This window comes from Scardinius erythrophthalmus, assembly GCF_964197995.2.
Source record: "Scardinius erythrophthalmus genome assembly, chromosome: 12".
Classification (NCBI taxonomy): domain Eukaryota; kingdom Metazoa; phylum Chordata; class Actinopteri; order Cypriniformes; family Leuciscidae; genus Scardinius; species Scardinius erythrophthalmus.
The window spans coordinates 11,811,366-11,954,561 of NC_138232.1; the positions used below are offsets into that span (position 1 = coordinate 11,811,366).

The following is a 143,196-nucleotide window of genomic DNA, read 5'->3' on the forward strand; positions in this document are numbered from 1 at the left end:
CTTATGTAATTCTTGTGCCAGCACTCTAATAGCATCAAACTGTTTTCCCTCAGGAATGAGAAATGTAATGCAAACTACACTACAGATTTTATCTTCAACTTGTACTCCGAAGAGGGCAAAGGAGTTTTTGACTGCCGTAAGAATGTGCTTGGGCACATGCAGCAGGTCTGTGTGTACAATATTGATAGTATTCTAGGGTTTTGGCCTGTGTTTTTGAACACTATTGCTGAGCTTCCTTGTCATCATCTCTGGGCTCAATTGCTAACTTTTCTCATGGTATTTTCAGGGTGGAACGCCCACACCGTTTGACAGGAACTTTGGCACAAAGATGGGTGCTAAAGCGGTGTTGTGGTTGACTGATAAACTGAAGGAGTGTTACAGACATGGTGAGTGAACAATAATTTGAATGAGTGGATGATAGGAGACTAAATGGGAGACTTAATGGGTTTGAATTGTGTTTAAATTTACAGCACTTTCCATGAATGGGTTATAATATAGTGACTGAAGTTTTAACACGCACATACACACACAAACATGCGCACACACACACACAAACACAAGGTTACATACTACTACTAATAATTACAATTTCATAATAATAAAACAATAAACATTTAAATGAATAAATAATAAGAATAATTACATATAACATGTTTTACTGCAATAAATTTATATCAGTAGCTATGTTTCCATCGACCTATTTTTATGCGAATTTTGGGAATTTTGAATTGAGGTCGATCATTTTTTATCAGATAGGAAGACATGGACATAAACTAAGATGGAAACACATTTACCAAATAAATCCCTCGATGCTCAACAAAAAAAGTCATACGAGTTCCGTCCAGAAATCCATATACTTGTGGTACATGAGGTGTAGCCTCAGAATGCAAGATGCATAATGCATGACAATTTTGCACTTGTTAAATTCACAGCTTTGCATGGAAATATAGCTAGTGTCAATATAGCACAGCTCAAACATGCATTTTAGTCTGGGACTATAGGCTTAAGCCTCGTCTTACCAGGGGGTTAATGTTTTTAAATGAGATACTTTTAATGCTAGGTTAATTGTATCTTATATAATATTGTATGTAACATATGCAATAATTCTCACAATCTTTAATGCATAAAAAGCAATTGAACACCAAAATGTACTGTATTCATTGAAAGCGCCTTACATAAATCCTTATGAACCTGACTGTATCTTTCTGTCTTTCCATAAACATCTTTCACTCTTGTATGAGCAGGCCGTATCTTTGCTAACACACCGGACTCTGCCTGTGTTCTGGGAATGAGGAAGAGAGCCATGATCTTCCAGCCTCTCTCTGATCTCAAAGAGGACACTGACTTTGTGTGAGTGATCCCCGATTCATTTCACTGTTGTTTCATTGCATTGCACACATTGTCATTCACTGAGTGAATCCCACCCGTTTCTGTTCCAGACATCGTATACCGAAGACTCAGTGGTGGCTGAAGCTCAGGCCCATTCTCAAGATTCTGGCCAAATACAAGATCACTTTGGACACCTCAGAGACCGCTACGATGGAGCATGTTATTAAGAAGAGAGGAGCAGTCTAGACACACACTGAATTACAGTGGGATAAAAAAAGATCTTAGTATAAAAGAATAATCAGCTGATCACCCTAATGTTCTTAGAAACCATGTAAACACAAAAACAAATATGGGTTAAATGAGTGACTAAATAATGACAGAATTTACAGTTTTGGTTGAACTATCCCTTTAAGTAAAAAAAAAACAAAACACAAATTTGAACTCTCAGCTGTATTTTTAAAATTTCACCACTAGGCCTATCTGGCCTAAATGTACTATTGTTAAAAAAAAAAAAACTATTGTACTGTTGTTTCTAAATAAATAAAACTGCCAGACTACATTAAACCTGAAGATTTAATTTTCGATGCTTTCACTGAACACAGAAAAGTAATATTTGTACAGTCACATTAATATCAACATGGCAACATTGCTAGAGAAATACAATTTATGACATTGCATATTTTCAGTTCTTTTTTTTGCTTGTTTATTTTTTTCTAAAAGACCAACAGGATTTAACTGGATTTATATATGTGATAAATTTAGTTTCCAAAGTGCACATTTTTTCTTATGTATATGGTAACATATATGGTATTTAGCGGTATATGTATATAACTGTTTTCTAAAGCAGAATTTTCAGATTATGAACAAATGTGAGATCAAAATAGAAGTTAATCAACATATCCAATAGCTGAAAACTTGGTGCTGAAGAGAGAACAAAGAGCACCGCCATGTGGTGACACTGCCCTTGTTACAGTAATAAGCTAGTAAAACTAAACAGGTGTCTTTCTTGATTCAGTGTTAATTAAAATGTTTCTTATAACGTTATTAACATTTGCTTTGCAAATATCAATACTCATTTCTTATCAAATTGTATAGAGCGAATACTATTCTCATCTTATTTGAATATTTTGAAGCGTGCTGCATTTGGCTTGTGGGTTGGAAGTTACAAAAGTAAGACACGCAGTGACAACTAAAATATAAGACAGGAAGAGGAAGAGGTGAACTAAAGTGACCGCATTATTCCAGTAGCTCTAGCAGGGTAGCCTATCTCTGTGATGTGATCGATAAGCTGTGTCTCAAATCCTAGTGAACTTCCTATTTAGACATCATGTCTAAACATCATAGGCGCATGTGACATTTTTGGGAACCACATACACAGTGTATTTTTTTTTTTTTTTTTAGCTTCATAGCCGTGTACCCTGCTTAAACATGCTGCAAGTGTCTGTAGCGACCAAATATGCTGTCTAGGTAGGAAGCTCACTAGATTTTGAGACACAATAGACATTTTGGCGAGAATCATGATGACGTCTCCAGTGACGCTTTGAATTCGCATTCACACATTCTGCACGACATCTCACATTTACGGTAAGAGACGATTAAAATGATTTCAAATTTTAATAGATTTAGTTGTGTTGGATTCTATCTAATTGACTTGGGTTTGTTAAGGATTGACAAGTTTAGTTTATAACAGTTTGAAAAGTACCATTTGAATTTGGAGAAAAGCAAGTTAGTTGAATTGAATTAGGAAATTGTTGCTGTAGGGCTGAAACTGGTAGACTGACCAACATACAGGATGGGTGTCCCACTTTGTTTGAAATTAATTAAATAAATAAATTAAGAAAAAATAACTAAATACACTTTTGCCTAGATAGTTAATATGAAATTGGGTTAAAAAAAATGTAAAAGATTTTTCAAAGGGTTAAAAATAGTTTCTGTTTACATGACAAGTAATGACATATTAACTCTACAATGTAATTTATGAACCCAATATTTACATAATGAACTAAAAGTGCCATTACTTGGGTGTTTTGTAACTACAAATGTACATCGTTTTAGCTTAATTAATTAGAGTACCATTCATTTTTTCCCCTCACTTCCACTCCAAACATTTTCAAGGTTTTCTAATTAGAAAATCAACAACAACAAAATACATACAAACTACCATGTTGTTAAAAAGGTGCTACATATTTTGTAGCTCTTTATATGCTTTGTCTCATATTGCTCCTATTGCAAAACCATTGTTTCTGTATTTAATTATGGATTATTAATTGTTTCAGACTTTATTTTATTCTGGCATATTTGCTTTCTTAATTATTTAAGCTACACAATTTGGAATTTATATGAAATTTTTTTTTTTTTTTTTTTAGCCGAGTTGTCTATTAGAATGCTTGCTTTACTAATGTATACTTTACTAATATACAGTATATATATATATATCAACATAATAATCAGGTGCAGTAATACATTTTTTTGTTTAAAAGAGTTTTGTTCTCTCGGTTTCTCTGAATGTTTCCGTTACCAAAACAGGGCTAACCCAAAAATCTGAATTTTTCCACACGCTACTTAAAAAAACTACTTAAAAAAACAGCTGACAGTTGCACCTAGATTAAGGTCAGATTGTTACTACTGAGAAAGTATGCTAGAATGTGTGTTTTCACTTTTGGATAAGTTGTCTCTATGTCCATTTGCTATAGTTAATGCTGAGCGATAAAGAGGAAGAGTGACATGCTGTGGTTTTGTATGTCTGTCTGTCGCCTTGGTTTACAGATGCTTGCACACATCCATCGCCTGACTCATAGTCACATGTCTGGTGTTAAGTATGTTCACATGAATGAGAAGTAGGCTATACAGCGTAGTGGAAGTGCAGTTGTGTTTTTTAAAACGTTTAGCATTTAGTTCTGTTTTTCTTGATTCGTGTGCCTGTCATATGGTATAGTATGTCACGCACATGTAGAAATCCTTTTTTTTTTTTATCAGATGTGATTTGTCATTCTGGTCCCAAAAACACAGATATTTCAATATTTATTTATATATTTATTTGTGTAAAAAGGAATTATTCCAATTTTACTTCATGGACAGTATCTTGGAAATACAGTATTAGTAAGGTATATTTCATATTAGAATTCTAATATATTCGATGAGCTTGAAATGAACTTTTTGTCATTATAACCTAAAACACTCTTTTTCTGCAGATGAAGGCTTTTGTGATAGCTGTGACAGTTCTCTTTCACTGTATACAAGGTAATGCACATAGACATCCATGCCTTTTAAGAAAAGTAAAACGTCTTTGATGCTTTTGATATTTGATTTTACTAAAGTGTGCATTTTATTATGTGCATTTTAGGGCAAGAACCATTTTGTCAATCTCACCCTTCATGTTCTGAATGTATAAGGAGTCCTGGATGTGCGTGGTGCACACAGATGGTAGGTTATCATGTGAATGGATCAATAAGTAGTTTAATTGAACCTTCCCCAAGAGTCAGTTTCCCATGATCAGGATGGAGAAGATGTCATACTTTGTCAGAGCTGATGAGAACTGAGAGAAGAGATTACTGAGAAACAAAGCGTTCACATTTAACTTTGTGCTCCCTTTTGGAGGCTCTTTCCTGCTGTGGTACCTGTGGTTTAGCATGTTTTTCTGTGCAAACTTAACAGCTGCTTCATTGTAAAACCCTGAGAGTTCAGATCAGAATACTCAAAACATTTGTTGAAACTGATTACCTCAAAAAAATTTAAGTAAACTAACTCAATTTTTTAAAGTTAACTAACTCAAAGATTCAGTTAGATCTTAAAAATGTTGTACTACACAAACGTGTTAATTACAATTCGGATGAAAAATTAAAAATGCTAACTCATACAGTTTATTTGCATGAACATCCTATTAATTCAGACCTTTATGATTAAGTGCTAGTTAGCAATAGCTAGCTTATGCTAATTTAACCATCAAAGGGTCTATCTACTCTAGCCAACATTCAGTAAAGCATTGAACATTTGCAGCCCATCCTCGACCTAACCACAGACTCTATTCTTCAACACAATGGTAACAGCTCCAACCTAACAGAAAAGTCTGTGTACCTTCGGATAATTTGTTTTCTTGTTTTTGTCTTCTAAACGGAAAAAACGAAGAAACCGTTCATTTCACATATTCGACCCTTCTCATGAACATAAATAAACAAATCTCGCATCGTTTTTTTTCTCCAATTTTTTTTTTGTTTTCATCACACTTTGTTCTACTCCGCCAAATGGAAATACAATAAAACCAAATTGGATAAACAGCTTGAATATTCGGTCTCTACATGGGTGGGAATAAAACGCCCCTTTCCGCTGATTGGTCAACCAAGATCAAGCCGTGCTGTCATCAGTTCTTGTTATTATTCTTTGTTATTATTCTTATTTTTATAGAGTTTATTGCAACAACGTTTAATCTGCTGAGGTAAACCAATAAATGGCCCAAGACAAATCGGGGCAGAGCCTAGACAGAGCTTTCTTATGTGTAGCCTACACATAAATTTGTGTGCCGTGAAATACTAATTTATCGCATTAGCCTAAATAATAATTTACGTGGCATCTGCTCTCACAACTACCCCTAGCCTACATATTTGGCACACCGCCTGTTTTATTTAGCTGACCAACTCTCAAAATATGTGTGCCGAAGCTGTCCCTTTAACAATTGTAAGGCCTACCCAATCGTTTCAACGACAGTTTCCGATGAGCGGGTGAAGGTTTACTGCGTGTTACTGTATTTTCAGCGTGGCAAAGTAGTTTAATTCCAATTAAACTTTTATCTGACTCCATTTTATCACGACCTACAATTTAGGTTAGAATGCCAATTGGTTATTGGTCATTTATATAATAGTGTAGCGACACATTTGATTATTCTATTCAACTCTTTACTTTATATTTTACCCGTTCATTAGGAATCTATGTCGCTTTGAGGTCCTCACGCCGGCTGTTTAACAAGAGTCTCACGATCACAAACTTGCCAGTTTTGGTCACTAAACAAAGGTAATTGGCTAATATCTTAGATGGTCACATTGATGCTTACTCAATCAAAGATATTTTTGTATAGCCCCCCGTTGTCAGTATACACTTGAATTAAAGTAACGTTTTCTTCAGACAGAGGTCATGGCCACTACTACAGATATAAGCCGACCAACATTACTTTCTCTGGTCTCTAGTCCATCACTAATCTGATGCAGATTTGCGGTAACATACAAATCTGTTTAATCTACTTGGAATAATAATTTCAGAGTAAGTCAGAATAAATCCAAATGTAACAATTTATTATGTCAGGTAAATGTATCATGCCAATTACATAATCAGTTCAAAGATAATAAATACAAAACATCAAATGCTCTGGAAAAAAGAGAAAAGATGTGAACCTGACATTAGAAAATACATGATGCTGAGTGTCTTGAGCACATTCAGCATCACTGGCTGATTTGAACTACAAATCGCCCCTAGCCTCTTGTGACATTTCTTTAGGTACTCAGACCAAGACAGAAACTTTCACATGGAAACATTTGTTAACAGTGGGAATTTACATTCAAGTTTACACATTTGTACCAGTCGCATTGAAACATTTCAAATGATACCAAACATGTATAGCGTTGTGTGATAATTGTTCACAATAAACCATATAGATTTTTGGGTGAATTTCAGGTGATCTCAGCATGAGAGATAAACGGAATGGGGGAACAGGAGTGAAGGAAGAGAAATGTAAATTAATATAATACTGAGGTGACTGACTCAGTGTGGTTCCGTCTTGGAATGGGCTGCTACTTTCTCGTGAGAGAGTTCAATTAATTTCCTTTTTTTTCTCAGAGAGTTGTCCTCTCTTCCAGTTTTTCCAGTCTTACACTCTTAACTATCACTACACTATCAAACATGTACTAACATGTAGTTAAGGCTGCTGTTATTCATGCATTAATCCTTATGACCCATGTTGGAGATTAATATTTTTTTCGTAAATTAATTGGTAAATTCGTGCAAACAAAGCACTCGCTTCGCTTCATAAAACTGAGGTTAAACCATTGGAGTCACATGGATTACTTTTATAATGTTTTTACGACCTTTCTGGGTCTTGAAATTAGACTGTCAATGGAGGGACAGAAAGCTCTCAGATTTCATTAAAAAGATCTTCATTTGTGTTCCGAAGATGAACAAATGTCTAACAAAAGTTTGGAATGACATGAGAGGGAGTAATTAATGACAGAATTTTACTTTTTTGGGTGAACTAACCATTTAATGTTATAATTCCTGGAATTTTATTTAAAGTAGAGAATGCTCAACGTTCATTCAGTTCATTTCTGAAGCCTTCAGAAGATTCTAGTTTATATTGCATATATTTACCAGAGTCATTTGTGCAATTTTAAAACCAATAAATCATTAAATCAATTAAATAAAGTCAAGTATATTTGTATAGCGCTTTTCACAATACAGATTGTATCAAAGCAGCTTCACAGTATTAAATTAAAATAATACAACAAGGTTTGTTTCTAGTGGAATTTATTGATTGATAAAATAAAATTAAATATCCCCAAAATATCCCCAACTGAGCAAGCCAAAGGCAACAGCGGCAAGGAACCGAAAAACTCCATCAAGTTTATAAATAAACATTTATACAATTTATAAATGTGTATAATGGGATAACGAACCATTTTAAAAATGATTCAAATTTAACAAAACCGCCCCTATATCTCCTATATTGTAAATGTGAAATAAATTGGTATCAAAATCGTTATTTCTACCCTGATTTGACCCGTATCATGATTTGGTGTTGGTCACTTATAATAAATATGTTTAGATGTTACCATATGAAGCACATTTTAAGGACATGTGTATATTATTATTATTATTATTATTATGTTTTATAATTGCTTATAATAACTGATTGTACTTGAATTGCTTATTTCCTTGTGATGCAGGACTTTTTAAAATCAGGCGAGTCTAATGAACGGCGCTGTGATTCTCCCGAGTCTCTGAAGGCCAGGAGTTGTAGAGAGGATAATGTGATCAATCCTGGAGAACATCCCTTGGTCCATATAAAGAACAGTGACCTCAGCAACAGTCCTGAAAATGTGGTCCAACTCAAACCTCAGAATGTCAACATTACACTCAGAGTTGGTGAGCTTACTCAGACATACAGCAGCATGCTGCAACTTAATGGAACATAAGCTTGAGAGTATTTACACTTTAGTGTAATTGTTCACTTTAATATGTACAGTAGATGTAATATTATACAGCAAAGATATACAGGCTTATGTATCTTACACATACAATACACCATATATAGCAATTGGCACAAAAACAACCATATTTTTGACTCTCCTTAACATTGTTAGTCAATAGTGTGAATGCAGTCCCTAATTATTTTTTTATTTCACGTGTGCAGGAGTTCCATATGAATTCACAATTGAGTTTAAGAGGGCTCAGGGTTACCCTATAGATATGTACTACCTGATGGACCTGAGCTATTCCATGAAAGATGATCTGGAGCAAATTAAAACTCTGGGGCAGAAAATCCTCAAGAAGCTGAAGGACATCACAGAGACCGTCCGGATCGGTGAGAATCGCTAACTGAAATACTAGCAGCAATGTGGCTAACCAATGATGATTTTTTAACAAATTAGGGACAATTATTTCTAAATAGAACATAATTAGTATTTCCAGGTCTGGAAAATACATTTAAATATTAAATGTATTTATTATACTCTGCTCATATTTCATAACTTATAAAACTTTAAAAAATAAATATTTTGTGTTATCATTTTATTTTAAAGTACACCACCATTCAAAGTTTGGGGTCAGTAAGATTTTCTTTTACAAAAAGAAAATTGTTCTTTTGAACTTTCTAAAATATTAAGCAGCGCAGTTTTTAACATTGATAATAAGCAATTTTTATTGAGAATCAAATCATAATTTTAGAATGATTTCGAAGGATCATGTGACATTGAAGACTGGAGTAATGATGCTGAAAATATATCTTTGCCATTACAGGAATAAATTATATCTTAAAATATATGAATACATTTATTTTAAATTGTAATAATATTTCACAATATTACTGTTTTTACTGCATTTGTATTAAATAAATACATAAATACAGCCTTGGTAAGTATAAAAGAAAACATTTAAAAAGTCCTACTGACAAGTTATCTTATTGCTTAGTTAAAAAAAGTGAAAAACGTAACTGTCAATTAAAATAGACCTATTTGAACTGTAATTTTAAAGAATAGGCAGTGGTTGAACTAGAGCTATGTTTCTGTCATTTATCCTAAGCCCTTTCTCCATATTTCAGGTTTCGGATCTTTTGTTGATAAGGAGATGTTGCCGTATGTCAGTCAGGTGAAGGCAAGACGTCTGAACCCCTGCCCCAATCGTATAGATACCTGCCAACCAGCTTTCAGTTTTCAGAATGTCCTGCCATTGACTGACGATGCCAAGGAGTTTGAACGAGAAGTTAGCAAACAGAAAATCTCTGGCAACCTGGACTCTCCTGAGGCTGGTCTGGATGCAATAATGCAGGCTGCAGTCTGTAAGGTGAGAGCTGATTTGCCATGAATGAATGGAATTACATGTAAAGATTTCATCCACAAGTTGCCATTTTTGTGTGCAGTATATCAGAGTCTGTGAAAAGCTACTGTACATGAAAAAGTATTTATTTTTTGTTTTCTCACCACAGGAGAAGATTGGATGGAAGGATGTGACACGGATTCTGGTTTACACATCTGATGATACTTTCCACATGGCAGGAGATGGACGACTAGGTGGTGTCTTTCAGCCACATAATGGACAGTGTCATCTTAATGAGAAAGGTTCCTATAATGGAAAAGCCTATGTGAGTGTTGCTCATTTAATGATGAACATTCTTTATGCGTTTTCTGTTGTAGATAAAATAACAAAAGAATAAAAATTCAACTTTAAGAGGAATATAAGTGGGATAGTTTGCATATGGAGACAAAATAAAAATCATATTCAATTCTCCTACAGGATTACCCATCAGTGGGCCATGTATCTAGAGTTCTGCAGGAAAACAATATTCAGCTCATATTTGCTGTGACTGAGGGCATTTATCCAGCATATAAGGTTTGAGGGAAATATATATACTGTACAATACTGTTCAAAAGTTTGGTGTGAGTAAGTTTTTTAAAATTTATTTTAAGAAATTACTACTTTTATTCAGGAAGGATGCATTACATTGATGCAGTTAAGAATACTGAAAAAAATATTTATTATGTTTTCCACAAAAATCTTAAGCAGCACAACATATTTATTGAGCACCAAATCAGCATGTTAGAATAATTTGATAAAAGGATCATGTAACACTGAAGACTGAAGTAATGTCTGCTGAAAATTCAGCTTCACCATTACAGAAATAAATCTACAAAATATTAATTTTATATGTAACACTGTTTCACAGTATTACTGTCTCCTGTATTTTTGGTCAAACTCAATGGTCATAAGAGAAACTTATGGAAACTTAACTAGACCTCTTTCAAAAACATAAAAAATCTTACCGACCCATAACTTTTGAACAGCATTGTGTATACATTTAAATATTTAAATATATCTATTATAATAATAATTTATATGTATTATTAAAATATAATCCTCTCTTTTTCCATCTTTCGCACACACACAAATATATTCACAGGCACTGAGTGCATTGATTCCTCAGTCTGTGGTTGGTGTATTAAAGAATGACTCTAGTAATGTTGTTGATCTCATCTCTGAAGCCTATGGGGTGAGTTTTTTCATCTTTGCTATCCTATGTTTTGACCCTATTTAGTGGCTTGTGCACTCGCCCTACTTCCCACTTGAACTAATTACAATTGGCTGTAGGAGCAAAATAGTCATCGTTTCCCTGCTGTTTTTCACTTCTGCTTGATGGTTAAATAATTTACTAAATTAACTGAAACTGTGTGTGGGTGTGTTTGTGCCTATTACATGGATGGCCTACTTTCTAAATCAATAAATAAATGGTCATAAATGGAATTATTTAAGTTTAAATTATCTTATTATGTGATCATTATTATGATCATGTGACTGCGGAGTCATATTAGAGACTTTAAACTAGCACAGCGTAAGAAACTGCAGTCAAACGGTCAATTATACAGTTTACTGGTCATTACTTGAAACTATTTTACCATAGCATGAAACAATTGACCATTCAGCATAAAGTATTGCAGACAGCCACATTTATTTTTGCTTTGACACTTTAAACTCTTTAACTAATAATTAAACAACTTATTGAAAAAACATAACTACAAATAATCAGTATGTCTACATATAACTGGCAAATTTGCCATAGATATATATGTTTTTGCTTTTATTATTTCATATGACTGTATATTTTTATATACATACTGAATATATATATTTTTTGTGGGCCAGAATTTGTCGTCCACACTGGTGTTGGAGCAGGAGGGAGCTCCAAAAGAAGTGGATGTGTCCTATAGGTCTTCATGTAAAGGGAATCAGGCAGATACTGAATGGAAGGAGAGAGGAGAGTGTCAAGGCATCAAGCATGAGAAGGTGAGCGCCACCATCAGTGGTTTCCTCATAATTATCATAAACCAGAAAAAATTTGTTTTTGTGTCTGATAAGTTTTGTTTTTTCTTGTGATTTATTATATGTATAGATTAAGTTCCAAGTACGTTTGAACGCATCTGCGTGTCTGAAGGAGCCTCAGACATTTCGGATTAGAATGCAAGGTATCAGTGAGGAAGTGAAGATCACAGTGCGTACAGAGTGTGACTGTAAATGTGGTGCAGAGAAGGCTTCTAAACACTGCAACAGTATAGGAACGCTCTCATGCGGCGTGTGCAGGTGAGCCCTCTAGCATCTCAGCAGAGAACTACACATCAGCTGACAGAATCTGTGAAAGATGTCATGATTAAAGGCACAGTATGTAAGTTTCATTGCTAGAGGTAGTTTATTCAAAACAATAACAAAGGAGTAGTTTGGAATCATGGGAGTTGTCGTCTTCACCTCCACAGCCGATGGAAATAAATCAGACGGGACTCGTGCAGAAATCATGAGCTTATCGCAGTGTTTCCGAACCCTGTTCCTGGAGGCACACCAACAAACTATTCCTAATCAAACACACCTGATTCAACATCAGCGCATTAGAGACTCAAAGACAGGGGTGTCCAATCCTGCTCCTTGAGGGCCATTGTCCAGCATATTTAGGGGCGTGTCCAGGAGCACAGGGGCTCCAGTGCGTCATCAAGTAGGGGCGTGTCCAGGAGCTCAGGGGCTCCAGTGCGTCATCGAGCCCCCGTTTTAGCCCCGCCCAAAAAATCCGGAACACAGCAACGGTGAAAAACTGTTTAACGGTCTAACTCCACAATTCAGTACTTCACAATGCACAGTCTTTGTAATATGATTTAGCAATACATTTCTAACATTTATAATGTGTTTAGAATTTTTTTTTAGAATTGCCTTTACAGGGACTTTAACGTCCACCTCCTTCTTCCCTGAACCTGAACTTTGTTACAGTTCCATTTGATCATTTAAATTAACATTAATTTATTTCATTCTAATGAAATAGCCCCAAGTGCCGAATTACTTCTCATACAGGTCACTTTATTTGACGAATTAAAGTTGTAGGGTAACGCAGCTCTATTTTAATAGGTCAAGCCATCATGCTAAAATACAATCGTACTCTGTGCGTTAGCTCGGTGGCTGGTGTGAGGTACTTGTTGCACATTGAGGTAGGCCTAAGTCAGATCAATATTAGAATATCATATTAATAAAAGCTGGATGACTTGTGTTGCTAAATGGCTCTTTCTGATTTTGCTATGTTAGCCACTTGACAAAATAGTGTTGTCTCTGAGGCATGGTACAAAAATGTTACTTGAGGTAAATCAAGAAAACAATAGATTCAAATAATAAGACTAACTGTGTTGAGCTATATAACAATGGTTAGTTTGGGATAATGTAAGTCAACATAATATATAACACTGATATTTTATCCAAAAATCTTACATATTGTGCCTTTAAAGACTATATTAAGGAATAAAGGAATGAGTAATTCAACTAAAAATTCACCCAACCCTGTATTATTTTCTTCTTCCATGAAACTGAGATTGTCCAAGGTGTTTTCCATGGTGATTTATTCTACCAAGCGCCAAAACTGTCAGCTCACAAATTTTATTTGTTAGTCTCGAATTGTAAACAGTCAGTAAAATTGTCACACATTGTGTTGTGATTGGTCAGGTGACAGTAAACAATGGGGTTTGGCCTAAAAAAATTAAATTAAATTAAATAAATATATTTTTAACTTGGCCGTATAAATCACCATCTCCTTCTGTGTTTCACATAAGAAAGAAAATAAAACAGCACCAGAATGATATGTGATGTCATGCCAACATATTGATATATTTAAATAATCTTTTAAGTGAATATGTGGTTTTGTTTGTACAAGTGTACATTTTTGTATGTCTCACTCTCATTTTTTACTTAAATTGTGTGTGTAATGTGTGTATTAGCTGTGATGAAGGGTATTTGGGTCAGCACTGCGAGTGTGTGCAACAAAGCGATGCGGACTCTACCGCCAACATGCTGGCATCCTGTCGGCCTGACAACAGCTCTCTGGTGTGCAGTGGACATGGCACCTGTCAGTGTGGCAAGTGTGTGTGTCAAGGCCACTACAGTGGGAAGTACTGCGAGTGTGATGACAATAGTTGTGAAAACCATAATGGCAAGTCCTGTAATGGTAAGCAAAATATTTGGCCTTAATATGTTTGTTTCTTTAAGTTTCGCCTTCAAGACTCACTATCTACTCCTATGCGTGGTTGTCATAGGACAGGGAACATGCAAGTGTGGAATATGTGAATGTAAAGAAAACTACTCGGGGTCTGCGTGCGAGTGCTCGCCTAGCCAAGACAAGTGTATTAATGACAAGGGGCTTTGCAGCGGTAAAGGCAAATGCACTTGCAACCGCTGTCAGTGTAACACAGGCTTCATGGGAGATTACTGCTCTACATTCATCGACGCTTGCATGCTGTTTAAGTGAGTATCTCTTCCTGTGATCTGATATCTGTTTCAAGATTATCTTTAGTGAGTTGTGCAGTTGTGTGTGGGGTTTGTTACGTCTTTAAACCACTATTTCAGTTTCCTCTGTCTGTTTGTTCAATAAGTCATACATTTAATAATGATTATAATGTTGCATAGCAAGACATTTGAAATGTGACATAAGTTGCATCCCAAATGACGCATTATACACTGTGCACTTATACACTATGCACTGATACACTATGTACTCATCCGTGTAGTGTAGGAAGTTTATAAGGTTATTTTGTCATTCAACAAAAGAGTCAGATGCTCCTCCCCCTGTAATTAAAGTCATAGATATTTATACGTAGATGCCTCATTCGATCGCTCCAGACACGAAGGCGCGCCTGCCATCTTGCAACGGTCAGCGTGCCATCACTCACAGTAAGAATCAATGATGGCACATCATTGCGCAGCTTCTGGCTGTGAAACTGCCATGATTTAAATTTCCAAAGAAATGGGATAGCCTTTTATTGGTGAAAATGTGTTGGGCATCAAGCCCTCAATATTAACTCAATATTGCAGGTTTTTACTAAGGTAATTGTAATCTTTTTACTATGGGAACTATGATTAAAGTTGCAACAGTTGAGTGCACATTCCACACTGCGTTTTTTCAGTTAATTTAGTGCATCATCCGGGTATTTAAAGTGCACTTTTTTTTTGTGTGTGTGAACACACTACTCACACTATTTATACTTAAAGGGATACTCCACTTTAAAATGAAAATTCTGTCATCATATACTCACCCTCATGTTGTTTCAAACCTGTATGAATTTCTTTCTTCTGCTGAACAGAAAGGAAGATATTTAGAAGATTATCAGTAACCAGACAGTTTTTGGGTCCCATTGACTTCCATAGTAGGAAAAAAAATATACTATGGAAGTCAATGGTACCATAAACTGTCTGGTTACTGACATTCTTCTAAATATCTTCCTTTCTGTTCAGCAGAAGAAAGAAATTCATACAGGTTTGAAACAACATGAGGGTGAGTATATGATGACAGAATTTTCATTTTAAAGTGGAGTATCCCTTTAAAAACGTCACAGAATAGTGCATAAGTATGCGAATTGGGATGCACCTATAATGTCTGGTCCTCATTAAAGCTTATTCTGGCCACCCACTTTGAATGGAAGAGACTATCTGATGGACATGTAACAAGCAACCACAGTTTGTGCTTTCTAGGCCACATTGATCTGAGATATATTATACCACATCAATAGACCAGTGTGGGAAAAAATTTATTGGTACGACAGTCTCTGTGAAATACTGTATATATATATATATATATATATATATATATACGTATTATATCACTCATAAAACAACAAAAAAGTAAAATTCACTGCGTGTGAATTTGTACTTGCTACTAAGTGCCTCAAACAAAACGTGTGATAATCTTTGGCATCCAGTCATTAGTTCTTTCTCAAGTGCTCATTGGATAAAACTGATAACATGATAAAAGTATTTCCAGGTGGAATGAAAAAAAAACCCTATTTGCTTTATGCTCTGATGCTGCATGCATAACACCAGCCAAGAGCATACTGTATAGTGTTAGCAAATCCAAGGTCATGGGTTCGATTAAAGCATGAACTGATACCTTAAATCCTATGTCCTACAAATGAAAAGTCACTTTGGATAAAAGTGTCTGACTGATGCCTTTCTCTGTTTTAATGTGTCTGTAGGGAATGTGTGGCATGTCATGTGGAAGCTGGTACTTCTGATGCCAGTGTCTGCGCTGAGAAATGTTTGAATTCTGAAATCTCTCGTCTTGAAGGCACTCATGAGCTGCATTGCACATATCAAGATGCCATTTCCTACGAAGTAGAACTTGGTGCTAAAGGCAAAATTATTCTTCGATATGCAGACCTGCCCCGTATGTATTAAAAATCATTCATTTGATTAGACCACACGTATATCTGTATGACACAGAATTGGTGTAACGAATGTTAAAAGTTAAAATGTTTTTTATTTCCTTCTGTAGGTTCCATTGATAAGACTACAGTTATAATTGGCAGCTCTGTGTCAGGCATAATTGTTATTGGCATTATAATAATCATTATATACCGTGCCTTGCTGGAACTGTATGACTATAGAGAATATCAGAACTTCGTCAAAGCACAGAACCAGACCGAATGGAATGAGGTGATGTGCACTCAGAGACACAAACACATTTAGCAGTTTAGGCTATAAATGTGGAGCAAACTATAACCTGTGTATACAAAATTATGTTTAAGTGCTTCAGTGTGAAATGAAAGAATTTACAGATTGAATATTTAACAATCTAATGTTTCTCTGTTCAATGCAGGTCCAGAATCCTCTTTTCAAAGGTGCCACAACAACGGTGATTAACCCTTTGCATATGCAAAATGAAGAGAACGCAAAGCAACATTCTGCAATTATTTAACATTCTGAAAGAGGATTCATCTGAAACGTTAATCTTTCAAAGTTTGTTATTGTAATATCTTTTTTTTTTTGTTTTTTTATGTTTTTCTATTGTACATCTTACACTGTGCAAATTTAACTTCTTTAAAATGTACATTCTAAGCTAGCAATAAAAGTATTGCAGTACAGGAGAACAGGACTGTTATAAATATGGTGATGTATTTTATGCATATTAATATGTATGCTGAACAGAAAGCCTTGAGTTTCTCTTATGATTAAATAGAGCTGTCCAGATTATTGTAAAACTAAACAACTCTATCTAAGAGAACTTGCATTTTTAAGCCATGGGTCCCTCAAGAATCTCCTCTGGGAAATCCTTATAGTCCTTATAATGTCAGCAACTTTATAGTTTACTTTGTAGTTTAATTTATTTTTTTAAATGACGGCTTCAACATTTATGTTTGAGGTATGACTTTGTGTTATTTATGTTGTTGAAAATAAAACATGAAAGTTAACCTCAGTTTATTTTTCTCATTGATCCAAAATAACTTTTCTGTATATAGAATATTTTCTTGATAAAATTCCCATAGGAAATTCCAGAGGGGACCTACAATGAATCACGTTGGCCTACCATTGATGTCTGATTAGCTTTACTGCTACGTTTAATAGGGTTATTTTTGTATTTTACTTGACCTGGGTAAGAAAAATAATAAAGGTGCCATTAAAACCAAATTGTATGTTTTCTTTCATGTTTTAATTTCAGTGTATTTAAATCAATTTAATTAATAGATCACCTTCTATTGTACGTTTCCGAAAGATTAATACTTACATTTATTGTTACTACTAAGGAAATCAGTAGAGACTTTGTTACGTAAGAATTCTAAAAACTACAGTACCCATAGTTCCTTAGCTCCACTTCCTGCCCGCAGTTTCCCGATAAGCTTTGCGGTATTTTAAACAAGTGCGCGAGTAGCGCTACATTCTGTTTTCCGCAATCCGCTGCTGTCATCCTGATAACGGCGACGCGCGACTGGAAATACAAAACATTGTACATTTATATTTATTGAAGATACATATGAACGCCACATTTCCTAACACTCAAAAAGAGTCGATATTCCTCCACATTTGACCGTTTATTCGAACATGGTAAGTGACAGGCTAACAGGTTTATTTGATTTGTTTACACGGGTTAGGGATTAACACTGGGCTGAGTTAGCTAGCTAACATGCTAGTTTGCAGATGTATGGTAAAGTGTGAAAGAAAGCATAGCAGATGATCAAACCATATTGTTATGTAATAACATTAGCTTGTTGTACATCCATGTCCTTGTCATTCAGCCCAAATCACTCTGCAATAGAAATACATATAATATATATATTATATATATATATATATATATATATATATATAAGTATTAAAGTGTGTATATATACACGTATACAACAAATATTAGTTCACCATGCCAGTTAATCATCTTAGTATCTGAAATAGTTGTCCTTATTAAGCAGTTTGTTTCGCATTGCAGACACAACAGTGATGACAATGAAGTGTCTGAGAACAGAGGAGTATGTCCAACAGTTATCTTGTGTAAAGGACACTGTAGTTCTTCATGACAAGCTTAAGGTAAAAAAAACCACAACTGTTTGTTTTGTGTATACATGTGTGAGTAAAAACAGCTTTCCAGTGAGTTAGATCCTGAGTTTATTTCATATATGATGCACACTGCTGGAGTTGTTCTTTTTTTTTTTTTTTCATCTGCTGCAGAAACATGTTGATGATGGGCTTGGTCCTTATGGTCGCACAATGTGCGATCGTATCATCCGGGCGTGCAACCAGCGCCTGGGCAGTGGGAATCTGGACCCTGTCCATCAGGAGCAAATAGTGGAGTTGGTGGAACTGGCCATCCGAGGGTTTGAATTGCTCGAAAAGTCCGGAATGCAGAACAATCCATTTTATCTCGAGAAAATAGTCTTCCACATCCTACAGAAAGTCTGTAGCCTTGGAGCTCATGGCCCTGCTTGTCGATTGGGCCAACTTATGTATAGAAGACTGAAGCGTTTGTCTGCAGAGGTACGGTATGCTTGAGTCTTAAAAAAAAATCATAAAAATAGCAAGCTCAGTAAAATGAGTATCCTTTCATTTTTTTAATATTTTATTATACATTAATCTGGAAAAATCGTGGGCATTCATTGGTCAAAAAGTGTGGAAACCCTGGAAACCGTTACATTTCTTTCGATTGTAATAAAGTATTCATATCTCAAGGTGCTCTCTGTAGACCTCATATTTAGTTTTTTTTTGTCAACAGACGGATGACTTCCATGTTCTGGTGCGGAATTGCTTTGCAGTGCTGTGGAACAGTCTCCTGTCTAACAGAACGAGTGGTTCCACCCTCTCTCCGCGGGACAGACTTCACTGTCAGCTACAAGCTTTATCCTTCAAGCTCCTAGAACAGGGGTCCAGCTCGGCCTGTTTCCCATCCAAAGTTCCTCTGTTTGTAGAGGAAGCGGTGGTGGAGCATGAACGGTCGTGTGGGTGTTTTACTCTCGATGATGTGAGTTTTCTGACCTCTGAATTACGAGAACTGTTCTTCGGCCCACAAGACTCTGCGCTGACCTGTCCCTCGCTGGCTGTGCGGTGTGAGGTGGTGTTTAAAGTGTGTAAACTGCTATGTAAGAGCCGGTTTTCAGCTGAGGCTGTTGGACTGTTGCATGGCGCACTGGAGGGGGTTGATGGTCATGTGGGTTTGCGTTCGGCTCTGAGCCTTGCAGATTGCGCTGTGCAGCTTCAGTGTGCGTTAAGCTCGGGAGGTAAATGTAGTAAGGCTTTCACCGAATGTGCACGTGCACTCAGGGTGCTGCCCCGTGCCATGTCGGGCCCAGAGTCTCATGCCTTATTAGAGGCTTGTCAGCTAGTGGTTTGGGCGTTAGAAGCTGGTCAGTGTAAAGGGATGGATATAACCACATTGCTGGCTTGCTTTTCCTTTTTAGAAGAATATCAGGAACTTCTGCTTGCACAGCAAAAGGTAAGATTGTATAATTCACTGGTACTCAATTCACATTCCAAATATGTATCAATTTTAAAAGCTTCTGTTCGTTCCAGGACTCGTTTTCGCAGCAGGTGCAGTACTCCCTTTGCTTCAGCTTTTACCAGGGCTATATTAGCACATACGATAGTCTTCACGCATCTCAGGTAATATACTAAACCTACTTTAGACCATGATAAAGTGTTTGGCTAGATGTATCACAATAATATCCTTCATTTAACATTTATGTCCAAAGGTGTCAGCGGGCGATTCTCTGGACAGGGTGCTGTTGTACTGCCAGGCGACTGCAGGACGCATGCTTGGTGAACTGCGGACACTCAACAACGACAACTTCCTACTTAAAGCAGGTACATCTTCCTGAAGTCTGCATGCTGAAATCTGATTGGATGTTTGAATACCTGAATTCAAGCACTTCAGCAGCCATACAGTGTCACATGATCTTGGAAATCATTCTTTATGCTGATTTAGCTCTCAAGAAACTTTTTTTTTTTATGTTGAAAATTGCTGTTAAAAAAATGCTGCTTAACTTTGATTTTCAGGGTTATTTGATGAATAAACAGTTCAAGAGAACAGCATTTATTTGAAATAGAAACTTATAACAACAATGTAAAAGTCTTTACTCAATAAAATAATTTTCTTGAACAGAAAAAATCTTACTGACCCCAAACTTTTGACCTGTAGTGTAAGTGTGCACATAAATTGAATTCTATATTCATTTGTTTTTGTTTTTCTTTCTAGTGTGCGCGGTGAATAATGTGGTGTATGAGCTGTTTAACAGGAAGCTGTATGAGGGAGCCTTTGGTTTGGCTGTGATTGTGTGTCAGGAGCTGTGCAAGGACTGCCCACCCTCTCTTCCTCTGGATAGGGTAAGAACAGCAGCTTCCTCTGGTCATTTTTTAGCTTTTGTTGAGATTAAAAGAGAATAAAAAGGAGCAACATATACAACTTTTGTCTTTTTATTGTGGCCCTTGAAGTACCTTGTATTTGTGTTGTCTGATCTATATGTTATAACTCTTTCAAGCTGTACAATCAGTTTAAAGCATGCAAATGTATAAATGACAATGTTAGATCTTGGATGTGGATTTATTGTGTGGATGTTTCAGGTAAATCGCTGTTTCATGCTGACGGTGCAGTGTAGCCGGCGTGGAGGTCAGCTTGAGCAAGCTCTAGACTGGATAGTGCGCTGGATTCGGGTTTTGGGCATGCAGATCTTTGATCATCTGGCAGAACCTGTGTCACTGTGGGTCAAAACCAAGTGTGATGCTGCCCGAGCAGGAGAGGACGACACACGCCTGAGGTAACCTGCACTTAGCCAATCGAAAAAGGTTCCGGTGTACTGTTGTTTGACACTAAAGAGTGAATGTGCTGAAAATCTTTCTCATTTCTTTTTTTTTTTTTGTCAGGACTCTGAGGGATGGGTTAGGAGAAACAGTAATGGATGAGGAAATTCTGATGTGTTTGTTAGAGGAGGAGTTGCGTGTGTATAAAGAGCAGACTGGAGACACAGCGCAGGAGCGCTACAACACACTCTGTGACCTCTTAGATATCTGCCATGAAGAAACACCACACACACTGAGACGGGCTACTTATCTGTGTGAGATGGCACAGGTTGTGTGCTACCAGGACTTCAGCCAACAGACTGACTGGTGGGTGACCATGATTACAGGACAATATTCATTTTATATATATATAATTTTGCTTTTGCCTCATTTGAATCAGAGATAGAAGATTGAAAATATGGAGGACTTAAACCATTTTTTTCCTCTTGGTAATCAGCTCAGCAGTTGACTTTACCCATGAGGCTTTGCGGTTGCTGGAGGCAGAGCCAGAAACCGCAGAGAATGCTGATAGGCTGAAGGATGAGAAGGCACATGCCTCCCTGTGGCTCTACATCTGCACTCTTGAGTCCAACCTGCAGGAGGTCAGTGCCTTATACACTACCAGACAAAGGTTGACATTTGACTGATCTGTTTTTTCATGATCTTAACATTCTGATCTGCCTGAAATCTGTTTATTTAGCTAGTTTGTAAGTCACTTCATATAGTGAAGGAAAAGTAACCTACTGGTGCACAACATACTTTACTTTTGTTCTACAATTTGAAAATGATGTTAATATAAAGAGTGACTAAATATGGTCAAACTTTTGGTTGTTAGTGTACACTGCTGTTCAAAAGTTAGGGGTCGGTAATATTTTTTTTTTTGTTTGAAAGTAATGTATATTTTTGTTTAGCAATGATGCATCAGGGCTCCAGACTAACTTTTTTTATTAGGAGCGCTGTAGCCCCTGACTTAAAATTTTAGGAGCGCAAGCAGAAAATTTAGGGGCACACCTTCACATTTTCCCCCTAAATAACTATTACAGACAAATGCTTTGATAATAAATAGATTAAGCGTACAGAAATTATGGTGCAGTTTTATTTTAAGATCACAGGGCTCCAGACTAACATCTGAGGGCCGCGGCTCTTAAGTTCTACAGAAAGTATTTGGTAGCACTGTGGGATGACAAAGCACTGAGCTAAATTTGAGGTGTATAGATAAAGTTAAATTTAATTATTATCCTTCATAATGTCTTAATATTATTTCAAAAGCAAAATGAGTGACAAAATAGATATTAGGGAGTGAAAATAGCCAATAAGCACCCTCAGCAGCTGTTTACAATGGTAATTTAGTCTTCTTTAAAAAAAAAAATAAGTGTGAGTTTTCCTACTTCTTGAAACTTTCAGTTTTATAAATAGAGACAATCTTTAAAGGATGAACAAAAATGTTTTGGTCGACACATAAAAAAAAAAAAAATATTTTAATAGGATATAGTTTTGAAGTGCTGTAAAAAGATGTGTAGGCTACTTTCATAACCACAGTATACCATAGTTATAGTTATGTCTGGTTCAGAATACGCAATTTTTTTGTCTGTTACTACAGTCAATGTATCAGATTACACGATTTCGAGTCTCGACTCCTAAAAATCTTGTCATGTCCTGGACAAGAAACATTGTCAGACTACACATTGCTTTACGACCAGTCATCTCGAGCCGTCTCACACACATATTCACTCGCACATGTACGCACGCACACACTCTCTCACTCTCTCTCGCTCGCTCGCTCGCTCGCTCACTCACTCACTCGCGCGCGGGCGCACACACACACACACACACACTCATTCACTCGGAACCCTTCATGGAGGACCGTTAAAAAATTAATTGTCGTGATGTCGTAAACAAAGCATCGCAGACGCGACGTCGGTTGTCGCCCACTATGAACGAGATGAAATTTACTGGTCGCACATGTGCGACTGGATGTAAAATTTAGTCGCACACTCTCAAATTTTGGTCGCAAAATGCGACCATTTGGTCGCAGTCTGGAGCCCTGTGCATGAAATTGAACAGAAAGGACAGTTCATTGGATAATGTTACAAAATATTACTATTTCAAATAAATGCTGTACTTTTAAACTTTATATTCATCAAATAATTTTTGAAAAAATGTATTACACATCAGCGCAACGGTTTTCAGCGTTTCTAATACTATAAAATTATAGTTGTTGCTGAAAATTCAGATTTACATCACACAGGAATTCATTTCATTTTCTTTAAGTTTTCAAAATCATACAAACTATTGAACGGCATTGTACGTTCCTAAAATATTATACACCTGTGCTTCATTTTCTTTTCTTTTATGTGTATAACAGGCTGTGGACACAGAGAAGCGATTGCGTGCAGTGCAGGAGGAGAATAAAACAGAACTGAATATGGATCCTGTTCCCACTAATGATCTAGAGTATGAGGATAAACAGAAATCACAAGAGAGCCAGTTAGTCTATGATGGACTACGCTTCAATCTACTGGCTCAAAGCAGTAAGCCACACACTCAATCACAGCAAATACGTACTTGCATATTGCATTATAAATTTCCAGAACATGTTTGAGAAGCACTTGTTTTTAGGATAATCTACTAATACTGTTGATTCATGTGTTTCAGAGTTAAGTGAGCCTTTGGATAGATGTTTGTCTCTATGGCGGAGTCTACTCAAGGGGTCTGTGCCTGCAGTTAGAGACCCTAAACTGACTGCTTATTCCATGACACTGATGGCTGCCCTCTACACGCTTATTGGCAAAGTAAGACTACACACCCACATCACTCACTGTGTTCTGTGCAACATAAGTCTCCTCAAACTCATTACCAAGAGAGGAGAAGTATTTGATATTTGTATTTATGTTGAATAATAAATATGTCTCTGTTAGCACCTGCAAGCTCTGGAGGCATATCAGCTCGCTGCGGCCCTTTTCCATAGCCTTGGCGATGCCCAGAATAGTGCGAATGCCTTTTGCCACTCTACCAGGGTCCTGCTGTATCTGGGCTCCCCTCAGCTTGCACAGGTGAATTAATTTTAACCAGGACAAACTTTTCAGATGACAATTAATAGCCTTATATTATTTTGTTTACACCAGAACATTGTCTGCATGTTTCAGGTGGATTTACAAAAAGCAGAACAGAGTTTGACTTCTGTCCTGAGCTCCGAAGGCACATCTGTTATATCCATGCTGGCTATGCTGCAAAAAGCACAGATACACTATGCTTTAGGACAGGTAATACTCGTTCATATAATTTTTTGTGGACCAGTGAGTCAATTTTATCCAGTACTAGACTCCTGGGAACAGTCCATTAAATTGTAATTATATACATACTGAAAAACCACTGATTTGTCCCTGCTCTCTTTTTCAGGTGGAGCATGGTGTGTGCTGCCTGATGGAGGTGATAAAGGAGTCCGCTCAGCATCATTCTAAGAGCTGGTACCTGCTCAGGGCACGAGCGCTGCAGACAGCCAGTGAATACTTGAGTCTGGACACACAGGCTTTGGACTCACAGCTACGTCAGAGCATCATACAGCATGGTCAGCTCTCATCCAATAAACACATTACACATTTTGGTACCACAAACGGAAAAGTTATATCCCATGTATAAGCTCACATAAATGTACAGTTGTAGACATTCGTCTTGTGTGAACTTTCATTAGAGCTAGAAGAAAAATATTTGCTCAGATAATATAGAATTCATGATGTAGAGCATTACAAATCGGAAGTTCAAAATATGGTGGACTGTTTATTTGGGGTCAATATTTTTTGGCTCATTTATTTGTTAAAAAAATACAGTAAAAACAGTAATATTACAAAGTACTATAACAATTTCAAATAAACGTTTTCTATTTTCATATGTTTTAAAATGTAATTTATTGCTGTGATGGCAAAGCGGAATTTTCAGCAGCCGTTACTCCAGTCTTTAGAGTCACACGATCCTTCAAAAAACATTATAATATGCTGATTTACATTGTTTTCAGGATTCTTTGATGAATAAAAATTCATCATTTATTTTAAATGGTGATATTGTTTTTATAATGTTGAATAAAAGTATTAAGTGAAAAAAAATCTTAGTGACCCCAAACTTTTGAATGGTAGTTAATTTATTTTTTAATAACTTTATAGTTCTGGACAGAAAATTAGTGACATCACTTACCTGTATACTGATTAATGTTGTGAATTGTGTTGTAGGTCTGAAGACTCCAGACACGGCTCAGTATGAAGGGTTGAAGCTATTGTGCAGCCTGGTGATGATGTTGCTGGGCAATGGATTTTATGGAGCCCCTGGACCAAACACAGACTCTCGCTTTGTAGACCAAGGTACAACAAGCGGTAGCAGGTTTGGCTACTTAAAGGAATTTTCTTTATTTGTCATTTTCAACTTGGTGTGTTTTCTCACTGTAGGAGACAGTGTTGTTTTTAAATGGCTGTTGCTGAGTGAGGTGCTGGTGTGCTCTGAGAGAATGGTGATTGTGAGGAGCAGCAGTGGAGCCATTCATGAAGCTAAAGCTCAATGTCTAGAGGCTCTCAAACTGGCCACCAAACTGCAGACACTCAGCCAGTGAGTGGATGCTCCATTTCTTTGAGTGTGAGAGTTCAGAATGTGTGAGACATTTCAGGTCCAAACATGTATTTCTGACATTAAGGGGTGACATGACAAACCAATGCCTTTTCTCTGAAGCTTGAAGTAGGCTTGAATATGCTCCTGGGATGCCAGACAAATTTCTTGTGGATTTGTAATTTCATATTTTGTTTTGTAGCTGTGCTGAGCTGTTGGTGTTGAAAGCAGAACTGGAGTTGATGAAGGGCGCAACTGAAGCTAGTAGTTTGGACCTGGAGCAAGTTAGAAACTTACTTGATCTCTGTACAGGTAAATATGTAATATTGATTACCAAATCAAGACCTTGATCCCTCTTTAGTCATTATTTGTGAGAAAAAGGTATTTAGGAGAAAAGGTTTTGTTTTATTTATTTTAGTTTTTTAAAATGTATTTATTTCACTGCTGCTAAACACAAACTATATTTACAGAAATTAAGTATTTATTTTTAAAAACATATATTGTCTCATCTCGCTTGCATGTAGATTTTGGCCACGGGCGACAGCAGAAGTCTGAGGTGAAAATAAAACCTCGCAAAGGTCGGCCAGCTGCCCCTTCTTCCTCTGGTCACACCCTTGAGGAAGATGATGATCTGAGTGGAATCCTTAGCTCTCGTGCCCTTCTCAAGGAGCCTTTGGAAGCCATGTCTAGATTAGGAAGCCAAGGAGCATCTCCCCCACTGAAGCCCAAACGTCAGCATGGGCTTTCCTGCCTGACCCACGCAGTGACCTGCTCCTGTCCCTGCTGCAGTGAGCTTAGTTTGGCTCGGGTCAGTGTCCACTGGGCACTATTACAGGCAGAGCTCCAGACAGACCCCGAAAACTCGAGCCGACTACGCCAATCTGCCAGTAAACGCTGCTGTAGTGTCAAAGCTAAGCTCCAAAGCAGTTTGGCAGCTCTTGTGTGCTCTAAAAAGTCTGGACTGTGTCTTCTCCAGGTGGAACAGGGCAAAGTGCATTTGGGTGCTGTGCTTCAGCTTCTCCGAACAGGAGACAAAGGGAAAGCTACAGTCCTGTGGGAGGAAATAGAGGCAGGATTGAAGGCAGTGACACACAAAGGGGCACTGAAACCAGAGCTTGGGCCCATCAGAGCTGCTCTGCTGGGGGCTAAAGCTGTGGCCTGTTGCTTGGCATTGGCCATGAAGAAAGGGTGTACACCTGAAGAACTCTTTTCATCTGCATGGGGCTGGAATCCCCCTAAAAGTAAACCACAATTAAAACTTAAAACTGAATCAAAGCATCGATCCAAGAGCCCTGTTTCTGAAATAACTCCTCCAGAAGGTGTTAAACGCAACCCTGACATTAAGAGTGGATCTGCAGACCATGAAAGCAGGAAAACCAAAGAGACCTCTGTAGTTTCAAAGAAAGCTAAAGACTTGGTGCCAAAAATTACCATCACAAAATCCTCCATGATTTTTAAAACGCCCAAAGCAACAAGGACATCCCGGTCAAAATCTGTCTCCACAAGCACTGGTGTTGGTGACTTAAGAGCATTTGACTTCACTAATGAGGTGCCTGACATTTCTGTCAACTTCACCCCCTCACTACACGCATCTGCCAGCCATTGTGGGATTACGAAGTCAAAAGTTGCTCCAAAGGGATGTTTCGAGGTTTACAAAGATTCTTCTCCTGCAGAAGAGAAACCTGTGGTCGTGCCAGCTGCGCCTAAACGATCCAAGCGTTCTCGCTTTAAGGTTTGGCCCATTGATTGGTTTCAGGCTTCTTAAGATGATGGTAAGACATTTTCGAATAAATCGTCAGTTAATTAAATACATCTGTTCTGTTTTAGGTCGAGTTCAGTGATGAAAGTGACGCTGAAGCCGCACCTCCTGTTGTAGTGGAAAAGTCGAAAAAGCGAAACGCCTGCAACTCCAAAACATCTCGCACCCTGAAACCAGCACTGAACACCATCCCTAGTGACGCCAAAGTTGTGAACCCCACTGTAGAACCAGAACCTCCCAGACGGTCACGGACCACTAAGAAAAGCACAGCTCTCGCCTCTACCAGCTGCCTCTCTTCTGAGGAAGAAATTGGCTTATCTTCCCAGACACGCACGCGCAGAGGACGATCAAAAAAGAGTCAAAGTTCAGAGGTCACAGAAGAGCCAGAGAGGATGAGGATGATTAAAGAGAATGAAGATGAGGTTCTTTTGGATGTCAGCCTGGAGGAGCTCAGAGGGTCTGACACAGAGATAAATGACACAGGTGTGTGTGTGTGTGTGTGTGTGTGTGTGTATTCAGTACAAAACTGATGTAATTTTATTGCTTATCTGACTGATTCTTGTTGGACTAAATTCATGTTGTGTGTGGTTCCAGGCAGCCCAGATGCTGATTGTGAGGTCTTGAGGAGAGATCTGGCTGCAGATGTTGGACGAGAGTGTTTCAGTGAGCTCAGAAGAACTGGACAAAATGGCTCTGGATCTCACACAACCCTACCACATGGATCTACACCGCTAGGTAATACCGTGTGGCATGTGCTCTACCATTCAAAAGTTTTGTCAGTCATGTTGTTTTGTTTTAAAGAAATATTTAATGTGACAGTGAAGAAATATTTTAAAAGATATGAAAATAGAAATGCAATTTTAAATAATAATAAATACATTTAATATAAATATTAATATTTAAATTCAATGTTACTGATTTTTTTTTTTGATAATGCAGCCTTGGTGAGTATGATACTTCTTAAAAAATAAAATAAAAAATCTTACAGGATCCTAGTTATGTTTGTTTTTATATTGTATTTTGACTTTGCCGTCATTGATAAAATTGTTGAATGTCTTATAACCATCAGTGTATTTATTTCATATTTAGCTGACCTGTCCATAGAGGCGGTCCAGACGTACCTGCGTTCCTCTTGGCTTCTTCTCCACCACTTCCCGCCTCCCTCTCTTTATCCCCACGTCTGCTCACTTCTCGCTCAGTCACTCGGCCAGACCGATCCCATCACCACAGCAATGCTGCATGCACAGTCGCTGGGTGTTTCCACTCGCCACCATATGACCCGTCATGTGGTTAGTCAGTTCAGGTATGTCAGTTAGTATGAAATGCATACATTTCGGCAGAAAAAAAGTGATAGCCTGTATTCTAAACTATTTGGACGAGGAACAGAACCTCTTCTTCCTGTCTCTGTAGGAAGCTGAAGAAATCTTGTAATGATGTAACAGATGGTCTTGGCGCTCTGAGTCTGGAGGAAACGTCTGGGGTGACACAGTCTCAGAAACTCTCTGCGCTTGAGCAGATCTTTTCCTTCGCCTCATCACACCCAACACAATTCCCACAGACACACTGTCATCAGTTCACACAGCAGATGAAAGATCTGCCAGCAGGTAATAACTTCATCTGAAAATGAAAGTGATAGTCCTCCCAAAAGAACACAAAGGAAGATATTTGGAAGAATAGTGATAACCAAAAACCATTCCATTGACTCCCATTATAGTCTTTTATCAATAGAATGCAAATCAATGGGAACCGAAACTGTTTGGTTATCAACATTCTTCAAAATATCATCCTTTGTGTTCTGCAAAAGAAAAAAAGCCATGCAGGTTTGGAATGACATGAGGAGGAGTAAATAATGACAGTTTTCATTTTTGGGTGGGCTATCCCTTTAAGCAAGATGGCCACAAAGCTCTCTGTAATACCCTAACCCGAATTATTAGAATTGGGAATTGTCTATGTTTCTGAAAGTGACCTAATGAGTCACTGTTTGCTGCAAGTATGCAAGGGTAATGGCTTTGTCATAGGGACAACAAAACATTTTAATGAAATATGCTAAATAGTTTCATGGTGGTAAGAAAACGTTATGTAATTTTGAGCCCTGTTGGTATGTATTATGAGAATCATACAGAATTATATAAATTTGATGCATATTTGCTTTAGGAATAACAGTGTGCATGCTGTCTCTCACGGGGGTGTATCCTGATGAAATTGGCAGCACTATTCTTCTGACTCGACTGGAGCGTGGCTCTACCCCAATCACTGTTCGAATCCCTACTGCAAACAGAGAGGTACAGATTGTGTGCTGATGTTCTTAGTACTTCTGTATATTACCTAATGCAGTACAGCTAAGAGTTTTAAAACTTTAAAATCATCTTTTCACAATGAGAAGGAAATGGGGAGATGCTTGCACTAATCTGGTTCATATTTGACCTTTATTTAGCGCTCCGTTGCCATGCTTCTGCAAGAAATGGATGGAGTCTTGAAGGGGCAAAAAGAAGTGAGCATGGTGGCTGAGAAATCACAGTGGTGGGAAGGAAGGAAGTCATTGGATGTCCGTGTGGAGGTGAGACACAAAGATCTTTGACAGTTAGTAAATGATTAATATGAAAGGGAGGATGTTGGATATACGGAATGCAAGTTCTTTCTCTGTCCTTCAGAAAATGCTTGAGGAGATGGAAGAGGCTTTAGGGGTGTGGCGAACTCTACTCCTGCCTTTAACCTCTGACCCTGAGCTTGAAGTTCAGGTGAAGTGCTTCCAAAAGGCACTGAAAGGAACAAAGATCACACCGGACATTCTCAGGGTATGTGGCCTCTATTTGCACACTGCATTAGTTTGATCATCACATGTTCCCACCTGTAGTACTTTCTCATTTCTTCTTTCTCCCTGAAGGTGGTTCTCTCAGCATCTCCACTCCTGTCCTTGCCAGACCTGCAGTGTCTTGTAGAAGGAATGGGTCAGCAGGACAAAGAATTCCTGAGGCTTCTGCAGTGCGGTGTGACTAAACTGAAAGGAAGGGAGGAACCACAGGGACATACAGTTCTGATCTTAGACAAGGTACACTAATAATATCCACTCGTGTGAAATAATACAGACAACTTGAAATTGTTTTGAGCTGATTGCATATGCATGTTTTGATCTTATAAGAAGATTTGTGTTTCTACAGTACTTGCAAAGGTTACCATGGGAGAACATTGCTTGTCTGAAGTCTTGCTCCGTCACTCGTATGCCCTCATTACATGCAGTACTCGGACACAGTCATCTGAAAGAGGTATATGCTACTTATTGCAAGCAAACATGCACTGTATTTAATACACATAGTAAAGCTTTATCTTAAAATTAGTTCACCCATCATCCATTTTTTAATCTATATTACTTCCATGGAACACCAAGGAGTTTTTTGGCAGAATATCTTGGCTGTTCTTTTCTATTGATAAGAACCAATGATTTTTGATGTCGAAACTCAAATTAAAATTTGTGAGCTATGGCAGAAGTCAATATTTATATCAAGTAACAATTTTGGTCTATTTATAAACAATGCTAAGGAATGAGTGCTAAAACCCGAAAACGAGTTAGCATTTTTGAACTTCATGTTCCATTATCCTAAAAAAGCTCAACAGCCTGTCTCTTTAGTTCCATTGAAAGGAAAATGAATTGTATTTTGTCATAATTTATTCACTTGGGACATTCTGAACCTTTATGGTTGACTGTTTCTCTGATAAGAATTCTGCTTGTCTTTTCTCAGATGGATTCAAGTTGTGTTCTGTCCTGTGGTGTGAACCCTAAGAAAGTTTACTATGTGCTAAACCCAGATGGAAACCTACCTGACACTGAGAATCGCTTTAAAGAATGGTTTACTGGGTAAGTTCACAAAATATGCATAAACACCCTGACAGCCACAGTTGTGTAACTGGTCCCATTTCCAATCTGGCATCTCTGTCTGTGATTGGCCAGTGAGCGGGTGTGGCAGGGGGTTTGTGGAACTGCTCCTGATCCAGATAAACTACATGAGGCTGTGACCACCAAAGACCTCTACATGTAAGTGAAACTGAAAAGAGTTACTGTTATTTATTAAAGAATGGATGATGAAATATAAATATGAGATGACATACTTGACAGTATGTATGTGTACCTCTCTATAGTTATATAGGACATGGAGCAGGTGCCCGTTTTCTGGATGCTCAGAGGGTTTTGAAAGGGCCTGTGCGGACAGTAGCTCTTCTGTTTGGCTGCAGTAGTGCTGCTCTCAGTGTCCTTGGCCATCAGGAGGGAACAGGGATCATCCTCAGCTACCTGACCGCAGGATGGTAATGTACACATCCATGTATACAAATATTTGTGTAGTTCTTTATGATTTGCTTTATTATTAAATGTTGCTTTTGTCTCTTCACCAGCCCGTTAGTGCTCGGTAACCTGTGGGATGTGACAGATCGGGATTTAGATCGTTTCACGTCGGCTCTGCTCCAGTCCTGGCTCTCTTCTGGGTCTGGCTCCTCCCTTCTTCAGCATTTAGCCCAATCACGTAATGCCACACATTTAAAACATATAATTGGTGCTGCGCCCATTGCATATGGTTTGCCTGTGCATATTCAATAGCCCAGAATTAAAATTTTAACTTTTATTATTCACAGCTAATATAGTGATTTTTAAAAAATGTATATAAATGCAACCATCTGTTATTTAAGGTCAAATATAATCTCAGGGCTAGTTAACAATGCAAAGAATGAGATCTGCCTTAATGAGAATGAATGAGGACTAAATCTAACCTATGCTTGAAGTGTTTTGCCATTTTAAAGTCCTCCCATATGTTTTCTTCCATGTTATTTTGTTGTTGCAATTGCTGGTTTAGTTTTCTCATACCTCAAGATGTTTTACTACTCTTTTACGAAGTCTTTTAAGTCAGAAGTTTTTCTGATGTACAAGTTTTTTCTTTTACATTTTTGTACAACATTTTTATTTTAAGTTATATCAAATGACAAGCTTCTTTAAAATAAAATGATTTTAAAATGTATTCTTTGACAATGGTGGTTTTTTCAGCTTCATACTGTGTAGTGGGAATGAGGCAATTGCATGTAAGAATTAAAGAGTACAAATGGCTGAAAAACAACATGGATAGGACCAGTGTCAAACTGGATGCTGACTGGCTGTTCCAGTGGCAAGGACCATAAACACTGAAATTCGTGTCCCCATTACTCTTCAGAATGTCAAGGGCAGCGGCGGAGGACATGGGGGATCTCATCTCTATGTTCCTCAGATATGTATCTGATATGTGTGCAGGGGTAGGCTCAATGATCGACCTGACAAAAGTGAAATGATTCATTAAAGCCAACAATAAGAATTTTTAAACTGGTTTTATCTTTATTCATGATAGATTTAGGCGTCTTTGATTTATCACTCATTCCATTTTGGGCTTCCTATAATCAAATGTTCAAGACCCACCTTGAATTTTGGCAAAATACCATACGCATAAAAGTAAAATACTTGTTGCATTGTATGGTGTTACAGAGTGAGACAAAAAAAAACATTAAGGAATATTTGTAAGCCTTACAAAATATTTAAATTATGTACTATTTGTATTATGCTTGTCTATTGATTTTTATTTTAAAAAAAAAATATCGAAATGCAAAATCATTGTTAAAAGTCCTAGTTGTGTCCGGTTGACCCGGAAGCTTTCCTCCCCTATTCAATTGTCAACATGGCGGTGAATCTGACTGAATTGTCTCTTCCACAATTAGAAGGCTTGAAAACTCAGCTTGATCAGGTAATTTGTGCTATAAATATAACAATTCTTTGATTTCAGATCCCTAAATTGCAGTTTACGATGGTATTTTTCTGTCAGTGGTTTAACTTGCTGACATGCACGCAGCGGTTGTCATGCTGTCTGTGCGCGTGCTGCCTTTAATTCGCCATTAAACGGATACTTATGCCGAAATTGAGTATTCTGTAATTATTTACCAACCTTCTTATTCTTTAAAGTAATTTTAGAACATAAAAGGAGATGCTGAATGACAGCCTCGCTCACCATTCATTTGATACAATGAAAGTGAAGGGTGTCAAAACATAGATCAAGATTTTTTTTATTTTTGTCTATTCCTTTTTAGAATTATTTTAACGAGTATATAATGAGTAAAATGACTTTTTAACCTCAATTTTTAGGATGTAGAGAAAGTGAGATAATATTACTTTTTGTTTTGCTTGAACAGGACAGATCTGCACACATTAGTTTAGTATAAATTACCTTTCCCCCCTATTTTTTATTATTATTTTTTTTAAAGCAGCCAGTTTATCAGAGCCATGTTAACAAATGAAATGACAAACATTTGTTTTCTAGGAAACAGAGTTCCTGTCATCATCCATAGGCCAGTTAAAAGTCGTCCAAACTAAATATGTGGAAGCCAAAGACAGTTTGAATGTCCTTAACAAAAGCAATGAAGGTGAGTATTACTGCTAAACTTTATATGATGCTTCTTCAATATAAATAGTTCATATGTTCACTGGCTTCTTTTTGCTATTACTTTTTTTCTTTCAGGAAAAGAACTACTTGTCCCTCTCACCAGTTCTGTATCCTCCCAACAGCTGAGTGATAAATTACTGCTGATTGATTTCTTTGACCCTCAACAAAGTCACATGGGCAGTTTGGTGTTTATTAATTAATTTGCATCCATCCCAGATAAGTTGTTTCCCTTAACTACTGCATTGCAGATGTACGTGCCTGGAAAGCTTCATGATGTGAATCATGTGTTAGTGGATGTCGGAACAGGATATTTCGTGGAGAAGGTGAGCCAGGATTTTGCCGATCTGTTTAATAATTTGTACTTTTAAAGGGATATTTCACCGCTGGAAAGATGAATGTGTTTTTAAATTTGGTCATTTATGTAGTAGAAATGTGAAATTATTTTAGAAGTTGGTGCCTTCTAGACTGAGGAAAGCCAGAAAATGTATTTTTGGCTCGTGGATGAAAGACAACAACTCCCAGAATGCACTTGCTTCGCTGCCCTATGAGGTCACTCCCAAGCCACGCCTACCGGTTACAGAGGGCAGTATCGGAAGAAATGATACAGCTAGGCTACTAGTTGACTCGAAACTGAAAAGACGGCGTTTTATCGTGAGATCCCGCCCCCTATGGGTTGAAAACATGTGGAACTAGCTCCTCCTACTGGCTGTAGTCTCTCGCCTCTGGCCAAAAAAGCCTCATATGATGCAAAATGACGATTTTTCCGTCATCTGAGGTTTTTTTCCAGACACACAATACAGAAATCTCTCGTCTCTGGGGGACATAAGTGAGGGAAGCACGGTCATTTGAAAATACTACGGGGTTTCTACTGATACAAAGCTTAATGCTAAAGCTTAAAGGCCCTTTCACACTGGACGCGATTTTTACGCACGAATAATTCGCGCGATGGTTTTATTTTTTGATCAGCTGTTGGTGTAATGAGTGCTTTCACACCGAACGCGAATGTGCTGCGGCGAAAAAACGACATTTTTTTTTTTTCGTTTCGATGTCGATTTTTTTTTTCCTTTTGCGGCGACAGAAAAGGCTTCAGCCAAACGCATACTACAAGGACAATGATTGTGTGGCGTAGCATTGCCAACCAACTCGGTTATCACGACTGTGAGTATGTTGTGTGATAGTTTTAGTTGTTGTATAGTCCTGTGCTGTGTAGGCTAGCAGGCTAAACTACATTTGGGATAGAAAGCTAATCGTCAAAGATAGAGATAGAGACCGTATTTACGCGGCTCATGTGATGGGTTTTGACGCGAACTATTCGCACATGAACTATTCGCTTTTTCGTTACGCATCCAGTGTGAAAGGGCCTTTAGTCTAAGTAAATCTCACTGCTTTTTTATCTTTTCAGAATGTAGAAGATGGCAAAGAGTTCTTTAAACGCAAAATTGACTTCCTCACAAAACAAATTGAGAAAATTCAGCCTGCCCTTCAAGAAAAACATGCTATGAAACAAGGTGATTTTTTTTTTACACACACACACACACACACACACACACACACACACACACACACACACACACACACACACACACACACACACACACACACACACACACACACACACACAACATTTGAAGTGGATGAAAACCTTTCATCAAAGTTTTACATGAATTTTGAACAATACCCGTTCTGTCTTAGGACAACTTTGATGAACTTTTTTGATCCACTTCAAATGTTGACTACTGTATATATATTTATATATATATATAATATATTTACTATTTCCAAGTCAGGTTACTGCAAATCACATAGTTATCTACAGGGTGGGCCATTTATATGGATACACCGTAATAACATGGGAATGGTTGGTGATATTAAAGTCCTGTTTGTGGCACATTAGTATATGTCATGGTCACCACCCATCTTGAGGAGTTTGCCCCCTCACATATACTAATGTGCCACAAACAGGACTTTAATATCACCAACCATTCCCATGTTATTACGGTGTATCCATATAAATGGCCCACCCTGTAGAATACTGGTAACTGGTATTCTGTAATTATTAGTTTATTTCAGCTCATATCAGTATTTCATGTCTATTTATTTGGTAAGCAGTCATGTAATAAGTAGGATAATGTACAGTCTTTACCACTATCACAAAAGAAACCCCTTCAGAATCATACAAGACCCCTGATCAACCTGTTGCATACTGTCACGTTCTCTGATAATGATAGGAAAACCTGCACAAAATCGTAAATGGATTAAATATGTTTTATCTGCCTCCTAATAGCTGTGGTGGAAGTCATGAATATGAAGCTTCAGCAACTGCACAGCCAACAGGCATCACAGTCTGGCACCACCAAAGCCTAAAAACGGTTACAAGAAGCATGGCAGAAAATCCAGAGGAGATCCTGAGCATTGACCTTTCAGACGGATCCATTCTGAACCCTTGAAACGGAGAACCACTGCTCTGATGTCAACATGTTGTTCACATCTCCTTGGGGGAGAATGAAGTCCAGCACTTTGCCTACATTAAACAACTACTCTGTTCTGTACTCTTTTTCTGTTCTGTTTTCATTCTCATGTTTAGTGAACAAATGAAGCCTGTGGCTGTATCCACGAAGCCTTCCAAGACTGGGATTAATGTCTTTGGAGGAGATTTACTTTGTGGCAAACACTTTGCATGGATTTTTTTTAATACAGCAAATATTTACTTATGAAATCGGCTAAAGAAAATGTTCTTGCTTGGCTAAAAGTGAATTTACGGAAATTTACAAGCAAAACAATGTCAAAAACAATGGCTTGATTTGTTGTCCCATGCAGGCAGATGATTTACTGGGCCATGTTACAGAGAGCAGCAACTTTATGACTACTGTAAAATGTTATGTACTATTTTCCACCCATGCTGAAACAAATAATAAAAATTGACACTTAAAACCTGACACTACATCTATCTATCTATCTACACGAAGGATTGACTTTAATTGTCATTAGTTTGAGTGCGAAGGCTGCGGTAATTATATGTGTATTATTCGCTGTGTCATGGTTCAGTTGCCCGGCTGCAGAGTTTCGCTGCGCGTCTGTCTCTGTCGTTATGCGGCGCGGCGCGTGTTGCGCTCTGTTGCCAGGGAAGAGCGAGCGCGATGGAGGGGGTGGTCGCATTGTCTGTCGGGACGGTGGCGGTGTGTGAATTTCTGCCGTCTGCCAGGAACGCTCGCTGGCTCAATATTAGGATATGAAGTACACTCCTACTGGAGATAGATTCGCACGCGTTAGTGTAAGCGCAGCTCCCTTTTCCCATCTTTGTTTAGTTTCTGAAACGGTAAGACAAACCGACCCTAACTAACGTTAGCTAGAGCAAGTGCTTGTTGCATTCAGCCGGTGAGAGGAGGTGAGGAGTGGCGGATCGGGCGAGGAGGAGCTTGATCGCGGATCGGGGTCGAGAGTGGCCGGCCGGTGCAGAGCCGAAGGCGGCCGATGACTTCGGAGAGTAGCAGCCAAGCGCAACAGAAGGAGGAGGTCGAGCCGGGATCAGTCGCCCGAGATCAAGAGGAGAAAACCGGCGAGGACCACGGCAGCATGGTGAGCTCAGGCCTGTGGGGCAGAACCTGCACAACCCACTTAATCTCCCGCGAAACACGACGTTACTGTGTGTTAACTTTTCGTTTAGAGTGTAGCGCCTCCATATTTAGAACATTAGACGTGCATCAGTATCTACTTGCAATATGCTGACAAACTACCTGTGCTTTGGCGCGCTACCCGGATTGTCAGTTCGTTACGTTTTATCGATCCACTGAAATTGAGCTTAACAACTGCTTAGTTGAGTATTAGCTACGGCTGGCTAGCCCGGCTTTAAGTCGGACACCGGTAAGACGACATTACTAGGCAACATAAACTAAATATATTGACACCGAGGCTTCGTCTGCGCATAAATGACCCAGCACGTGTTCGTATCCTGGTCAGCGGAGCGCTCTCCTGTAAATGAGCAATGTTTGCATGACTCGAGGACGCGTGACTCAAGCTAAGGTTCATACGTTTTCTATTACAAGCGTGTTAACTCGTTTGGAAATTAAAATACCCCACGACCACCTGACAGCTTGCTTTAAGTTACAATTAAGTACTTTTCGAGATTGTTTTTCTAGTTTGAGAATAATTCAAATCTAGTGTAATAATGTTGGGTGCATTTGTCAAAAACAATTCATTTTAATAATTTATATGTTTTACAATTATTTAAATAATTGAAACTTTATTATAATTAAATGGTTCTCATTTAACCAAGGTTGATGATATTCTAGTCTAACAAATCAAGATGCATGACTGTTTTTCCACTTAGTAAAAAATCAAACAAATGCTACTAATGTAGGCTACTTTAAGCAGGGTTTAATTTCTAACTGTGATTACAGGTACATTATACATTTACCAGGCACATATTTCTGTTAGTGATTTGCCCAGATTCTTGTATCATGCCTGTGTGTGTGTGTGTTTTGTTGTTGAACAGAGACTTGAGGTGCTTAGTCACTGCAATGAATGTTTTAACATGGTGAGGAAGGTCAACTTTAAAGGGGTCAATGTCATATGATCCTTTTTAATGTTTTCCTTTTCCTTAGGTGTGTAATGTATCTGTTTGTACATGCATACGATCTGCAAAGTTACTAAGCTCATAGTCTCCCACAAAGAGATTAATTCTATCTAACAATCCAGACCTGCCTAAAACACATTGACCAAAGTCCAGACTTATTACTTCCTCAAACGTCTACGTCACATTGTGAAAGATTAGCATAATTCCCTCCAAAGGCATACGCAAAGGGAGAAGACGGGGCTTCGGTGAATTGTAGTGTTGTCGTCATGTCGCTGAGACTGTTTGTTTGGAGGCGAAAGCAAAACAAAAACAATTTGTTTGGCCTTCCGAAAACAGATGAAATTAGGAATCAGGGATTAAGATGTATACAGATGTTCTTAAACAGTACTACCCAAAAGTTTGCTTGTGCATAGCACAATTTAACAGAGGTCAGGACAGCTTCCTAGCCTGGGTTTCTTCATGCTGCCTTGAGCGCAGCGCGATTTTATTCACGCTGCTAGGCAGCCTGGATTCCATGGACCAGATTTTCCCCTCAAAAAGGGAACCAATCACAGAACGGGGAGGGAGCAGCAAGACGATGACGACGTCTATGCGACACACCGAAGCAGTTTGTTTATATCTATGGATCCAACATGGCAGCAGACGCGAAGTTACCTTTCGATGCAGCCTTAGATAGTGTTCTAAGTAGTTTAGAACGCAAGTTTATTTCGTCTTCTTCCTTGTCGAATTTCTGCCGCTCTACATACGTCATCTTGTATAATTGAAACGACTGGCTATGAGCTACGTGCAGGCGCATTTGATAGACATTCGTAGCGCCCAATAAACGGCTCTGGGCATTCGTAAACCACGCCTCAAATATGAGAAAATTAACATATGGTTCCCAGACCATGTCTCAATGGGAAAGAGGTCTGACGTTAGCCAGGCTAACAGCTTCCTTTACAATTAGCGCTGTGAAACGTTCTGCTCAAGTGGTGCTTGCAAAGTTGGTTCAGATCGATAGGCTTAAGGTGTTTGGCTAATCACAATCACGCACTGGCCAATCAGAGAACTCTTAGCTTTTCGGAAGGAGGGGCTTTGTAGAAATTACTGCGTTTCAGACAGACTAAGAATAGAGGAGCTGCAATAATGTACATTATGAGAAAAAATTGTTTTTTGAACATTAAAGCATGTTAACCTCATCTTTTAACCCAAATTGAACAAAATAATGAACGCCAGGAATGGCGTTCAATTTTAATACTGTGGTACATCCGTAAACGATGGTGCTCAATGATTACCATATTCATGTACCATGGTATTAACATAGTATCTTAAAGAATATCATTGTACTACCATGTTTTTAATGACAGATGCTTATTTGCACCAAAATGACGCTTTCTCTCTCTCTTTAAAATTATGCAGACATCAGTCTAACCTTCAATATTTGAAGGCCCCATGACATTTCCAGTTATTTATGAGTTAATGAAGGATAAACAAATATTTTGTACTCAACATTTCTACCTCATAAAATATATAACAAGAAAAATGTATATTCATAATAAGAATGGCCATGGAGATTTATTAATTTAAACTTATTTATTAATTTATGAATGTAGTAATTTACATAACTTATTATGTTGAGGTTTTTAAAGGCAGTTATTGTGGGGGTGAATTAAGTAAGGATTAATTGGCAACAGGGCGTTGAGAGATTCAGCATGTGTGAACTACCAGAGTCTGTGCGTCTCTCAAAAGTGTTTGGCAGCAAAGCTCTACTAAAAAGCGAAACTGTAAGTTTATCTGCTTCAAGAACAGCGCCGTTACCTTGCTAGTGAGAAATGTCATGTAGCTTTTAAGTTGTCAAACTATTTTACTGATAAAATCATCAGAGCAGCGCTGACGACATGTTTCTGTGGGAGTGTGTGTCCGTACTGTGTGTATGTGTTTGAGTGGGAGAGAGAGCGGGAGAAAAAGAGTATGTGCTTTCCGTACATAATAAAACTTAATTTTGTGGGGGAAAAAACATGGAAATAATTTGTCGTTTTATCCTATTGTTTACTATATTTATTTGTTTGGTCAGTGTCGTTGTGGGTTTTGGTTATTTTGCTGTTGTAGGCTGTAAGGACCTTTGAAATAACTGAAATCATTTGGCGAAGTGATAATGTGGTCAAGACCTGGAACTACTTTAGCTGGGCGTTTCCCTGAAAATACACCACATATTGCACTGCACACATTAGAACGTTCGTCAGCCACCTTATTTTAATGCTAGTTTTGTCTTATTTTAAATAACTTTAATAATTGTGAGCCCCCTTGGAAGTCTGCTGAGGCACCTTGTTGGGTACCAGCCCACTGGTTAAGAACCACTTTTTTTCCTGTATGGATACATGATAACATTCAATTTACTTTGGCTTCTGACAAGCTAGTATAGATAAAGATGTCCGGAATTAGAGTTTCAGCAGTAGAAATATAATTTTAGGGAAACTATGGACTTTTGTATGTTTAATATTGTTTTTGAACATTTTTTATTAGACAGTTCTGGAAGACTTTTTATTGCGCTCTCACGTATTTTTTTCCAAGTCTCGGTTTTCGGCAGTTTCTTTTAACAGTGGGTAAATGCAGTGAGATCCACCCACCAGATTGTCCATTGTCTAAATTAGGCGTTCCTAGTACTATTCGATGCCTCGTGACATTACGATATTAGACACAGTTTTACACGTAATACACAAATTGTATCATTAAAAGCCATTTTATTGCTTCCAAATGTTGTGTTATTTGTAAATTGCTCATATTTGACTTCATTCATTCATTTTTTGTCAAGCCTGTACTGCATTTGTCTCAGCTGTCGCCACGTGCTCAGCAGTGATCTTGATGGCAGAGGTTACAGTTCCGGTAACTTGAACATACATTTGACAGACGAAAGCCCACTCCAATCACAGGGAGATTCCATATGACGTATTTCAGCATGCACCAATCCCGTAATGGTGGGCGGGAGATTTTCAAAATGTGCTTCTGCATGTGATCACAAAGGCGAAGGAAAGACGAGCGAACGGCCAATCAGACTCGTCAAGCGCCGTGCCAATGCTTACGCAGAGCTAAGGGGATTGATGCAGATAGTGGCCGCGAAACTCTTTGGCAGTGAACTTGCGCTTTTGCTTTAAACGGAAATAAGTGGAATACGTTGCTGCGTTATTGTAAGCTAGATTAATTCGCCTACAAGGTATCTAGCGAGGGGTAACGTTGTCGGGGGAGAAGACCATGCTGTTGTTTGTGGAGGTGAGTTAAAGAGGTCATTTTGGCGACCGCGAAGGTTCTTCACAGCTGCGGCATGCAATCGATGGCGCCTGCCATGAGTTCAACAAGAAGACATTTTTTTTGTGGTTTTGTAGTGCTGCTACAGTTATTATTATTTGTTTCTGATTTTAAATCGATTAGTTAGCGATAAGCAAGGTTAGTTAAGCTACTATGTAATACCTTGTTTATGTGGATGCGAACTGACCGTCGGTTGCGAAAGATCCACGTGCGTGCAACAAATGCTAGCTATTTAGCCAGCCACTTTTATTAGCGTACGGTGCGTAACTTTTATTGGTGAATTTCACAACTAGTAATGACCACATCATCAAAAACTGAAGGAATCCACGAATCGCATCGGCTTTTTATTTATCCTCTCGTTCAAAAATAACTTTAGCCCGTTCAAATCCAATAAAGCACTAGTCAGGTTAACCAGGCTGCGTTACAGACGCAGGTTTGTAGCTCTTTGCCCTGAACTCTCGCTCTGTTTTATCAGAGTGGCTAATCAGATTAAACGGGTGAAAGGCCAACTATTTAAAACCTATCTGTGTGTGTGTGTGTGTATGGAGTGTCGCGTCGGGTAAGTAATATATCTTGTGGAGGATGTTCAACCCTGATCGGGCGCAGTAGTGTAAAGTATAGAGAAGTTGGAGGGGGAAGTTGTGCACAGTTGTGGTTTTCAGACTCATGGAGTGTGTTAATAGTTGGAGCCCTTGCCTGTTCTGTGGTGTTTGTTTTCCTTCACCTCTGCTCTTCGGACGTCCTTCATCAAATAACACACAATTCCATTTTCCAGTTATATTCGATATAGTTCAAAATTGAGACTTTACAGCAAAGTTTGAAGCAGTGTTGTAATTTGTTCCTCGGCGTGTCATGTGAAACTTTGATAGCGTCGTATCCCTTAAAAGACCCAAGCAAGCACTGACATTGCATTTTCTTTTTACCCTATTGAAAGTGATATTAAAATTCTTTATTTTAATCATATTTTGGATGAATGTTTGGGGGAACTTTTCAAAATTGCAATTGATTTCAGGGCTGCAAAAGTTCACCCTTATAATGAAGTATGCAATTACTTTCTTGAAGCCTTCAAAGGGTTTGTGTCAGATCAAACCGCTTGCACTGTTTATAGTTTCAAGATATGGGATATGGGTTCTTAATCTCACTGACCACCTGTAAAGTACAATTGTAGTCTAACTACATTGAACAGTTACTCCACATTAACTTTGAGGTTGTGCCATGATAGATGGCTGTCAGTTTTAGACTATGATAATGGATGGGTAAACGACTAGTAATGTTGTAGTTGAGTCTCAATTCTGTTTACTGAGTCTACAGTTGTAAAGCGTTGACAGATTTCTTCTGGTTTTATTTTACTGTGATCTGAAAATTGGATTATTATTTTTTTAACCTTGTCTTCAAGGTGACCACCAAGGGGGCCGGTCTGAATCCCAATGCTAAAGTGTGGCAGGAAGTGTCTGCACCAACCGTCCAGGCTCCGGAGGCGGCCACAGAGACGTGCCATTGGCCACAAGGAGAAACTGTCTCTACTGAGGAGTCAGAGGGTACGTATATTGATTGGCAGTTGTTTAATGCTAGAAGTAATGTGTAAAAATGGACTTAACGCTATCTTCTCAAATTGTTCACCTGGAAATGAAAATTGTCAACCCCTATTCTTTTGCGTAGGAAACAAAATGATTTTGATTTCTACACATCTCATTAAGTTAATATAATTATAACATGTTTACTTGGTTTCTTTGCTTAATAACATGCAGGTAAATAAAATATTGTATCTTTTGTAAGTTTTATTTTGATTTGAGTTTATTAGAAAATTATTTATTTTACATTTTTATGATTTAATTGACTTTTCATAAACTCATGAACACCCTGAAGTCCCCTCTCAAACCTCCAGGGGTTTGGGAAGCCCTGCTGTTGTGGTTTTTCTGGTTAGACGTGGCTAGATTCTTGGCAGGTGTTGTTTTAAAATGAATGAAATTACTCTGCGGGGGATTCATATGCAATAGCAACTAAGATTATTTCAGACATGATGTTAAAGTATCCTAAAACCCAGTGATGATCAGTATCGCGCTTGGAAGGACCCAGAACTATTCTCACTGTAGAGATCTTTCAACCTAATTTCTCCTCTTACTCCCTCCATTCTGTTCTTTCTCATTTCTTTCTCTAATTCTCAAACTAAATTTCTTGCTCTTTCTCGCAGTGGATTGGGTCTGCCCTGATGACTGTGAGATTATGAGATCTGAGGGTTGCATGACCTTTTGCTGTTCTTGCATGGTAACTGAATGGAAAGGTTTCAAGTTAATTTACTACTACTGTCATTCCTCTTCTGAAGGTTTCAAGGAGTATGTTGTTGGCTATGGTGACTCTGAGTCAGCCCCTCCTATGGAGAGCAGCCTGTTGAATGGCATTGAGTCAGCAGAACTGGCTTACCCACTTTACGAACCAGGTCTGCCACAAACACCCACTGTCCCACTCTAATTCCATCCGTGATGCTTAATGGCTGATTGTCATTGTTGACTGTATGTTTTGTTGCTCAGTGGAGGGCGAGACCGTCGAGGAGCAGCCTCCACTGTCCGAAGAGAGTCTGAAGGAGTCGTTGAAGAAGCAGCTAGAATTTTGCTTCTCAAGGTAACACCCACTCTACGCCCAGACATGCTTACACCTGCTCTCCCATATTACATAATTATTTTATTTTTTCATACAAAAGACCTTCAGGGATGAATGGAAATTCATAATCACCTGAACAATAAAGCAATGCTTATTCTACTCTTGCTTGAAAAAAATTCTCATTCAGTAATTAAATGCGATGTCGTAATGGACCTATGACATTGGAAGTGATTTCATGGACAATCTGATTTGAAGTGCATTCATTCAGCAGTATTGTAATTGTTGGTTGTCAAGCATGTACAGTTGTAATCTCTTTATAATTTAATTCGATATGAAAAGAGTAGATCACCCAAATATTAAAATGATCATCTTTTATCTTTTAGTATGCTTATTGGATACCAGAAGTCATTTAGTTTTTGCGTGTCAAAAACTAACTTTGTGTGACTGATTGAGAAGTGCATAAGTGTTTATTGGATGGGTCAATGTTTCCAACAGCAGATTAATGAGTTTGTCTAGTGTATCTAGATTTTCTTTTTTTGTTTTGGTTAGTAGACCACCATATGGTTTTTTATTTTTTTAATGGCTGATTTATAAACCGATATTTAAAGACTTCTGTCAGTCAGTCTTAGGTGCTGTCGACACGCATTGGCTATTTACATATTAGGCATGTAACTATATCAAATTTGTGTTGCGATAATTGCTTTTATCACGGTGTACAGTATTTTGTCATAAAGTGTTCACTTTTTTCTTATAACAAAAAGAACTATACACTAAACTATACAAAGCTATACACAAAAATGTATAAAGTAAATGTTTCAAACAGATTAAAGTGCAAAAGAATAAATAACAATTTACAAAAGGTCCTTTAGTTATTAATGTTGCATTAACAAATGTTAACAATGAGAAATAGCTACATTTGTTACAGAAGTTGTTATTCTTTGTTAATGTTAGTTAAAAAACAACAACTGATCATTGTTAGTTTGTTTGCTCAGGTCCATTAAATACAGTTAGAACTTTTGATTGTAATAATGTGTTATTAATGTTGAAATGAACATTAAGATTAATAAATGCTTTAGAAGTGTTTTTTTTTTTTTCATATCACTCTATTAACTAATGAATTAACTAGCTTCTTTAGGATCAATTAGTTGACTAGTTGTTCTGGAAACCTACTGACTAGTCTTATTTTAAAAATACAACCAGTTAAAAGAAACACCGTTTGTAGAAATACTTCTACACTTCTGTGGAAAAAACATCTGGTCTTTTTTCATTTGCACATGTGAACGCAAACATGCCCAGTGGTGTGATAACACAGTAATATTTGGAGTAATGGGTTTTTATCAATGTAATATGCAAATCATGCAATGGAAGCTTGTAGTTAGCAAAGCAGACATTAAAATTCTGCTTAATCTGTATTGAAAGGCTTTAACAAGTGAAACTTGAATATCATTGCAAGTGTTTAACATTTGTTCATTAAATGTTTTATTTTATTTTTTCTACAGGGAGAATCTCTCCAAAGACCTTTACCTGATATCTCAAATGGACAGTGATCAGTTTGTCCCTATTTGGACCATTGCGAGCATGGAGGGGGTCAAACTGCTGACTACTGATATGGACCTGATACTTGAGGTGCTACGAGGTAAAAAAAAAAAGACACTGGCCAAAGTTACAGAGTTTGTTGTTCATTCCTTGCATTTAACTGTTGTCCTTCTCAGCCTCTCCCATGGTGCAGGTGGATGAGAAGGGCGAGAAGGTACGGCCAAACCACAAGAGATGCATCATCATCCTCAGAGAAGTCCCTGAGGCCACACCTGTCGAGGTGAGACCACTCTGTATGTTCATCTTTTGTAGCTGTATATGGTAGAGATTGGTTGTTATTACTGTGGTTACCCCGATGATGATCAGTATCGCGCTTGGAAGGATCCAGAACCATTGCTGCTGAGATTTCATTGTCCTCTTGTTTAAATCCTCCTTTATCTGTACTTTATTCTTATTTCTCTCTCTCTCTCTCTCTCTCTCTCTCTCTCTCTCTCTCTCTCTCTCTCTCTCTCTCTCTCTCTCTCTCTCTCTCTCTCTCTCTCTCTCTCTCTCTCTCTCTCTCTCTCTCTCTCTCTCTCTCTCTCTCTCTCTCTCTCTCTCTCTCTCTCTCTCTCTCTCTCTCTCTCTCTCTCTCTCTCTCTCTCTCTCTCTCTCTCTCTCTCTCTCTCTCTCTCTCTCTCTCTCTCTCTCTCTCTCTCTCTCTGTACAGTGGATTTTGCCCTAATGACCGTGAGATTATGAGATCTGAGGGATATCTGACCTTCTGTTTTTCAGTAGTTTCCACTTATTTTGATTTGCTGACTAATGCTTTTGTCTCTCTGTCAGGAGGTGGAGGCACTTTTTAAAAGTGAGAAGTGTCCGCAGGTCATCAGCGTGGAGTTTGCGCACAATAACAACTGGTACATCACATTCCAGTCTGACACTGATGCTCAACAGGTATTATTGACAAACACATTCACAAATGGCTGTCTGGCTGTCTCAAATCTTTCTTACCGGTACATGTTTTTTTTTTGTTTGTTTTTTTTTCTCAAGATCTCTGCTACCATATTGAGTTAACTCATTTTTAATTCAGATCATTTCATTCAGATGTTGCAAGTAAAAGTTTTTTTTTTTTCATGAATGGTTGTGATGCCCTTTTCCTGTGATATGGTTCATGACCATTTAATCTGTGTAATTTTCTGTTCACCATTATAATTCATGAAATATGGCCATAATGAAATCTAAAAAGCAGTGAAGACTTGGTTTATATAAAATTATGATATACATATAATATTAGCTAGCTGCTGATTAACTAGCTGCTCTGCTTAAAACTGAAAAGTTATTTTAACAGCCATAATTTGCTGATATGAAAACCAATATGCACTTTTGCTCTGCTGTTGCATGGATGAGGCCTAACGTGTTTTTGCATTTTGTCTGCTGATTTAATTAATGCAAATGGTCTTTATCTGGCCACGTTGTTTCACAGGCTTACAGATACTTGCGTGAGGAAGTCAAAACCTTTCAGGGCAAACCAATTATGGTGAGTGCACATTGTGTTGCTCTGTCTTATGCTTGTGTCTTAGTGAATGGATGTGTGAATGTGCACTTGTCATTTAAGGCCTCCATTTAGTTTAAAAATGTATGTGCATCACACATAATGGATGTTGATCTTGGATGTTCTGGGCCCAGTTGTTCAAAGTTGAATCTTGATCAGAATTATGTAGATTTGGAAGTCCCATGATTCGGTGCTTCAAATTGGGTTGCACAGTGGCTACTAGCGATGTAAAGAACAGGTATAATAGTCAATGTGGGGTCACTTCAAGGGCTTTTATTTGAAGAGAAAAAAATACAACATAATCAAACATCCCTTCCATTTTCAATTTCCTCATTTTCAATCAGGCCCCTATGGAGGCACTAATGGTGATGGGGGAAAAATATGAAATGGGTGAAATTGTGTTTTAATTAGAGATGCATTATGTCTCTGCAGATTAAAGCAATTATTTTCACTATCACCCATTGGTCGATTGTTTAAAAACAGCCAGTAATCAGGGATGAGTATAACCTGTCAATCATAAGGGGGTGGAAAAACGTGTTCAGACTGCAACTCATACTGTGTGAAAATCTTTTGTTGGATTTAGACTATAACAATATCGCATTAACAGAAAAATAGTGATAAAGCAGTCTCTATTTGACCCTATGGATCACCTGTAGTTCAAGCAGTGTCCATTTTATCATGAAATTCTAAACAATAAATGCTCTTTTGATGCTCTTAAACGTGACATGACAGATTGCTGTAATGCTTCAGATCAAGCGGCAGCGTTTATCTTTTGAACAACCCATTTTCAAGATTTCCGATCAGATTATTTTTGAACAACGATCCCTGGTTTTAATGCTGGTCTGTCTTTGTATGTTTTTGTCATGGTAGGCTCGCATCAAGGCCATTAACACGTTCTTTGCTAAGAACGGTTATGGGGCCGTTGACTCTGGAGTGTACTCCACTCCATCACAGTACTCGTCTCCAGTTTACCTGCAGCAGGTGTACCAGCCTCCGCAGCAGTACCCTCTCTACAGCCTTCTGCCACAGACGTGGACCCCTTCACCCACCCCTTATTTTGAAACGCCACTGGTGAGAACTTGAAATATATTTTATTAAAAATATAATATATAAGTGTTTTACTGCTGAATTTCGAGATTCAAGTGACAATTTCCACATATAAGTGAAATTGTGAACGGTGAGTAATAAAACTAAGAATAAATACACAAATTACAAGCAGACATGGATACTAAATAACAAAGTAGTATTTAGGTACAGAAATTAATAATTAAGCCTAAATGTAAAATAACACTTTGTTCACCTTAGAAATTAAATATAGTTCTATCTTTGTTAAAGCTGTATTTTGTTGTTTTATTAACATTAATGACACAGACAACAGTATGAATATTAGGCGTCTGCTGTCACTTTAGTACCGAATGCACGGACCACAAAAACTGGCAAACATCCGGTTTCTTTCTCAACTGTTCACTTATGACAAGCGAGAGAATACTTGCTGAGATGGGTATTTTGACATTTTGTGTTTGTGTCCTGTTCATTCAAGGGCAACAAAACGCAAAAGAGGAATCAATTCGGTGTTCAAGCGCTGTCTGAAACGCCCCTCTCTCACTCTCTCTTTCTGATTTTCGCCTCTTCCGTGTTTAACATTTTTTGAATGTGTAAATTGGCAAGAAAAAACGCGTCCAAATTATAAACTTTCACTCTATGATGGTTCAATTTAGCAGTTAATCCGCGAATCACATGCGTGCCGTGGGGCCTGATCCGTACGGATCAACTGCGATCCCTTCCACCCCTAAAGACGACTGAACTACTCTAATATGCTGCTCAATAAACAGTTCATATCAGTTCAAAATGGTTGTGCTGCATTATTATATGGTAAAAACATGATACTTTTTTTTTATTAGAATAATTCAAAAGAAAATAATTTCTAAATAAAGTCTTTATTGTTCCTTCAATTGAATGTATCCTTGCTAAATAAAAAAATATTTATTTTTCTTTTAATAAACCCAAACATTTGTATGGTGGTGTAAATACTAACTAAAAATATTTAAGAATAATTAGTTTATTTTATTAAAATATTTTAGATGGTTTAAAAAAAGTCATTAAAGACTGCAGTTTCAAAAATAATTGTTGCCATGCTGCTATAAGTTCAGAAACACAATTGTAGCTGTATATGAAAGATGATCAGAGCAGATTTGGTTTTGACCCAGTGATGATGAACTCAGCGCATAGAGGGAAGCAGGGAGTGATCAGAATCTGTGGGGAGTTTTTTTTCTTCTCCTTTTTTCTCTCTCTCTCTCTCTCTCTCTCTCTATCTCTATCTCTATCTCTATCTCTATCTCTCTCTCTCTCCCCCTTAAAGTTCACTCCTGTCCCAGTGAGCGTAAAGATTATGAGATCTGAGGGTCACTTGTGGAATGACGACTAAATGACTTTTCAATGTCAAAGCTTTGTCATTTTTCAACAGATTTGAATGTGACTCATCCAATGAGTTACTCTTTTTGATAGCCTTTTTAGTTAAATTTGTATTGCAGTCATGGAGGCTGAATGTATGAGCTGATGGAGTCTCAGTAGGTCTCTGGGTTTGTAATCAGGTTTGTGATTGCAGGCCGAGCTGCAGGGGAGTTACTGGAGTGAAGCGCAGTATGAAGTCAGTCAGGGCAGTTGACTGCTTTCTAAATGGTTACCATGCCAACAGTTGTTTGGTTCATTTAGCGTTTTTACATTAATGTTAAGAGGTGTTTTGGGCATGCGTCACAAAAATGTGAATTGAAGATAATTTGTAGGAGTTTGAGGATGTGTGGGTTAATCTCAGCTGTTGTTTCATCTTGCAGGCTCCATTTCCAAACAGCACATTTGTTAATGGCTTTGGCACAGCAGGAAACTACAAAACTGGCTCATCTCCAATCAGCCTTACGCGCAACTACTCCCGCAACCGGTAAGATCCTGAAATGTTGTTTTAAAAATCGCTTTCTTAGCCTGTCCCTATCCCTTTCCCTATCCCTTTCCCTCTCTGCCAAAAACATAATCGGTTGTTTCTTCTACCATGGGAAATTTATATCCTAGGGGTTGGTTTTTAATAAAAACTGGCTTGTTCATGGTTTCTGCTGGTCTTAATTCACCCTTCCACAAATTAAGGCTTTGAAAATGCTTTAAATCAAAGCAGAAAGTCTTAAATTCATGAAGTCATGGCATTAAATGTTGTATGCAGTGCAAAAATTCAACTTCTGAAGTTGGTTATTCAATCAATACATTGTATTAGAAATAATAGTTTGAAAAATGGAAAGCAGTTTTTATGTTTTAGCTTTTCTGTTTGTAATCTAATCATTTAAAGCCTCTAAATCACAGTGCTGAAGTACAAATGAATTAATCGGTGAAATACAGACTGAAAGGCAGGTCAAAACATCCAACTGATGCCTGAGCATTATGATAGCAAACTGAAACTCTCAGCTGGATAAACAAGACTTCATATTTTGTATATCCAATAAATGGATCTTGTTTTAAGAATCTTTAGACATTTGCTCTGAGGAAGAATATCCTTTTTTGCAGTGTAATCCAAAGGTACAGTAAAAGTTTTTTCCATATTCTAGTGGTTGGGAGCAGAGGTATTCAAGCTATTTTTTATAAAATGAATTAAAAAGTAACTGATATCAGTTGGAACTAGAGGGGTGCAATTTAAGCAGACATTTAGAAAACATAATGATGTATTGAGTTCCCTTTAATTTATTGCTTAGGTTTTCTTTTTCTTGGTCTTAAAAAGATCTTGCAGTCTTAAATGTAAAACCATCACATTAAAACCATCACATTAAAACCATATTGTAGACTTTACCTTGCCACTCAGAAATTTGATATTTGTGGGAATTATTTATACTAAACTATACTAAATTATCCTTCAGTTGGCATGTGACTTCGATAAAAGCTTCAGCAATTAACACAACATGAACATTTTATACAGTAAACTGTATGATAGTGATATTGAAAGTTGCAAAACCTGGTGCCAAGGGACTGTCTTTGAGTGAGTCATTAAATCATTCATTCAGCTAACACGTTCAAAAAAGCAGATTCATTCAAAGATAGATTTAATGAGAACTTTACAATAGGGCTGTCACGATAACTGTACGGTGACCGGGAGGGGACATGTTCGGTTCACTTATTTTTGTCGTGGCCACAACATATAAACTCGTGGGAACGTGATATTAAGTCGTGGGAACGTCATAATATCTCGTGGGAACGTCATATGAAGTCGTGGCCACAAGATCATTTTGTTGAGGTAACGACATCATTATGTCGTGGCCACGCGATGCAAAGTCGTGGCCTCAAGATCATATGTTGAGGGAACGATATATTTTTCTCGTGGCCACGAGATCATTTTGTTGAGGTAACGACATCATTATGTCGTGGCCACGCGTTGAGGGAGCCACAGCGGCCAATACTGTAACCGTACCATAGACTGGGCTACAGCAGAGATGGAGATGACAGAAGAAATAACATTTTACTTTAAATTAGGAATGTCATATAAAGATATAGTGCGGTCTTTGGCATTAAGACATGGGTACGTTATAAAGATAAGCGCATTCTTAGACTTTTTTTGTCGCACGCATATTTAGGGACCGTCTCAAAATTACATGCGACATTGGCATAAACGTTTCTAACTTCAATAGCATTTGAAGACAATGACTTACAGTCATAAAACCAATTGTACATTGTTCACCCAGGTCTCATGTATGATGCACACCTTTTAGATTTTTGATATTTATGACAATAAACTGCTGAATCATATGCAAATATTGTAGGCCTATTTCACATCTCTACTGTATGGGATCATACACAAAATATGACAATATTTAAAGCTCAATATCATTTGAAGACAATGACTCATAAAACCAACTGTATATTGTTCATATAGGTCTCATGTATGATGCACACCTTTAATATTTTTGATATTTATGACATAAACTGCTAAATCATATGCAAATATTGCTATGTATTTCACTACTGTATGGGATCATATACAGAATATGACAATATTTAAAGCTCAATAGCATTTGAAGACAGTGACTTACAGTCATAAAACCAACTGTACATTGTTCATATAGGTCTCATGTATGATGCACACCTTTAATATTTTTGATATGTATGACAGTAAACTGCTAAATCATATGCAAATAATGCTATGTATTTCACTACTGTGTGGGATCATATACAGAATATGACCACATTTAAAGCTCAATAGCATTTGAAGACAATGACTTACAGTCATAAAACCAACTGTAGCCTACATTGTTCATCTAGGTGTCAGGTATGTGGCAGTAGTGAAATAGGCCTACAATATTTGCATATGATTTAGCAGTTTATTGTCATAAATATCAAAAATCTAAAAGGTGTGCATCATACATGAGACCTGGGTGAACAGTGTACAGTTGGTTTTATGACTGTAAGTCATTGTCTTCAAATGCTATTGAAGTTAGAAATGTTTATGCCAATGTCGCATGTAATTTTGAGACGGTCCCTAAATATGCGTGCGACAAAGTCTAAGAATGCGCTTCATGTGTCTTTCACTTATAACGTACGCATGTCTTAATGCCAAAGACCGCACTATATCTTTATGACATTCCTAATTTAAAGTAAAATGTTATTTCTTCTGTCATCTCCATCTCTGCTGTAGCCCAGTCTATGGTACGGTTACAGTATTGGCCGCTGTGGCTCCCTCAACGCGTGGCCACGACATAATGATGTCGTTACCTCAACAAAATGATCTCGTGGCCACGAGAAAAATATATCGTTCCCTCAACATATGATCTCGAGGCCACGACTTTGCATCGCGTGGCCACGACATAATGATGTCGTTACCTCAACAAAATGATCTCGTGGCCACGACTTAATATGACGTTCCCACGAGATATTATGACGTTCCCACGAGATATTATGACGTTCCCACGACTTAATATCACGTTCCCACGAGTTTATATGTTGTGGCCACAACAAAAATAAGTGAACCGAACATGTCCCCTCCCGGTCACCGTATAACTGCAATATTGTAATACCTGATCCTTAAAAAGTGGAGCTCAAAGTCTAAAATAATTAACACAGTTTCATTACTTCTATCTTTTAATGACGTGTTTGAATGAACGGTTTAATGACTCACTCAAAGAACACACTCATTGCTGAAACAATGTAAGTGCACGCTGAGTGACAGCCTTTCAATTCACTAGAGACGCTGTTTAGTTTCGGTTAATGAAAATGTCCTTGTTTTTGTCCAGTTGTTATTCTTTAATAACGTTAGTATAAAAAAAAATAAAAAAATACTGATCATTGTTAGTTCGTGTTAGCTCAGGTTTTATTTTAATAATGTATTATTATATGTTGAATCAAACCTTAAAGGGTTAGTTCACCCAAAAATGAAAATTCTGTCAGTAATTACTCACCCTCATGTTGTTCCAACCCCGTAAGACTTTGTTCATCTTGGGAACACAAATTAAGATACTTTTGATGAAATCTGAGAGCTGGATCACTCCTCCTGCAGGCTTATGGACACTATAACTTGCTGGCCCAGAAAATGTATTAAAGACATTGTTAATATAGTCCAAGTGACTCCAGTGGCTCAATCTTAAGTTTATAAAGCGACGAGAATACTTTTTGTGCGCAAAAACAAACAAAAATAATGACTTTATTCCACTTTTCATTTCCTTCTCTCTGGACCTCGAGTTTTTTTACGTAGTGTAATAGCGTAGCGCGTCTGTGTTGCACGTCACCACGTATCACACATGACCAGAGTCGCCCAATAGTGAGCCTACGTGGTGACGTGCAACACAGACGCGCTACGCTTAAACACTACGTAAAAAAACGAGGTCCAGAGAGAAGGAAATTAAAAGTGGAATAAAGTCGTTATTTTTATTTGTTTTTGCGCACAAAAAGTATTCTCGTCGCTTTATAAACTTAAGATTGAGCCACTGGAGTCACTTGGACTGTATTAACAATGTCTTTTATACATTTTCTGGGCCAGCAAGTTAAGGTGTCCATAAGCCTGCAGGAGGAGTGATCCAGCTCTCAGATTTCATCAAAAGTATCTTAATTTGTGTTCCGAAGATGAACAAAAGTCTTACGGGGTTGGAACAACATGAGGGTGGGTAATTACTGACAGAATTTTCATTTTTGGGTGAACTAATCCTTTAAGATTAATAAATGCTTTATAAGTATTTTTCATCAGTGAGTTTAACTATTGAATTTACTAATGAAGCCTTATTGTGAAGTGTTACCGAACAATAATAAAGAATCAGAACATTTTCAGTCAATTTCTAGGGCATGTTGTAGTCCAGATTAAAATGTAAAAGTTTGAAATAAATAGCCTACAAAGAATTTGGCGGTGTGATAAACACCATTGCAAATGCAAAAATCTGAATGGTTGTTTTAAACAATTAAATACTTTGTTTACTAGGGTTTCCAATGTAATGGTTGCATTTCTGCTCTTCCATAAGCACCATTTGCTGTCAGAGAGTGAATGCGCATTGTCATTCAGCGCGTCCCCTTCACTCGTTCCGCCTTGCTGCTCATGCGTGTTGGACTTGTTTACATCAGAGTGCACATGCCTCTTTGACGCAGCACACACACAGTTGTACATTTTAACCAGTTGATGGAAAAATATTCTTAATTCATTCTACAAATCTGAATATTTCCTAAATAATTATTCATGGTATTTTAAAATACCCACAATAATACCGTGCATGTTCATTATTGTGATGTGTCATATTATCGTATATCAGCACGTCTGTCCCTCCATTTACAATTAAATTGGCTGAAGTTTTTGTTCAAGTGTGAAATATTGTTGAAGTTTAACTACATTGATTTCCTTGTCATGTGCAGAAAGTGAGGTGGAGCTCTGTGTTTGAGACACTGGAGTCAGACTGTCTTTGTTACTTTTACTTTCTAGACTTCCACTTTATTCCAGAAAGAATGTAATCAATGCCTTCAGGTAAATTCATCTTAAATCATAATCTTATGCACGTTCATCTTAGTGCTATTTAACCATGAGTAAGAGCTCCATAGTGAAAGACCATCATGACTCGGCTAAAAGCTGTATGTTGCATGTTGGCTTTCACAGTGAATGACAGTGAATTGTCATCAGATCCGTCATGTAACCCTGTCCTTGCATGTATCATCTGTTGCTCTGCAGGTATGAGAATTTCCTGATTGTGTCTTGAAGTACATGCATTATAAATAAAATCTGCATAGGTGTTGAATGATGAGGACTGGTGAGCCAGTGGCCTATAGTGCCAATATATGCTTAATCCAATTTAATGGCAAATGAGATAGCCTAAATTTAATTTTGGCTAAAAGGAAGTAGCAACAATATTTGTTCACTTTATATTCTTTTATGTACTTGCGTCGAAAAAGTCATTGTTGGGTGCTATGCACTTGTTGTGTTCATGTTGTATTGCAAAACACTTTTGCTGCTATTGAGATGCGTGTAAGGTTAGGGACAGGTTTAGTGGTATAGTTAGGTTTAAGGGTGGGTTACGGTGTAGGGATTAAATGGATCATAGTTTATCCGTGGTTCGTACGGACCAGGCCCAATGTGATTTGTGGATTAATTGCAAAGTTTAACCATCATAGAGCTAATGTTTATAATTTGCCATGTTTTGTCTTGCAAATTTACACATTCAAGCGATTTTAATCTATTCCAATGCAAGAAGATGCGATAGATAACTCAATTCGGTACGCGCTCGCTGTTATCTGTAAGCACAGCCGTGCACACACAGAGTGTCGTGTTTAAGACGCGTGAACACTCAATTGATTCTTCTTTCGCATCTCCTTGCACTTGAAAGGACACACACACAAAATTGTCAAAATGCGCATCTCAACAAGCAAATCCTCTGCCATCGTCTTGCTGGTCATCTCTTCTTACTCTCTGCTAGTACTGTATGGAGTAGTGTTCGTTGTCCAACTGAACAAAATGGTTTTTATTTAAAAAAAAAAAAAATAAGCGAAATGACATTGGCGATGGTGCTGTGTCGGCCCTGTAATGTAATCAGTTACGTCCGAACACTGTGTAGCACCGGTAAACCCTGACTACCGCAGCAAGCCTGCTACAAAAGAAATGAAAATGGTGTCACTTCAGGAATTTCTCTGCAAAACATTTTTCTTTTTGTCACTACATCTCTCATGCATAACATCTCCATTTGTGATGCTTGTTCTACACAGTGAGAGAGACCACCCTTAAAGCCCAGCTGAATAAACCATCTGTTCTACAGATGTTTATTCAGCTTTGCTCTGGCTTTTGAGCCATGGTTATAGTTAAATGCTATCACTTCTGAGAAACGGCTGATTTTTCTGTGCAGGAATCATGTAAAGCCACAGCCTCGTGCTGATGCGAGTCAGCTGACGGAGACTTCGTCCGGTGCCGGTAGTCCTCAGCCCCCATGCACCCCCACTTCAGACACCACTGCCTCCACCCTCACCCCGCTCTCTGAACCGCCAGTTTCCCCCAGAGAGAACCACCTCTCCGAACTCTGCATCAGCAGCCGGGCCAGGTCAGTACACACAGATAAGACATGTAGCAGCATTTTTCTTTTACCTGTATAATTTAAGTTAACTGTGTAAGAATCAGATTTGGTTGTTTTGACCCAGTGATGATCAACTAAGCGCATAGAGGGAAGCAGGGAGTGATGGGAAGACTTTAGGAGTTCTTTATTTTCTCTCTCATCACTTCTTCTCTTGTCCTTTAATTTCTTCCTTTATCTCTCTCAGTCTCTCTCCTTAAAGTCTCTGTCACTCCTGTCCCAGTGAGCGTTAAGATTATGAGATCTGAGGGTCATCTGTTAAGTGCGTTCTCTGAATGCTGACAGGTTTGATGATACGAGTGTATTTAACGACTTAAGTGATGTGTCCAGGAGAGGAAGCTATCGTGGCATGAGGAGGAGAAGAGAAGATGAAAGGATGGTAAGTCCCAAGTTTATTGCATGGTTCTCCAAAATTTTACAATTTTTGTTGTCTCTCGTTTCATTAAATTTCATTTTACACAGAGGCAGAATCCTGAATCAGAGGTGAAAACTCCGCCTCCAAAGTTTGACCTCGCAACCACTAACTTCCCGCCTTTACCAGGAGGTGTGCCGAGTTGTCTGCCAGGTGTGACCATGCAAACGGAGTCTGTGTTGGAGAATCGCATGGCAGATGTAGTTAAGGGCATCAGCAGGGACAAGGTAGTAAGAACTCCTTCCTGTAATTGTGTATTCTCAATTACAATTGTTTCGCTTGTTCACAGAAAATCTTTGATATCTCAAGTAAAGTTGCAATTTTTCCTTGTGCTTTAGCCTGAAACAAATAAGCAAGATGTCAGTCTAGATCCCAGAACATGTCAAGTGGAAGCCCAGTCGACCGGACTCTCCCCTCCAGCGCCAAAGCTTCCCGCCACAAAACAGGACACACCTACCACTAGGTACACAAATGCATGCACACGCATTAGGCATCATAAACTATTAGTAAACATTACTTTCACAGCATTTTATTAATCAAGGTTTTAAATTATAAATATACAAATTATTTGTAAATAAATGACTATTGTTAAGGTGGTTCAAATAGAAGCAGGTTGAAAATCTTGGAACTCCACATTTCTCTGTACAGTGCGTCACATCAAGTGAAGAAACCAGAGAAAGAGGTTCAGACCTCTGACACGCCTCCAGAGCCTGCATCAGTGACCGCATCAGTGACCACACACCACCACGTCCAGCCCATTTCCGCCCCAAAACCTTTGCGCAGCCAATCAACTTCAAGCACTGAAACATCTACTCCACCTCTGCCATCAATCACATCTTTTCAGGTAAACACCTTAATTTGCTAAATTATAAATGTTCCTGGAGCTTATTCACACATGAAAGTAAAAGAAATTAGATTTCTGTTAACCTTTAAGGCTTTATTGACTCTCCTCAGGAGCCTCGGAAGCTGAGCTATGCGGAGGTGTGTCAGAGGCCACCCAAAGACCCTCCCCCTGCACCAGTAGCCCCGCCCAGCCCCAGTCCCACCCCTTCTCCCACCACAAACCAACCACTACGTGAACTTCGAGTCAACAAAGCGGAAGGCCCAGCTTCATCCCGCTGCAGCCCCGGTGAGAAAATGGAGAAAGGAAGCGAGAGTCGGACGTCCAGAGAGCAGCCTGGCTACCAACGTGGTAACGGTCCCAGAGGGTCAGGCTTTAAGCTCAGAGAGCAACAGAGACGACCCCCACAGGGTCGGCGCTCCTCGCCACAGTCGGGGTACAACAGACGCAGTGGAAAAGAACAAAACATCCCACCCAGATCGCCAAAGTAATGCCTCTTATGCCCACGACACATGCACACTCGCGTGGATACTTGGATACACATCTTATACATAAAGCAAGAGTATATAAATCTATATATATATATATATATATCTATATAAAATCTACATATGAAAACTGGACTGTCGCACTGTGGTGTCGAAGAATCCTCTGCCTCCCGAATGACTTGAAATCTGGGAAGTTGATTCTTAAAAATACAGAAGAAAACTAGGAATTTAAGGAAGATGAAAAAACCTCTTATACTTGAACTGAGAAATGGAGGCCATGCTTCCTGTGTTGTCTGATTTACAGCGATTAATTAGCTTGTGAATGAGTTTTGATTTTACTTTGAGTGTTTAAGGTCCTGGCACTAGTGTACAATGTACTTTTTTATTTTATCATTATCTATAAATGATAGTACTGTTGGTGAGAAATCAAGCACATGTTGTTTGTATGCAACAGATCACACAAAGACGGCATAATACCGCCCCCACCGGTCCATATTTCACCTTTGTGTGTGTGTTTGTGCACCTACTTCCTGTGTTTGCATCAGTCCTGAAAGGGGCTGGGGGGAAAATTTGATTCAGATGTGATGCTCTCCCAAATAATTCTGTGATCGACACAGAATTATTTGCGATTCATAGTGGTTTGTTCTTTAATTTATTGGAAACATGCGCAAGATTAAAAATTACAGATATCGATAAAAGGTTCCCGCTGCTCACCGTCCTTGAAAAATGGGGAATTTCAAAAGCGGGATTTCCAGGCTTAAAAAAAACTACAAAAAATCATAGAAATGAATGAAAAACAACTAATGTAATAAATATCAGTTATTTATACAGCTAGAAATTACTCCAATATGAGGAGTCAATTTCTTTTTTAAGATCATTTCTAAAAAATCCTTATGTAGTGATTAATAACGTCTGGAAAAGTCAAGGGAATGTGTGGGAGCCCTGTCGCTATGTGGCATGCAAGGTCCGCCATGCAGTTTCGAACGTAACTCTCAAGCAGGTATTAAGGGTTTGGCCTGATTCAGAAAGCTCAAAGCACTTTGTGAATTAATTAAAATTTAATCATGAGGTGCTTATTGATTCCCACCCCGGTCTAAAACTGGAAGACAAGTGTATCCTGTTCAGACAAAGAAAGAGGGAAATATGTAGGTTTGAAGGACACGACTTATCAAGACTGACGAATGGATGAAATAGTACTAGACATCCATAGAAAAAAAGATCCAGACAAATATAATACAATTTAAGGTGATTTCGAGTTGGTGTCGTGCTGTATAATGTCGTACGGTGTCATCTGTGATGTATGGTGTGTTTGAATGCTGGGTCTGTCAGTAACGGGAAGATCAAGCTACTTTTATGCTGAAAGAATGAATAGATATCATTGTGTAAATGAGCAAAGCCACTGTTTGTCTTCCTCTTCCTTTGGAGTGAAAGTCTTGCTGGTGTTTCTATACTGTCAGCCTTTGTTTTTTCCGTCTGCTGTAGATGCTGGTGACAATAATCAGGTTGGGTTTTATATGCTCTGAGTTAGTGTGCTGCTTCATGTCCTAGTCTGTGATATAGTGTCAGTCTATGTTGTGTGTTTTCCTTCTATTTGTTTGTTTAATAATAATAATCTGCATTTGACGCTTGCGTTTATGCCTGTACATTTCAGGTGTGATTACATAAAATATACCTGCTACAGAGCTCATTTACCCGTGTTATCCAGTCTCATGTCAAGCCTTGGTAAAAGAGAGGGAACTCAGGACCTCAGAGGAAATTGGTGATGTGTATGACTGCACATTTTTGTCCAATACTTATTGCAGGATTTTCTGGTAGCCTTTTTTGAATTCAGTAATCACATTAAACTGTTTAGGGGACTTAAGTTTCAGTTAATAATGTGTATTTGAACTTTTAAAAAATGTTTAATCAATCTCACTGTTATGCATGATTCTCTCCTCAATTTGATTTCCTCCCCTCTTTATCTCATTCTCATGTATGGATGGGTTGTGCACAGATCCAGACCAAAGTCAAATCAGCCGAGAGACAATCTCAGGAAGTGCTGTTTAAATGCAGTAGCTCCTCCCTCACTCCTCTCTTATTCTGCCACTGTTTGAGTGCTTATAATCATGATTGTTGATTAGTGAGCTGAACTATGTATGTTTTAGTTTTTTGAAAAATCTGTGCGCGTGTGGAACGTTATAAATGTGTCCTAATGAATAATTTCTCAATCCCCTTTACTTTTAATTTGACAGTTTTTAGAAGAAACATCGGAGGGAAATTATGCATCAGTTTTGTTTTAATTTATTTTCTTTTAAATTCTGTTTCTCTGTTCAACTTTCATTGTGGCTTTCTTGCCCAAACATATGCCTGTTGTTAGTTTGAGATGTTTTCAGATTTTTATTTTGTTTGGCGATTATTATCCTTGGGCGCAAATTACGTAGAGACTGTGCCACTAAAATTAGAAAAATCAGTGGAACTGGTTTTATTTTTTTATTATTTTAACTGAATTAATGGATTTGATTCATAACTGGTTGGTGAAATGAAATGATTACGTTTTGTTCCTAATCTTATATCCTGTGTAGGCTGTAAGCTTTTTAGACACCATGAAATGGCACGGTTACAAGTAGCAAGTCTTTAGCCAAAAAAAAAAAAGGCAAAAAAGTATTCATCCTTTCTTTTTAATTTTATAGGGGGATAGGCATAGCAACTGCTGAGTGAAGTGTTTTGGATGATATCGTAGATGTTAAATGAAAATGCTTAAGGAAATGGAAGAAAAAAAAATAAACGATAAAATGATTTTAATCTGTGTTTGACTTTTTTTGAGAATCCCACTTAAAGGGATTTATTTTAATATATAATTTAACTTCTTCAATTTAATAAAGTATTACCACCACATAACATAAAGTAGACCACCTAGAACAAGTATTTTTAGAGTATTTGTATTGTAAAACCCTGTGATTTTCTGTATCTGTCCTGCTGCATTGTTTTAAATTTTAATTAAATGCAAGTATTGTTCTGATAAAGATAAAGTAGCTAATATCCAACATAACTAAAGGGGAAAAAACTCTTGTTGCATCTCCAGTATGAATTTATATAATTTGTTCCAAATTGTGGTAACTGAATGGAATTGGAAATCATGTACAGTACACGTGACCTTTGTTGTTTTTCCACTGGGCCATTTTGTAGTAATAAATCACAGTGCTTAAATTGACGGTATTGTATTGGATTCCATTTAGAATATGTGAGCGAACGTTTGATTGCGATTTTGGGGGATTTTTAATTATTTAAAGATACATCGAGTAATGGTTAGAGCTTTATTCTATCTGTAATGTCTGCCTTTTATTGCGTCATTCGACGTGTACGGTGTGCAGCACAGACATGCGTAAACTAGAGCAATGGATTTTTCATCACTGCTTCAAATCTGTTACGTAACGACTTTAATCTGGTTTCAGTATTACCTCAACATATCGCGAGATTTACATATTGTGAGCAAGCTGGATGAAGGAGTTCCAAAGGTGGGAACGCGGAGAGAGAGGGAACGAGCGAGAGAGGGAGGAGCAGGGTAAGTTTGTAAACACTGAAATCCTTGGCTGAGGAACAGGTGACACGCAACACATTCGGATTACCTGATGCATTAAAATTAGTGATTTCAAGTGTAGCGGCGCTGGTCTCGCTAATGGTGGAGGTGTCATGAGCACCGTGTGTACACACTGCACGAGACGCGACACAATTAGAACACTCCCATTAGAATCAACGAAATCCGATCGCGCTCGCATTGTAGATTCGTTTAATATAATGGGAGTGTTCTTGTTTTGTCCCTTCGCGTCGATCGCTTGCAGTGTAAATAGGGTGTTACAGCCTGTTGGCTCATGTGTGGTTAGCATTAGCCAGTTAGCTTTAGTGATGGGAAGTCCGACTCGTTTTCGAGAATCGGTTCTTTTGAACAGTTTGTTTTAAAGAACCGATTAAACACGGATTCAGCTATTCTGCATTCAATCACGTACTTGCGTCATATCGTCACTGATTTTGTCAGTCTTATTAATAATTAATAATTAATAATAACAGTTGTATTGTAATGTAATTTGTCTTGTTTCAGTTGTTGTTTAAATAGCCATTTAGAACCGTACATGTACATATAATTTGCCACTGCAGTGTGTGCATATATATTAATATATATATATATATTTTACATCTTTTTAAGCTGTCATGCAGTGAAGTCATGAACATACTTACAGTACATTTTAATTGTAACATTTCTACTATTCAGTTATTAAAGTAATTTACATTTAAGTTAACTCCGACTGCTCTTACTGTCAGTTCACTCATCGGCTCACTGATTCAGTCCGATTTGTGGACGAATCGTTCGGTCTTGTTTTGTGCATTTGTGTATTGAAAAGATCCGACTCAAAAGAACGATTCGTTCACAAATTGGAGACCGCTAAGAACCATTTAAACGAAACACGGCGCGTTAGGAGTTGCGACAAACCCTCCGAAATGTTATCGTGTGGTTAACATGGTTGTTATGGCTTTGTTACATAGTAGTGGCGGTTAATTTTACTGTGGATATCTTATCTGGAAATGCTTAGAGAGGAAACGCATGCTAGCTAGCGATATGTGTGATAAAGCTATTGGGTTGAAGCTGGTTTAATTTAGCGGAAATGTTCTTTAAACGGGGATGATCTCAGACAGTAGTCAGATGAAAGCGTCTTATCGTGTAATCGTAATGCACATTATGCAATCAGTTGAACCCAGCAGGCCTCTGTGCAGCAATGAAGTATGGATTCCTGTCATCTGTCAAGAGACTGTACAACATTTCAAATGGAAAGTTTAGGAGGAATTCATATTTTAAATAGGGTTTTTATGTTCAGATGATTGTTCAAATTGAGCTGAAATGAATAGAAATTAGTCTTTTAAAAAGTCTGGATCTCATAAGATAAATCACATCTGTTCTTTTTGGATGGTCTTTAGAAGTAACACAGGAAGTAGTTGATCTAAAATGGGAGACGATCGACCTTTTGTCTGCACTGCCCCAGGCTGTGGACAGGTAAGAGCTATTTTATTTTTATTATTACTCTCAAATTCTCCTTTTCATGGTCTTCCTGTCCTACTGTGTAAGGAATATTTACAGTCATGATCCTTTAGTCCAAGTGTTCAAGATTTTGGGAGCCCAAATAGGAATCTTTCCCCTTAATTTCTTTTATGCCCCTTAATCTTGGTGACAGAAGCAGATTGTTGGCCAAAACTTTTATTCTGAAATCACTCCAGCTGTTTTAATCCCTGCTTCCACTGGTCAACTGTAAGAGGCTCCCATAGCACTGCATAACTGGATAACATAAGCCGTCATCAAAACAACAGATGGCCTGATATCATCCATTGCTTCTCTGTCTCTAGCTTCCATCTGATTTGAATTAGGACCCTGAATGAGACCCAAAATGACTGAAAACTTTACTGTGGGTTAATGCATGTGTCTCTGTCAATGTTTTTCTCACGTCAGAGGTTCACCAATGAGGACCATTTGGCAGTGCACAAACATAAGCATGAGATGACGCTGAAGTTCGGACAAGCCAGAACAGATACAGTTATTATAGCAGGTTTGTGTCCCCACATAGATGCATTTCTGTCATTCTGTTGGCTCAGTCTGCGCTGCGATGACGTTAACTAGTCGCTGATCATGTGATTTTGACACTAACAACACGGCTGCCTTGCAGAAGACCTTCAGACTATATCTTTTCTTACAGATCAGAGTTAAGATTTAAGTATAAATTACAATCAAAATTCCAAAAAATCCCATAGATTTACACTGGCTTGTAATACTAGTCCTATAGAGGATAAGAAATCTTTGAAAACCACTTTAACTTTCCATTTCCATCAGTTAAAATGACAAATAAATGCATACTCTGAGAGCGCTCCACTAGTTATGTTTGTTTATAGTACTATCTGGATACTCAATATTGATCGGGTGAATGCACCTTTTAAACAGTTTATTGTACAGGTAAGTTAATCGCTGTTCTAAACTAATGTGCTGCTACATTGTAACACGCACGCATAAACATACAGACAGAAGCTCGCACATCACGTGCACATCACGCGCACAGAAACATTCAGGAGTGCAAAAACTTACCATCTGCTTTTGAACTAAAACCCACAGCTTTACTATTAGTTAAGAAATATAACGACCCATAGACAAAATAACTGAAACATTTTCTGACACGCTGCAGCTGTGCACAAGGCAACCCGAGTTTGAGCCTCGGCTCGAGGTTCGGGTTACTCAAGCCAAAATTAAGATTGTTAACAAACTTTAGCTGTTGCAAATTGTGGCATGTTGCAAAGCATTCCCATCTCTTGTTTTAATTAATTACATCTTCGGTGATTAGTTGACGTCGACTTCAAAAAATGTGAGGTTGTTCAGAGTAAGTTGCATTAAGGCCCGTTCACACCTAGAATGATAACTATTTTAGTGTCCACACCAACACACAATAAAATTGTTTATCGTAAGCCTGCGCTGCAGTTATGTCCTCTGCTGCTGCAAACGTTTAAGCTGTTTAAAGTCGGGTGGATTCTGATTGGCTGTCAATGTTTTTAATCATTATTCAGTTGGAAAAAAAACCTTTTGAAAGTGATTCCAATGGTATCCTCCTTTTGTGTCGTTATTGTTAAGGCCCGCTCTCACCAAAATCAATATAGATATAGGTATAAAGTTTTAATAATCATTTTAATTTTATGCGAATAGGGATGACCACATTACAACTATAATGATAATGACACAGAAGAACAATATTGCTGGAATTGCTCTCAGAGCGTTTCATTTTTTAGTTTCCATCCAAAGTTGCAAATTTAACTTGATTGGAACACCACATAAAACCTTTGTAAATAAAGCACCATTTCTAAGAGAACAAAATCGTCAGTTCCTGGGAAACTCGCACAAAATATCTTTAATAAGATGGAAGTTGCTGTAATCGGGAAAGCCACTGTGGATTTTTTCATACATGACTTGCACCGCAGAGCGTGCAGACGAAATGCAGTGAGTACTGTCATGTCCTCTTGCGTTCAGATGCCTTGGGAACGCAGTCGTGCAAGACAGTTCTGGGAGGTCATTATACCAAATACTTTTGATTACGGACATTGGCTCAGGAATTTCAGAATGACTCAAACAACATTTGAGATGCTCTGTAATGAATTTGGTCTGCTGTTTAGTCCAGTTATCCAATCACATTTTGTTTTGAGACAAAAGCACGCCAATTTTTTTTTTTTTTTTGCATATTGAGGGATTTATTCTGTAAATGTGTTTCCATTGTAGTTTATGTGCATATTGTCTTATCTGATAAAAAGCAATCCGCCTCAATTGAGCGCATACATTTTTTATGCATATTTTTAGAATTTATGGGCATCTCTGACTTTCAATCCAGCCTTTTTTATGCAATATCCAAAAACAGAGCGCCCGCCACACACCAGCTTATTGGTGGAGAGGATATGAAGCCAATCAACTCCTTCATCCACAAAGGGGATGATTAGGAGGCCATGATGATGGATAGAGGCCAATGGGCAAATTTGGCCAGGATGCCGGGATTTTTAATAACCACAGAGAGTCAGGACCTCGGTTTAACATCTCATCCGACGGATCCACTAGTCTTGGATACTTCTGTGGTTATTGTAATAGTTATCATTCTTGGTTTGAATGGGCCTTTATAATTATGGACTTCCCTGTTCCCTGTAACAGAATTACAATGATTATTAAAACTTCATTATAGTAATCGCTCTGGTTGTGAACGGGCCTTTATGTTTGATTTTCCTATGAATTATTATTTGCTTTTTAAGCTGTGTATTAAGCTGTGTATATGTTTTGTATATAACATAATTGTACACTTGATTTTGATATCAAAATAATAGTAATTAAGCAGTATCACACAATCAAGCGTGCCGTCTGGTTGGAGTCTGGTTGTGATTTAGATGTTAATACCGGTATAAGTTTTAATAAACGTGCTAAGACTGTGCGTGTGTGTGTGTGTGTGTGTGTGCAGATCAGACACCCACTCCCACCCGGTTTCTTAAGAATTGTGAGGAGGTGGGTCTGTTTAGTGAGCTGGCTGGCTCCTTCGAGCAAGATCTTCGCAAAGCACACGAGGAGGAGGAGAGGAGAATTAAGGGCACGGTAAGATTTCAAATAAGGAAAGTGTAAAGTATCGAAGGTTATCAACTTGTATGCTTTGTTTGACAATTGTTAGCATGAACTTGACATCTTGAATCTTGCCCTCAAAGCTTCAAGCTCTACAGACGCCTACAGAGGTTAAAGAGAGGGAAGGTCCTCTTGAAATTGACTCCTCCCCTCCAGACAGCCCTGACTCCACCTCCAGCATGACAAACAGCAAAGATGCAGTTGCCATGGCAAAGGAGCCTATTGCCTTGAGGAAAGCCATGGTGAATTTGAGACGAGGCAGATTACAGTATTTACAGTGCAGGTTTTTTTTTTGTTGTAGTGCAGAATATAATATTGTCATGTAAATCACTTTTACAGGATGTTCCTCCACGAACTGCAGCAAGTTCCACCCCTACACCAACCATAATGCGCCCAGGCTCGCTCCCGCTTCACCAGGTATTCGACTCCATGATCCCAACTCAACCCTCTCCCACCTCTGTTATCACCAGGACCCCTCCGTCAAACAGACTCAGGTACACACTAGTTGACCTCATGTCAAAAAGGTTTTGTTTAGGATTGTCACGATTCCTCTTAAATTCGAGTACTTGATTTTAAAAAAAATTCTTGATTGCAATTTGCCCGTGTCGATTAACTGGCAAAATACCGGAAGTGTTCCACGGATGAGAATCCATGGATCTCATTATTAGACAGTTTTCAAAGGCTGCACAATATATTAAAACCATTTAAGAATCATAATATAGCATAGGACTATTGTGAAATTACAAAGGCTGCGATTCAGTCTAATAAAAATATGCACTGCGGGCTTCAGGATGAAGTGCGATGCCTTTAATTACTTACATGCGTGCAGGTTACGAGTTCCTTCCGAGGGTGCGATTAATCGTGATTCAATATTTTAATCTATTGACAGCCCTAATTTTAAGTTATTTTAATGGCTATTGTTAACACAAAAAAACTATCCGATTAATCGTCAAAATAATCAACAGATTACTTGATTACCAAAATAATCGTTCATAATCATGCATTTTGGGTGTTCATCCACTCAAATAAATAGCTAGCCTGAGTTTTTGATAGGATGTGTTGATCCTCAGCAGTGGAGCAGACTCACTTCTTTGAGTTGAAACTTTTTTAATTTGCATGAGTCATTTCAGTGTTGTTCACACCTCTGATTCCTCACCCTGTGTGAGGAAAAATGTCCTAAAATAGTTCCTCTATAACTCTCTTTTTTAGCTCGCCGTCTGGTTCTTTTCCTATGCTGATGCAGCTTCCAAATGGTCAGACTGTTCCTCTGCTTCCCAGTCCAGGGCAGACTTCAGTCATATCGGTATGGAGGTCTCACATACGTATGATTATTAATCCATCATTTAACAAATCAGCTAGTTATTATGCATTTTATTTCGATTTTTTTTTTTTATTACATTTTTTGGTTTTACATTTTTTTTATAGTTTAATATTAGCTTTAATAATTTGTAGCTAATCCTTCAATACATTTAAAGACAACTACTTCAAGACAATTGCATTCAAATACTTCAAATTACCTGCTGTTTTTTTACATAACCTGTAGCTCTCTGTTTTGTGTGAAATATAAAAAAAATATCAAATAAAATTTGTATATATTTTGGCTGCTTTTTTTCAATAAAGTTGTAGTTATTTAGCCTAAATATTTGTGGAATAGATGTTACCCTTTTGGGGGAATGTGTGTTCTTGCAATCTGCGCTATTTATTTAGCAGGTTTTCTTGCACCATCAGCATATCAAGTTAAAAATAGTTATGCATTCTGCTGCACCCTGTCCAGCTGTTTTTGAATGCAAGAATTCATTACCGGTGAACATTACCCTAAATCATTTTAATAATACAGACAGTCTGTTTTTTTTACCACTGACTAGTCAATTATGAAAATATATAGTACATCTCTACTTGTGAAAACTTTCCACAGACATACAGTATATTGCTCCTAAATCAAAATAATAGTGATTACATTTTCAGCAGTATGAGCCTCAAAACAAGTACACATCTTTTTGTGTTTGTATTTATGCTTTTGTGATAATAGTATGTTAAACTTGTGTTGCTATGTGTGTGTGTGTGTGTGTGTGTGTGTGTGTGTGTGTGTATATATATAGCTTGCCAGATCATCAAACACAGTGCCCAATATCCCAGGGATTCCAGGCCCTCCTATTGGTGGAAGCAGCAGTGGCTCCTCCTCTCCGTCTGGATACAGTACACACTCTGATGCCAAGACGGTGAGAATGAGCACGCGTACACCTACGCTAGCACATGTAGAGTTTACATAGGGATAAATGCTTTACAACGGGCTTATTATATAACGATTAACTTACTACACAGATGTAACACACAGGTTTTGAGCGTTAATTTACACGCTGTGGTGTTTCCTTGTGTTTGTGTATGGGATTTGTCTCCATCTAGAGGCTAAATGCAGCACTATCTCAGCAGAGTCCTAGTGGACCAGCACCAATACAAAAAACAGATCACACTGAGACACCATCACCTGCTCAACCACAGGTGCTCACAGACACCTCATGCCTGTGTTACATATATGCTAGTATTTGCCTGTTCTTTTTGAATAGTTTGTGACGTTTGAAAATAGTTCAATTAATGGGTTTAAATGGAATATATCAGTAAATAAGCTCAACTGAAGCATTATGTCAGTATGCACTGTTTAAATGCTGACATATGCTTAAGTTCTCACTGTATCTGACAGCCCAAGCAATATCTTGTAGGTATCCCCTGCTCCCCCAAAAGGTGGCCGTAGACGACGGGGTGCAGATATTGAACCGGATGAGCGCAGGCGCCGTTTTCTTGAACGGAACAGAGCAGCCGCTTCCCGTTGCCGGCAAAAACGGAAAGTGTGGGTTAGTGCCCTGGAGAAGCGCGCCGAGGAGTTAGCTACTTCTAACGTCACGCTCACCGTGAGTCATACAGACAGAGTGAAAAGATACAGGAAATAAGATGATTTTATGTTGTTGAAATGTACACTATGGTTGACAAATCTAGAAAGGACACATTACATTGATCAAAAGTGACAATTAAGACTTTTGTACTGTTAAAAAAAATATATATTTCAAATAAAGCAGTTCTTTTCAACTCTTTATTCATCAAAGAATCCTGGGAAAAAAAATGTAGCATGGTTTCCACAAAGATATTAAAGGTGCAGTGTGTAATTTTTAGCGGCATGTAGTGGTGAGGTTTGCGAATTGCAAACAGCCAGTCACTCACGGCCTATCCCTCAAATTGCAAACTCGAAGGAGAAGCTACGGTGGCCGATGTAGGATCTAGAGATGCGCGGATGGGCTATTATTTCATCCGCAACCGCATCACAAAACTCATCATCCGTCCGCCATCCAACGTTTTTGACCAATTTTCAAAACCGCACCCGCCCGCCATCCGCTGATTGCTGTATACCTAATATTTTTCATTTGATTGGTTCAACCGCCCGCCACCCGCCCGAATTGAATTAAAATATTATTTTTCGTCACGTCATCCGCCCGATCCGCGGTTTATCCGTGGAGTCCGCGGCTGTAACCGCCAACCGCGCATCTCTAGTAGGATCGGAAGATGTCTGAGTCAGCAGAGAGTAGCAAGTCAAGCAATGAGGTTTCTTTATATTATATTTTATATTAAATTATATTTACTTAATCATTCAGTAAAACCACGTTATTGCGATTGTTATTTTTACTTGTTCATCATTGTGTTAGTCTTTTATTCACTGACTTTACCATAGCTTGTTTCCATGCTAGTTAGTATAAGATAAGAGCTATGGATAAGAGCATCAAAGCAGCTAGGGAAGGGGAAATAGCTAACGTTACGTTGTCCGAGGCGTTGCTCAGACAGCATGTTTTTCTCCACGTTTGCAGAGTCAGGGACAACCTGAGTATTCTGCTGCGTCTTTTTCTGCTGCTTCTAATTCAAGTTAGTGACGAAACGCGCTCTGTAGCGCTGTTTGTTCGCTGTCGGCTACGGTAGAAACATGACGTCACAATATGTCGACCTTCATAGAAGGGGGGTGTCCGCGGTTATGTAGATATAAATGACTCATTCTAAGGTAATAAAAACATAACGGTTCATTAAGTAAGGTCTTTATACACCACTGAAAACATGGATTATGGATCTTATATTGCATTTCTGTCAATAGATCCTCAGAAATATTACACATTGCACCTTTAAGCAGCACATCCATATCCAATTGTGATAATGGTGAGAAATGTTTCTTAAGCAGCAAATCAGCATATTAGAATGATTTCTGAAGGATCATGTGACACTGGAATTATGTTAAAATTTCAGCTTTGCTGTCACAGGAAAACATTTAGTTTTAAAATAAATTAAAATAAAACTTTTTAAGAATATAATATTTCACAACATTGCTGTTTTTTGCTGTATTTTCATTTTTTTTTTTAAATACAGACTTGTTGAGCATAAGAGAGATCTCTTAAAAAAAACATGAAACTAACTGACCCTAAATAGTTCTATTTTTGATCATGCCATTGGTTGAGTCTATGTTGCTGTTGTGTGCATTGTGCTTGACAGGGTGAAGTGTCCCTGTTGAGGACTGAGGTGATCCGGCTGAAGGAGCTGCTGTTGGCCCATAAGGACTGCCCTGTAACGGCCATGCAGAAAAAAGCATATCTCGGTAAGATACACCCACGTATTTCCTTTATATGTCATAAATCCTTCATGCCTAACATTCATCCTTCCTTCATTTCTCTCTCTTTAGCTGCAGGAGTAGATGAGGGTTCGGTGTCGGCGTTGGTGATGCCCGTGTCGGTCCCGGCTCCAGTGTCTGTTAATGGTCTGAGCGTGCGTGCGGCGGAGGCTGTTGCTGTTTTAGCGGGAATGGGCTCGGGTCAGTGGAGTAGCACGTCTGGAGAAGCTTCCTCCCAATCACAGCCCACATCCAGATGATGAGCACGTCGTTCAGCCAATAGGAACTAAATATACTTTGAGTCTTTCAAAGGAGCGAATCCCCGTTTCCCCTCAAAACTCTCAGTCACGGTGTGTTTGTAAATCCTCTCATGTGACAAATGGGAACCAATGTTTCCACGTTCTGACCACACCCCGCTCACAGACACTCTCCGGGCGACAGTGGCGACATCATAGAGCGCCCCTGTCAGACTGCACAGACTAGGAAGCACTGCAGTGGAAATGAATTATCTTCTGTCATCTCTAAAAAAAAAATTCCACCTTTACCTAAACTTGTATAGATCTTCTCACTAATGCATTCAATTGATATTTGTCTCGTTTGCAGATATTTCTAATTATTTTGCATTTTATTCAATGGTTTTTCTAATATAATGATTCGTTGCATGATTCTGGCCACATTAGAAAGATGATTTCTACACTATGCAGATAAGTTTAACGCCTTCTTTCTCAGTCTCTCTTTGTGACGCTTTCTCACACATACTCACACTCACCATTTCTCCCAGTTTCCCTTTCTCTCTCTCTTCCTCTCTGTTCTAATTTTATTATCGTATGTACAGTAATTTCTCTCAGGTCTGTGCTTCTGTGGCTGTTTTGGTGAAGATCGTGTCTCACATTAGTGTAACCTGGCGCCGCAGAATGGACTCGCAAAAGCTTAAGAATGGAGAGAAAATATATTTTTATATTTGAATATCGTTATCAGTTTGTCTGCATTTTGCAATATATATATATATATATATATATATATATATATATATATATATATATATATATATATATATATATATATATATATATATATATATATATATATATAATATGGATATATGGATGTGACGGGTAGCTTAACCATGTGGACATGTTTTAGATCAGTATGATTATGATATGCTCTGCTGAATTATAGGTGTCTTTAACCAAAATACATAAATCCTTTTGCATTAGAGGTTAGACCCTAAAGTGTAAGTGCATCTGGTCTCTTATTAGGGAACATGCACACAAAAACTCACACGTAATGACTCGTGCTTGCATTTTGTGAATGTACAGTAGTTAACTAACCCAGCTATGAATGTGAGGCCTTGTTTCAAAATGGTTGAAAAGCAAAGTTGAGTCTTAGAAGCTGTTATAGAAATTAAAAATTTCCTTTTTTGGGCCTGACAGACTTCGCACTTGGCCATCCTGAATGAATTTCATCTGGAGCGCATAACTAACACGTAACTTAAGTTGTATTCCATTAAACGGTTCACGCCTGATCACGTTATCAATAGGAGAATCTGCATTAGTTTAAGCTGGGTTTGTTATCAAAACCATTGCAGTTTTTTTTATTATTTAACTTTGAATATCAGTTTTTTTTTTGGAAGCTCATTTCTGCCACATAAGAAAAAAAATGATAAATTATGATTTGGTAAAAGTTGAAGTTGACTTTGATAAAGATAGAACTTTGATAAAAGTAGAAATTATGAGATATGAAGTCATAATTATGAGATAAATTCAAATTGCTTAGAATTCATAGTTCTAAATTACATCATACTAGGTTGTAAATATATTAAAATTGAGTCATAACTGACTGTCTCATAAATATTACTTTTAATGTCATAATTATGACTTTAATTTATAATTACGATTTACTGAAGCATGATTATTATTATTTTTCTGATGTGGAGGACATTTTGGAGGAAATATTTTGATTAGATGGTATGTAGACTATTTAGGTTTTATTTTAATGACCCAACCAGGCATATCAGTTTCTGTCATTGACGTTTTTTTGCATCTGGATTTATCATATTTGGATGTAGAACGTACTGCTTTCCACTGTGTGTATAACTCACTGATCCCAAATTGTGTGACGCGTGTCAGTGAAGCCCTAAACTAGAGCTGTAAATATGAAATGAGTGTCAGCATACAACCATTGCTTACTGTATGATATTGACTAACTGAAACGGTCCTTAAGATATGTTAAAATTAAACATTGATGGAACTCTAGCCTCTTGTACATTTAATGAGATGCTGCTTTTGTTATTTTGTTTTGAAGGTGTTATATTCCTCTGTGTATATAGAAGTGGTGTGGTGGGACTTCTCTGTGTATATGGAATAGCTTGGATGAGATGGATATGCATTGTGTTTATGAGTGTGAGCAATATATTATAAACCTTGTGTAATGCCTTTAATTTGGAACGTCTAAATCATGTTTAAGATGATATTTACACTGGTAGCACATGTTTCTGAATTAACATTTTGTCCATCAACTTAATCCTAACCCCACCCTTATCTCTATAGTCAAAATCGACCTTAAACTATAAAATTAGTGGACACTGGTTGGTTATTTGGATTATTTTTCCAGAAAACTGTATACAAACGTTAACTGTAACTTTAATGTTAAAAGAATGTGAAAATTATATGGTAAAAATAATGTTAATTGGTTAAGGGTGAGTAAAAAAATCTGTAATAGCTCTAATGGGACTTGTCATGCACTTCTACAGTAAAATACTGTTAAATGTACAGGTTTTGGATCTAAGAACAAGTCATTTGCAGAACATAAGAACAAGTCTTATAATTCACAGAAAGAAAAAAAATGACATCCGCAGATTTCCCTGTGACACTTTTTTTTTGTTTAAACAATTCAGTTTCTTACTGTTTTTTTTTTGTTTTTTTTTTGGTTATCAGTTATGTACATTAGGGTTTTATTTCACATCTTCTGTTAAATTATTGTTTATTGCATTATTTTAGTGTTGTGTGTTCCATGATGATTTTTAATTTATTTATTTGTGTGTACAACACCATGCACCATGACCCTGCTTGTGGAAAAGACTTTGATTCTTTACCAATAGTGTTTTTTATGGTGGTTGTCAATGTTATAAAGGTACAAACCAGATTTTAGTATATTGACATTATACCAGTTAAAGAAATGTTATTTTTTACCGTAAATTTTAAGTTATTACCATAAATTTCACTGATTTATCTTACAGTGTATGTCAAAGGGAATGCTCACCCAAAAATGTTGAACACAAAAGAAGATATTTTAAAGAATGTTAGTAACCACAGTTGTCGGCACCCATTGACCTCCATTGTAGGAAAAAAAAAATATATATATGGGTCCCATCGGTGAACGTGATTTCATTAAGTACCACATGTTCCTGGATCAACATCTTTGTTGATCCTGGAACAACTTTTCAATCAACCAATCAGATTTGAGGGACAATACAGTTTATGTCACGTTTAGGCTTAGAACCAGGGTGCTTCAACATTTAGGCTTAAACGTCAGTGTTATTCGCCTATCATTTCCCTCTGATTTTAGGGAAAAGTTATGGGTAGGGTAAGGACTAAATTTTGGGACAGGAATGTTATTCCAGGATCAGCAAAATATGTTGATCCAGGAACATGTCTTGCTTGGCAAAATCACGGTGACCCGTGATTTCACCAAGTACATGTTTCTGGATCAACATCTTTGTTGATCCTAGAACAACTTTCCAATCAACCAATCAGATTTGAGGGACAAGTTTACAGTTTATGTCAAGTTTAGGCTTAGAACAAGGGTGAGATGCTTCAACATCAGTGTTATCCGCCTATCATTTCCCTCTGATTTTAAGGAAAAGTTATGGGTTGGGATAGGGCAAGGACTACATTTTGGGACAGGAAAGTTATTCCAGGATCAACAAAATATGTTCATTCAGGAACATGTCTTACTTGGCAAAATCACGGTGACTGGGTGCCATCACCCATAACTATCCCTTTAAACAAGTAAAAAAAAAATCAGGGTAAAGGAATAGTTAACCCATAAATCAAATTATGCTATTATTTATTCACCCTTATGTCGTTTATAATCTATATAAACTTTTTTTTGATAGTCTTGGTTGCACTGAACTAGCCTTGCAAGGAAAAGGTCTGCGTGAAGCTTCTTCAAAATGTCTCCTTTTGTGCTTCACAAAAGAATTTACAACCTACGGATTTAGAAAGACACAAGTGAGTAAATAACTATAAAATTTTCATTTTAGTGGAAACCATTTCTTTGGACAACCATAGTTGTTCAAGAGATTGCATTGGATAAAGATTCTCTCTCACCACAGCAGAGGGAGCAAAATCGCCACGGCTTCTGACCACAGGCTCAGACTCCTCATCCCGAGCCCTGGTCATGTGACTCTTCCCATCGGTTGGGATTTCTCTCTCGGCATGGCGGAGATGATGGAGCTCGGTCTGCTGTCTAATACCATTTGTTATTCACTGTGAGGAGGACACGGGCATTTTTGTTGTCGGTAAACCTTTCTGCGCCGTTCTTTCCCCACGGTTTGTGGCCATAATGGCGGAGCGCGGTGTGGATGTGTCCGCTCTCCCCCAAGAGGTCCGGGAGCAGCTCGCTGAGCTGGACCTGGAGCTGTCGGAGGGTAAGCCTTTAAACAACACGGGCTTTTCCTCTCTTGTTTGAATGCGTGCGTTTGGATAGATGTGTGTTGATTTGACAGGCTCAGTCGTGCATCCTCAATAACAGCATCCACACACAGGTTCAGAGCTGATGATGCTTCAATGTCGCCGCCGCTCGCGGAAACATACTGACCTCTTTTTCTGCATCTCACTGGTTCAACGTCGCGTTTATCTGCATTTTAAACGTCTGCTCAGCTTCGTTTTGCTCTCTAGACATTGGTCTAATATGTTTCATTATTTACTGTTATGTTGTGCAAAACAAAAACACCGAGTCTGTGAAGCGCTGGACGTATTTATGTGATTATTTAGCCTACAGGCCATGGAAATTCTGCATGTGTCCTCATATTTACAGACTTCATCAACTAGTAGTATTCAGTGTCGGTTGTAGCCTATAGTTGATCTTTACTGTCATTGTGAATAATATTTATATGTATAATAGTTTTAAAACAATAGCTTCAGTATTACAATATAGGCTAATGGGTATTCTCTTTATGGTCAATCTATATAGGCTAAACTAACGTATATTTTAATGGTCGATGCTTTATTAATGAGTGTAGGCTCCTGCTTGACACACTGACAGTGCTATTAATAGACCGAAACTCATTTTTCCTCCATAAACAATCAACACCCGGCTATAAGATACAATGAGAGGTCAGGTAGGTATGGCAAGCTATTTAAACACTTACTAACAAGGTAATTCTTATTCCATGGTATTCAATTATTTAGTTAAGAATATTATTTCTAAATAGTCTTTATGAAATAAATGCAGGTTAAACAGAATTGGACTGTCAACATCCCAACCACAGACCACCATAGAAATCACAGACAAAAATGTGCAGTTTATATCCAGTAAGTACTAGTGTCTAAAAAATAGTCAATTGCAAATTTGACAAATATACAAATCACTACGGAATTACTTGTAATAAACAGTATCATAAAAATAGAAACTTGTTCTTAGGAATAAATGTTTAACCAGCTTGCCATAGGACATCACTCACTCAAACAATGGAACTTGGCATAGAGTGGCCTGGTGTCACCTTTGAAACTTTTTTCTGGGCCTTTACATGAATAGTATCAATATAATGCAGTATCTGCATGTGTATGAAATTGATATAACTAAAATATTACTCTTTATTTAACATTTCAAATGGTTTACAGCATGAATGGTGTGTCTAAACCTCTGCTAAAAGAAACGCATTGAAGAATTATAACGCAGATGTGCGTGTGGTTGTTTACATTTTAGTGTGCCGTTATTGTCATTGTGATTCACTGCAGAAGGGGCTCGGTTTGTTTGTGTGTGTGTTTAGTCATCCTTATGTGTTATATAAGCCTTTCAGCAGTGGTGTGTGAAAGATTCAGAAGAGCAAAACAATATCTTAAACAGCATTACCCAAATATAAAAAGAGATTCTCATTAATCTCTGCATCAGAGAATTGTTTGGCATAACAGCTGATCTGCCATCAGTGCAGCCTGGATTCAATCTCAGTATGTCTCCCACACAGCCAATCAAGAGAGCACCTGGAGGCAGATTACAAATGATGGACTAGTTTGCTTTTGGCTTCACTTACTATTGTCGGTGTGTTTTTGGATTTCATGGCAGTTGTGAACATCATCTTGTGTCCTTGCTGGTGCAATTTTGCAAACATACACCCACTTTATTCCTCCTTTCTGTCCTATTATATATTATGTTTATGTGTGTTATGCTAAGACTGCGTATCTGTTTCTCAATGCCCACAATGCAGTCCTGGCACAATTCACAATCCCCACCTACAGTCCTCACTTTTTGGCTCTTAGACAGGAGATGCCTGCTGCAGCCCTTAGAATTAAAACTGACTTATTCATTAAGTAGCGAGGTTTGCTTTATAGAAATGTTTGTCATGTATATGAGCATATGTTTAGCGTCACGCCCATATCTTATGTCCTTTGCACTGAAGACTTTATAGGTGACTGCACAAAGAAAATGTCACAATGAAAGACTTTTTATGTCAATCTCTGAAGGACCAGTGGGAGTAGTAAACAGACATAGTAGAAGTATGGCCATAGACGATAGTTTATATAGAGCTGCTGTTATTTCTATCCTGCTGAGATGGCAGGCTTTTTATTGTTTTAATAGCAGAATAATGTGTTATGACATTATTAACACATTTGCATGAATAGTAACAGTTTTTACTGTACTGTAAAATATGATTGGATATGTATTCATGCAATTGCTTTTTGGATCAGGGTTAACTAAAACTAAAGCTAAAACCATGTGGGGGGGGGGAACTTTTACAGTGCTTGAAATAAAATAAACGTGAACAAAAACTTTTACAGTGCTTGAAATAAAATAAACGTGAACAAACAAAATAAAATATACCGGTATAAATTTGTTTGACTTATTTTATTTCAGCTAGTAGCTAAGATAATAACCTCTCCTTTTCTTTTAGTTTAACTAAAATAACTAAAAGAGAATGAAAGTAAAATAAAATTGAATAAGAACTACATGGATATATAAAAAACTAATAATAATAATGATAAAATACACAACAAAATTACTAAAACTTAAAAAAAAAAAAAAAAAAAAAGGAAAATATAATAAAGACTATTCCAAAATATTAACTAGAATAGTATATAAATTATACTATATTTTGTACATGTACCACACAGGTGACAAAGGATATATGTATCATTAATTTATACAGTATAATTCTCCCTCTCTGTGGAAGTGCATTTACTGCCCATTTTACTTCTGTAAAGTGACATATTTCAACGTGAGATATAGGTGGATATTCAATGACAAATTGCTGTAAAAAGATGATTTAATAATTATTTTTTTTTGAAAATTAATATTTTGTAAAGAAATCACAGTGTTTAAAAAGCCTTAATATTTAATAAGAATATCCTTACATATATTTGTGTATACATTTAAAAATATTTTTCTATTTTTTTTTTTTTTCTGGGCCAGCATTATGAGACAGCTGAGCATTGTTGAGCTCTGTAAATTATGCAAATTAAGGCATATACTCTACTTATATATTATAAATATGAAAGCAATAAATCACATATTTGTTTACAGTAACAAGATGAGTATAGAGACGTCAGCACATATTCGTTATTTGTAATGAACGTGTGTTGTGAATGAAAGAGTTTGTCTCTATGTGTGTGTGTGTGTGTGTCTTTGTGACAGAGGAAGAGGGGTGGAGATAGGAGGTTTTGACACACTCACACACACAATGAGCACCATTGAAAGCATCAGGGCTGAGCAATCGTGATCTCTGCTTGAATTCCCAGCACATACTCAGACGCTTTTATGCACTTAAGCTGATCAAATGAGCTGTGTGTGTGTGGAAATCCTCTTCCATAGCTGGTCAGCATATACTTAAACTAAAGAGGCTTGGACTAACTGTATAATGTCTGATTGTGTGCATCTGTTCAGGTAACCTCAGTAGCTTAAGCACCCACTGTGACTGTAGGAGGACAGGCAGGTTTTTTGAGTTGTAAAGAAAAAGAGAGAGAGAAGAGACAGAGTGGGAGAGAGAGACCTAGGGACAAAACAGAAAGAGAGAGATTATTTTAATCTAGGTCACAGAGCACCGGGAAGCAAATACACTCATTTACCCATGATTCACAGCAAGCTTTCTAACATGTTGCGCTGTCTCTCCCACGATCTCTCTTTTTTCCTCTTTCCCACCATCCTTATCCCATTCTTTAAAAAAACTCCTAGCTTGCCTAGCTAGCTCGCTCGCTCTTAAGCGCACGCCACACAGGACATGTTAATAGTTAATATCTTTTGCTTGCGATATGGGTTCCTCACTAACTGAATTATTCACCAGTGTGTGATGGACATCAGGTTCGAAAAAGAAGAGATGCACACTTTACACACACTATATTCATTCAGAGAGCAGAGTTTTCCAAACTGCCAGTTGGAGCTTAAATATCTCTCTCATAACACTTACCACTCAGGTAACACTTAACTAGAGCTTACGTGACTATCAATGGTATGAATAATTCATTTGTATATTATAACACTGCTATTCTCGGCTATGTTAATGTATGTTTGAAAGTTTCAGAATTGGAGTTGGACTCTTGATGTGGTCTGAAGTCCTAAGTAACAAAAAGTACCATATTTTTGGATATTATTTATATATGTAAATAACGTATATGAATATAGTAATCATTCTGAGTTGTGCAAAGATCTGAGTTGTGCATTGCATCTGCTAAAGGACTGAATCGAAATGTAAAGTGGATGTTAATAACAAGATGTTAGTAGCAAGCTGTCTGAGTAATGACAAATAAAGTTGAATGCCACAGACATTTTTTAAAGGGGTCCCATAATGCCCTTTTCACAAGATGCAAAATAAGTCTCTGATGTTCCCAGGGTGTGTATGTGAAATCCCACAGATATTTTTATAGCATGTTCACTTTTTGAGGGTGTGTCCCTTTAAATGCAAATGAGCTGCTGCTCCCAGCACAGAGGGCAGAGCTTGTTAGCAGCTCCAGTTACTTCACACAGAAACGCACTGAAAATTTAAAAAACGTTTAGTCTTTTATGTTCAAACTGGAATCTTGGAAGATGGAAAGAGTTGAGAAGAAGTGACAACATGTAGAATGCAACAGGACATTTCTGATTGGTTAGTTGATGAATTTATGTAGCTGATGTGGAGTTAATTTGTTCTAGTCATTGAATAGTATATTCTGTCATGATAATCTATGAATGTAAATTTTAGGGGTAGTGGTGTCACTAACCCATGAAGAAGCTCATTGTAGTCCCTACCAGCCGCTTGTTGTAGTCCTTAAAAAGCAATTTCTGTAAAAGAAAATATTTATGCTCAAAGAGCAACATTACACTAACTAAAGTTAAAAAACTGAAATCATAATCAACTACCCCTTTAAGGTAACTTTATTGGCCCCATGAGTACTAAGGGTTGTTAGCAGTAGCACAAGTGCAACGCAGGAGTGTACATTTGCATTTGTCTTACATTCACACAGCAATTTTGAGCATTCCTGTACTTTTATTATGGCTAAAATGATTTCTCCAAACATGCATAAATAATGTCTTATTATCTGAGTAGGCTTTTGTGTTGTTTTGGTATGTATATTTGTGTGTATTTGGGTGGGTTTTATTTAGAGTCATAGTTGCTATGGTAACATAGTTACCTTGGGCTGTTCTCATTCATAACGAATAAAGCTAAAAGCATTAAGAAGCACATATGCCACAAGAACAGCCAAAACCCAACAGCATGACATAAAACCTTTTAACCGTATTACTCACACCGCACAGTATGACCTTTATTAGAGGGCTGCTGAAAGGTGAAATGTGTAATTTTTGTGTCACAGCATAATTGTAATAATCGCTGAAGATAGGCTGAATGGTGCTTTCCTGCACAAATCTTGCTGCCACATGTGGTTGAAAATGTGTTGAATGTTTTTTGTATTGTTGTTAGGTGGTTATTCTGGGCGGTGGCTACTAGGTGGTTGCTTATTAGCCCAAGTCGAGTCTTTATGATAATATGGTCCCCATATATGGCTCCTTCAGTTTTAGTCTGTGGGAATATTTTTTTGCCTGTTTTATTATACTCAACAAGCCAACTGATTTGTGGTAATATTCATGTTCAAAGCATAAACAATGTGCTAAAATGTAATACTTATGTTTCGGGGTTGGTTCAAATCCCTAACTTTAAGTTATGAGCATTAGTACAGGGATGATTGTCTTAGAAAGGGGATAAATCTCACAAAACCTGTAAAGAATGTCAAAGTCACATTTTACCCCAAAATAAAATAAAATAATATTCCTTTCTATACGGACTACTAAGGCCATTAGTTTTTTTTTTGCATTGTGACATTTATTTTCAGGAAAATTAAACCAATTTTGCCCCCAATTTATATTACTGTAGGGCTTTGACATGGTCTTTCTCATGATTTTTTTTTTAACAATTAATCTCATAACTGTAATTATAAATTTTTACATCATTATTTTACTGTATTATAGTGAAACAATATTTTGCAATGATTTTAAATGCAGTGCAACAAATGCAATATTAATGTTGTTTTGACATGCTTTACATTTTTATACAAAATACTTGTATAAATTATATATTTTAATTATTTGTTACAATAATTAGATTGAGACTGAATTTCACATTACTGTAATGAGAATTGAGGACTAAAATGAGCTTAATTGTCCATAAAATAATGTCATTATGCAGAATTATAAGGTTCTAAAAGTAGACTTTGTTTTCCTTATTTTACTCTTGGTAAACTCTTATTTTACCGTATCTTACTCTTGCACATGGTAAACCACACTGTAAACACAGGTCAGATCATTCTATATACTGTATTGCAAAGTGAATTAGGAAGGTTACACCTGACAAGGCATGTTCCCAGGTGTGTTAAGTGGTAATCTGAGTCTTGTTGTCACCTGCATGCACACACCCTGGTAACCCTGACTTTACTGTTTCCATTAGCAAGTTTTCAAAGCCGGTTTGTGGATCTGGTTGTATAATGTAGAAAGAGGCATGAACAGATAAGAATGAACTGAATTCCCTGTTGTGTCTTTTTCTCTGTCACTCTCTGTCTGTCTCTGTTTCTCTCTGTCTCTCACAGTCTGTTTTTATGTTCTCAGCAGAACAGGAAACCATGTCATAGGGTAGAAGATTTAGCACTGGAGAACATGACATCATCCAGAGGGAAAGGAAGTGTGTGTGTGTGTGTGTGTGTGTGTGTGTGTGTGTGTGTGTGTGTGTGTGTGTGTGTGTGTGTGTGTGTGTGTGTGTGTGTGTGTGTGTGTGTGTGTGTGTGTGTGTGTGTGTGTGTGTGTGTGTGTGTGTGTGTGTGTGTGTGTGTGTGTGTGTGTGTGTGTGTGTGTGTGTGTGTAAAGAGAGACAGAATGTTGGATGTGGACAAAAGAACAGGAAAGAGGGGCAATGAAATTCAACTTCAGGACAGTGTGATACAGTGTTGGAAGTTGCTGAATGGTGAGTCACCATCTGGTGGTGGGTAACCAAGGCTGTGTGTGTGTGTGTGTGTGTGTGTGTGTGTGTGTGTGTGTGTGTGTGTGTGTGTGTGTGTGTGTGTAGACACAATAGAGAGATAGCCGTATTGTGTCTTGAGTGAAAGTCATTGTGTGAGCTCTGTTGTGTCATAGTGTTTCAGGGCCAGTGATGCAGCACACAAGAGGGTGGGTGGATATGGGTAGTTAATGCTTTTCAAAGGATCAAGACACTCAGAGACAAGTTCTCTCAGTCAATAAAAAAAAAAAAAAAAAAAACCTTTAATTTGCTTCTCCATCTCTTTCTCTTTCCATACATACACTCTACTCACTCAGACACAGATCCAAGATCTTTCCCACAGTCTGAGCAGCTGGTGTGCATGTCTGTTGTACAGAAAGTCACTAGACGGTTCAGTCTCGATTGTATGAAGAGTTCAGATGCAAAAGCCTCTAAATGCCATCTGACATTTTCTTATAGAATGATCATTTTTATCAAGCTCATATATTTAAATTCAATAATTTCACTTAAATGGCAATTGAAATTACTGAATTTAAATATACGAGCTTCATAAAAATGATCATTCTATAAGAAAATTTCAGATGGCATTTAGAGGCTTTTGCATCTGAACTCTTCATATATATATACATACAAACTACTATTCAAAAAGTTTGAGGTCAGTAAAATACTTTTATTCAGGACACTAAATTAATCAAAAGTGACAGTAAATATATAATGTTACAAAATATTTATATTTGAAATAAATGCATTTTTTTTTTACATTTCTATTTATCAAAGAATCCTGAAATAAAATTAACAAACTCTTCCACTCTTCCTCATTCCACAAAAATTCTTAAGCAACTGGTTTCAACATTGATGATAATAGGGAATGTGTCTTTAACAAAATACATTTTACAAATTACATTTTAAAATATATTAAAATAGGAAATTTTAAATAAAAATATTTCCCAATATTACATTTTTTACTGTATTTTGATCAAATAAATGCAGCGTGGGTGAGCATAAGAGACTTCTTTCAAAAACAACTCCTTTTTAAAATCTTACTGACACCAAACATTTGAATGTTAGTGTTCATATCTTTTATTTATTTGCTAAAGCCGTTTTTTGTTTAATAAATATGTAATGTTAATTTTACACATTTAATGTAATATACATTAAAAATTATTTTATTTAATAATAAAATAAATGTATTTTATTGATTTGTAATTTGTATTAAAGGTTGTTTTCATTTTAAAAAGTGAAAACATAATCATCCAAGCTGTAGTTTTCATTTAGGTTACTTGTAGGTTACTTGCATATGCTTTTATATGCTTTCTGTCTCGATAATCACAGTCAGACAATAACACTCATGTAGCTTTATCTCTTAAAGGAGTGACATCCTCCTCCACCAAAAAAAAAAAAATAAAAATCCCTATGTTTCTGTCTGTTTGTGCATGCGTGCCAGTAGTTGTTTATGTATTCATAAACTAAATAAAAAATGACAGGAAAAAACTGCTTTACTGAAAAAAAGGTCACTTGTCATAGGACTTTTGCCCATAATGCCTTGCAAATACAAGATTACAGAGCTATCATGATTAAATCAATTTTCAGACCCTCTTGATGTTCGGTTATCAGCTCAATTCAGATGGCCGGAATACAATACACGGCTTTTGCTCAGATTTTTGCCCTGATTTGCAGTCTGGATGAGTTGAAAATAGTTTCCGAAAATCTGCACCAGTGATGGCTAATGTTTTAAAATCTGTTCAGACTGGTTGGATTACAGAGTGCGAGTGGATTTATGATATTGATTCTAGTTAAAATAAGATTTGGATCTCAGGCCAGTACAGTTTGTGTTGTAGTCCTGGAATAATTTACCTTTTGGTTTGCAGGTTTGCAAGACAAGGGTTAAAACAAAGGTTTGCAAATTAAATTCAGAATTAAGGTTACATTTTGGCTATAATGTCTGGATTATATGTTAAGATTATTGAACAGATTACATGCAGGTTATGTGTTTTTTTTTTCTAGTAATTTTACTAGATTACTTAAAAAGGAACAGTAAGAAAATTATGTTAGCATACATGTTACAGGTTTACAGTTGCATGGACTGACAGTGTCTAACTCTTGGCCATGCCGTGTATGAGTGAGTGATCAAGGATAAAAGTAGATTTCTGCCTTAGTCTGTTGCCACTCACTTCACATTATCATCACTCCCCCAACAACCAATCACAATCCATCTGAGCCTCAGTGTGGACTGGACCACCTTAGGCCACCAATAAAACCGTCTAGTTTGCGGTTGAATTAGAAGAGCGCATTTATTTGTGCCATTTATTGCAGTCCAAAACATTCTTTCTGAATAACACTCAAATAATCATATACAAAATGAACACATATACATAACCCCCTTCATAGCTACATGTGATAGAACAGTCTGTTGAAGCTAAAAATATCCCATAGTGCAGCTGGGTTCGGTCCTCATGCATTACTTATGGGAGTTGACTCTTCCTTCTCTATTTTCCATTTTTCTTTTAATGTGGAAAATGCTCTTGAAAGAATGGTTTGTTTAGTGGCCTCTCCTTATGAATCTGTGCTGTTTGCTCTCAACGTTTAAGCGTAATGGCCAATCTGATTTCTATGGGATGATAAATATTTTCATGTTATCTCTTTTGAAATCTTTCCCCTTTAGGGGATGTGTTGAAATGAGCTTGAGCTGCTCACGTATCATAACCAAAGCTCTCTCCATCCTGCATAATCCCACTAGATTACACATTCTGCTCTCTTTCACACTCACAAGCAGAATCCAGCATTAAATCACAGCACAAATCAACTTGGCTGTCAGAATGTAAGAATGTGATGATCTTTTAAGATTTCGGTGTTTAGGTTTTTCTAAACAACTGTTCCTCCTTCATCAACTCCAATAATGCGTTCCTATTATACTTGATATTATTTAGCATTACCATTAATAAGTTTGGGATCGGTTTGGTGTCAGAGCATGTTTTCTCATGCTTACCAAATTGTGAAATATTATTACAATTTTAAACAATTATTTTTTATTTTATGCAAAATCAAAATATTTCAATTGCTTGGATGTTTTGTGATCTAATGCAGTGTCATTCAAATTTGACATTTTGAGGGCCACTGTATGTTGAAAATTACACTGAAAAGATAAACCACAATCTATCTGACTGTTCAAAGACATTTGACCAAAACAATGAATTGAATTCATGCGGTTCGTGTTTTTAACTGGTAATAACATTATCTCTCTTTTTTTAGGTGACATCACACAAAAAGGATACGAGAAGAAGAGGGCCAAAGTTTTAGCACCCTACTTGACACAAATACAAAGTAAGAACTACAGAAATATCCCTGCTTTTTCACCCTCCTCGTTTTTTACTTGGTCGTCCACTGACTCATATGATAATGTGGTTATGAAACATCTTCTCAGGCTGTTTCTCTTGAGGGTTCCATCCAAAGTCCCTCTGCGCTGCCTTCTACTGCTCAAATATAGGACTGCAGCATGAAACATTATTTTATTGTCAGTCGCTGTTGTGAGATAGAATTGTTGTTTTATTCTGGAGATATTTGAGATGAAAACCACAGTTCTTCGTATTAATATTTCCCATTTTCTGTAGTCATTGACTGCATCTGCCAGTTTTAATGAAGTTAACTTTATTATCTCTACAGATTTGGCTCCGCCTCCGGCATATGATGCACAGTCCCCTGGTCCAAGCTCCGCCTCCGCCTCCGCCTCCGCCTCGGCACCTGAACCTGAACCTGAACCTGAACCTGGCCCGTCGAACTCATCCTCCTCCTCTTCACGCCACCGGCGCACACGGCGACCACACAGAAGCAGCGGGACTAGAGATGAACGCTACAGATCAGGTTAGAACAGCTTGACAACATATACAACTTTTTTTCTGTTACATTTTCTTTACGTTATTACAGTGCAGAGTTTGACTCTTTTTTGGGGGGCACTAAACAGAATAGCAAAAATAAGGATATACAGCCCAAGGCTTACTTATAAACTTACTTATATGGGTTACTTATAGTGGTCTTTGCACTTTAAACTGGGATAGGAGAATGTTTTTCAACACTGAACAAACGACACACTTCACCTATAAAATGTTGTTATATAATTCCATTAAGCTGTATATAGACTAGTCTTTACTTGAGATTTATGGGGTGTGAGGTTTACAGAGTGCCTGCAGATGGTAATATTTGCCTGTTCTCTGACCACATCCTTGTAAGAACTGTTTAGTCATCTGCCATGGCAGTTGCGCTTGGACAAAATGGTTGCCTAGATGAAATGGGTCACTGTGGATTTCTGGTGCTTTGTGGCAATAGACAGATAGTAGCTTGCTTATTTGATTGTGTAGGTTGTTTGTTCAGTTGCTCGCCACAGACGTGTATATATATTTTACGGTCCTACTGTTGTCAAAGAGCATGTTCATGACCTTGTTGTGTAATTAGCACCAACACTCTGATGGGTGACTGCCTATTGGTTAAGAAGCTTTGCTGATAATACAAACGTTACTGATTTGAATCGAGATAAAGGCAGTCAGTTAATGAGATTCAAATCAGTCTTGTACTCTGGAACAAAGCATTTAGCCTCAGGATGTTCAAGGTTGACTTTACCTGTCACTTTGGATAAAATCATCTACTGAGGCATCTGCTAACATCACACTAAGTGCAGATGTCCTAGGAACAAAACTGTCTTTTTTTTTTTTTTTGTCTGTCTCAGATATCCACACTGAGGCAGTTCAGGCAGCATTGGCCAAGCATAAAGAGGAAAAGATGGCGCTGCCCATGCCAACCAAACGTCGGTCCGCATATGTACAGTCACCAATTGACAACTGCACCCCACCGGGTAATGTATACAAACACCAAATAAAGAAATGAAGTTATATATTATCTTATATTTAATAGATAATAATAGTTAATCAAGATCTTATACTTTTCCTGTTTAAAAATGGCAAAGTACTTGTATTTTTCAGTAAAACTCTGACAGCGTCAAATCCTTACCCTTATGTATTTTATATAATAATCATGCAGGAAAGATTACACCCATTATTTAATTTTTAATTAAATCAGATTTTTTTCTTTTCTTTTCTTTTGTATATATTTTTTTTTTTTTACATTTATTTAGCTACATTTAAATGTAATTATGTATATCTCATAAATAAGTTAATCTAATTTTTATATCTTATAAATTATTATCATTTTAGTGACTTACATTTTTTTTAACCAATATTAATTCAATATGTATATGTGTTTTTTTGGTGTGGTGTTAAAATTGGTAGCAAAAATGTTGAAATGTAGCAAGTATTGATATTTTGGTATTGTGACAATTGCATTTACTATTGTTTGGATCATTTTTTCTTACCTTTATTCTTCTTGTACTTCTTCTATCATTCTCTTCCTTGTCTTTTCATTTCTCTTTCTCTCTGTCAGACTCCTCATCTTCCTCTGATGATGAGGCCGTGTCAAGTGAAAGTGCTGGGCCTCAGCAGTCTCCAGACACCTGGATTAATAGCTCTCTGCACGGCTCCTCCACCTCCTCCTCTGCCTCCTCCACTCTCTCGCATGGGGAGTCTCGGCCCACCCAGGCCCCACAGCCTCAGTCTCAGCAGGTCCCACCTCCACCTCCACCCGCACCTGCCCACCCACCCCACTCCCACTCCCAGCCCTCCGCCCTGGCCGAGGCCCTCGCTCAGACACGCATCGGTGAGTCACCATTACCCCCACACACTTTGTGTCATTGTAAATACACTTCAGATTTTACCATTTGGTTTTAAGTAATTTTAGCTGCTTAACCAGGCATTTTGTGCAAGTGTTTTCATTGCTTCATTATTTCTGCCCAATGTTTATTTTCTGTTCATTTATATCTTTTTGTGACTGTCAGTGAGAAGAATAGGAAGAGGTAAAGTCAAGTGTTAGAAATCTTTCACCTTGTCCTGTGTGTTTAAGATTTGTTGTGAGTTACGAATATTATCTACCCCTCCACACGCTCCACCCTTAAGCCTCTGCCCCACCTGTGTGTTTTAAAGCCTATGAATGATTGGTCTGTCCATAGGAGCTGATGAAAAATTAATAAAGGTTCTCAGAGATCTGGTTGAGCTTGTTATGTGGTTCAGGACTAATCATCTCAGGACTTAATACACACTTGATCCCAGACTGTACTTATTCAGAGAGTGTGCTTTTCCTGCACATGACATACCCCTGAGTGTGTGTGAAATTGTTAAGAGATGTAGACAATAGCTGTAGACAGCATGCAGAATGTGGGGTTAGCCAAGAGGAACTAATGAACTCATGTTTGCAATAGACTTGAAACAGAATATTCTGTAGGCTATGATGTTATATTTTTGGTTAATGATACGTTTCTCTGCCCTCACAGCCTTGGTCTACAGAGGCAGAGAAAGTTATTTCATTTTAAAGAAAGATTATGAAAACAATGATGTGCAATGATGATGAGACACAGTAAAACCAGAGACAGTTATGCAAGATATAACATACAGTCAGTCGATCATTAAGGCAAAATAAACCTTGACAGGGTGATGAATATTGTATCACCCTGAAGAGGTTCATTTGGGATAATGAGCGAGTGACTGTATCTCATAAATTACACGTCTACTTAGCAAATAAATAAAACAAATAACATTAAATATTAATTTGAGTTTACGTTACTTCATAATGTGAGAAGAAAGAGACTGCAGAGTGATAAAAGAATTTTTGTGGTATTTTGCTCACCAAGGATATATGTATTTATTTAATCAGAAATACAGTAAAATAGTAATATTGTGCTTAAAATAGAACTTAAAATATATGTGTTCTATTTTAATTTATTATAAAATATAATGTATTCCTGTTATGGTAAAGCTGTATTTTTTGTATATTTGCTGAATAAAAGTATTTATTCATATACAGGTGCGTGTGTGTGTGTGTGTGTGTGTGTGTGTGTGTGTGTGTGTGTGTGTGTGTGTGTGTGTGTGTGTGTGTGTGTGTGTGTGTGTGTGTGTGTGTGTGTGTGTGTGTGTGTGTGTGTGTGTGTGTGTGTGTCTTACTGACCCAAATTTTTTAACGGAAGTGTATATAGGAAATTGTATAGAAACATTTGAACACAGAATGATTAATAAATGAGAATCAAGTATTTTAGAAATCCATATAATAATAGCAAAGTAAATACTAAATAGTAAATAGTTTGATTTCATGTTACCTTCAAATATATTTGGCCTTATCACTAGTTTACGCAATTGAAGGAAGCATATACTAAAAAGCAGCCCTGAATGGACATAGTTTTACACAGACTCTTAAAGGAATAGTTCACTATTGGAAAAAAATCACCTCAAACATGATTCTACTATATTTCTCCTTTTGTTTTCCACATAAGAAAGAAAGGTGGGCTTTTCCTTTATGAGCAAGGGTAAAATATCTTTTGAGGGTTGATTATGAGTGAGTAATATGTGTTATTTTGACCAGATCCAGGAGGAGGAGTCGGGCCTCCTGATGTGCCATCCCAAGCTCAGGCCAGAGGCTCTCGTGTGGATCTGCCTCCCAACGCTGTGGTGCGAGGCATGAGTCGAGGACAGAGCCGGTCCAGCATGATGGAGACAGCAGACGGTACTGAGTGTGTGTGTGTGTGTGTGTGTGTGTGTAGAGGGCAAAAAAGAGTAAAAGAAAGAGAGATAAAAAGAGAAACATGTATTTGTTGTGTGCTGCATTAGACATACATACTCTGAAAATGTATGTATACTCTTTTCATAACTTTCTTCTCATGTCTCTCAAAACTTTGTGTTAACATCTCAGTAGGGACATTTCAAAAAGTCTTTATGAATGCTGTGTTTAAGATTGCTTCATTAATCGCATCCCGTTTCTTTTTTCTTTTCTACCTTTTATCCACTTGTGTCATGTTGCTTTTCTCTGTCAGTGAGAAGAATAGGCAGAGGTAATGATTGGTCTAGACATGTCCTGTAGGTCGACTTTAAAGCTGTGTGTTTGTGTTTGTATACTGTGTATGTGTTACACAAAGATAGTGTGAACCTGAGTGAAACCCTGTACTTTTTTAGGAAAATAAATAAATAATAGTAGATCACTCATCCCTCCAGCTCTGCTTACATGTGGTTTTAACTCAGTCCTGATCCTTCATCACACATTAGGAATGCTTTACAGGTGAACCAGTGATATTTAAAGGAATAGTGAAAATAATTGACTCATCCTCATGTCATTACAGTTGGTCACTCTCTTCCATGCAGTGCAATAAATGAGGACTGAAGATTCAGAAAGATGCAAAAGCACCACATATGTATGATAAAAAGTCAATATGACTTTTGTCTTTAATTTAATTTAATAAAATTTTTATATTGAATAAATACAAATATATCAGTATAAATAAGTAATAATACACTGCCGTTCAAAAGTTTGGGGACATTAAGATTTATCTGATTGAGTAAAACCAGTAAAACAGCAATATTGTAAGATATTTTTCCAATTTAAATAGTAATTTATTCCTGTGATATTATATTCCTCATTACTCCCGTCTTCAGTGTCCCTTCAGCAATTATCCTAATATGCTCAAGAATTGGTGCTCAAGAAACATTTCTTATTATTAAATGTTGAAAACAGTTTCTAGATTTTTTTTTGCATCCTTGCTGATTAAAACTATTGATTTCTTTAAAAAATAAATTCATAGTAACACCAAACTTTTAAATAATAGTGTATATATAATTTAAATAATAAGTTTATAAAAGTTTAATTTGATCTATAAGCCATTGTATATCAGGATATCTTTGGACCAGGACTGATAAATAAATACCACTGTAGGAGAGTGTAAAACATGTATGTACATGTACACATATAGTCTAGTTGTGATTTACGAATTCCCAGTTCAGTTGAAAGTGTGCGGGAGTGTGTCTTTGTTCGTCTGTCTCATCCCACCCTACCTGACCCCAATCCTGGTGTAGGTGTTCCGGTGTCCAGTCGTGTGTCCACAAAGATCCAGCAGCTGCTAAACACGCTAAAACGACCCAAACGCCCGCCACTCAGTGAGTTCTTTATGGATGACCAAGAGGAGATCGTGGAAGGTACTCCAGGATAAATTCAGTCCTCGCCATCTCTCAGACACACTCTGAAAGAATGGTGCATTAATGTAGATCAACGTGTTTCTTCCTCCTCAGTTCCTCAGACAGATCCTAACACCCCTAGGCCAGAAGGTCGGCAGATAATCCCAGTGAAGGGGGAGCCGTTGGGTGTGGTCAGTAACTGGCCTCCTGCTCTTCAGGCAGCATTAACTCGATGGGGTGCCACACAGGGCAAAAGCCCTGCCCTCACAGCTCTGGATATCACAGGAAAACCACTCTATACACTTACGTATGGTAAGCAAAGCACTTATCTTGATGGAAAGCATATGCTGGGATTGGCAAGAAAGTTCTATGGGCTGATTGGTGTGTGATTGACAGGGAAACTGTGGAGTCGAAGTGTAAAGCTGGCCTACACTCTCCTCAACAAGCTGGGAGCAAAAAATGAGCAGATCATCAAACCAGGAGACCGGGTAAAAAAAAAAAACTCTTTGTCATTAAAGATCGTTTCCTGATCATATAACTCAGTTATAGGTGTTATGACAAGTTTGTGCACATAAACCAGTGTTATTTTAGTATTATTAATATGTTTTATCATATTTTATTTTTAGGTTTTTCATATTTTGAGGTTTCATTTTAATTGTAGCTTAGGTTTTAACAATTTTTTGTGCTTTAGTCATGTTTATTTGATTTTTTTTTATTTTTTTTTCAGTTTAATTTAATCAGTTTAGTTCTTCAAGTTATTTAGTTTTAGTTAGTTGCTAAAGTACGGAGCCCCTAAAGGGACATGGTGGTGGGAAAAAAATAAAAACAATAAGTTAATGCTTTTGCGTTCCCCTGAAAACTTTGCAGCAAAGTTTCGAGGGCGAACGCAAAACATTTGCTTTCCTGACAAAGCATTGACAAATATTTTTTCCTCCATCTCATATTTGTTTCCTTAACCCAGCAACATTTCTAGTTAACATTTCTATTAAATAAGTTTTTTTTCTGCCTAATTTCAATTACGATTTTTCGTTTTTGTTTAAAAATGCAACACTAATGTAAACATTCATTTACTTCACATTGCTATTAGTATTATACTATATATTGTTAGAAGCAACTTTTATTTTAGAAAAATGCTGCTGTTGCACTTTAATTATTTGCGAGTAATGTTTTGTTATTGACCCAGGTGGCGCTGGTGTATCCTAACAGTGACCCTGGTATGTTCTGGGTCGCATTTTATGGCTGTTTGTTGGCAGAAGTCATTCCTGTGCCAATAGAGGTTCCACTATCCCGAAAGGTAGTCACTACAGCTAAATGGAGTGCTAACAAATCATATTGCTATGGTTGTCAAAATGTTTTCCATTTGTTTACAGGATGCGGGTAGCAGCCAAGTTGGTTTTTTGTTAGGTAGCTGTGGGGTGGGTCTGGCTTTGACCAGTGAGATCTGTTTGAAGGGTTTACCCAAGACCCCCACTGGAGAAATATTACAGTTTAAAGGTCAGAGACTTCACACATGCAAATTACATCCATTTCTTTTCAAAAGCCAGTCAGTAATGAGAAATTTATGATGGATCTAATACTAGTTGGGTTTCTGACAGGCTGGCCCAGGTTAAAGTGGGTGGTGACAGACTCCAAATACCTCACGAAGCCTTCGAAAGATTGGCAGCCTCATATCCCAACAGCCAACACAGACACGGCATACATAGAGGTAAGATCATGTGCTTCATGTGATTCTGTGTGTGTATGTCTGTTGAATACATGTAAATCTCCTCCTCTCTTTCTCTCATGCAGTATAAGGCCAGTAAGGAGGGCACAGTGATGGGTGTTGCGGTTTCAAAAGTTGCCATGTTAACACATTGCCAGTCACTCACTCAGGCCTGTAACTACTGTGAGGGTGAGTGATTCTGTTGCTGTGGAAACACCATCCTTTTGTTGCAGTTCCACTAAACCAAAGAGTTAGTTTTTTTGTTTGGAGATGTAACGAAATGCGTCTGCACGCAGGTGAGACACTGGTGAATGTTTTGGACTTTAAGAAGGACATGGGTTTGTGGCATGGAGTTCTCACGGTGAGTGACAAAATGTGTATGTGTCATCAATGCTATTACTACACATTTATTCAGATCAGTGCATAAAATATTACAATGATTAGGGATGCACCGATATGAACATTTTGGCAGATAACCGATAATTCTTTATATTTGTGAGCCGATAACCAATATATTGGCCGATAAGTTTTTATATAATTTTTGAGAGGCTGATTACAAAAACAAAAGTCTCACCATTAAAATCCATCTCCCAAGCACACAATTATATTGATGTTCTCATTATAATTTTATGTAGCCTATATGACAGACTTGCACTGCACATGTTGCACTTAACTGTATTTTCCTTTTTTGAAGTGATTCTAATCATATTTCAAGCAATTCAAAACCATCGTGGCGAACAGTGCGCATCTGAAGTGTCTCAGCTGAAATAAAATCCATTATTTATCAGCTTTAATATATCGGCCAAGTTTTTTTATTAAGCCCGATAACAACTGAACATATATCAGCCGATATCGATATGGTGGCCGATATATCGTGCATCCCTAACAATGATGTGTACTTTTGTATTATTTGCAATATAAATATAAATAATATAGATAGTTTTTTCAGTAATGATAATGAGGTTACTGAGAATTGTAAGAGGGTATGTGCTTTATCGTATGGTCCTAAAATAGACTAATTTCTTTTATTCTTTTATTTTTTGGGGGTGAAAATTTACTGGGCAGTTTTCGCCCAATAACATCTGTGTGTGTTTCAGAGTGTGATGAACCGAATCCACACCATCAGTGTTCCATATGCAGTAATGAAGGCCTGTCCACTGTCCTGGGTTCAGAGAGTTCACATACACAAAGGTACAATATCAAATATATGTCTGTCGTCTACACACATTTGTTTGGATATGATAAACAACTTTGTTTCTACAGCACGTATTGCCTTGGTGAAGTGTCGTGACCTGCATTGGGCGATGATGGCTCACCGAGATCAGAGAGACACCAGTCTGGCCTCCTTGCGCATGCTAATTGTTGCTGATGGAGCCAATCCTTGTGAGTTACGCTAACAGGCCTCCTGCAGACACTTCACGGGACATGATGTTCATTTAATATTTATATTTAACGATTTCACTTTTTTTTGTCTCTCTGTGTCTGTTTCTGGCTTAGGGTCGGTTTCATCATGTGATGCATTTTTGAACGTATTCCAGGCTTATGGTTTGAAGCCAGAGGTCATTTGCCCGTGTGCTACATCACCCGAGGCCATGACGGTTGCCATTCGCAGGTATATCATTTTTAGACAATCCCATTTTAAATGAAATATATTAGTATTTGTTCCCTGATTGTGTGAGCTTTCTCCAGGCCTGGGGTCCCCGGTGCACCTCTTCCAGCGAGAGCCATCCTGTCCATGACTGGACTGAGTCATGGGGTCATCAGGGTCAACACTGAAGACAAGAACTCTGCTCTCACCGTCCAGGATGTGGGACATGTCATGCCAGGAGGTGTGTGTGTGTGTGTGTGTGTGTGTGTGTGTGTGTGTGTGTTGAAATGTCTTCACTTAGAAAAAAGAATCATGATATTACCTTGGGTGTGTATAGACTATGGTAATACTATGGTATTGTCACTCACAGAGAAAAATCCAGTTCACAATACCATGCTATCAAAGTTTAAAATATGTTATTGTCATATGTGCATGCCTGAAGTCAGCATGTGTGTTTATGTGTGCTTTAGCATTGATGTGCATTGTGAAACCGGATGGGCCGCCCATGCTGTGCAAGACGGATGAGATCGGAGAGATCGTGGTGAACTCTCGTGCTGGTGGAACCATGTATTACGGCCTGTCTGGAGTCACTAAAAACACCTTTGAGGTGTGGCGATCAACTTAACACTCTCATACACAGTCGATGATAAAACTGTGTACTGAATTGCACACCATAAACATATTTTTATGGTATCTCACAGGTGATCCCAGTCAACGCTAGTGGTGCTCCTATTGGTGAAATCCCATTTGTGCGGTCGGGATTGCTGGGTTTTGTTGGACCGGTAAGAGTGTGAAAGAGGAAAACAAGACAATGTCATTTTTCATGTGTTAAAATCAGGGCTGTCAAGGTTAAAACGCAATTAATTAAAAATCCTTAACGCATTGAAATAATTTAACGCAAATACAGAAGCACGCGAAATTTCATCTTTAACATAATTTAAGTCATGCAGTTAGATGATCTTAGAAGTCGGGAGTTTATCACTCTGAACAATGGCACAAGCACCTGTTACCCTGGTACATGGATATTTTAAACCGTTTAACCCGATCTCGCTTCTCCGTTTGCAATCAGATCATTTTTAGCCGCTGAACTCTGGGAAAAGTTTTCAGTCCAATAATCCAGGAAGCAAATTTATTCAAACAGTCAGTCCAAAACAATCCGAAACCACGCTGATTACATCAGAGATGGCAGAGAGAATAGATTCACGTTGCATTTTCAGTGAATTATTCATTCCAGTGTGTGTTTCGCTTTTAAACACCGAGCACTGTCATATTCTGTCATTGTTTCTGAAGAGTGCGAGCTTCACGCATCGCGCTGTGCGAAATACAGACTGAACGGAACGTCAAAACATCCCACTGCTGTATGGCCAGATGATACGCAAACTACATTTCTCAGCTGGATAAAGCAAACCAGCTAGTAATGTTTTGATGGATGAGGATTGCAATCAAGGTAAAGATGATTGCGGTGACATACAGGAGTCATAGGCTACTTTAAGCACGCGTGAGTCCGTTATATTGATGCGCAAACATGATCCTGTTCGGTATCGCAACTTGACTTATCTAAAATGTAAGCAAGTTCTTTGCTGTTTGCGCATTGTCCACAAACCATACGCAGTGAATTTTTTCATGTCCTAAAATGAAAGTGTTAAACAAGATGAATGGTCTATTCTAATTTCACGATAAAAAGGGTGCGATTAATTATGATAAAAAATTTGAATCTATTGTCAGCCCTAGTTAAAATCTATTTTTTCATCTCTCTTCCTTCCGCAGGGTAGTCTGATATTTGTGGTGGGTAAGAATGAGGGCTTGCTAATGGTTAGTGGTCGTCGTCACAACGCTGACGATCTAGTAGCGACAGCACTAGCAGTGGAACCAGTCAAAACTGTGTACAGAGGCAGGTGAGGGTTCCCCTCTGAATATACTGAGCGAAATTTAGTCTTAACCTTTGTTTTAATGAGAAAAGATATTAATCTGATGTGTGGGTGTGTGTTTTGTAGAATTGCTGTGTTCTCAGTGACTGTGTTCTATGATGAGAGGATAGTAATCGTAGCTGAGCAAAGGCCTGATGCCAGTGAAGAAGACAGCTTCCAGTGGATGAGTCGGGTTTTGCAGGTACAGACATATTTATTCTAGTAATTATAAAATAGATACATGGTACATTCGCCAATAAATACACACCTGTGACTGTACTGCCAATATGTGCTATGGACTTTACCATATATTGTGGAAAATTCAAAGTGTTGAGTGGCTTATTGCTTATATACATCAGTTATTTGATTTGATTTTTTAGTTTAACACACAAAGGTTTGATAATCCTTTATGTATGCTTTATTTATTTGTTGGTGGTTTTGTGTATTGTTTCTCGTCTTCAGGCAATTGACAGTATTCATCAGGTGGGATTGTATTGTCTTGCACTTGTTCCTGCCAACACCCTGCCCAAAACTCCCCTGGGGGGCATTCACATCTCAGACACCAAGCAACTCTTCCTGGAGGGGGCGCTGCACCCCTGCAACATCCTCATGTGCCCCCACACCTGCGTTACCAACATGCCCAAACCACGTCAAAAACAACCAGGTCTGTATGCAGGGATTAAATGGAGATCTTGGAGGTGAGAGAACCTTCAAATCTGGACCTTCAAGTCGGATGTGATGTTTTTCTCACAGTGCTCTGTCCTGTTCTGTCTTTCATAGTCGGTGTCGGCCCTGCATCCATCATGGTGGGTAATTTGGTTGCTGGGAAAAGAATTGCGCAGGCTGCAGGCAGAGATCTGGGACTCATAGAAGACCAAGATCTGGTCAGGAAGGTAAACTCAGATTTTGCATTGTATTGTGAGACCGTATAACAGGAAATAAATAATGCAGACAGATTATTTTAAGCTGTTTATGTAAAATGCACTGTGTGGTATTTTAATGCTTTCGTGTGGATGCAGCTGTGTATGTGGCCTACAATGATGGTAAGCACTATGATCATTATGGCACAATCACATGCCACAGGCATGACGCAATCATTTAATGTGTTATTAATGTTATATGTTTGAAGGTATTGTTGATGAACTGTCTGTCTTGCCTTTTTTTAGCATCAGTTCCTTACAGAGGCTTTACAGTGGAGAGCACAAACCGATCCTGACCATACGCTTTATGTATTGTTAAATGCCAAGGTAAAAAACACTCATACATTCCAAACTAATAGTGGAAGGAATAAACTCCCTTTCTGAGAATTTCTGATTTGCTGGCCTATAATGTTTTCTCTCTATCTCTCTCTCTCTCTCTAGGGAGTGGCAGTGTGTACCGCTACATGTGTTCAGCTTCATAAAAGAGCAGAGAAGATTGCTGCTGCTCTCATGGAGAGAAGTGGTATTAACATCGGAGAGAATGTGGTGCTTTTGTATCCACCAGGTAAATCACACACACTATGTCCTTTGTTAAGACTGTTATTTAAGAACTAGACAGTTAAAAACTGTATAGGAGGGAACAGCAAAGTCATTGGTATTTACAGAAAAGTGCTTTTTATCATTTCACATGTGAAGAGGGTGTTAACATATAGATGACTTTAAAATGAAACCTTCTAATGAAAATTAAGTCATCTTTTACTCCTGGTGTTGTGATAATGCTTTTCGGAGCCCAAAAGAATGTCCCACTCATGCATTTTTATTAATCTTGATTTCTCACAACTTGTGTGCTCTTTCTGGGCGAGTCGAAGTGAACTGTTGCGCTAACAGAGTCTGACAGAAGACCAATGGCTAATGATTCAGTTTCTGAATATTTTTTCACAAAACCCTATCGTATACCCACAGAACACTTGGAATATATGACGTGTGTCGCATGGGATCATTCTGTGATACTTTTGAATTTTTTTAAAAGCTTGATGCTGGTCGCTATTCACTGCCATTATAGTGAGATCAGAGATGTAAGATGGGGCTTGTCTGTTAAGAGCTTTAAAAACAATCAGCAAAATCTTGAATTGAATTCTAAAAAAGACAGGAAGCCAGTGAAGAGAAGCTAAAATTGGACTGATATGATCACCTTTTTTTGCACTAGTTAACAGTCTAGCTGCTGCATTCTGAAACATCTGTAAACGTGCCAATGAAGATTGAGGAAGACCATGGTATAAAGAATTACAATAGTCCCGCCGTGATGTAATAAATGCATGAAAAACTTTTTCCAAGTCTTGAAAGTAAAGTGTCGATTTAAGTCTAGAAATGATTCTCAATTGATTGTAGTTGTTTTTCACAACTGAGCTTATTTGTTTTTCAAGAAAAAGCTCAAAGATAACACCTAAATTTTTTGCATGTGACTTAACATATTGAGTGATATTGTCTATGTAACTAGCGATAGAGTTTCTGGTTTTGGAGGTACCAAAGATAGTCACCTCAGTTTTCTCATTGTTAAGCTGGAGGAAATTATTTGCCATCCAGCATTTAATATCCCCAAGACCGTCCATGAGAGGCTGCAGAGAGTCTCTAGTGGAAGGTACAGCTGAGAAACCTCGGCATAGAAATGAAAAGGAATTTTATATTTCCTACTCATATTACTGGGTGGAAGTATGTACAGATTAAAGAGTAATGGCCCCAGAATGGACCCTTGAGGAACCCCACAGGAGATAGATGCAGAATTATATGGACGAGTAAGAGTGAGACATTTATTTTATTTCTCCTTTTGTGGTCCGAAAAAGAAAGAATGGCATACATACTGCATTAGAATAACACCAGGGTGAGTAATGATGATTTAACTTTCATGGATGAACTATCCCTTTAAAGGCAAAGCAGCAAAAAACAGTGTTGTTATTGTTATTACATTTTTACTAAACTAATAATACTATTGTTTTTTTTTTTTTTTTTTTTGCAGTCATTTACATGAAGCTGAAATAAATTAATTGAAATTTTAAATAAATTGGAAAAAACATTACCGAAAAAAAAAACGTTGAAATGAAAAAAAAAAAAAAATTAAATGAAAATAAAAAATGTTGCCATGGCAAATAACTGAGATAAATACGTAAGTACTAAAATTACTAATGGTAAACCTGGAACAAAAAAATAAAGCTAAATGGAAATATAAAAACAAAAAATACAAAAGTATAAAAATATAAAAATAAAAGCAAAATATGAATTACTAAAATAGCGTATTATATATATATATATATATATATATACACACACACACACACAGTATATTGTGTGTGTGTATATATAAAAGAGAGAAAATGAGCATAACAACTTATTTACGACTGTTTTGGCATAAATAAATACATTTACATAAAAAATTTGCATTGCATATGAATTGTCTGTATGTGCAGGTATAGATCTGATCGCAGCATTTTATGGCTGTTTGTATGCTGGTTGTATTCCTGTCACCGTGAGGCCTCCACACCCACAGAACCTCTCAGCCACTCTGCCCACTGTCCGCATGATTATCGATGTAAGTCTGTGTGTTGCATCTGTTAGACACCTTTATTTGGCTGTGTTTTCCTTTAACTGCTTGGTAGCATTGTTAACTTTTCTTGCATCTCTCTCCTGGTTTCCTCAGGTCAGCAAGGCTGCTTGCATTCTCACTACTCAGGTTTTAACGAAGATTCTCAGATCTAAAGAAGCAGCAGCTACAGTCAACATAAAAACATGGCCCATCATAATAGACACAGGTAACATTCAACAGTCAATTTTCCATATAGCTACTAGGGCTGTCACTTTACGTTCGAAAATCGATTGCACAATCGATCGGACCAACCAACGCAAGTTTCGAAAATGAAAATAGGGAATCCATTTTAACGGTCTTTTCTCGGAGCGCGTCCAGCTCGTCATGTTATGCCCGCAGCGAACGCGCGTCATTTGCAACTGCAGGCTCTGACAAACACGCATAACAGCAAATGATCCTTCTGCATAATAATGTGTCTCTTTTTACTACAAAACTGTGAATTTTCCCGGTATTCAGACAGTCTCATGCATTCAGATACAGATTCGGGCTACGGTCTACAATCGCCTACGTAGGCGAAATTTGTTTGACATTTCTAATCGTAAACACAGCCATGTTGAAGAAGACTGAGGTAATGTTTTCCATATATGCTGCTATGGCAGTCCACTCTGCTTATTGCTTTTCGAGAATGTTGCACTAGTCATTGTGCGCGAAACTTCACGCCAATAAATCATCAGAAATATTGCTGACTTGTGCGCGTCAGGCGTTCTTATTACGTTCGTCCTAATGCCTGTTCGTTGTCCGTGGATTTGCCCATATTTGGCGTTTTATTTTTCAATTTTCAATTTTACAATCGATTCAGTGAACACTTATGTCTCAAAAATCGAACAGGATTTTTTCACAAAAGTGACAGCCCTAATAGCTACTGTGCACATTGCAGAACATACTGTACTTTGTTCATATAATAATAGATTAAAGTCATCTGTAGCATATATATTGGATCAGGGTTTGCTCTTTAATTAAAACAACTTTTAGTTTTGTGTAACAGTTTGTGCAACAACAGACTTATCACCACACAGTAGTCACTTTAAGCATTAACAAGTCTCAATATTACATAAAATAACATAACATGTAAACTTTTTAGCTGGTCTCACGCAAAGCATGCAAGGAAAATATCTGTCTTGATTTGTCATGACAGAAATGTTTTTAAAAAATATAACCCTATGACAACAAACTCACAAAAAATCTTATTATTAGAGACTAGTAACAACTATCATGAACAAATCAAATATGTTTTGATATATTATTATTAGAAATATCAACAAATCAGCAATATAACTTTGCAGAGCTATACACGTTGCTGGTTCATGTTATCGGCACTAGAGTATATGAAATTTGTCTATAAAAACTTGAAACATGCTTACTCCAGTCCGGATATGAAATGTGATCTGCATTGCGAGTGTTGAAAAACTCATTGTGTCGTTCCATGCAGAAACCGCACTGTTGTTACATATTAAATGTAGTTACACTGCAAAAAAATGCTTTTCTTACTAAGTATTTTTGTCTTGTTTCCAGTCCAAATATCTAAAAATTCTTAAATCAAGTTGTATTTACTAGATGAGTAAAATTACATAAGATATTATGTCCTGTTTTCCGGGGGATTTAATCAAAATTAAGTTTTTGCTTAAAACAAGCAGACTTAAATAATAGAAAAATAATCTTAATTCAAACAGAAACACGATTATTTTTCTTACCCCATTGGCAGATAATTCTGCTTGTTTTAAGCAAAAACTCACTTAAATTTGATTTATTTCCCCCAGAAAACAAGACTTAATATCTTATGTCATTTTACTCATCTAGTAAATAGATCTTGATTTAAGAAATGTTTGATATTTGGACTGGAAACAAGACAAAAATACTAAGTAAGAAAAGTATTTTTTTGCAGTGTACAGTCATATTTTCCATGTGTTGTTAGTCAAACTTCAGCTCTGGCCGCATCGTGTGGAAAATGCAAACATGCAAACTCAAGTTTAACATTAATTTCTCTTATTTTTCCCCAGATGACTTGCCTCGCAAACGACCTCCCACAATCTACAAACCGCCCAATGCTGAGATGATGGCCTATCTGGACTTCAGTGTCTCAACCACAGGCATGCTGACAGGAGTGAAGGTGAGACATCTCAATGGATGTGTTTTATCACTGTTTCAGACAGTTTTGGTGACATTTAATTCTAGGGTCATTGAATAACTGACCAATCTGAGGTGTTTTTGGATTTTATAAATATATAGTGCTGTCCAAAAGTCTGAGACAACTAGTGAAATGCTTCTATTATTTTTTTTTTTAAATCACATTTTGGTTTAAATTAAACTTCTCGATTTTCAGTGTTGTCGTAGATGTTTTGGACCCCATTGTAGCAAATACCTCCCTCTGACATAAAACAAATGTTAGTTGATCTGTACATTTGAGACTCCCCTCTCTGATTGGCTGTCTATCAGATCTCTCACGCGGCGGTGAGCGCTCTGTGCCGCTCTATAAAGCTACAGTGTGAGCTGTACTCCTCTCGCCAGATCGCCATCTGCCTCGACCCCTACTGTGGACTTGGTTTTGTGCTCTGGTGCATTGCGAGGTAACAGATGGATGCACACAAACAGTCACGTACAAATGTCTCATACTAACATAGAAAGACTCACAGCTTCGTCATCTCACGCTATGGCTTGTTCCCTTCATAGTCGATATGAATGTGTTTTGAAGTCGATGTTAATATGTGGTTGTGTTCTGCAGTGTATACTCAGGTCATCAGTCTATCCTGATACCTCCTATGGAGCTGGAGATCTCACTGCCCCTGTGGCTGGGCACGCTCAGTCAGTACCGCATCAGAGACACCTTCTGCTCCTATTCTGTCATGGAGCTCTGCACCAAGGGCCTGGGCGGACAGACGGAGATGCTGAAGGTATATATTAGCACACTTAAATTCGGCATAAAACGAAAGTTGTGATAGTGTTTTCTTCCCTATTGTGAAACGTCTTCCTTCACGTACAAGAAAAAATGTATTTGTCATTCATTTTGTCAGTTGGAAATTGACTGAATCGTTGTGGTTTGCTATTGCTGTGATCTCATGCGAGTGACATGTTGTCCCGCCCTCGAGTCAGTAAGCACATCATCAGAGAAGAGATGTCGCTGCAAGAGGGGAAGAGGGAGGGGAAGTTATTTTGATTAAAGATTATGCACATGAATTTAAAAGAAAAATCATTTATAATAAATAATCCAATATTCCATTAAAAAAATAAGAATTTTGATTTCATGGATAGTTCACCCGAAAATAAGAAATGTCTTCATTTACTCACCCTCATGTCATTCCAAACCTGTATGACTTTCTTTCTTCTACAAAGCACAAAAGACAATATTTTGATGATTTTTTTTTTGTCCATTCAATGAAAGTCACTGGACCCCACTCGTACAGGTTAAAAAGGACATAACAAAATTTTTGGTTTTGGTAAACTAACCCATTAAGCTCATTTTAAAATAAGAGTCTGCCTCTAAAACAAGTTTGCATATGAAGCAAAACACATGCTGGTCATTCACATCTCTGCAATTTTTCCCCACTAACACAAATACAACATAGCTTGTCTTTTTTTAAACCTTTACATGTTCTTCTGATGTTCTTCGTGTCCATCTGACTTCAAGGCACGTGGTGTGAACCTGTCGTGTGTGAGGAGCTGTGTGGTGATTGCTGAGGAGCGTCCGCGCTTGGCTCTCACACACTCCTTCTCCAAACTGTTCAAAGATCTTGGACTCTCCATGCGGGCTGTCAGCACTGCTTTTGGGTCGAGAGTTAACCTGGCCATCTGCCTACAGGTAGATTACCTGAAGTTCCAACTTTGCAAGTTGATTTTCCTCTGCAATATGCGTGTCAGACCTGATGTTTCAGTTATATGAGGTGCAGCTGATCTGTATGTGTGTGTGTGGGTTTGTGTTTTTCACAGGGTACAACTGGACCAGACCCCTCAACTGTGTATGTGGACATGAAGTCCCTCCGACATGACCGGTAAGAGAAACACATATATATGTACACAAAACAAAAAAGGTTTAAATACTAAAAGGTGAAGTGTGTTTTTGTGTGTGAACATGCCAGTTTCTGGCTTAGCCAAATGTAATTGCATTTGGTGAGCAGAATTAGTAGAGCAGAAATCACATGGTTTTTACTGTTTTAAATACTGTAGAATTATATCTATTTGTCAAATATGAAAAAAGGTCCAGATCTGCTGGTTCCTCTCGACTCTGTGATTATATTGTGTCATAAACACTCTTTCTTCTTGTATAACACTGATGATGGTGTTTCTGTGTTGTAGGGTGAGGTTAGTAGAGCGAGGAGCGCCACAGTCTCTTCCTCTCATGGAGTCTGGAACAGTAAGCGCATTCCACTGTTGGATCTAGAATGAATGTAAAAAAATAGGGAGTTTGAACATTGTTAATGCTTTCATTCTTCTTCTCTCTCTCTTTTAGATTCTTCCTGGTGTGAGGGTGATCATAGTCAATCCAGAAACTAGAGGACCGTTAGGGGACTCTCATCTAGGAGAGGTGCGTTTACATATTGTATATGTAAATAATAATTGGTTGTTTCTTCAGCTTTGTGCATTTTTAGAAAATAAACTACCTTAAAACGCATTTTCAAACACTTAATAAGTTATTTTATTTGTATACTAACATTCACAGGAGAGTTATTTTTGGCGTTTTTTATTTTATTTTTCAAATCATGTAATGTATTTAAGAGAAGAGAATTTTTCTAGAGAAAATGACACTTTAAACATTTTTAGGTACATTTCAAAGCTAGCATTATGTATCCCAAATACACAATTAAATACTTTTTTTTTACACTTTTTGCATAACTTGACAAAATTACAGCTTGATTGGAAATGACACAAGATAAGTGATACCTTGATTGTTTTTCTCTGTTCATACATCACGTTGTTTCCATGATGATAAACAAGAGATAGAAATAGATAGAGGGGCAAAATAGATTCCTAAGCTTCACCAGTAATATACTTCACTCTTTGCCAGATTTGGGTGAACAGTCCCCACAATGCAACAGGATACTACACAATATACGGAGAGGAAAACCTGCAGGCAGACCACTTCAACACTAAACTGAGCTTTGGAGATCCTCAAACACTCTGGGCCAAAACTGGGTACCTGGGGTTTGTCAAGAGAACAGAACTCACAGACTCCAGTGGAGGTGAGAGAGAGAAACACAATTGGATGAATTAAGAATAAAGGATGAAGTGCTCATGAAAGACTGGTGGGGGCAATGCACTGTGGGATGCAAACGTCTAAGACCAGATTGTAAATATTTTTTCTTTTTTTTCATGCAGTCCCAGAAAAAAAGAAAAAAATGTTAAACCCCCAAAATGTGATGTAAAATATATTAATATAAATTTAGATTCTAGGTCACTAATCAAATTTAAGGAAATGTTTTAGTTAAAGTTTTAAATACATTGTTATGTGATAATGTCAATTATAATTCGTGAGCTTAGAATTATACACCTAAATTATACATTAGGTGTTTATTAATGCCTGTGTGGTGTTATTTTTGTAAAAAAAATTTATTTAGTTAGTAGTTATTCATAAAATAAAAAGGTTCCATCTCTCCATTACCAGCTGGGATAGAAAAACTTTGATGCTCAATATCTCAGAACTACCCTAAACGGAGATAGAACCTTATAATTCTAAGCTCACAAATTACTTATATATATTATGTATATATTACATGTATATATACATGTGTATATATATTTTTATTATTATTATTAAATAAGACATTCCAACTAATGGTCTCAGACTTCTCACTATAAGAGATACATAAATTATGAGACTATGCAGTGCATTGTTATGCCACACTAAATTAATGTTCTTGTAAAGATGTCCATGTTTGTAACATTTTGTGTTTAGATCGCCATGACGCCCTGTTTGTGGTGGGCTCTCTGGATGAGACTTTAGAATTGAGAGGTTTGCGATATCATCCAATTGACATCGAGACCAGCGTATCACGTGCCCACCGCAGCATCGGAGAAAGGTAACATTTCAGAGACACGCTCTTTGTTAATTTTTTTCTTGCAATCATACTACCCTTTAACTCTTACGTGCTCTTTTTTTCCCCTCTGCAGTGCTGTGTTCACATGGACAAATCTGCTGGTGGTGGTGGCTGAACTCTGCGGATCAGAGCAGGACGCTTTAGACTTGGTCCCGCTGGTAACCAATGTAGTATTAGAGGAGCACCATCTGATTGTGGGTGTGGTGGTTATTGTTGACCCAGGAGTCATTCCTATAAACTCCAGAGGAGAAAAGCAGCGAATGCACTTGAGAGACTCCTTCCTGGCAGATCAGTTGGACCCCATATACGTAGCGTACAACATGTGAGCTGGGATATGGGCGAGCCAAAGGCCTGCCAGAGCGGTGCTACGGAGCCTGGCCTCTGAACTTGGATTGGAGTTCATAAACAGAAAGACTTGGCCCTGTTTTTTTCAGGGATAAGGTGTCATTTTCCAAAATACAAATGTGTGAGATGAAGTTTTGGAGAAGGGATGCTATAATAGAATTTCCCTTTTAGTTCATTTCCTTCTCCCCCAGAACCCCACTCTCACACAATGCCACATAATGTCTGTCCAATTCTTGGTCATGATTTAAATTTACTTGAATTACATAGCTCTTTTTTCTACTCAAACACTCTCCAATTCTAGCACTGGCTGGCTTGTACTTTTTATTTTATTAAAATGAGCTTAAAGCCTCAGTTTGTAAGTTTTCACCTGGGTTGTTCTTTTTTTTAAATTCTGATTCCAAAGCTTTTGGAATCAATGGAATCGATTCCAGGAGTCAATTCTCAGACTAAATGTTAAGTGAAAAAGGGAGACAAAGTGAAATCTTAAAATAAACAGTGCAATATAAACTATAATGATTCATAAATGGAATGATAGGAGCTCATGATGACTGGATGGACGGACTACAAAAGATCAGTGGAGTAATTAAGTAGGTTTAACAATATAAATTCTGTATTCTGAATTAGTGTTGTTAAGGCTCTTTTGGGTTGTGTAGTAGTGTAGTAATCAAGGTAATGAACACAGACTTAACAGACTAGGACGTCACAACCCTGAATCCCAAAAGTTCAAAATGTGTATATTTATATATGTATACAGGACTGCAACCCAGCTTAACTATGGTGCTGTGTGTTACAGGGTTTTAAAATGTAATATTTATATACAGCATTGGGGTAATAGGGGTCTTTTGTCATTCATCAGATGCTTGTGTCCAAATCAGCTTACATTATACTTAATACAGAGGCAGTCCCTCAAGAGCAACCTGGGGTTAAGTGCCTTTCTTAATAAGGGCAGTATTGATGAAAGGACATTTCTGTTACGCTACAGTTCATAGAATGCCCTTACCCAGGTTAAAACCCACTCCTTCATCCACCATTATTTTTGTTAACACACACAAGTGTATTACTGAGACTGCAGTTGTCTGCTCATTTTGCTCTGACAGCAAACCATTTAGTGTTTTAAATCTTACCACTGGGGCTTTAACAAAGTTTATTTCAGATATGCAGCTATTCAGGTGACAAAGCTGCATCTTTTAATTTCTTTTAATCCTACAGTATTTACAAAATACAGTTTTACTTCTACTAAAAAAAACTGCAATGTAATACCCAAAACCTTTTTTTTTAAATGTTTTTTCATTTTTTTAACCCATATTCAACGGGTTGTTATTTAGGATTGTCCACAAATATTATTTTAATAATCAATTTGTTATAATCAATTGAATAACTGAATTGAGATGTGTTCTAAAAATCTATCTGGCAAAAATATGTTCAATGAATTACTCAAAGTGAAAACTTCATTCCCTCAGTCCCCTCAAGTTCAGCATGAGGATAATCATCCCTATTGTTTTTCATTATCCTTTATGCACTTTATTAGATAAATGCAGATATATTCTGTAACATGCATCATTGAGTAGCATAATAAGTGCAGGCACATAAAAACACATGTTTTGGGACTAAATGCCCAGTCTAACCTCAATACCTGCATTTACAAATTGTTCTCAGTTTACTTCTCCACACGCACGTATAACAGTAAGACACACACTTAGTATGGATTCATTCAAAAACATTCAACTGCAAACCTCATCACACACCAAGCCCAAACCAAACACAAACTGAGATATGTATAGCTCTATTTTTGCTCTCATCTAAAGGTGCTTATACACATCAGGATTAGCCATTTAAACCTCTAAATGGCCAAAAAAAGAGAGAAAAAAATTCAGGCATCTGTACAATAAAATAAAACAACTGTAAAATAACACGACTCTGTACAAGCAAACCCCTCGTGAACACCTAACTGTACAAATGCAAAGATTTTACATGTTTGGCAAAGGATCTTCTGTACTATATCCATTTTTACGAGGAATGACTATCTTCTTGTAAACCATAAATAACTGTAAATAATTGCTTGTGTACAGATGAGAAATTCTACTGTACTGTAAGTTAGTTGCTGTATTCTGTCAATTTTTTTGGATTAATATGAATATTAACTACTGTCACTGAAATCCCTTCGTAGCTGAAGTTGAAGACTGGTTGTAAAAAGCCTGCTCTGTTTCTGTTTGTTCTTTTCTGGTCGATCAGAAATGTGATGGGTTGAAGTCTGTACTCAGATTTGTCTGTCATGCATTTCTATTTAGAATTCAGATTCAGAAATCTTACGGTATGTACAAGTTTTAATGATGTAAGCATGATAAAGTCGAGCACTGTGGGGGCTTGAAAGACTACTTTCAGAGTCCTTACACAACTGATCACTACAGTATGTTAGCCTAACCTCATTCTGTACGATGGGGTTGAGTATGTGTGCGTATGTATGGTCACACCTTTGAAAGGTCATTGGTTTGTTGATGAGTTCCACAATACACGTTCCCAAATCAGAGACACTGTCATGATATGTATTCTCTCATTCTCACCGTTGTGAAGGGCATCAGAGTTGAGTTTATGTGATGAAAGCACAAGCGAGCGAATTAGCCTTTTACATGGGGCATTCAGGGAAATAGTGCTTTCCAGGACGGAGAGGATATATTCATTTATAAATATTCACTTTCATGTTTGCAATGATTTTTGTTCTTTAAATAAAAAGAATTTATTTGTCATTTGCGTTAACCACGTCTTAATATATACAAAAACAAAACAGAAAATAAGACATAATCGGTTCAGTTTATTGATAATCTGACATGTCAGCTAAGTGCTGGAACAAAAAGAAATGTTTCACATACTACTGAAGCAGCTGCAGTTACATTTTAAAGTACGCATCCAGCATACACACTATACAAAAAAAAAAAAAAAAAAAAAATTATTTGCTTGCATTGTATGGAATAAAATAGGAACATGTTTAGGCAATACATATTACTCTTCTGTGTTAAAAATATTCTGTTCATTTTTTCCTAATATTAATAATAAGAATGTGATATATTTCACATTCATGGAAATAAATGAAAGTCATGATTATGCAAGCAAGCATTTCCCTGTTAGTTCACATCTTTCTTTTTTGTACATTGGTAACTGTAACTATTTTTTACTCCAATGAAAAACACGAAAAAATAATAAAAGGCTTTTATTTTGCATCTCTGAAATTAGTTTTTTTTATTAACTCTATCTATCTATCTATCTATCTATCTATCTATCTATCTATCTATCTATCTATCTATCTATCTATCTATCTATCTATCTATCTATCTATCTATATCGGGCATTACATTCAAAATAACTTCTTTTCACCAGAAATTGAGTCGCTCGCAGCGCATCTAGTAAAAAATACGATACATTTTGGAATACGCTTTGACCATTTTTGTTTGTGAATATAGTTTTTTCCATGCATAATAGAAAAATGCACTACATAGTATGCCTTATAGGTTTCATTCATGTTCCCAGACCCTTTTTGCGTTTCAGTGATATTGGCCAATCACAAAGCTTAACACAGATTTACGTAACACGTCATTCTAGGGGGAGGCGCTTATTGCGGCCTTTAGGAAAAAAAAAACCCTCAAGCCATCTAAGATTTTTCAATGGAAACCGCCCAGGTTTATTCTATGCATTATTAAATAATTACTTTTCAAATTATATTTCGAATATTGGCATCTATATAGACGGCGTCGTTGTTTCCAGGAGCGGCTCAAACGGAAAAAAGGTAAAGCGTTGCTCTTGTTTCGTACTCTTTCTCTTCTGCCGACCTGTCGCTGCAGTCATGGCGCCCGTCCGCTCGGTTGTAGCACTCGTCTTACGGGAAGGTGTTTTAATGGCTCCCCGTATCGCTGACGTCTGTTGACGCGGGTACTTGCGTGCCAGTGACTAGCTTGGAACTTTCTGCAGAGCGCGGCATTAAGTCGCCCACAGGCTTCACAACACACCGCAGCGGGTTGTTTTATTTAGAGGTGTGCTTTTGATCGGGATCTCATGGGGGAATAAGACTTAAAGTCTCTGACACTCGTGCAACATTTGCAACTTAAAAATCTATCAGTCTCTTGTGATGGAGCTTTTGTACAGTAGAAACAAACCCGCTTATAAATACCGGCGGAATCTTATGTATTTTGACAGATAATTTATGAAATTACATCATAGACATCTGTCTAATTTTATTTAGCCTGTTAACGTTAGCTGTTGTAGCCTCAGACTGTTTGTTTTAAATGCGGACTTTTAACGGATAATATTATCGAAAATACTGAATCAACAGGTCAGTATATATCACACGGTTATTTTAGCTTAATTAAAATAGAAATTAACCCGATATTGCCATTTTTTTGGAGGAATGTGAATATTTAATGGGCGTTATTTAGCATCCGGTTCTGTATGAAGTGCTGTTAATAACAACACAAAGCATCTGATTTACTGCTACAGGAACAGTAGTGTATTCCATGTTAAGTAGCTTATTCGTTTTTTCCCCCCATTACATTGTTATTTAGTGATTTTATTTCTTATTTATTGTACTGTTTACATGATTTTACTGGAATCAAATCATACATGAGAACATTTGCAGCATGGTTGCAGCAATAATGCATACAGTATAAAGCAACCCACAAGGACAGTGTAAGTGTGTGTGTGGGGTAGTGCTAAAGGTTTGAGAGGGACTGACTAACGGCTGGAGTAAAATGGAAACACTGACTAAATCAAGGCTTTTTACTGTTAGCCCCAAAACACACACACACACACACACACACACACACACACACACACACACACACACACACACACGGGCCAACCGTTGAAACATATGAGAACAGATAAAAGCCAGTGTTCTTCAGCATTCTCATGTTTGCTGTCAGTCTGTAAAATAATACATCAAAAAGTAATGGGGCTCAGCAGTTTTTTTGTCCCGTAGTTCAGATTTCTATTTGTCCTGAAAAAATAAATACTATTATATTTTAATTTATATTTATCATTTTAAATGTAACTTTTTTTAATTACAATTTAGTTTTAATCATATCGTTTTAAATTTAAATTCTGTAACATTTTTAAACTTTTTTTTATATAAATTTTAAAATTTAGATTTATATAAAAAATACCATTTATTACTAAACATTTTTCGTGTTTGTTTGCAAGGCATAAACATGTACATGATCAATACTGTAAAATATGTCAGGAACCTTGAAATATAAGAGGAAATTAATAAAAGTATATGGATATTTCTGTAACTAGGCTACTTTTTTAATAAAAAAAAAAAAGGTTAATCATCTCTAAAATATTAGCCATAAATTGCTCATTTTAATAATCACAGAAAAGACTAGCACTGCGTCTGAAATCGTGTACTGTCTGTGTAGGTACTACATTTGAATTTACTTCCCAACCATTACAAATAAAGGACGCTCTGTATAGAATGAATATGGGTAATATGAATAAAATTCAGACGTATGTGACCTACCAGCGTCAGTTTGGGTCGCTTCACTGCCATTCATAAATCCCTCTCCTGTCGCCTCACGTGCTTGTAAAGTGTCAATCGAATGCGCACTTAAGAATCTCTCCGGGGACATTATTTCTAATACTATGTTTTCGGACATACTACTCTTTTGGCATTCTGTCTTTTGAATACTCTATAGTAGGAAGGTATTCTATTTCGGATGCAGCATAGGAAATTCAAGAATTGTCAAAAGCCCTTTATATGGGTACTGAGTCTACTGACTGTGGAAAGCATAACATACTCTCCATTAAGTATTGACCAAAATCAGTCTCAATGTTCATTTACAGTGGCAATGGAGGAGGTCCACCAGAACAACAGCAATGGCTCTGAGTCCCAAACTATTGCCATCCCCACAACTATAACTGCCTCTCACATATCACAGATAGCACAGGTACTGTTAATGTACAGACATTCTCATGATGTATAAAAATGCTGTTTGACTAAAACAGCAATAAATATGCTTGTTTCATGTCATTCATCTTAATCATATTATGGAAAGATGTCTCTGGGTGGGAATCCAGTGGCCGTGGTTCAGCTGCCCAGCGGTCAGTTCCAGGTTCAAGGTGTGATTCAGTCAGCACAGTCATCAGTTATCCAGTCTCCACAGGCACATGCACAGGTAACATGTAGTGTGATCTTCAACTTCCTGATCTTTGTTTTTACTTCAGGTTGGAATCAGTGACATGTTATCCCTCCACTTAAACAATGTTTCCTATTAGGGTCAAGGATCTGACAGTGATGATTCTCAGGAATCAAGCGACAGTGGGGCATCTAACCAGAAGTCAAGAGAGATCCTGGCTCGGCGCCCATCCTACAGGTATAGAGCCTAAAAAAAAAAGATGAATGGCTCCACTGGGCCTGATGATGAATACCACCCCAAAATCACACATATTCTAGCTATATGTATCTATGGAGCCTAGCAAGGTTGAATTAATCAGAGTCATTCGGTTGGGTGGACGCTCATGGCCAGCAAGCTTCTTCTCACACGGAGGAACTGTGGATCTGTTCCAAAATAGTCCTACACCGTTCACAAAAATCCATTAATTTTCATGGTGATTGTGTAACCATGCATTTTCTACCAAGCATGGTTGTCCCACACTTTAATGACTAATAAATTAAAAATCAAAGACATTTTTAGTTAAAGTCTGCCTATAGAAATGAAAGGAAGTTAAATATTACGTGGGCACATTAATTAGTATACATAATAAACACTGCAATAAGGCATACAAATAAGATTGTCAATTTTGATTTCATTGTGAATTTAATGTAAACGTTTTTCTCATTGATATAGTGCTTTCTCCGGCAAGCACCAAATACATTTTATATACCCAATCACAAACATTAGTATAGTTCACAAAGCTCACATTAAGTGCATCTTAAATCAGTTTATATAATTGTTTATATTTTTATTCTTATCTAATTTTATCTCCCTCTTGCATCCATAATAGGTCAGTGTGACAGTCCTAAAACAAAAGGTGGCCATCTTGTTAATGCAGCATAAATGTATTTATTTACATTTAAGCACATACTTGAAGTTGATTTTTGACTCATGCAGAAAACAAGATGAGCACATATTTTCATTTCATTCGCACAGAAACAAAAGCTACTTCTGATACTATGGAATAAGGCAGGCTACAATCAGCATATTTAGTACTTCTTTTGTAATCTGTGTAGATTTGTTTTTTTTTGTTTCTGGATCATTTTCCGCTCTACTTCAGACGTGTCCTTAAACACACACATAGGGGAGCTACAAGCAAAAATGGCCAAGCATGTCTCTGGCACACAACAAAGAGTTTAGGCACTAAATGAAAACTTTCTCTTCCTTTTTGTGTTTCAGGAAGATTCTAAATGATCTATCGGCTGAGGAAGTGGCGACTCAGAACGAGGGAGAAGAGGAAATCTCTACCTCCTCTGCCATAACAAGCGTATCGCTCCCCACCCCAATCTACCAGACAAGCACTGGCCAATATAGTAAGCCAAGCCCTCATGCTATTTAAACAATGGGTTTTGAGAGGTATTGAATGCATCATGTGGTAATTTCCTACATATTTTGCAACAGAAATTAAGTAAGTGGTTAACGGCAAATGACACAAAAGCCATGCAGTTTGTTTTTTAATGACCCATACAAACTTGATTTTCATAGTGTATACAAATTGTATTGCATAAAATCACATTAAAAAAAGATTTATCTTCATGCACGATTTGTTTGCTCCTTTGCAGTTGCGATTTCATCCAATGGCTCTCTACAGCTCGCCAGTGCTGGTTCAGAGGGCATGCAAAGCCTGCAGACACTCACCATGACCAACTCGAACCCAAACCAGCCAACTATACTGCAATATGCTCAGACTGCCGACGGACAACAGATTCTGCTGCCTAGTAACCAGGTGGTGCTCCAAGGTTGGCATTCAAAGTCAAAAAAAGCTTTTCATTTGGCAATCAGCTCATATTGTTGTTTGGTTACACATGGGACACACTCTGGCTGTGATGCTGTGTTGTAGGTGCGGGGGGAGAAATGCAAGCTTATCAGATCCGCTCCTCTTCCTCTTCGCTGCCTCAGACCGTTGTCATGACATCACCCGTTATCAGCTCTCAGGGCAAGAGCGATGACCCGCAAATGAAGCGAGAGATACGCCTGGCGAAGAACAGGTGGGTGTGTTTGAGCGAAAGAGAATTGATTTGTTCAGCTAGATGAAGTTTGTTGTTAATGTATAATATGCTATGGTTATTGTCATGTAGGTACTATACAAAAATGTGCATTGTTAGCCTAACCGTGCTTTTTGTCTAATCCAAATGTCTGCATGCAGGGAGGCAGCCAGAGAGTGTCGCAGAAAGAAAAAGGAGTATGTGAAGTGTTTGGAGAACCGTGTGGCTGTCCTGGAGAATCAGAACAAGACTCTTATCGAGGAACTCAAGACGTTAAAGGACCTGTACTGCGTTAAAACCGGCTAGTGGGACATCTCTCCAATCATGCTAATGGGACTTAACTGGCAGTCCTGTCTGCCTATGTGCTTATACAAAAACAGACACAGGGACTTTTTTTGGCTTGGAGAATACATTTAATCCTCCTGTCAAATGCTTGTTTTTATACAACTCATTTTTAACTAATAGCCTAAGAACGATTGACCAGAAACAGCAGCAACAATAATGCTTTTAATAGATAGATGGAAAGAGGGATACATTTTTCCATTAACATGTTTTTCTTTGCAGTCAACAGATGTTTATATTTGTATATGTATCTTGTGCAAGCATTGGCACGTCTACACTGGGAGATCTTGCTTTATTCTTGACCCATTTGGTTTCCAGGGAATTTTGAATGTTAATTTTATTGAAGCGCTAGCTGAATTTTGTTTTTCTATGGTAGAAGTGCAGAAGTTACAGTGGTATTTTTACACTTTTCTCAGAAGCGCTTGTATGTATGAAAATTGTGACGCGATTGTGTGTTTCATGAAGTCATGCAGCTGTGTTCTTTGCATTTTTGCTATTTCCCCCTTTATAGGAACCTCTGGTGTTCCTATCCCCATTCCATATTTTATTTTACTGAGTTTTAGTGAGACATTTTCTACAGAGACAGCAGAATTTAAGGTGAGGACTTTCAGCTTTACTATTATTATAAGTAACATGAAACAGTGGTAAGTTCATTTAAGCCTTATTCTGGATTGATAAACTCATCTGTATAATTTAATCTGTGCCCTTTTTAGTCCAAGCCTTGGTAATATGTATAATTGGTAATATAGCCAAGCCTTGGCTAACTGATCTTTAAGCCATATACACACTTGGGTTGGGACCGTTGTTGGTTTTAACTGAGTAATTGACCCAAGGCTTACCACTGTTTATAAGCCAAGCTGTTACAAGACAATCGAATCAGGGAGCATCCGATGAAAAACAATGTCACTTGTTTTTGGTAAAGTGAAAAAGCTAAATAAATATTTTTCCAGCCTTTGACTGTTTTTATCCCTTTCAGTTTCTATGTTTCCTGACTGCTTTTTTTTGCTCAAGGAGGCCCTTGAAAAACTTCTCAGATGGTCAAATAGGAGATGCAAGGTTAGCTTATGAAATGATGTTGGTCAGTACTTGGGAAAACATAATGTCTTGGTTTGTTGCATTAAAAAAGAGCCAATCTTTCTTTAAAAATAATACTTTTTTTTTTTCATACCAAATAAAAGAATAGTACGGAGCCCCTAAAGGGACATGGTGGTGGAAAATGAGACTGGAGAAAAAAGAATAGCTTTTGCGCCTTTGGTCAAACCCTTTGCGCTCCCCAAGAAACTCTGCGAACGCAGTTTCTGGGCCAAATGCAAAGGTTTCTGCAAGCGGATGCTAACATTTGCGAGAACGACAAATAATTTAATAATCGAGCCTTGACAAATAATTTTTCCTCCATCTCTTTTTTTTTTTTCTTTTTTCTCCCCAACCACCATGTCCCTCTAGGGGCTCTGTAATTCGGTGTACCCACAGTGACAGACATTAAAACATCAGATTATTTTAAAAGTATTTTCCAGGTTTTTCAGAAGTATGAAAGCAAAATTATTACGTTTATGCTTCATGAATATGACATGCAGAGGAGCTTGGATGTGGCGTAGCTCCAGGTCAGAGAAAGCCAGCTGCCTCGGTTGTGCTTCCTAGTAGTCTGGTTGTCTCACAGCCATCATTTAAATAGTACCTGACAAGTATGTAGAATGTAAATAGTACCTGATACAAGTTAGACACGTATTGCATTGTGGTCATATGCTTTACAGTATTCCAACATTGATGTGTTAAATCGATAGGCAAAATCCTGGTTTTATATGAAAATAAAAAATACATACATACAGTGAGGAAAATAAGTATTTGAACACCCTGCTATTTTGCGAGTTCTCCCACTTGGAAATCATGAAGGGGTCTGAAATTGTCATCGTAGGTGCATGTCCACTGTGAAAGACATAATCTAAAAAAAAATCCAGAAATCACAATATATGATTTTTTAACTATTTATTTGTATGATACAGCTGCAAATAAGTATTTGAACACCTGTCTATCAGCTAGAATTCTGACCCTCAAAGACCTGTTAGTCTGCCTTTAAAATGTCCACCTCCACTCCATTTATTATCCTAAATTAGATGCACCTGTTTGAGGTCGTTAGCTGCATAAAGACACCTGTCCACCCCATATAATCAGTAAGAATCCAACTACTAACATGGCCAAGACCAAAGAGCTGTCCAAAGACACTAGAGACAAAGTTGTACACCTCCACAAGGCTGGAAAGGGCTACGGGGAAATTGCCAAGCAGCTTGGTGAAAAAAGGTCCACTGTTGGAGCAATCATTAGAAAATGGAAGAAGCTAAACATGACTGCCAATCTCCTTCGGACTGGGGCTCCATGCAAGATCTCACCTCGTGGGGTCTCAATGATCCTAAGAAAGGTGAGAAATCAGCCCAGAACTACACGGGAGGAGCTGGTCAATGACCTGAAAAGAGCTGGGACCACCGTTTCCAAGGTTACTGTTGGTAATACACTAAGACGTCATGGTTTGAAATCATGCATGGCACGGAAGGTTCCCCTGCTTAAACCAGCACATGTCAAGGCCCGTCTTAAGTTTGCTAATGACCATTTGGATGATCCAGAGGAGACATGGGAGAAAGTCATGTGGTCAGATGAGACCAAAATATAACTTTTTGGTCACAATTCCACTAAACGTGTTTGGAGGAAGAAGAATGATGAGTACCATCCCAAGAACACCATCCCTACTGTGAAGCATGGGGGTGGTAGCATCATGCTTTGGGGGTGTTTTTCTGCACATGGGACAGGGCGACTGCACTGTATTAAGGAGAGGATGACCGGGGCCATGTATTGCGAGATTTTGGGGAACAACCTCCTTCCCTCAGTTAGAGCATTGAAGATGGGTCGAGGCTGGGTCTTCCAACATGACAATGACCCGAAGCACACAGCCAGGATAACCAAGGAGTGGCTCTGTAAGAAGTGTATCAAGGTTCTGGCGTGGCCTATCCAGTCTCCAGACCTAAACCCAATAGAGAATCTTTGGAGGGAGCTCAAACTCCGTGTTTGTCAGCGACAGCCCAGAAACCTGACTGATCTAGAGAAGATCTGTGTGGAGGAGTGGGACAAAATATATATATAATCAAACCATTCCTCTATTTCTCTGCGTCAAAAAGAACCCTTGACCTCCATTTATGTGTGGGTGATAAGCAGTGGGAGGCTAAATATATATTTGATATATTTATGCAGGCATTTAACCAAACCCATGTTTTCAAAGCTCCAACAAAGTTTTCTTACCTTTTACATTTCCAAAAGCTATTTTTTCTCCCACTAAATGCCCCTAATTTTACTTATTTACTCTAGCTTGAGATAAATAACTTTATAAAATATATTTAAGTTCAATGAAGACCATAAGTAATAATGGTTGGTGATTGATTTTATAAATAAGATTTTTATATTACCAGAATGGCTGAAGAACATGTTGAAAAAAGGAAGTCCCGGTTAAGGGGTCAGACACCACATGTTCAAGGAAGAAAAATCATAAGTAAAATATATATATATTTCTCAACCCAAAATTGAGAATATAAAAATATTGTATTCAAAAGACTTAAAACAGTCTAAAAAATTTGCTTAAATTTCGTGACCGTGACTTAACAACTACTACATTTGATAAACTAGATGGGAGTAGCTGCAAGAAACTTGTGATAACTGACCAATCAACATCTTCTTGGATATATGTCAGTCAGGCACTCCAGAAGTGCTCCAGTGTCAGCAGGTGGTGTCCGTGTAGTGTATCCACATTTGCTTTGCACAAGTAATTTAACTGTGTCCCCTTAAATTGGGCACTATTTGAGGCGACAGTCATTTGTAGTGGTGTACAAAACCATAGTGGACGTTATCGAGTGCACTCATTCAATCCCACAATACACAGTAGATTGTGCTCAACGGCTGTTCGAATTTTATTCACTCCATTCAAGTGAACTGTATTAGTGGACTAACGTAGGGAATGTGGTTTAGGGGGCGATTTCGGATTCAGCCTGCAACTCTTTTATTACACTCAGTGGCTAGAGAATACCCATAATGCACTCACTGTGAGAGGGTCGTGCCGAATGAATTCCCGCGTCTCGCCAGAAGATGGCGCCCGCAGATGAATCATCAATCCATTTTCCAAACCGCTGGGACAATGTGGCTACATCGTAATATTATTCAGGTATAAATTCCTTTTTGATTGATTACTACTGGAGCTGCCAGTTTCAAATGATTATTAAAAAGCAAGCACAAACTATGCAAAAGCAGCAGCCCTTCCGGCACACTCAGTGTCCGAAGTCACTCACTCATTTTCATTCTCTCCTAAGTGAATATGTAGGCTACTATATTAGTGGAGTAATATAGGGAATATTGAATGAGGGTATAGGGGGCGATTTTAAACACAGCCATAGCTACATGAAGGCAAGCCTGCATCCTTAGCCAAAAAAGTGCAACAATAACGCTGTGGAAGGGAGACAAGAGGCCATTTTCTTTAAATGGATGTCAATGGAGTTACATTTTCTTCAATGGTAGAGTCAGAGCCCGTCTACTGGTAGTTATAATCGGGTCCCTGGTGCATCTGCCAACCCAGAAAATGTGAAAATTGACAACCCAGTAGCTTTGTTTTGGTAAGCCTTTCTCTGCAAGCATGTCAAGAAATAAGCCTATCAGATTTCGCTCCCCTTCCGACGTCGCAAGGGGATCTTATAATAATATTACCACCCCTTAAGGCCCTTTCACACCGGATGCGTAACGATAAAGCGAATAGTTCGTGTGCGAATAGTTCGCGTCAAAACCCATCACATGAGCTGCGTAAACACCGTCTCTATCTCTATCTTTGACGATTAGCTTTCTATCCCAAATGTACTGTAGTTTAGCCTTCTAGCCAACACAGCACAGGACTATACAACGACGAAAACCATCACACAACATACTCACAGTCCTGATAACCGAGTTGGTTGGCAATGCTACGCCACACAATCATTGTCCTTGTAGTATGCGATTGGCTGAAGCCTTTTCTGTCGCTGCAAAAGTAAAAAAAAAATCGACATCGAAGCGAAGTCGTTTTTTCGCCGCAGCACATTCGCGTTCGTTGTGGAAGCGCTCATTACACAAACAGCTGATCAAAAAATAAAACCATCGCGCGAATTATTCGTGCGTCAAAATCGCGTCCAGTGTGAAAGGACCTTTAATCTGCACGTTTCCACCCATGGCGCCATTGAACACCCAGGACAACAGTGTAACCAGTTCTAACTCAATACCAAAAGTTTGAGCAAAGCATGCACACTGTTCTGTCGTTGGCTGCACAGACATGCACAGAACACTATTTGAGCAAAAAATGTAACAGCTGTCTTATAAAGATAAAGAGGGAACTGAGTCAAGTTGTGAAAAAGTTAAACATGATGTCACATGCAAGTCAGTGAGGTGAATCAATATAACTCCACAACAACTACATAAATGTATCCACTAACTATTCAGAAATGTCCAGGCAGTTTAAAAATTGTGACCTATTCCTGAAATTTGCTTGTTTTGTTATTGACTGAATATCCGAAGGATTGTCCATCTTCTGAAAGGGGTGGGGAGCAGCAGCTCATTTGCATTTAAAGGGACACACAAAACAAACGGCATGTTTTTGCTCACACCCAAAAAGGGGCAACTTTGACAAGCTATAATAAATTATCTAGGGGCTATTTTGAGCTGAAATTTCAGACACATTCTGGGGACACCATAGATGTATATTACATCTTGTGAAAAGGGGCATAATATGTCGCCTTTAAATGGAAGCAACTTATACTGACATCTTAAAATGTCAGTGCCACTGCTTTTCTCAAGATGCACAGTGAACGTTTATAAAAGTTACTTAAATATCCTTATTGAACTAAGGCCTAATCCTGGCTTAATCTAAGCCCTGTCTGTGAAACCAGGGTATATTACCTAAGTATATTAGTATGAAGTCAAGATTTTATGATTAAAGTGCCCCTATTATTACCTTTCATGCAGTGTGTAATATAGCTGTCTGTGAATGTAATTGGTTTGCAAAGTTGTAAAGTCGAAAGTGCACGGAAATAAAGTTATTGTCTCCCAAAAGAAAGCATCGACTCCACCCTGCCTAAACGAGTCATCAGGAATTCCAGCCTCACTTCCGTGACCTGACATAACATGGTAAGACATTTGCATAATGCCCACCTATGGTCTTCATTGGCTATCTGCCCTCAAAGACTGTAGCTGGTTCATGTTGTGTACATGTCGAGAAGACAATGTTTTCTGTCCTGCAAAAGCAAATTCTGTTTGTAAACACTTGGATGGATGAGGATGTAAAAAGTTAGTTTTGTATGTGTGTATGACACACATTCCTCCTAACCACTAGATGGCTGTATGGCTCTTTTATGCATAAATCACAACCTCACAAAAGCTGGCCTGCATTAAAGTCTGTTTTTATAGAATAAAGTATTTTATTGTTTTACCTGCCTCTATTTTTGTACCATCTTGATAGTGATATGTTTTACAGACATTATACCCATGCAACACGGTACAGTCATATAAAATATACAATGTTTTGAGATGAAGTTTCTGCAAGTTGAACAAAAACATTCCATTTTATGGTTTATTACAAAATGCTCTTTCATACAAACACATTTAAAAGTAGATGGTGAAATGAAAGAAAAATGCTTACTGAAAGAAACATGCTTGATAAAACCTTTAGAAGATTCTTATTTTGTGGCAAAATTTATACTTATTTGATGGCATAACCAGCAATGTGTGGTCTGATCATAAAAAACAGAGGACCTTGGATGTGGCGTAGCTCCAGGTCAGAGAAGCCAGCTTCCTCAATGTCCTTCCAAGTAGCACGGGTTGTCTCACAGCCATCATTTAAATAGTACCTGACAAACACACAAGAAGTTATAGACTTTCCTATTCTATTGTGGTCATATGCTTTGTTACCAGTATTGTAAATGGATACATTCTGGTTGTGTAGGTGATAAGCAGCGGGAGAGTGAATTAGGGTGACCGCCTGGTTATTGCTCTGTTGCAGGATAGTACATGTGATTATGCGGGACACGTGTGTGAGATAAATTGTAAATACAGATTAACATTAGTTGGAATGCCTTTTTCTCTTCACGTTGGATGATAATGTTTTAAATCGTCAATAAGCTTAATTAATTGTGACTGGCTCTATGACTGGCTATCAATTTGCTCAGGTTTGTGTGATACAATGTAATTGACTGTACTGGAGCTGTTAGACTACTAAATATAATGAACGGAATAACGGGCTAGTATACTGCAGGTAAAAATCACATTTTATACTAAAATAAATTAAGTAGTGACTACTTTATTAGACTATGCAAACAATAAATGCATTTTTACCGGATTCAGTGCATCTTGAATTTGTATGTTTTGTTGTCCTATTTAATGACTTTTGATGAGGTCCACATGGTTCCTTTGCTTCATCCAGACAGACGTCATCAGCAGAAAAATCACCCTCTAAACAGCTTAGTTGGTTGGTTATTTTCCCGGTTTAGCAACAACATGACGGCTGCACAAATGGATTTTTAAACACCAATCACATTTTTTTAGTATTATATTATTGTATTTTAGTATTCATATATTGTCCTATTGTAATTTCAGGAAAGAAATAAAATAATACAGACATAACTGAAATGCTGGATACTGATGATTACATCTTGCAGGACAAAGCTCACAATTTCGGGACTGGTGGTCACCCTAGAGTGAATATATATTTTTTTATATACTTATGCAAGAATGTAACCAACCCCACGTTTTTCAAAGCTCCAACATAGTCTTTTAGCTTTTACATGCACAAAATCTGTCATTTCAATTAGAATGCATCCATTTGCCACTATACGAATGTCCCCCTTATTTTACATATGCCTATCTATGTACTCTAGCTTGAGATGAATAACTTAACTTATAAAAGTTATTCAAATTCATTGGAGACCATAAGTAAAATATAATGGTGACTGATTTTATAAACTGTTTCTTTTTTTATATTTTTTTATTATTACCATAATGGCTGAAGAACATGTTGAAAAAAGTAGGTCCAGGTTGAGGGGTCAGACACCACATGTTCAAGGAAGAAAAATGCTCCTCCCTGAAGAACAAAAAAAAAAGTACAATATTTATTTTACTCAACCCAGAATTGTGTATTCGAAGACAAGGTGTTAAGTTTACAAGGATCTAGTATTTAAAGCTTGAAAACAGTTGTCTACTACTCTGTATGATGACATTTGCCCTAAAACAAACAGTTTCTAATGGGATTACTGCAAACGGCGATCTGCATGTGGTTACGCTGTTACCTTTCTTAATTATTGTAATCATTATATACAATAAAAGTAATTAAAAGTTATAATTATATTATAAGTTATATATTATTATAACTTATATAATTATAAGTTATAATAATTATAAGTAATCACTGTAATCTTTAAGCACTCCTTGATGGATTGGGAGTGATAAAATGACAATTTATGAAATGTGACAATACCAAATGACGAAATGAGATGAGATCAAAGTTCCACCTGAGCGCGGACTGTCGTAAACTTACAGGCCTTAGAACTCTCTTTGCTTCTTGCAGAACTTTCGGCGTATCTTTGACAGAACACAGAACCAGTGTGCACACCACAACATCCACTGAGTTTTCCTCCACCGCCTGTAGATTCTCCCCCGACGCCACTATGAAGCTGTCATATACGAGGTGGTCGTTTTTCGCCATACTTTTCTCCAGGTAGTTTTGGAAATGCGGGTTGGGGTCGATGCATGTGATCCTGCAGCCCGTCGGATAGTGCTCGAAGTTCGCTCCGGATCCGCAGCCCACTTCCAAGATGCGCAGAGAGCCTTTAGTGGGGTGGAATTTGGACATGTTTCGAAATAGTTCCCTTTTCTTCTCGTTCATTATGTCATTGTACGCTAACGTAAATTTATAGATGAATAGAGGAAACACGCGTTTGTAGAAAGACAAAAGTCCAATCAGCTCCGCAACGTGCAGCGGTAGAGTAAGGACCAGGGGCGATTCTAGGATTTTCATTTTAGGGGGGCTCAGCCCCCAATGAGGGTATGATTTTAAAAAGTTAGTTTATGGTCTAATGCTCATTATTAACTACTTTCATTCATTCATCCAGTAACATGTATATGTCAGGGTTATATAATCACTGAGGTCCCGAATGTGAGTTATTTAGGGGGGTTCGGGGGCATGCTCCCCCGAGAAAATTTTGATTTCTCTGATCTGCATATGTGCATTTTAAGATGTTTTGAAGGCCAAAAAAATTGGATAACAATAGCTTTAAAACCATGTGCGGGCAGCTGTTTATTTTTCTCTCCTCATCAGCATCAGCATGTTTTTCTCTTGCTCTGTCTTTTCTCCTCCTAAAGCTGAGCTTTGACTGATATAGGCTTTTCATTTGTGTCTGTCAGTGAAAAAAGTAAACATAGGGTCAACTGATAGGTTGATTTATGAATCATTTTTTCAGACAAAGCTACCAGGAAAGCTAGGTAACTAAGTTTATTAAATTCATTCACAATATGTACACATTCATTATTGATCTAGGCCTAATATATGGCCGTAGACAGGGCTTTATAATCAAAGAGGTCATAAATTTGAAGTTGTTATGGGGTTAAACATTTTTATTTCTCTGACATGTGCATTTCAAGACGTTTGAAGGCCAAAAAAGGATAAGAAATAGATTTAAAACCTGCTCTCTCCTCATCTCCATTACTCTGTCTTTTTCTCTCAGTCTCCTGATCTTGCCCTGTCTCTTACCCTCCTAAAGCTGAACTTTTTTAATTTACTGAAGGCTACAAATTGTATATTAATTCTCAACATGTACACATGCATTATTAATCTTGTGCCTATGAAAACGGCTTTGTTAATGTTTCTTGTCCCCTCACAATGACATAATTACACGTTATTAGACAAAAGTTTATTAGTTTTCTAATTATTTTTGTCATTCGTTTAACATTTATGACCTAAAAAACTGTCAAATATAAAATGTTTAGTTTAGCTAGGCCTACTTATTCTTAACTGAAGCGTCAGTCGTGCTGCTAAAATTCGCGCTCGGATGAGAAACCGAAACGTCCTGTGTTGCTCCCAATGCTCTAGTAATTACATTATGTAAACTGCAATGCATTTATGACAAAGAACTGCACCGATGCAGATGTAATATCATAGCAATCTATCAATAAATGCAATCACGACACACCTTGTAGCCTACTCTCTGATGTTCGCTCTGCTCGGCGCCCCTGCAGATTGAAAAATGCGCTAAATCCGAGCAGTCTCAGATAAGGGGAGGAGCCGAAACTTGACGCAGCTTTCCGCCGTTTCAAATGAGTTTTTTTAAAAGGGGACTGAAGCGATCAAAAATGTATTAATCAAATATTTTTTAGGGGGGCTGGGCAGAAGTTTAGGGGGGCTGAAGCCCCCCTAAAAAGGGCCTAGTGACGCCCCTGGTAAGGACTTTAAATAAAAAAGCGCAAGCGTTCATAAACAGCGTCATTTTTAACAACAAACCTGAGTTCAAATGTACAGACAAGAAGGGAGTAACGTTAGCCGCGCGAACCACAACTGACCATTCAGCGTCTTCGACGCATGTAATGTGTAGGCTACTCCAGTCAGAGTAGTTCACCTGCATGTCGGCAGATGGCGCCCGTGTATAAATAATCGCAGTGGATCCTTTTACGCGTAGTGTGGTTTTAGTATATTTTCATCACTAAAAGTTTTAACACTGAAAGAAATGAATAGTACATGTGAAATGAATCATAATCAACCACCACTTTAAATATCCTTATTGAACTAAGGCCTTATCCTGGCTTAATCTAAGCCACCCTGTTGTGAAACCAGGGTAAATTACCTCAGTATATTAGTATGAAGTCAAGGTTTTATGCTTAAAGTGCCCCTATTATGCTCTTTTTTGTAGTGATGATGTGACGTTCGGCACGGTTCGGCACATAGACTGGTTCGGCACCGAGGCTTCGAAGCTTGTATAAAAAAAAAAAAAAAAAAACATCACATCACACACTGAAGCAGTGTATCGGAGCTTGATTCGTTTTGCCATAACCACGTGATCTGTGACGTCCGAAGCTTCGTTTCCACACACAGTAACGTGACTGCTTCGTATTCAGATTCAAAAATAGCGCGAACCCCTTGAGCAGCTTTCAAGTGTCATGCACACAGGTAGTAGTAAATAAAAAAAGAAATAGACTTAGCCCTCACACTGTTGAACAAGTCCGGTTCCTTAATAAAAAACTTGAATTTATTAAATTACCCACAAAATAAAATGTCAGCTCCCCAGTTCACAAGCACTTCACCATTCCACAATAATGTTCTTTTATTTTGATTATATATGCCTACATGAGCCTTGCCTATGAACTCGTAGGATTAGGACCGAGGCTAAAGTTTATGTGAATAAGGCTGCATTTGTAGATCAAAGCAGATTCATAAGAACTGTTTCTGTACAAGTGAATTAGTCCCATTTATTTTATTTTTTTTCATAAATTAATTCATACAGTTGTTTGTTCATACATTGTATTAGAACTACATCAACACTAACACATGAATTATGAGGATTAATTGTATTGCTTTGTGGTTTACAGAGCACAAAGTGATTTATTAAAATGAAGAAAAAAAAAGAAAGAAAGAAAAAACGGTCTTCTGGGACAGAAAGGCAGCGTTTGACCACAAGATGTCGCTAGTGTGCAACGTGTTGAAAAGCTTCGAGTAATGAGCCATTTTATGATACAGTCGAGGGGGAAAGCCCCAGTGCTTCACAAAGCTTCATTTCACCATCACTACTTTTATGAATATTACCTTTCATGCAGTGTTTAATATAGCTGTCTGTGAATGTAATCGGTTTGCAAAGTTGTAAAGTCGAAAGTGCACGAAAAATAAAGTTATTGTCTCCTAAAAGAAAGCATCGACTCCGACCTGCCTAAACGAGTCATCAAGAATTCCAGCCTCGATTTCGTGACCTGACGTAACGCAGAAACACATTTGCATAATGCCCACCTATGGTCTTCATTGGCTACCTGCAAGCAACGTCTCCTTTGACCTGCCCTCAAAGACTGTAGCTGGTTCATGTTGTGTACATGTCGAGAAGACAATGTTTTCTGTCCTGCAAAAGCAAATTATGTTTGTAAACACTTAGATGGATGAGGATGAGGATGCAAAAATTTAGTTTTGTATGTATGACACACATTCCTCCTAACCACTAGATGGCTGTATGGCTCTTTTATGCACAAATCACAACCTCACAAAAGCTGGCCTGGCATTAACCTCCTAAAGTCTGTTTTTATAGAATAAAGTATTTTATTGTTTTACCTGCCTCTATTTTTGTACCATCTTGATAGTGATATATTTTACAGACATTATACCCATGCAGCACGGAACAGTCATATAAAATATACAATGTTTTGAGATGAAGTTTTTGCAAGTTGAACAAAAACATTTCATTTTATGGTTTATTACAAAATGCTCTTTCATACAAACACATTTAAAAGTAGATGGTGAAATGAAAGAAACATGTTTGATAAAACCTTTAGAAGATTCTTCTTTTGTGGCAAAATTTATACTTATTTGATGGCATAACCAGCAATGTGTGGTCTGATCATAAAAAACAGAGGAGCTTGGATGTGGCGTAGCTCCAGGTCAGAGAAGCCAGCTTCCTCAATGTCCTTCCAAGTAGCACGGGTTGTCTCACAGCCATCGCCAAAATAGTACCTGACAAACACACAAGAAGTTATAGACTTTCCTATTCTATTGTGGTCATATGCTTTGTTACCAGTATTGTAAATGGATACATTCTGGTTTTATAATCAAACCAATCCCCCCCCCTCTCCAAATAAACCCATGACCTCCAGTTATGTGTACAGGTGCTGGTCATAAAATTAGAATATCATCAAAAAGTTGACAGGTGAAACTAATATATTATATAGACTCATTACATGCAAAGTGAGATATTTCAAGCCTTTATTTGTTATAATTTTGATGATTATGGCTTACAGCTTATGAAACCCACGAAATCAAAATCTCAGAAAATTTGAATATTACATGAAATCACACAGTAATTACACAGTGATACCATAGTCATTGAACCAGGTTTTAGTTATTTTGGCAGTGTGGGCAGGTGCAAATCCTGCTGGAAAATGAAGGCAGCATCTCCATAAAGCTTGTCTGCTGAAGGAAGCATGAAGTGCTCTGGAAATGTCCTGGTAGACGGCTGCGTTGAGTGGACAGCACAGTGGACCAACACCAGCCGATGACATGGCTCTCCAAACCAACACAGACTGTGGAAACTTCACACTGGACTTCAAGCATCTTGGATTGTGTGCCTCTCCATTCTTCCTCCAGACTCTGGGACCTTGGTTTCCAAATGAGATGTAAAATTTGCTCTCATCAGAAAAAAGGACTTTGGTCCACTGTGCTTTATTAAATCCAGAGTCAACGCAGCCGTCTACTAGGACATTTTCAGAGCACTTCATGCTGACTTCATTTTCCAGCAGGATTTGCACCTGCCCACACTGCCAAAAGACCCAAAAACTGGTTCAATGACTATGGTATCACTGTGTAATTACTGTGTGATTTCATGTAATATTCTAATTTTCTGGGATTTTGATTTCGTGGGTTTCATAAGCTGTAAGCCATAATCATCAAAATTATAACAAATAAAGGCTTGAAATATCTCACTTTGCATGTAATGAGTCTATATAATATATTAGTTTCACCTGTTAAGTTGAATTCTTGAAATAAATCAACTTTTTGATGATATTCTAATTTTATGACCAGCACCTGTAGGTGATAAACAGCGGGAGAGTGAATTAGGGTGACCGCCTAGTTATTGCTCTGTTGCAGGATAGTACATGTGATTATGCGGGACACGTGTGTGAGATAAATTGTAAATACAGATTAACATTAGTTGGAATGCCTGTTTCCCTTCACGTTGGATGATAATGTTTTAAATCGTCAATAAGCTTAATTAATTGTGACTGGCTCTGACTGGCAATCAATTTGCTCAGGTTTGTTTGATACAATGTAATTGACTGTACTGGAGCTATTTAGACTACTAATAAATATATTGAACGGAATAACGGGCTAGTATACTGCAGGTAAAAATCACATTTTATACTAAAATAAATTAAGTAGTGACTACTTTATTAGACTATGCAAACAATAAATGCATTTTTACTGGATTCAGTGAATCTTGAATTTGTATGTTTTTGTTGTCCTATTTAATGACTTTTGATGAGGTCCACATGGTTCCTTTGCTTCATTCAGACAGACGTCATCAGCAGAAAAATCACCCTCTTAGTTTAATGGAGGAAAACAGCTTAGTTGGTTGGTTATTTTCCCGGTTTAGCAATAACATGTCGGCTGCGCAAATGGATTTTTAAACACCAATCACATTTTTTTTGTATTATATTATTGTATTTTAGTATTCATATATTGTCCTATTATAATTTCAGGAAAGAAATAAAATAATACAGACATAATTGAAATGCTGGACACTGATTACATCTTGCGGGACAAAGCTCACAATTTCGGGACTGGTGGTCACCCTAGGCCTAGAGTGTATATATATTTTTGATATATTTATGCAGGAATTTTACCAACCCCACGTTTTTCAAAGCTCCAACATAGTCTTTTAGCTTTTACATGCACAAAATCTGTCATTTGCCACTATACGAATGTCCCCCTTATTTTACATATGCCTATGTACTCTAGCTTGAGATGAATAACTTAACTTATAAAAGTTATTTAAATTAATTGGAGACCCTAAGTAAAATATAATTGTGATTGATTTTATATATATATATATATATATATATATATATATTCATTATTATTACCATAATGGCTGAAGAACATGTTGAAAAAAGTAGATCCAGGTCGAAGGGTCAGACACCACATGTTCAAGGAAGAAAAATGCTCCTCCCTGAAATACAAAAAAAGTACAATATTTATATTACTCAACCCAGAATTGTGTATTCGAAGACAAGGTGTTTAGTTTACAAGGGTCTAGTACTTAAAAGCTTAAAAAAAGATGTCTACTACTCTGTATGGTGACATTTGCCCTAAAACAAACAGTTGTTGTTTCTAACGGGATTACTGCAAACGGCGATCTACATGCGGTTACATAATGCTGTTACCTTTCATCTCAGATGTAATTATTGTAATCTTTAAGCACTCCTTGATGGATTGGGAGTGATAAGATGACAATTTATGAAATGTGACAATACCAAATGAGATGAGATCAAAGTTCCACCTGAGCGCGGACTGTCGTAAACTTACAGGCCTTAGAACTCTCTTTGCTTCTTGCAGAACTTTCGGCGTATCTTTGACAGAACACAGAACCAGTGTGCACACCACAACATCCACTGAGTTTTCCTCCACCGCCTGTAGATTCTCCCCCGACGCCACTATGAAGCTGTCATATACGAGGTGGTCGTTTTTCGCCATACTTTTCTCCAGGTAGTTTTGGAAATGCGGGTTGGGGTCGATGCATGTGATCCTGCAGCCCGTCGGATAGTGCTCGAAGTTCGCTCCGGATCCGCAGCCCACTTCCAAGATGCGCAGAGAGCCTTTAGTGGGGTGGAATTTGGACAGGTTTCGAAATAGTTCCCTTTTCTTCTCGTTCATTTTGTCATTGTACGAGAACGACATTTTATAGACGATTAGAGGAAACACACGTTTGTAGAATGACAAAAGTCCAATCAGCTCCGCAACGTGCACCGGTAGAGTAAGGACTTTAATTAAAAAAGCGCAAGCGTTCATAAACAGCGTCATTTTTAACAACGAACCTGAGTAACAATTTGCAGACAAGAGGGGAGTAGCTGCGCGCACCTTGTGACAACTGACCAATCAGCGTCTTCGACGCATGTAATGTAATGTACTCCAGTCAGGGTAGTTCTCCAGCATGTCGGCAGATGGCGCCCGTGTATAAATAATCGCAGTGGATCCTCTTTTACGCGTAGTGTGGTTTTAGTATTTTTTCATCACTAAAAGTTTTAACACTGAAAGAAATGAATAGTAATTTTGAGAAATATGTTTAAAAGCATGTACACAAATAAGAAATGAAACCTCAACCAAAAGATTTTTACCAAATAAAAGCTAATTCTACGTGGATTGGTCATCTCATTAAGTTGAGATCACATGACCAGATGATCTCGCAGTTTATCTTGGTAACCATCCTATTACCGGACACTTTAACTTGATTTTAGAAGATGCTTCATCCACATCACTGTGTCGGTATAAGTCTAAGACAAGTCCCATATTAGCCAGAACAATAAAACAGACAATATCTGTCACAAGAAATACTGAGTGCATCTATCTATCTATCTATCTATCTATCTATCTATCTATCTATCTATCTATCTATCTATCTATCTATCTATCTATCTATCTATCTATCTATCTATCTATCTATCTATCTATCTATCTATCTATCTATCTATCTATCTATCTATCTATCTATCTATCTATCTATCTATCTATCTATCTATCTATCCTCCTGTCAAATTCACTTATCCCTAAGATCCTCCATGGTGACAGATTAGGATTCAGGGATTTCTTACTTGAGATTAGGTTTACAGTAATATCTTAAGACACTGTAATACTTGGAGGACTACAGTCTTAAAATATTTGCATCACAAGCACCTTAAAATGTGTTCTATTAATCTATGCTAAGATGCCTTTATGTCCCTTTTGTCTCACACACAAAGTGGGGCTTCAGAACCAAGGACAGTGACCAAACACAGACTTGGCTGGTGGTGCATTGCACAGCAAGGCTTCATCCACTTGGGGCTCATCAGTGAGGACTAGAAAAGATGCTCAGGTGGCCCAGAAGGGGGAGTTGGAGGTAAGCTGAAAGTCTAAAGCTGTTGTTTCCTTTCACTTCCTAACAGGATTAGAGGAAGATTAACTATTGCCAGCAACCCTTGACCACGTAGTACCTGCTTTCACAACCACACTGCCAGAGAGCTTGAACCAACCCCACAAATACAAACAATGCTTATTCTTAGCATTATGCACAGCCTATTCTCAAAACACCAAAGCTCCCGATGAAACCTGGACTAGTTTTCCTAACGCATACTATTTTGTGTCCAGACGTTCCCCAGAAGTTTTCCTTGAAATCTCTGTTTGTCCTTACATTTAAAATCAGAATTTAAATTTTAAGTGACATTTTGTTGTTGGAACACGTTTTATATGTTGCGTAAATCAGAATTGCTCCATTGTGAAGATATTGAAATGTGACTTGTGTGTGCCAAAGTAGAAATATCACTATTTAATTTGAAAGTCAAGCATTTTCTCTTCTCTCTGATTCATCAGTTCCACAGTGCCATATGATGAGATGCTTACTTTCATAAATGCATATTGTGTGTCTTGTTTAATGCTCTATATAACTTCTTTAAAAAATAAATAAAATAACATAAATTAAAATTGTTCGTAGCCTACCGTGCAAAATAGGTGGGCCATTCAAGTCTTGCATTCTTTCAAATAAAATAAGTTTATTTTAATTTAATTATTTAACTGTGTGAATTCCATTTGAACGATTAAATTTGAAACAATTTGACAATTGTTGAGACGGAAATTAGGAGATTAGATGAATTTTACGGAGAAGTGGTAAATATAATTAGACTCGTATCATTGTGATTGATATCCCCTTTTAGCGCTGTTTCGCTTACGTTGCAGCGTTCCCCCCGTCAGTACGGAAGTCGGAAGTAGGGTACTTGTAGACGCTCCCTAACAATTTGCTGAGAGTCATCAATTATGCAGGCTAGCCGTACGCACTGGGAAGGAAGATAGCGGCAACAATATGGCGACATCCGCAGTTTCTCCTGGGTCTTTTAAACATCCTTAGGCACGCAAGATCTACATGGATCGCTCTTAATGCGGAAAAAGTAAGTAGACTTTCTCTTGTCTACAGCCCAAGTGTCGTGCTTTTTTCAGGTGTTTATTGCCCTTTCTGAGCGTGTCTCATACCTGGACTCATCTGCCGCAGAGCGGTCTCTCGCGCTCAGCATCTTTTCTGCTCACATATGTGGATAGGCTTGCTGCAGGAAACACAGGGAAACGCCAATTAACACGCCAGGCACTACTTAACAGCTATAGCGCTGGTCAAATAGAGGCAATGCAAAGGGAAAAAGTCTGACTGAGGTAAATTAGGGTGTTGGCCTGGCGCTGGAAACATAACATTAGTCTGTGTCGAAATGTAGAACATACGCATACCATGGGACAGGCAAGTAAGACCGCAGCAAACTTTATTGCAGAGGAATATTGTGCGGACAGACTGACGCAAGACGCAGTATTCAGCATTCAGATGACATATATGACAGCATTTTGCAACGTAACATGTCAAAATCACTAATGTGGCAGTTTTTAGTCCCCCTGCGCCTGCATTCCCCCTCCCTTCGAGTCACCCTCGCCATACTTCATTGGGCTGGACTCTCTAGAATCGGTGTGTTTCCGTTTTTGCCGTTAAAAACAGCGACTGCCACCCTTGTTTTCTCACTCACTCCTCCCTAAAGCGTTAGCGGCACGCTGTGCCCGACCGTTTGCGCGGTTTCGGGTTAAATCACTGAGAGGACGGTCTGACTGCACGGGTGTGGTGCTGAAGCGGACAGGAGTCCCAAATGTTCTTGAAGTGTTCAGATGAGAATGAAATCGGAACCTAGTGAGATCGAAACTCGAGACGTGTAAAGCATTGCAGGCACGACTGTCTGAGACGTCAGTGGCGTTGAGATTTAGATGTTTCACAGATTGATTCGCTGGCTCGTGCCTTTGCACGAGCTCCCTTCAGCTCCACTGCAGTATTTCAGCCGAGAGAGTGGGGCCCACGCGTGTACGTCCACATGCCATAATTACCGCAAACAAACTTGGGCATGCTAATCTGTGAATCCCATAACATGTAGCGCCTTCAGACGCGCAAAGCTCGTTTGGAGGAGAAATTGCATAAGACATGTGTGAGGGGCCAAAATGGGCGGAAGTATGAATCAATTGAATTGTTTTTGCGATCGCATATGCTTTGTAAATTAGGCTATATTTGCTTTAAAATGGCAAAGACCGTTCACCTGACTAAGCTGCATGTTACTTTTGGTGTAAGCAAACAAATATTAGGTTACGAAGGTAAAATATGAGATACATTTAATCAAGCAAGGACATATCGGTGTTTATGTGTGTTGAAATGTAAAAGGCTTTTATTCTCCACACGGGATAGGCCGATAGGTTCGTCCTCGTGACAGCTGTGCTGCTCCCCTCCCCTCGATGTACAGTGCCAGAGGCCGAACATTCACTTTCCATATCATTTAGTTAAGGACATCAAATACGGAAAAGTCGCTTTAGTCGGGATGTTTCATCATGGCTTGAGGCAGCATCTGTGATCCCCCCCCCCCCCCCCATCACCTAACCTAGAGGACAAGCGTGAGCTCGCGCTGAGCGGTGCTGAACGGACAGCGCCGCGGAGAACCTGCATTCGACGGCAGTGGATTTGTGTTGGCTTCCTAAAAACAGACGACACTTATTCTTGCCTGATAAGGAATACCTTTGCGCCGCTACCGGAACGTAGCCTACATTTTACCAGATATGAGAGTAGGCAATGACTTTGCTTGAAGGCACGTAAGTAGCCTATAACCTGTCGAATGGCATCGGTTATTTTGGTTTTAATGTGTAGGTGTTTAACTTGGAGCAATCGGAAAGTGGAGGGCGTACCATTTAAACAGCATAATTTTTCTGTAACCAGTGCTGGCAACAGCGTAGTCTATAGGGAAGAAAATGCAGGAGTTTTGTTAAGGTCATTGTGTGTATTGTCAGGGCCTGTCTATCTGATGTATCACCTTGAGCTGAGGCGTCTCTACACTATCCCAGGAAGGAGACTTGGAGGTTGGACACAACCAGCGTGTAACTTAAAACGCATGTCGTTTCTTTTGTCTAAACTGTTCATTAAAAAAAAAAAAAATTTTTTTTTTACTTTGTTACTGTACCTAAAGCATATATGGCAAGCTGTTTTAATAATTATTCATTAACTTGTATCTATTTTTATGTTTCTAATAATAGGTTTTTTTTTTAATTATAATTATGATTGAGTGGTCCAATTGTGACTAGTATCTTATACAATTTTGCTATTAACTATTTATTATTAACTAGTAGTTATTCTATTGTTTCTTGTAACTAAGAAATAAGTTCTACTTCCTAATGAGTAGTAAAACTGGTACCAGCAATAATAGGAATACATAGATGGAAGTAAATACTTGATTTCTGAACCAAGAAGTAGCAAAGAAATAAGTACCAGTATATGGACTGTCTTGCCTATTAACGAACAAGCACTAGAATCTAATGAATATTGAATAATGAAAAAAAATAAATGCTAGATTCTATTTTAAATGAATAAATGTTCAAATGACTTGCCATAGTCGAACAGGAAGCGTTGTGTTTTAATGATGATAAAGTCGCCCATCATAAAGAGCAATGTCACGTGACCATGGGCACTTTACTATTGATTTGGCCCGTGCTGACTTAACTGAATCAGTTTTTGGTGTATAAATAATTAACAGACTGTGTCATTAAGGATATAGAGAACAGGGATTCAGCACTGGACATATAAAACAATCCCACGAAAAGACAAGTGATAAGACAATCGTTGACGTTGACTGTTAGGTTTAATATATTTTAAAAGTGAATGTGAAGGAATGCGATGTCTGTATGACACTGCTTTGGTTGATTTCTGTACTGTCATAAGCTTTCAGCACATCATACAGCACTTACATTAGTAAAGATTTTTGGATGTATCATGGTGTGCAAACATGCGGCTACATTAATCAGTTGAAGAGGGCATTATGGCAGTATTATGTGCATTTAAACAAAGCATCTCTCATACATGTTTTACTTATTTTTGCTTGTCTACTAGAAAAGGTTAAATGTCCTAGAAAGGACCATAAATGCAAGTCAGCTTTGCAGTACAAAATGCATGTAAAAGGACATTCTGGAAAAGGAATAGCCCAGTTTTGTGGAGCCTGAGGGACTAGGCTGGGACTGACACTGCGACACACACCTGGAACACAGGAGAGTGTGACCAAGTAGTACTTATGTCATTTGGAGATTTTCCTGCACATTTGTGATGAATCTCTTTGAATTGGATTCTCCAACAAAGCTCCACGGGGGAAGTAAATTTGTTAACCTGCAATAGAACTGCTAAAGCAAGTTTAGTGGGCAAATTGTACAGAATTTCATGAGTGCAAGTGATTTTGTTTGATTGGAGTAAAGAGTTTGATGTGCAACATTGTTTTTGTTGCAACTGTGTTTAACACCAAAGTCAGCCGATATGGGATTTCAATGACTGATAACCTGAATGTTACTTGCACCAAATCAGCATATTAGAATGATTTCGGAGATCATGTAACACTGAAGACTTGAGTAAGAGCTGCTGAAAATGACAAGAAGAAATTATAATTTAAAATACATTAAAAACAAGTGTTTTTATGACAATCTTTATTGACAGACACATATTGTGCCACAAAACTTTACAGTGCTGTTTTTTTCTGTATTATTTAGGAAGTTCAGTCAGAAACTGGATCCTGTGCTGGAGATTCATTGTCAAGTCACTAAAAGCCAGCACACGGATACACAAATGCATCTTTGCAATAGAAATGAAGTAAGATACTGTATCAGGTGAAATAGTTCATGTAAGAACATAATACATCACAAATGTGACATGACAAATTTGACTTGACATTAATGTTGTCTTTGAATTTGTTAAGACTGCACTCTCTTGAGCAGCCAAACATCCTGCAAATGAGATTACGGACTAAAGCAAACATTTGCATAATGAGATCAAATCTTGCACAAAATTCTCAGTTTTCTATTATCTGAGATGAAAAACCACAACAGCCAGAAAGTGTTAAGTCTGCATAGTGTGTCTAATGTTTTACCTTAGTAATAAAATAAGTAATGAGTGGAGAGTTTGTGATATGTGATCCACAAACACCTGATTAAATGTGGAGATTTCCATCTGAACGACATTACATAATAAATCCATAAGGGGCAGATTAAATTTGTCTGAATTGATAGAATATTTAATATGATGTTGTTTGGAACGGGCTTGATGACATCATGGACTGGAATATTAGTTATATAATCCAGGTCATCACAGAAGGTTGATAAGGGCAGTAATGCAGTTATGACCTTAGCCTCTAATGTACAGTCTCTCTTGTTCTCTGTCTCTCATTCTCTCTCTCATGCACACACACATACAGGTTGAGCCTCCAGTGCTGCAGCGCATTTGGTATTATTCTGCTTGGTCATCTATTTCTTAATGGATGTAATGAATGTGTGTGTGTTTGTGTGAGTATAAGAGTGAGAAAAAGAGCAAGAGGGAGAGCTGCAAAAGAGGATGACCAATAACACAGGCCACTGAAATCAATGGCTTATTCGCAAACACACACACACACACACACACACACAAATATGCTTGAAAAATAGAAATGTTTTACATTTGTTTTTTTTGTGTGTGTGATCATGTGCTTTGTTGAACTTTTACGACTTTTGAACTCTATTGAATTTTAATTCCTGTTATTTTTCTTTCCTCGTTGTTCCCTTTCTGCATCTGTCTGGGTGCCTCCCTCTCCCTTCCTTTTCCTAGAGCTGGCTGTCCTGAATGGCTTCTAAATAAAAAGGACTCTGCTGCAGGATGACAATATGGCTGCGCAGCTGCTTGCACCTCCAGGCCCCGATAGCTTCAAGAAGTTCACCCCAGAGTCTTTGGCCAACATCGAGAAGCGCATCGCTGAGGAGAAGAAAAAGAAGCCCGTTAAGCCCAGATCTGACAGCAGTCACCGTGATGACGATGATGACAACAAACCGAAGCCCAACACTGACCTGGAAGCGGGGAAGAGCGTGCCCTTTATTTACGGGGACGTCCCCTCCAAAATGTTGGCTGTGCCCTTGGAGGACATAGACCCCTACTATATGAACCAGAAAGTGAGTGAACTTTGAGCCTGTTAAAACTCATCCTCCATGCAGGTGGAATACAGTTACCCTCATTATGGTGAAGTAAGAAGTGCTCAGGGCACTTCGCTCTCCAGCATTTGGTAGAACAAGATTGGTAGTGGGAAGGTTTGGAGATGAATCAAGGAGACTAATGTTACAAACTTTGTATATTAGGATGAATGGACAGATAAGATGAGATGGTAACAAATAAGAACAATGATTTCTAAAAACAAAACAAAACTAAAAATATGGTTAGTGAATATTTTTGTTGAGATTGATTTGATAAGTTGACAGCTGACAGTTCAAAATATAATTTTCTTTTTCAGTAGTTTGGGTTAAAATGCATGTACCGGTAGTTAAAGAGGCTATATGTAGAATGAATTGCAGCCAGCAACTTATTGCTCGCACATACGTAACATACAAGAGACCGAATGTGATTCAGTGTGAACTCATGGCAAGTTCTTTTTTTTTTTGCTTTGAAGAAAAAAATCTTTGCAGCAATATACTGTAAACGAACATCCCGGCGCCGGCCACGCTGCTGATAGTGATGTTTAGATAAATATGTGCTGTGCAAAATAAACTCAGTGAGAAAAACAACAGTTAAGAAAGCATCATAGCGATGTGGATATGTTTGCACCAGCTCTGCATTTCACTGGCATCATGTCCCCTTAATCTCTTTTCTTTGTAGGACACATTTACATTAAAGAATGGCTGTTTCGGCATTATCCTGAACATTGTATAAGCATTCATTTCATGTGTCATTGAACGAAAGAGAGGCTCTCAGGAGCATGCGTAACCGCCACATCCTTTATATTTTCCCGGCAAAAACGTCCTGAACCCTTCACATAAAAACAGGCTTTCACAGACAACATAGGAAATCGAGGAAGATCTCGTTTTTTAGGTTCCATTTCAAGCCGTTCACACATTGGCAATAAAAATGTGATTAACACGTGTCAGGGGGGCGTGTGGCTTTAACAAAGCGCACGTCAATGGAGAGTTCACAATAGTCTTTTGTTAAACAAAAACCCAAGGTAAACACGCAGGAGAATATCTAGGAGATTACGTACAACCACTACACAAATAACACCAACGAGACCAAACGCAGAACTGAGGAAACTCAGGGTTTAAATACATGGAGAGAGATAATCAACTGAACAGAAAAAGGTGTGTGGAAGTGATTAACAACCAAGGAAACTAACTAGGAAAACAGTAAACAGGAAATACGGGAACATAGCACTGACTGAAAACGAAACCGAAACACAGTGAAACTAAACAGAATGGCATATGAATATGAAAATGGCATAGAATGCATAGATATTAACTAATGCACACTGAAGTGATCTGTTTGGTAAATTGTGATCTTCCAGTGTCAGAATGTACAATATGAATCTTAAGGCAATGATTGATATGTACAAATATTATTTGTATGTATAAATTTTTCCTATTCCATATCAACAGACAGAGTGGGAATTATTTATTTATTTTTATTTTACTTATTTTATTTTACTTATTTTTTAGTCTTCGACTAAGATACTTTGATATTTATGTATTTACTATGAGATGGCTTAAAAGTAATTTTTTCTGTGGCTTGAGCGGTGCAACCACATCAGCACCTCCTTGTTGGCACACTAGAGGTGTGTGTTACATAACTGAGTACAGTGTACCATGTGCTATATAGTGGGAGTTGAGGAGATTTTTTTAAGATAGAAAATTAGTTGAGGAAAGAGAATTGGTCTTGTCTGCCTTTTCATCATCTGTTGAACACTGTACCTATATCCACCTCCCATTAATAGAGATAATGTGCATTGTTCCCAGCATGCTCCATCCATATTACATCCCCTTTTCGGCCCTCCCTCCTCCTCTCCCTCTTGGCAGTGGTATGTTTTTGTGTGAGGGGGTTATAACTGCAGCAGCTGTGGTACACTCATGTATTGTGGGGAAGGGTTAAAGAGAATAAAGAGATGAGAGGAATGCAAGGAAGAAGTGCAGAGTTGCAGTTCTACTGGTCCCTTGAGAAGTGGGGTGAAAAAGCCATTCAGAATGGCATGGGCGTATAAACCTACAGAAAGCCCTGTACTCATGTGTGTTTGTTTGTATGTGATTGAGAGATATGGGATGCAGTTTTCTAATGGCTGTTATTGCACCAGCTGTGTGTGAGGCTTTGACCTTTGGAAACGGAAGTTAAAAAAAGAGATATTTCAGGTTTTAATAGAGAGATACTTCAATGGATGATTTATGACTTTGGTGATTGATTATATCTTGTTCATAGCATGTTTTGTATCTATATTCTTCTGCTATTTTATTTTATTTTATAGATAAGGAGTTACTTTTATTATTTAAGATGAGTGATTATATTTTTTATACCATATTTTGTATCTGTATTATTACCCTATTTTTTTTTAGATAAGTAAATACTTTAATGGATTGTTATTATTACTATGAATAGTGATTATTTTGTTTATACCATATTTTGTATCTGTATAATTACCCTATTTTATTTTGTTTAATTTTAATATTTTTATTTAATTTTATTTATTTTATTTTTAGATAAGTAAATACTTTAATGGATTGTTTATTATTACCATGATTAGTGATTTTTTTTTGTTTAAACCATATTTTATATGTATTATTACCCTATTTTATTTTGTTTAATTTTATTATTATTATTATTATTATTATTATTATTAGCTAAGTAAATAGTTTAATGGATTTTTTTATTATTACCATGATTATATTTGTTTAGACCATATTTTGTATCTATATTATTATCATATTTTATTTTGTTTTGTTATTTCCTTTTATTAATTTTATCTTTACCTCTTTCCTTTAATTTCTTTTTTCTTGATTTCTTGTATTTCTTTATTAACTGCCTTTGGCAATACTGAGAATATTAGCAGTTATACCATTATACCAACTTTCACTCTCTGGATGGATGGATGGATGGATGGATGGATGGATGGATGGATGGATGGATGGATGGATGGATGGATGGATGGATGGATGGATGGATAGATAGATAGATAGATAGATAGATAGATAGATAGATAGATAGATAGATAGATAGATAGATAGATAGATAGATAGATATAGATTTTGGTGCATCTTGAAAGTATTAAAAAAAGATTGAGAAGTGTTAGTTAGCATTTGGATGGGGGTGTTGGTCAATTGAGTCTTTACAGTAAATGCATTCAGTGAAGTCGAGTAGATCGGATGTACTTGGAGTTAAGTGCAACAGTGATGCTATATCCAGTTTTTTCCACTATTGAACCCCTCCACCCCTTCTCCCTCTGTCTCTCTCTCTCTCCCTCTCCCTCCCTCATCCACCTCCCCCGCAGCAGTTCCCTCAGCTCTTGTCCACATCTTCATGTCTCTCTGGCTCTCTTCTCTGTAGATGATGAAATTTTCAGTAGCTTTGCAGCATATCACTTAGGCTGTCAGAAGGAAAGACCAATAGGCTGCATTGTGTGTATGCAGGTGTTGACATAAGGGTGTGATCACATGTACGTGAACTTTGAGCTTCGTGTTTTCGTAGCATGTTTTAGTTTCGCTCATATGTATCCATTATCATCTGCAAAAGTGTGATCTTGCAAAATCTCTGGTCTTTTATAGACACAAGGACAAAGGGTTGAAGTCACAGTTGGCACTATACTAGTGTTATGATCATGGATTATTTGGATAGAACTGTTGTGGCCTGATGACACTTGCTGTGAAATTAAGATGGAAAAATCATGTGTTTGTCACACTAATTTTAACATCGTGATAAACATGATTCACATAAATATGAAGATTTAGACAGATAAATTGTATTTTTAGGCCAGGATATTGAGAGCTGCATCTATGTCCTCAGTGAAGAGTGCAGCATTGTGAGAGTGGGAGCTCCCGCCAGCGGAGGAAGCCCACAGTCTGTCGCAGTGTGTGTATGTGTGTGTGAGAGAGAGACTCTGGGGAAACCAGTGCTCAGTATTCAGTAACACATGGAGCCTTCTGGGCGGTTCGCAGCTTTTGCTAGTGTGACTGTCTTTGGGATCCTGTGCCTCAAAATGACAGCTGTCTTCAGAAGGACGACACAGCGTTTTCTCTCTGACATACGCTATATCTTTTAAATGATGATTTTGTTAACCAGTACTTTTGTTAAGTGGTATTTGACATGATTAAATGCACAGACAGACACACAGACAAATACAGTGAATGAAAGGAGATGGAGAAATAGAGAGAGATAGGGACACTCTGAGGTTAGGGCGTTCATTTTGTCCTCCTTCAGACAGATGTCTATTTTTAATCTAATTAGATTCCAGGAAGATTCTC

At 37.8% G+C, this 143,196-nt stretch overlaps 11 protein-coding genes across 20 annotated transcripts in view; 9 read left to right on the forward strand and 2 right to left on the reverse strand.

The window, feature by feature from the left end:
- The window catches only part of pfkmb (phosphofructokinase, muscle b), an 11,942-nt gene extending 10,049 nt beyond the window's left edge, over positions 1-1,893 (forward strand). Inside the window, exons 19-22 of the mRNA XM_081381068.1 lie at positions 54-165; positions 287-386; positions 1,245-1,350; positions 1,440-1,893. Coding sequence (XP_081237194.1) covers positions 54-165; positions 287-386; positions 1,245-1,350; positions 1,440-1,575 — 454 coding nt within the window. The 3' untranslated portion in view covers positions 1,576-1,893. The remainder of the gene's footprint in view (positions 1-53; positions 166-286; positions 387-1,244; positions 1,351-1,439) is intronic.
- A 756-nt stretch (positions 1,894-2,649) lies between these two features.
- itgb7 (integrin, beta 7) lies at positions 2,650-17,499 on the forward strand. The gene is made up of 16 exons (XM_081381474.1): positions 2,650-2,913; positions 4,521-4,569; positions 4,673-4,752; positions 8,256-8,454; positions 8,723-8,893; positions 9,629-9,870; positions 10,013-10,168; positions 10,321-10,416; positions 10,985-11,074; positions 11,725-11,865; positions 11,972-12,159; positions 13,824-14,050; positions 14,139-14,346; positions 16,071-16,261; positions 16,370-16,530; positions 16,694-17,499. Exons 2-16 carry the CDS (start codon positions 4,521-4,523, stop codon positions 16,790-16,792), a joined length of 2,298 nt encoding a protein of 765 aa, XP_081237600.1. The 5' UTR covers positions 2,650-2,913; the 3' UTR covers positions 16,793-17,499.
- A 358-nt stretch (positions 17,500-17,857) lies between these two features.
- espl1 (extra spindle pole bodies like 1, separase) lies at positions 17,858-32,483 on the forward strand. Its single transcript, XM_081380447.1, has 32 exons — positions 17,858-17,916; positions 18,296-18,393; positions 18,535-18,840; positions 19,076-19,792; positions 19,870-19,959; positions 20,049-20,160; positions 20,552-20,679; positions 20,917-21,110; positions 21,217-21,459; positions 21,590-21,734; positions 23,498-23,663; positions 23,788-23,924; positions 24,051-24,185; positions 24,279-24,395; positions 24,532-24,700; positions 25,356-25,484; positions 25,569-25,725; positions 25,925-26,034; positions 26,247-27,454; positions 27,550-27,964; positions 28,076-28,216; positions 28,571-28,784; positions 28,892-29,085; positions 29,636-29,763; positions 29,916-30,038; positions 30,133-30,276; positions 30,366-30,530; positions 30,640-30,744; positions 31,219-31,334; positions 31,428-31,511; positions 31,616-31,780; positions 31,868-32,483. Exons 2-32 carry the CDS (start codon positions 18,307-18,309, stop codon positions 32,067-32,069), a joined length of 6,546 nt encoding a protein of 2,181 aa, XP_081236573.1. The 5' UTR covers positions 17,858-17,916; positions 18,296-18,306; the 3' UTR covers positions 32,070-32,483.
- Positions 32,484-33,103: 620 nt separating this feature from the next.
- On the forward strand, positions 33,104-36,863 carry pfdn5 (prefoldin 5). The gene is made up of 6 exons (XM_081380630.1): positions 33,104-33,234; positions 33,805-33,907; positions 34,003-34,034; positions 34,176-34,250; positions 35,330-35,435; positions 36,212-36,863. Exons 1-6 carry the CDS (start codon positions 33,169-33,171, stop codon positions 36,289-36,291), a joined length of 462 nt encoding a protein of 153 aa, XP_081236756.1. The 5' UTR covers positions 33,104-33,168; the 3' UTR covers positions 36,292-36,863.
- A 209-nt stretch (positions 36,864-37,072) lies between these two features.
- Positions 37,073-61,928, forward strand: larp4ab (La ribonucleoprotein 4Ab). 5 transcript variants are annotated; one of them, XM_081380988.1, is made up of 17 exons: positions 37,073-37,503; positions 43,179-43,320; positions 44,106-44,219; positions 44,311-44,401; positions 45,880-46,016; positions 46,093-46,196; positions 46,742-46,852; positions 47,382-47,435; positions 48,321-48,521; positions 50,282-50,385; positions 55,375-55,416; positions 56,783-56,974; positions 57,290-57,383; positions 57,467-57,643; positions 57,755-57,879; positions 58,065-58,260; positions 58,371-61,928. In XM_081380988.1, exons 1-17 carry the CDS (start codon positions 37,399-37,401, stop codon positions 58,746-58,748), a joined length of 2,367 nt encoding a protein of 788 aa, XP_081237114.1. In that variant the 5' UTR covers positions 37,073-37,398; the 3' UTR covers positions 58,749-61,928. The 5 variants fall into 5 exon arrangements, with proteins under 5 accessions (XP_081237114.1, XP_081237115.1, XP_081237116.1 ...); XM_081380989.1 differs by having other exon boundaries at positions 57,323-57,383; XM_081380991.1 differs by having other exon boundaries at positions 37,074-37,503; positions 57,335-57,383.
- A 130-nt stretch (positions 61,929-62,058) lies between these two features.
- atf7b (activating transcription factor 7b) lies at positions 62,059-72,496 on the forward strand. Of its 3 annotated transcripts, none has more exons than XM_081381052.1 (12): positions 62,094-62,286; positions 63,693-63,768; positions 64,219-64,315; positions 66,743-66,873; positions 66,981-67,139; positions 67,237-67,391; positions 68,107-68,200; positions 68,997-69,116; positions 69,301-69,396; positions 69,615-69,803; positions 71,419-71,521; positions 71,606-72,196. In XM_081381052.1, exons 2-12 carry the CDS (start codon positions 63,721-63,723, stop codon positions 71,791-71,793), a joined length of 1,380 nt encoding a protein of 459 aa, XP_081237178.1. In that variant the 5' UTR covers positions 62,094-62,286; positions 63,693-63,720; the 3' UTR covers positions 71,794-72,196. The 3 variants fall into 3 exon arrangements, with proteins under 3 accessions (XP_081237180.1, XP_081237178.1, XP_081237179.1); XM_081381053.1 differs by lacking the exon at positions 62,094-62,286 and adding an exon at positions 63,458-63,544 and having other exon boundaries at positions 63,692-63,768; XM_081381054.1 differs by lacking the exon at positions 69,301-69,396 and having other exon boundaries at positions 62,059-62,286; positions 71,606-72,496.
- A 3,485-nt stretch (positions 72,497-75,981) lies between these two features.
- dip2bb (disco-interacting protein 2 homolog Bb) lies at positions 75,982-110,108 on the forward strand. The gene is made up of 38 exons (XM_081381051.1): positions 75,982-76,184; positions 86,457-86,528; positions 86,868-87,065; positions 87,925-88,050; positions 88,635-88,907; positions 90,660-90,800; positions 92,141-92,260; positions 92,354-92,551; positions 92,636-92,727; positions 93,423-93,533; positions 93,610-93,733; positions 93,835-93,944; positions 94,028-94,130; positions 94,238-94,302; positions 95,039-95,132; positions 95,205-95,324; positions 95,439-95,553; positions 95,631-95,770; positions 96,000-96,136; positions 96,231-96,311; positions 97,297-97,424; positions 97,524-97,638; positions 97,899-98,100; positions 98,217-98,329; positions 98,603-98,683; positions 98,798-98,921; positions 100,819-100,940; positions 101,049-101,160; positions 102,992-103,101; positions 103,428-103,558; positions 103,714-103,882; positions 104,617-104,787; positions 104,916-104,977; positions 105,282-105,339; positions 105,436-105,510; positions 105,991-106,165; positions 106,879-107,002; positions 107,094-110,108. Exons 1-38 carry the CDS (start codon positions 76,100-76,102, stop codon positions 107,344-107,346), a joined length of 4,830 nt encoding a protein of 1,609 aa, XP_081237177.1. The 5' UTR covers positions 75,982-76,099; the 3' UTR covers positions 107,347-110,108.
- Positions 110,109-110,952: 844 nt separating this feature from the next.
- On the forward strand, positions 110,953-117,033 carry atf1 (activating transcription factor 1). 2 transcript variants are annotated; one of them, XM_081381055.1, is made up of 8 exons: positions 110,953-111,143; positions 113,195-113,298; positions 113,407-113,526; positions 113,627-113,724; positions 114,745-114,878; positions 115,128-115,304; positions 115,406-115,553; positions 115,712-117,033. In XM_081381055.1, exons 2-8 carry the CDS (start codon positions 113,200-113,202, stop codon positions 115,854-115,856), a joined length of 921 nt encoding a protein of 306 aa, XP_081237181.1. In that variant the 5' UTR covers positions 110,953-111,143; positions 113,195-113,199; the 3' UTR covers positions 115,857-117,033. The 2 variants fall into 2 exon arrangements, with proteins under 2 accessions (XP_081237181.1, XP_081237182.1); XM_081381056.1 differs by lacking the exon at positions 110,953-111,143 and adding an exon at positions 111,181-111,686.
- Positions 117,034-122,640: 5,607 nt separating this feature from the next.
- On the reverse strand, positions 122,641-124,818 carry LOC308700105 (thiol S-methyltransferase TMT1A-like; the record flags this gene model as incomplete). The annotated part of the gene is made up of 3 exons (XM_081381481.1): positions 122,641-122,788; positions 123,932-124,017; positions 124,471-124,818. 3 exons carry the CDS (start codon positions 124,816-124,818, stop codon positions 122,641-122,643), a joined length of 582 nt encoding a protein of 193 aa, XP_081237607.1.
- A 2,531-nt stretch (positions 124,819-127,349) lies between these two features.
- On the reverse strand, positions 127,350-131,768 carry LOC308699882 (thiol S-methyltransferase TMT1A-like). The gene is made up of 3 exons (XM_081381023.1): positions 131,203-131,768; positions 130,761-130,846; positions 127,350-128,634 (listed from the first exon to the last, which is right to left on the reverse strand). Exons 1-3 carry the CDS (start codon positions 131,695-131,697, stop codon positions 128,487-128,489), a joined length of 729 nt encoding a protein of 242 aa, XP_081237149.1. The 5' UTR covers positions 131,698-131,768; the 3' UTR covers positions 127,350-128,486.
- Positions 131,769-138,600: 6,832 nt separating this feature from the next.
- The window catches only part of scn8ab (sodium channel, voltage gated, type VIII, alpha subunit b), a gene marked incomplete at its 5' end in the record, with an annotated part of 47,210 nt that continues 42,614 nt past the window's right edge, over positions 138,601-143,196 (forward strand). For all 3 annotated transcript variants that reach the window (XM_081381181.1, XM_081381180.1, XM_081381182.1), the window contains one exon: positions 138,601-138,882. In XM_081381181.1, coding sequence (XP_081237307.1) covers positions 138,601-138,882 — 282 coding nt within the window. The remainder of the gene's footprint in view (positions 138,883-143,196) is intronic.

Coding starts and splice junctions, on each gene's coding strand:
- atf1 (XM_081381055.1), top strand. CDS start 113,200: ATGGAGGAGGTCCACCAGAACAACAGCAATGGCTCTGAGTCCCAAACT. Junction 113,725..114,744: donor GCTCGGCGCCCATCCTACAG/GTATAGAGCCTA, acceptor TTTGTGTTTCAG/GAAGATTCTAAATGATCTAT. Junction 115,554..115,711: donor ATACGCCTGGCGAAGAACAG/GTGGGTGTGTTT, acceptor GTCTGCATGCAG/GGAGGCAGCCAGAGAGTGTC.
- LOC308699882 (XM_081381023.1), bottom strand. CDS start 131,697: ATGACGCTGTTTATGAACGCTTGCGCTTTTTTAATTAAAGTCCTTACT. Junction 130,847..131,202: donor CAAAGAGAGTTCTAAGGCCT/GTAAGTTTACGA, acceptor TTTGTATTTCAG/GGAGGAGCATTTTTCTTCCT. Junction 128,635..130,760: donor CATGTTCTTCAGCCATTATG/GTAATAATAATG, acceptor TGTGTTTGTCAG/GTACTATTTTGGCGATGGCT.
- atf7b (XM_081381052.1), top strand. CDS start 63,721: ATGGGAGACGATCGACCTTTTGTCTGCACTGCCCCAGGCTGTGGACAG. Junction 67,140..67,236: donor TTGCCTTGAGGAAAGCCATG/GTGAATTTGAGA, acceptor TCACTTTTACAG/GATGTTCCTCCACGAACTGC. Junction 69,804..71,418: donor CTTCTAACGTCACGCTCACC/GTGAGTCATACA, acceptor TGTGCTTGACAG/GGTGAAGTGTCCCTGTTGAG.
- itgb7 (XM_081381474.1), top strand. CDS start 4,521: ATGAAGGCTTTTGTGATAGCTGTGACAGTTCTCTTTCACTGTATACAA. Junction 9,871..10,012: donor TGCAGGCTGCAGTCTGTAAG/GTGAGAGCTGAT, acceptor TTCTCACCACAG/GAGAAGATTGGATGGAAGGA. Junction 10,417..10,984: donor GCATTTATCCAGCATATAAG/GTTTGAGGGAAA, acceptor ATATATTCACAG/GCACTGAGTGCATTGATTCC.
- pfdn5 (XM_081380630.1), top strand. CDS start 33,169: ATGGCGGTGAATCTGACTGAATTGTCTCTTCCACAATTAGAAGGCTTG. Junction 33,235..33,804: donor TGAAAACTCAGCTTGATCAG/GTAATTTGTGCT, acceptor TTTGTTTTCTAG/GAAACAGAGTTCCTGTCATC. Junction 34,035..34,175: donor TTGTCCCTCTCACCAGTTCT/GTATCCTCCCAA, acceptor ACTGCATTGCAG/ATGTACGTGCCTGGAAAGCT.
- larp4ab (XM_081380988.1), top strand. CDS start 37,399: ATGACTTCGGAGAGTAGCAGCCAAGCGCAACAGAAGGAGGAGGTCGAG. Junction 46,017..46,092: donor GATACTTGAGGTGCTACGAG/GTAAAAAAAAAA, acceptor TGTCCTTCTCAG/CCTCTCCCATGGTGCAGGTG. Junction 57,644..57,754: donor AGGGCATCAGCAGGGACAAG/GTAGTAAGAACT, acceptor CTTGTGCTTTAG/CCTGAAACAAATAAGCAAGA.
- dip2bb (XM_081381051.1), top strand. CDS start 76,100: ATGGCGGAGCGCGGTGTGGATGTGTCCGCTCTCCCCCAAGAGGTCCGG. Junction 96,137..96,230: donor TCACTAAAAACACCTTTGAG/GTGTGGCGATCA, acceptor GGTATCTCACAG/GTGATCCCAGTCAACGCTAG. Junction 105,511..105,990: donor GGGACTCTCATCTAGGAGAG/GTGCGTTTACAT, acceptor ACTCTTTGCCAG/ATTTGGGTGAACAGTCCCCA.
- espl1 (XM_081380447.1), top strand. CDS start 18,307: ATGACAATGAAGTGTCTGAGAACAGAGGAGTATGTCCAACAGTTATCT. Junction 21,111..21,216: donor GAGGACGACACACGCCTGAG/GTAACCTGCACT, acceptor TTTTTTTGTCAG/GACTCTGAGGGATGGGTTAG. Junction 21,460..21,589: donor TTCAGCCAACAGACTGACTG/GTGGGTGACCAT, acceptor CTTGGTAATCAG/CTCAGCAGTTGACTTTACCC.